The sequence below is a fragment of the Anoplopoma fimbria genome, chromosome 12, assembly GCF_027596085.1.
Source record: "Anoplopoma fimbria isolate UVic2021 breed Golden Eagle Sablefish chromosome 12, Afim_UVic_2022, whole genome shotgun sequence".
NCBI lineage: Eukaryota > Metazoa > Chordata > Actinopteri > Perciformes > Anoplopomatidae > Anoplopoma > Anoplopoma fimbria.
Genome location: NC_072460.1, coordinates 9,022,094 through 9,166,272, shown reverse-complemented (window position 1 = coordinate 9,166,272; position 144,179 = coordinate 9,022,094). Strand labels below are relative to the sequence as shown.

Genomic DNA, 144,179 nt, shown 5'->3' with positions numbered 1-144,179 from the left:
ATCCTCGCTCTCTTTCACTCTCACTCACTCATCTCTCTCTCGTGCGCATGCGTGAGCGTTTGTGGAGATTGTGGTGTCGGAGCGCGACTGTTTTCTCTAAAGGTTTGGTTTTTACACACTTTTTCACTTTTATTTTTGTATTATTGTCACAAGCACGTTTGAGCACTGTTTCGAGGTTTTTAAAAATTCGGCGGCAGCCAGCGGTAAGCTGGTTGTTGGTTGTGCAAAAAATGAACACGGGTTTGAGAAATCTCTCGCGCCGGCATGGCGTTAAGGTGCCGGTCGGCGTGGAGTTTTCGGTGGAGGAATGTGGGTTAGCGGCTGGTGAGGTGGTGGGCTGTGATAGTATTAAGGCATTGTCCAGAATGAATGGCGCTGTAGTTATGTTTCTAGACGCCATAGATAAAGCTAACACTCTTGTCGAACGTGGCATCGTTTTGAGAAACACGCAAACTGCAGTTTTTCCGCTTAATAATCCCTCAAAAAGAGTTGTTCTGTCTAATTTGCCTCCCTTTATAAGCGATGACGCTTTGGAAAGGGAATTGTCCCGTCATGGGCAGCTTGTGTCGGCTATAAAGATGATGTCTTCGGGTTGTAAATCGCCTAAACTGAAACACGCAGTGTCATTCAGGAGATTCGTGTATATGATCCTTAAGGCAGGAAGTGATGAATTGAATTTGGCTTTGAGGTTTAAAATTGATGGTTTTGATTATACGATTTATGCGACTACAGAAGCAATGAAATGCTTCGGATGTGGTCAGGCAGGTCACGCTGTGCGCAGCTGCCCGGATAAAGTGACTGCGCCGTTGCCAGGGCCGGCCGCTCCGGTGGAGCCGGCCGCTCCGGTGGAGCCGGCGGGGCAAAGGGCTCTGCCTGAAGCGGCGAGCGGTAGCGGGCATCAGGCTGAAGTGGCGGAGACCGATAACAGCAGTGCACCTATTCGGTTTGAAATCGTGAATATTTCAAACAGTGTTGATCCAAAGTCAGACGAGCAAATTCAGTCTCAAAGCATTGCGGAAAGTCTTGTGGACATGACGGGAGATTCGTTTAATGAGGATCAAATAATGGTACAGGAGGATGGTATGCTTCTTAAAGTTCCACCCACCAAGAGAAAGCAAAAAAAAGATAAAGGGAAAGCTACTCCTGGGCCTTCAAAAAAGCGGACAATTGAAGATGAAACAACATCAGATAGTGAGAGGGATTTCTCAGACTCGTCTCTTCCAGAAAGACTAGTTCCAGATGGACAGGGGAGACAGGGATATAGTCTAGATCAAGTAAGAACGTTTTTGGAAAGAACTAAAGGCAAAAGAGACGTTGTGGTTGAAGATTATTTTCCTAATCGTTTGCTGTTAATTGGGACTGTGCGGAAACTAATTAGACAGAAGGGTGGTGATGGTCTGGTAGAGACAGAGGTATATAGGCTGAGGAAACTGGTGCGAAAGCTGCAAAAAAATGATGAAGATGAATGGCCAAACAGTAAATAACAACCTGTTGAGTGGATATAGGCTTACACTATTGATACGTTGCCTCTTGTTTTCAACATTTTTCATAAACATGAGTAGTTTTAGGATTGCGTCTTTAAATGTAAATGGGGCAAGGGACGTTAAGAAAAGGAATTTGCTGTATGAAGTCCTGAAAACAAAACAAATTGCCATTGCTTTTACCCAAGAAACACACAGCAGCAAGGACATTGAGGTTGAATGGCAGAGAGAATGGGGTGGGCAGGTGGTTTTTAGCCATTTGAGTTCAGTATCTGGGGGAGTTGCAATACTTTTTTCGAGTTCATTTTTACCAATTTCTTTTGATTATGAAGAAGTTGTTAGGGGTCGGCTCCTAAAAGTCACTGCAAAATATGAAAAAAACACGATAGTGTTTTTAAATATTTACTCACCAGTTTTGCAAAGAGATAGACTAGTGTTTTTAGATAAATTATCAAGCACTTTAGAAGGCTGCAACTCAACCGATTTTTTAATAGTCGGCGGTGATTTTAACTGCACCATTAGTGATTTGGACAGGAATCACATTGAACCACATCTGCAGTCAAGGCGAATTTTAAAGCGTATAGTTGAAAGCTATGATCTGGAGGATGTGTGGCGTTCTAAACACAGTACTGAAAGAGAATATTCCTGGTCCCACTGCAGAGATAAGGTTTTATCACTAGCGAGGCTTGACCGTTTTTATTGTTATGGACATCACATCCCGTTTTTTAAATCATGTTTTATGTCACCAGTAGGTTTTTCAGATCATTTTATGGTAATTGGCACTGTTTTTATTAGTGGGGTCAAACCTAAGAGCGCATACTGGCATTTTAATACAGATTTATTAAATGATGGGCATTTTAGGCAATGTTTTATTTATCTATGGAGCACCTGGAAGTTGGAGAAGGCGAAATATAGCTCTCTTCAACAATGGTGGGATATTGGCAAGATACAGATACAACAATTTTGTAATCAGTACACTTTTAACGTCACTAGAGACACCCTCAGATCAATCAAAGATCTAGAGGTTGGTATTGTGGAACTCCAGACTATATACGGATCCACAGGAGATCGCGGTCAGATGCATGCGCTTAAAGCTAAAAAAGCCAAGTTGGCGGATCTGTTGGGGATCAAAGCACAGGGAGCTTTGATCCGGTCTAGGTTCCAGAATATTGCGGAGATGGATGCTCCCTCAAGATTCTTTTTTAATTTAGAGAAAAAGAATGGACAGAGCCGTCTCATCCACTGTCTTAGATCTTCTGATGGTTGCGAACTCACAGAATCATCTGATATTAGGAGAAGAGCTGCAGAGTTCTTCTCTAAATTATACACCTGTGAATACAGCGACAACCCAGACGGTCTAACCCTTTTTCTCAGTAACCTACCCCAGATATCTGAGCAAAAAAGAGCTGAAATGGGACAACCTATTTCAATGCAGGAGCTAACGTTTGCACTAGAGGGCATGAAAAAGGGCAGAGCACCAGGGATCGATGGCATTCCAGTGGAGTTTTTCAAGGCTTTTTGGTCCTTTCTAGGGGAAGATCTTCTGGCTGTTTTAAATGACAGTATGGAGAAAGGTTGTCTTCCTCTTAGTTGCAGGAGAGCTGTCCTTACTCTTCTACCTAAAAAAGGTGACCTCTGTGAGGTTAAAAACTGGAGGCCAGTAAGTTTACTGTGTACTGATTACAAGATTATCTCGAAAGCATTGGCAAATCGTCTGAGGGACGTGATGGATCAGGTTGTTCATGTTGACCAGTCCTATTGCGTCCCTGGCAGATCGATTCGAGATAACATTGTGTTAATTCGAGACTATTTGGATATCTCCAACTCATTGGATCTCCAGCTTGGTTTTATTTCTTTGGACCAAGAGAAGGCTTTTGACCGGGTGGAGCACCAATACCTCTGGAAAGTGTTGGAGGCTTTTGGTTTCTCCCCTGGTTTCATTGCTATGATCAGGGTACTCTATAGTGGGGTTGAAAGTGTACTGAAAGTCAACGGTGGGTTAAGTGCTCCTTTTAGCATTGGCAGGGGTATTCGACAGGGTTGTAGTGTCTCGGGTATGCTTTACTCAATTGCAATCGAACCCTTACTGTGTAGACTTAGGAAAGAGATGAGAGGGGTCATGGTAGTTGATGGTATTGCTCCATTTCTTCTCTCTGCATACGCAGATGATGTTATTGTAGCTATTAGGGAGGATAGTGATGTCCAAGCATTGACCCATATTGTGGAGCTTTATGGGAAAATATCATCCTCAAAAGTGAATTGGGCTAAGAGTACTGCATTAATTGTAGGAAAATGGCAAAGAGAAAGACCAAAACTACCTGAAGGGCTTTTATGGGGCACAAATGGCATCAAGTACTTAGGAGTTCATTTGGGGGATGAGTCAATGGCCATAAAGAACTGGGAAGGAGTGGTGGAAAGAATGCAAGGCACTTTTAAGAAATGGAGATGGCTCTTACCTCGTATGTCATTTAGGGGGCGCACCATTATTGCTAACAATCTTGTGGCACCTGTATTATGGCATCGACTTAGCGTTTTAGACCCCCCAGCTGGTCTTTTAGCAAGGATTCAGGGCATTATTCTAGATTTCTTTTGGGATAAGTTGCACTGGATACCACAAGATGTTTTATATTTATCTAAAGAAGAGGGAGGGCAGGGTTTAGTCCACCTTGAAAGTAGGAAGGGAGCTTTTAGACTAGAGTTTTTAAAAAGTCTTCTTTATGGGCCACCAGCCTTACCATGGAGGCCAGTTGCAGAATTGGTTTTAGGTCGAGTTGGGAATTTGAACTTTGGTAGGGAATTTTGTTTTCTTGACTCATCTTTTTTTAATCTTAAATGTTTGCCACTTTTCTATGTGAGTGTTTTTAAAATGTGGAATATGATTGATAAAACTGCTTTGGACTCTAATCCATCACTTCACTGGCTTCTAAGGGAGCCAATTCTAAAAGGAGCACGGTTGGAGATTCCCTGGCAACCTGGATCTCTAATTAGATGTGGTGTGGTGACAGTGAAAACCTTTGTACAACTGACTGGAGGGAATATAGCTGACACAATGGCACTGGCTGCCAAACTGGAGATCCACTCACTTCGCATCACGGAACGGCTTCTTGCAAGCCTAAGGAATACGGTATCAGAAGAGGAACATAACCTTCTGAAAGACTGGAGTAATGGACTGAAGATACCAGATCAGAATGACCCTTTTCCGCGGTTGGCTGTTAAGGCCAAACTAACAGTTTCTGAGGAGCTGAGCCCTCTTCTGGAGGTGGGGAGTAAGGAGTGGATGGCACTGGACTGTATTAAGGGGAAAACTCTGTATAAAGTGTGTGTTAAAGCTGTGAACAAAGGGAAGCTAAAGACTAGAAAGGATACGCCATGGAGAGAACATTTCAGGGTCAAAGGAGAGACAAAACCTGCCTGGGGCATGTTGTACAAGCCACCGTTGGCTAAAAACATTGGTGATCTTCATTGGCGAGTACTACATGGGATAATTGCAGTGAATGCTTTCATATCTATTTTAAACCCTGCAGTTTTAGATACATGCCCATTTTGTTCTTTTAGAGAGACAATTTTTCACTGTTTTCTATATTGTTGCAGATTGACACCGTTATTTACTCTGCTTAGAAGTTTGTTAAATTCCTTTGGAGAGAATTTTAGCGAGCAGGTTTTTATTTTTTGTTTTTCATATGGCAAGATGAAAAAGAAAAAAGGGAGATTGATTAATTTCTTGTTTGGGCAAGCAAAACTTGCGATCTACTATAGTAGAAAGCAGAAAATAGACAGTGGTCAAGCTAAAGAGTGTGTTGCAACTTTTAAGGGTTTGGTAAAAGCAAGGATTTTACTAGATTTTAAGTATTATGAACAGATGAAAGATCTGGATTCTTTTAAAAACATTTGGGATGTTGATGGTGTTTTGTTTTCTTTTGTTGATGGCGAGTTACACTTTTTACATGGTATAGGTTAGTATATCTGTTTTGGTAAAGCTAATGTAGCTTTAAAAAAAAAAAGGAAAAAAGAAACAACCATTGTAAATTAAGAAATGTAACAATAAAGTCATTTTCAAAAATCTCTTTCACTGTCTCTCTCTTTCTCACTCACTCACTCACTCACTCACTCATTCTCTCTCACTAACTCACTCACTCTCTCTTTCACTCTCTCTATTTCTCACTCATTCACTCACTCACTCTCTTTCACTCACTTTCTCTCTCTCTCTTTCTCTCACTCACTCAGTCATTTCAAACTTCCACATTTTCAGCAATGCTCTGTGATTGATTGCAGCTTTCAGCATTCCAATGCATTTTCTGCAGGAAATGCATTTTTCTGTGTGGCTGTGTAGCACATCAGAGTGGCAGCCGACTTGCCACTCTGATGCATTAAAATCATATCAGGTAACAAAATTTTGGACTTTAAAAGTGTGTGCCAAGTGTGGTTGTGTTTCAAGCATTTTTAGACCTTTAAAAACATCTTTGTTTTTCATGGCGAAGAATGCGTCACCACGGTAATGGCGTTCTGCGACTAAGGTCTTTAGATTGTACTGACCAAATTTGAAGTGGATCTGATAAGATCCCTAGGAGGAGTTCATTAAAGTCCAGCACCTGGAAGTGGCAAAAAATACACAAAATATTCATACAAAATCCAAAATGGCCAACTTCCGGTTGGGTTTGGAGCATGGCTCCAAGAGACTTTATTTTAAGTCTACATGTGATACATGTGCCTGCCAAATTTCATACATCTAGGTGAAACATACTGCGAGGGCTACTTCGTCGAACTTTTGTAGGGGGCGCTATTGAGCCGACTTGCCACTCTGATGCATTAAAACCATATAAGATAACTAGATTTTGGACTTTAAACGTGTGTGCCAAGTTTGGTTGTGTTTCAAGCATTTTTATTCCCTCAAAAACATCTTCGTTTTTCATGGCGAAGAATGCGTCGCCACGGCAATAGTGTTTCACGAATCGTTTTTTATCTTTTGATAACTTTTGACTGTAAACGTCTCAAGATCATACTGACTGAATTTAAAGTCAATCGGATTAAATCTCTAGGAGTTCGTTAAAGTAAACAACCATTTACTGTATCACCCCCTAGTGGTAGAATGGAATAAAAATTCCATGGTATGTAACAGAATGCTGTGTGGACATATGCTCCAAATTACGTGGTTATAGGTCAAACGGTAATTATGTTATGTGTATTGATGTAGGAAGCCACGTCCCTATCAAGTTCATTGGTCCATATCTTCTAAAAGCAAAGAGATATCAACAGTTTTTGATAAGTTTTTGATGAAATTCATCAGTTAAGGATCCATATGAAGTTTGGTGGCAATCGGACTGAGTGTTCAATAGGAATTTGCAAAAATGTTTTTTACGAAATTCAAAATGGCGGAACATTTGTAGCGGCCCCTATTGGGTGAATGGAATAGAAATGTCAGGGTATTTTACAGGATGCGATGCCGACATATTCTGCAAGTTTCATGATGATAGGCCAAACGGTTTTCAATTTAATTGTGTTGTTGTAAAAAGCCACGCCCCTATTATGTTCACTGCTCCATATCTTGTAAACGCAATGAGATGTCAACAAACTTTTTATTGCTATTGATGATATTGATTGTGTGATAACACAGAGAAGGTAGGTGAAACGCAGCATTGGGGATAGTGAAAAGGGGGTGCTATCGAGTCAATTGCTCTGACCTCAGCCCAACACCCCAAAAATCTTGCTATTTTCAAGAGTGTACGTTTATCCCGAGCACCTCTTTTCCCTGTTGAAAGATGCCAAATACATTTGAAGAACAATAGGTCCTACACTCTGACTACGTCAGTGCTCGGGGCCTTCGCGGCCCGACGTTGTCGGTGCTCGGGCCCTAATTAAATTAATTGAAGAAAACTGAAAATTAGAAATTATGTGTGAGAGAGTGGAAGAGATCGAGAAACAGAGATTAGAGGAAGAGAGAGAGTAAGAGAGAGGGAGAAAGGAAGAGAGAGAGTGAAAGAGAGAGAGACAGAGAGACAGACAGAGAGGAAGAGAAAAAGAGAGAGAGAGAGTGAGAGAAAGAGAGAGAGAAACAGAGAAAGAGAGAGAGAGAGAAAAACAGAGAGACAGACAGAAGTTATTACAATTCCTCTGCCTGAATATCTCCAAGTCATTTGTGTATGTGTGTGCGTGTCATTGTCTCTGTGTGTGTCACACTGCACTAATTAGCTCACATCAATCACCTGCCAGCATCAAAGGTTACCATAGCAATATGACTTCAAAGAGACTCACAGGTACATAAGCTTTAAATGGAGTGAAAGCTGAGGCGCACCTCTCAAACTACTGCTGAAATCTCCTAAAACCTTAGCTCAGTTTTCACTAAATACCAGACCTTGAGAAGCAGAATGACTTGATGAACAAGAATATGTAAAAATTGTGTCTGTAGTGTTAACAATGTGGCTATGGTGGCAATTTAGAAACGGGATACGGTTCTCTGTGCAAGATCTTTTTGGAGTCTGAATTAACATGGGTCTCTATGGAGTAGATAGCTGGACTTTCTCTCACTTTCAGGCTATTGTGACCAAATGTGTAAGTCTGTTGGATTCCATAGTGTTATGGCTGAGACTAGGACAAGTTTATCTACATTCTGACCAAAAATGATGCCCGAAGAGTGAAAATTGCTTTAAAATAGTTTTTTCACAAGATTCCGGAGCTCCTTCCACTCTGGCGATGACATCACACGCTCTAAGCTACGCAATACACACCCATTATAAACTCAGAAAAGGTCTGAAAAAAGCATAAAACACAAGTGTGATTATTCAAAAATCTGTACAAGATATTAAAAAGCTGAATCATACCTTCATAGTTCAAGGTTTTGTGAACATTTGAGAGTTTAAATGGTGAATCTAGCTGAAGGTATGGGGGAAACAGAAAGCTTTCAAAGTTGAAGAAGTTTGAGAATATTTGAGGATTTTCCCATAGGGAACCATTATATGAAAAATATGAATATTGCTTAATATTTAAAAAAGCATTAGAGGTAAAAATGAGAAAAGTCATAGCAGGAATGTCCTGAAAGAGCTGAATAATTTGATAGTTGAACGGTTTCTGTAGCTGAAAGTATGCAGAACTAGTTAGACGCCAAGAAAACGTACGGAAGAAATATAAGAAGAAGAGGAAGAAGATTAAAGCTTAGAAGAACAATTGTTGGAATGCTTAATCAGCATTCCAACAATGATACTTTATCTAGATTGTAAATTTCACAAGAAGTGTATCTTAGTGTAAAAAGTATGTAACATAACTTTGACAGTTATGCATTGTTTAATGTGAGGGGGTGTTACGCCCACTGACTCATCTCTGGCCTCTTTTTGGAAGAGAGCTGTCTGTTTGTGTTTCAGGTGGCTAACACGCACCCCCTTTCAGTGCCTGAAGCACACACACCTGAGGGTCATCAGGCTGTCAGTGGAGCTGCATATCAACCTCCGGATCCAGTACTTCTGCCCTCTCTTTCGCTCTTGGCCTGTGAACTGGTTGTTTGCTGCTGTTGTGAGCATTGATACTGTGGAACCTGTGTTTATGTCATTACCCCCGGTTTTGGCCGGTTAGTTGGTGCCTCTCCTGGCAAGGTTTCTTTGGGAGGGACTAAGACACAAATGAGGGAAATGTGGATGCATTTAAGAGGTTTGTGTGATTCAATTTGATCTGTTAAAGAGGTATTGGCAGGTTCCAGAAACGCCAAGGAATGTTTCCAAGACCTTGTTGAATCTATGCTACGAAGAATTAAGGCAGTTCTGAAGGCAAAAGGGGGTCCAACCCGGTACTAGCAAGGTGTACCTAATAAAGTGGCCGGTGAGTGTATTTGTTGGACTTGAAGGTTGCGCTGTATATTTAGATGATGCACTGATATACAATAAAACATGCAAGGATCATCTGAGTCATATTCCTGCTTTGTTTGAATGAATAGCAGATGGAAATTTTACTCTAAACTTAACCAAATGTGAGATTGCAAAAAGCTGTGACATATCTTAGTAAGGTTGTGGGTCAAGGTCTTATGCAGCCTCTTGGTGCCCAAGTTTCAGCTGTTGATGAGTATGAATGCATTTCAAAGTCAATATCCACCAACATAAATGATATTCATGTGCGTAGCGTGTGTAGAGGTCACGTGTGTCCAACTCAAAGATCTGTGCACGCATATTATTTTTGCCAGCGCTTTCAACTCCAAAGAGAATAACTCTGCTGATGCAAGCAAAATTAGAGCATGCGAGGAGAAAACCCTGCTTTAAACATGAGGAGCATCCTCTGGCGCGCAACTTATGAAGTTTTAAATAACGTAGTTCGAGAACAATGACCACGCCCTGAACACCTAATTGGCTCTGCACAAAGTATTTAAGCATGACGAATCCATCCACTTCCTCCCTGACTCTGTTTTCTCATGACGTCAGAATCGCGAGACAACACAAAGAACCCAAAACCGCTTACCCAGCACCATGGACCAGGAACTCTTCCTCAACCCTTCTGACAACGAGCTGTTCGAAGAACACGAGCTCACCCCCGAAGTCCCGAGGCTCCAACCTTCTCCCACCATCCTTCGTCGCCAGCAACCTCGGCTACGTTCCACCATCCACGTTCCTCCTGGCTCCCGACATTCATCCCCGGACAACTCCGAGGCCGTCGGCCCCTCGCCTTCCATCAGCCCCAGGGGGAGAACTCGACTTCGGCATGCGAGGGACATCGTCCCTCCCCGGCTGCTCTCCCATCCGCTCGAGATCCAGGCGCTCGAACGACGGGCAAAACCGCCCCGACCCTCCTTCACCACGCCGACTCTCCAACCAACACATTCTCACTCCGAGCGCGTCGATTTCTGACGAACGGTCAGTGACTTTTGCTTCAGTTTCTGACGCAAAAGGGTACCCTTGCGCTTCTTTTTCGACGCATGGGGTTTTCAACTAGTTACAATGTAACCCTTTGACGGGGACCCGATGGCTGCACATAGAGACGCTATGAGCATTCATATCCCATTGGCTAACGGAGGACCTTGCGCTTCTTTTTTCGACGCAGGGGGTTCAACACCGCACTGGCACAAGAAAATGTGGGAACCCGAAAGTGCCAACAGTGTTGGCGCAATTTAGCTGTTGTTCGTTGTCGTGATTGTCTACCACGGCCCTTATTCTGTGCGGAGTGCGACGTCGTCATGCACACCAGACACCCCCTTCACAACCGAGATGCCAGTACTTTAGGATTTTTCCAGCCATTGCCCCCAACGACTACTGTACAGAATATGGACCTTTGCCAGTGTGGTAAGTTCTGTACAATGTATTTTAAGTACAAAATAACGTGTGTGTGTTGCGGGCATACATACTTGTTGTTATGGAGTCTAGTCTCACGAACGACCTGTTTTTCCGGTTTTATGTTCAATTCAATTCAAAGTGTTTATTGTCATATGCATAAATGAGACGTTCTCAGTTGTGCAATGAAATTCTTCCTTTGTTTCCACAGACTGAATGCCAAGATTTTTTTTTTACAAGATAGATAGAACAAATAATACATTTAAGTTAAAATAAATAAATAAATAAATAAATGAATAAATAAATGAATAAATAAATAATATATTATAACCTACGAACGTTTCCTGAACTCTCTATTTCGGAAGAAGGGAAGGTTTACGTAAAGAAACGTAAGAGCTTCCGAACCTCCGAGCTGCTTTGAAGGCGGCTGCGCAGTGCACACCCAAGCATCACGTTAACGCGCATGGAGAAATAGGATGTCACGGAAATCATGTCCGTTAGCTCTTCAATATAAGTCTGTCAAAATAAAAGTCCCTCAAAACAATCGTTATTTTGGGGATTCATTTATCCGCGTGAGAAATTTGAATTGTGGCGTGTGATAGTGTGTGAACTGGTTGATATGAGTGTGTCTCAGGGCCAAATGGTGAGACTTGGCAGCTCTGTCAGTTGTGAAACAAAGCGGACGGACGTGGTCTCTATAGCAACGACCTCAGCTACCCAACACTGATCAAAAAAACGATTGTTTCTCTCAATCAAAGCACCAAAACAGGACAACTGATGCCCAGAGCCTTAACCCATACATGTTGTGTAATTAACAAGGACACGTTGGTGTAGTTGTGTTGAGGAATGTCACAGATGTCACTGTAAAATCGCCGTTATTGTGCAGCCATCGGCTCTTCCGTTAGCCAATGGGATGAATGCTTATAGCTTCATATATTGCCGTGGAGGGATTACATTGCAATGAGTGGAAAACCCCCTGCGTCGAAAAAAAAAGAAGCGCAAGGTCCTCCGTTAGCCAATGGGATGAATGCTCATAGCGTCTCTATGTGCAGCCATCGGCTCTTCCGTTAGCCAATGGGATGAATGCTCATAGCTTCATATATTGCCGTGGAGGGATTACATTGCAATGAGTGGAAAACCCCCTGCGTCGAAAAAAGAAGCGCAAGGTCCTCCGTTAGCCAATGGGATATGAATGCTCATAGCGTCTCTATGTGCAGCCATCGGGTCCCCCGTCAAAGGGTTACATTGTAACTAGTTGAAAACCCCATGCGTCGAAAAAAGAAGCGCAAGGGTACCCTTTTGCGTCAGAAACTGAAGCAAAAGTCACTGACCGTTTCTCAGAAATCGACGCGCTCGGAGTGAGAATGTGTTGCTCCAACAGCCCCAACACGTCCTACATCTCCAAGTGGACAGTCGCCCGTCTAAAGAACGTACTCACCCAGCGCAACATCCCGTTCAATAAGTCCGACAGGAAAGCAAAACTTTTCAAACTTTTCATGGACTCCCAACACAACAACACTCAGCAAACCTCCCGAGCACTTCCGGATTCCCGCCGCCGCGTCAGCCGCTACGCCGCTACGCCGATGACGTCACGACGCATCCGACGGCCGGGAATCCCCGTCAGCCACAGCAGCCCCCCAGAGGGCCAGGTCGTATCACAGCAAACCCTCTCTGCCCCAGAGACATCACATTCTGCACTCGTTTTCCCCCAATCTACACTATCAACCCATGCACATGCATCCTTTCATCCCAACATCCTTTCCTCTTCTCTCCCTCCTGCCTTTCCTGCATCATCTACCTTTGCCAACTTTGCTCCGCCCTACATGAATCCACCTACCTCAGCTGCTCAGACAGTTCCAACAGGCAACCGGCCAAAACCTATTCTTTCCTCCTGTTTCTGCTCTTCCCCCTCCCTACCCCTACCCCCACCCCCACCCCTACCCCTACCCTCCCCTTCCCTGTAACCCATATGCAACTAACATAACCCATCCTACCCCAAATGCACCCCCTTTTTTCCAACCCATCTCCCTCCACCCACCAGCTTCAGCTTAGCCACAGCATTACCCCCAGTACGCCCAACAGCATCTGCTCGACCATCACCCGTGTCACCCACACTCCGGCAACAGATACTAGCCGGTAACTACGTCGACCTCGCTCAACTAATCCACCCATCCACATGCAATCCCCACATCCCCAGGGAATTGCAAACCGCTTTCGGCCCCATCGAGCTCAAACAGCCACTCCCCACCCGCTCCAAGGAACTCACAACAGCCGAATTCGCCTATTCTTTCTCCCTTTTCCGCGACACCATCTGCTCGGTTTTTCCCGACCGCAGGCCCGAACTGGACGACTACTTGTCGTTAATCCTAGACCTGGCCTTGAGGTTCGGCGGCAACGGTTTTTACTCCTACCATGTTCTTTTCACATCCGAAGCCGCTGCTCGAGTGCAGCAGTTCAACCAGGGAACTTACTGGGGTACACTAGACCCCGAATTATATTGCAGAGTCTTTGCAGCTCGCTCCTCCCTTAACTGTGAGTCCTGTGGCGCACCTTCCCATCCAGCCACCACATGCACCCTCACAGCCCCCCTGCCTTCCACAGCCGCTCCTAGAAGACGGAGCCCCACCGGTTACCGCAGCCTGCCTCCATCATTTCCCCCACCATCCATCATCCCAAAACCAGCCACCAACCAGCCAACAACCACCGGCCCTCTCCCCAAAGGGGTAGACAGGAGAGGCAGACCAGTCCTCTTCCAGGGTGGGAGAATGGTCTGCAACAACTTCAACGATTTAGGATGCAGCACCTCTAGCTGCCGCTTCCTCCACACCTGCTCCTTCTGTGGAGGTGCCCACTCCAGACCAACCTGTCCCCACAACCCCACCAAGCACAGCCTCTGTAAGTACCTCAATACACCAATCAAGGTCCAAGCTCTAGCTTCCGCCTTACAGAACCACCCAGACCGCCAGTTCACCAGCTTCCTAATACAAGGGTTCACACACGGCTTCCACCCAGGTTTACAGGTTAAACCAGAGCAGTCCTATACATGCCATAATTTGAAATCCGCCATTTCCGAGCCCGACATTGTCGACAAACTCCTGGCTCAGGAAGTCAAAGACTCTTTCATGATCGGCCCTCTCCATAGCCCACCTTTCCCCATATTCAGAATCAGCCCCATCGGCATAGCTACTAGGAAATACTCAGGAAAAAAGAGACTTATAATAGACCTCTCATCCCCCCACGGCTCTTCCATCCCAAGCATCAACAGCCTAATCCCGAGCCCGGACTACTCCATGCAGTACACCACAATCACCAACGCCGCATCCCTCATTCGCCTCGCAGGTCAAGGAGCCTGGTTGGCTAAAGCGGACATCATCAGCGCCTTCAAAGTTCTTCCGATCCTCCCCGAATTCTGGCATCTTTTCGGCGTCCATTGGAAAGGCTCTTATTACTTTGCAGTGCGCTTGACCTTCGGGTGCAAGAGCAGCCCAAAAATCTTCGACTGCTTAGCCGAAGCTCTCTGCTGGATCCTGACCAACGTTCATAAACTTCCGTACGTCATCCTCTTAGATGACTTCCTCACCGTCACGCCACCTTCCTCACCCCCAGCACACGGCCTCAACACTTTAACCTCAGCGTTCAAGGAACTCGGCGTTCCTCTGTCTCCAGAGAAAACCGTAGGCCCCAGCACCTCCCTCAAATTCCTCGGCATCACCCTCGACTCAGTTTCACTCCAAGCATCCCTACCTACTGAAAAAAATCAATCGGATCTCCTTACTCATTTCAAATTACCTCCTGGCCCCCAAATGCACCAAACACCAACTCCTTTCACTGTTAGGCCACCTCAACTACGCCATTCGCATCATCCCCCAAGGTCGATCCTTCTTGTCCCACCTCCTTTCAGTCGCCGCCTCTGTCCCAAATCTCCATGGCCACGCCTCCCTGGACAAAGCATGCAAAACGGAGCTAAAACTGTGGCACCAGTTCCTCTCCTCATGGAACGGCATCTCTTTATTTTACGATGACCACATCACCAAGCCGGAAGACATCCAGCTGTTCACAGACGCAGCCCCCTCCATCGGCTTCGGCGGCTTCTACGGCAGCAAATGGTTCTCAGCCGAATGGCCGCACGAATTCTCATCCCTCACCCCTTCTTCGGCAATCTCTGAAATGTATCCGGTAGTCATAGCAGCCATTCTTTGGGGCTGGGAATGGTCCAAAAAGACAATCGCTTTATATTCAGACAACAGCGCCGTCGTAGACATCATTAACAAAGGACGGTCACATTGTCTAGACATAATGCAGTTCATGCGTAGACTCACCTTGGTTTCGGCCCAGCAACAATTCATCATCCAAGCCTATCACATCCCAGGTCACAAAAACTCCATAGCCGACTCACTTTCTCGTTTCTCTTTACAGAAATTCAGACGATTGGCGCCAGCCGCGGACCCTCTGCCAACTCCGGTCCCACCGTTTTCAGCCACCATCTTCAACTGACCCCGCTACTAGAACACCTAATCTCTGCCTCCCAAGACGCCATCCTCAACAGCGTCGCCCCCAGAACACTCTCATCATACCTCACCGGCAGTGGCGGTTCTACATGGAATTACACCCCGGGCGAGACCCCTCCGAGTCCGCGGCCCCCCCCCCCGCGTTTTTTTTTATTTATTTTTTTTACTAAATAAATGAAAGACAAACTGTGCACAATTGCAAAAAACCTTTTATAGAACTTTAAATAGGGAATCAATGTGCACAATTATGCACAACACAGTATAAGTTACAACATACAAGTGGAAAAAATATCAGATATAGAAAAAAATGAAGAAGAGCAGAGAACATTAAGAATACTATACAAAAAAGAGCAGAGATACAATAATATAAAATATTAAGGATAATATACAAATACAAAATAGAATAAATAAACACACATGTAAAAACACACTTAAGAAAATCTAATTATTACACTATTGCACTAAGAACAGAAAACACAAACTAAGAAACTAAAACTTAACCTTTCTGGCCTTCCTTGATGCAAAATCCTCAATAATGTCATCGTATGAAATTTGCTCCCCTATTGAGTGATTAATACTGATGACAGCAAGGCCAGTCAGCCGTTCCTGAGACATGGTTGACCTAAGGTAGGTCTTAATCAACTTTAGCTTTGAAAAGCTCCTCTCTGCTTGAGCCACTGTGACTGGCAGAGTAAGCGCAATCCTGAGGGCAGTCCAAAAGTTGGGGTAGATCTCCGTTAGATCCTTATCATACATCAAAGTGATAAGCTCAAGGAGGCTCATTGATTTTGATGGCAGTTCAGGGAAGTTCTTAATTTCTTGAACAAGCTCTCTACTGTCCAGATCAGAGTGCCCTTCAAAGTGCAGTGTGGTGCCTAGTGCCTCGCATTGCTCTGCCAGCTCCTCACCTGGAAGACTTGGGAAGTTCGTCAGAAATCCAAATTTGTTTCCCACATTTTCCAATGTGGAAAACCTCTCCTTAATGGCTGACATGGCTGAATCGACAACAACATTGAGGAATTCAACCTCCAACTTCCTAAGTGCATCACTGATAGGCTCATCATGCGATTCAAATGAAAAGTGGCGCTTTGTAGACCTGAGCCTTTTCTGTTTCAAAACAGCCTCCACATTCATATCTTCACAGAGGTCTTTTGCCGCCATCTGTGCAGTCACAAAGCCACTTGCCCTGTAGCTCTGGAGACCTCTTTCAGTCTTCTTCAAAAGACCCACAACTATGTCCACATCCATACCAGGAGACTGCATGAGTTTGCTGACATGCTGTATTGCAGATAGCATGTCATACCAAACAACCGTGCAGATGCTGAAGCGGTACGACCCCACCTCCTCAGACAAAGACTGGGCCTCCGCCTTTATAGCAGAGTCTTTGGTGTGGTCTCTCACCTCGATCAAAGCCTCTCTCACGGCAGCTCCCTGATACCTCATGGGCTCGACGCTCTTGATCTTGCTCTCCCACCTTGTTTCTGCCCACATCTTTAAGGTGATGCTCACATATTTCTTCAATATGGACCATCTTTGGGTGGAGGCTGAAAATAGTGTGTAGAGCTTTTGCAAGACACCAAAGTAGCTCATGGCATCAACAGATCCCTTTGCAGCATCACACACAACTAAATTCAATGTATGCGCCCCACATGGCACAAACAGAGCTCTGGGATTCTTTTCTAAGAGCCTGGCTTGAACTCCCTTATTTTTGCCCCTCATGTTGGCTCCATTGTCGTATGACTGTCCTCTGCAGTCTTCAAAAGGAATTCCCAACTCCTCAAGTCTCTTCAGGATCATGGATGACAAGTGATGGCCTGTGGACTCCTCTGCCTCCAAAAATCCCATAAAATGCTCCTTGATATGGGGCTTCTCCATCAGTGACACCACTCTAATTACCACTGATAACTGTTCTGTGTGGCTAATGTCCGGTGTGCAGTCCAGAATAATTGAAAAAAACTTGGCGTGCTTGATGTCATCAACCATAGTAGATGTTATTTTGCTGCTCAATAAACCAATGAGCTCATTTTGCACATGCTGGCCAAGGTAGCTGTTGTGACTTGCTCCTCTTGTGACACGGTTAAGGTGATCTTTCATTATGGGATCAAACCTGGCCATCAATTCAACCTCTTGGAGGAAATTCCCATTTGATGGTGTGAAGAGTGTTTCTGTGTGTCCCCTGAGAGCCAAATTACGAACTGCCAGTGACTGCACAATAGCAATGAGACGGGTCAGCACTGCTCTCCATCTCATCCTCTCAGCCTCCACAAGTGCCATCTCCTGCTTGTCGATGGTTTCCCCACTTCTTAACCTCACTGACAGTTCCTTCCATGCTTTCATGGAATTGAGGTGTTCTGGACTACCCTCATGTGCTGTGAGGTTTGCGCTTGCATGTTTCCAATTTGACATTCCTGACATTGTCAAATTAGTGAGCCTCTTTGAAAACAGTTTGCAGCAGAAGCAAAAGAGGCTGTTGTTCTTCATTGAATACACCAGCCAACTTCTTGCCATCTTTTCACCACTAACTAATGTTTTCATTCACTCTCATTCTTCCGAAAAACAAAGTTAGGTGGCAACCTACTTGGTCCTCTTCGAACCAGCTCAGTCCGAATCCTGTCAGTCAGAGGTGAGGGCCAGTCAGTAGACAGAGGCTCATCTTCAGTGGGGCTCAGTGGGGGTTCAGCTCCAGGTGTTTCTATCAGACAGCATATTGGCACATTAGTCAAAGCACAAGCCAGTGGAACATAACACATATTTATTTTTAAATTAAATGTCCCCGAGCATTGTCCAGTTGTCTTCTAGCCTGGGCGCAACCCCTCCACAAATAAACACACACACACACACACACACACACACACACACACACACACACACACACACACACACAAAGAGAGAGATATGCAAAAACCAACCTGAAGGCTCATGCTGGGGAGAAGTAGGCCTAGAGGCAAAGAGGTCTTCATCCTCAATGTCAGATATTTGAGGGGACACTGCTGACGACATAGATGGTGGCTCATCCTGAAGGGTCAAGACCATTCCAGAATGTGTAGCTGATGAGGTAGATGGCTGCTCCTCCTCATCCTGATCTTCAGCAGAGTCCTGTCTAGCGGGGGAGGTGGGTGGCTCATCCTGACCACCAGTGGCAGAGGATGCTCCAAAATATTTTAGAAGTGCCCCTGAAATTGACATCAAAAGACCGGAGGCTACAATATAACTCTATACAAAACATCCATGAATTCAAATAAACAAATTTAAATAAACATGCCCTTACTGCCTACATGCTAAATATCTGCCATAAGACGCTATATTAACCTATCTTTCAGGGAGGAACAATTAGCTGCTTGATTACTGCATATAATTCTATAGATTTGACTTATGACTGGTAAACTATACTTTGTCACGAAATGGAGCGAATGGCAAATGTTCCGTCTTTGAAACTGCCCTCAGAAGATGAACATTCCGTTGGCTTATTACACGGCCCAACGTCAACCGAAATGATGGAAATAAATAATAACTGAACGTGTAACAGTTTTGTTGCAAAGCACAATCTTATCGTGAAATTAGAACTCGTGTTTATTGAGTTAAAACCGAATTATTGTTGTATAATCATATCATAGGCAGCATATTAGCAGGCTAACAAATGTAAGAGTTATTCCACCAATTAACATTAGCCATTCATCATGACATGGATACTGTAATAATCATACAGAAAGAACATAGTGGCATACCTTTTTGTTTTGATCGTTTCTCCTCTTCTTCTTTTTTTTTTTTCGAAATTGCGCTCCTGATGGCTTTTGCCTTTTTCTATCCATCTCTGTGCTTATTTTGCACTCGACAATCAACAAATTTCCCATCCCCCCAACACTGTCACTCGTACAGAAGTTTAGACTAAACCAATTCACCTTGCCCTTGGTGACACTTAATCGTTCAGCATTACATATTTGTATAAGCCATTTCACACAATTCAGAAAAACAAAAAACGTGCAGGAATTATAGGCCTGTAATTATAATATTATGAATGTGCGTTTTTTGCAAGAAAGTCGAGGTGTGACTGACTTGCGCCCACTTATTGTATTATAGTATTGCTCTATAGCCTACAGTGGATCCCCCCGTCCCCCCACTTGTCTGTTCCAAGGTGAACTTTTCCCCCGCCCTCCCTCCCCTTCCCCGTTTTCACACATAGATGTCACCTTCTTAGCAAGCAGGGGCGCAAGCAGGAGCGCCTGCAGCCGCAGGGGGCGCCAATTCGCCAATTCCCCACAGTGATATGATAGATAATAGAAAACCGCTTCGCAGCCCAGATTATTATTTATTTATTTACTTGGTCGTTCCGCCCCCCACGTGGCTTGAAAAAGTGCCGCCCCGGGCCACCGCCCGGGTGGCCCGTGTCTAAAACCGCCACTGCTCACCGGATGGAATAGCTTTAAAGCCTTCCACGCTTCCCTCGGCCTTCCATTCCCCTCACTCGACGTCCTGACCCTCACGAGCTTCATCACGTTCGCCCATTCACTCCTCAAGATCAAGCTTTCCACTGTTGTGGTCACAGCAGTTTGCTGTGTTTTTCCACCTCCTGGGTCTGCCACTCCTCCTGTCTGTCTCACTTCACACCTGGACCTGCTCTGCAATCATGCTCACCTGGTCTTCATCTCCAATCAACTCCCCTTCATAAACCCTTGGATTCCCTGCTGTCGGTGCCAGATCGTACTCCGCATTATGCCAGACCTTCCAGCGTTATTCCCCGGACTGATTTCCCGTTGCCGACCCTGCCTGCCTGTCTGGACTTACCTGCCTTGCCTGTGCCCCGGTCAACGACTCAGCCTTCTGTCCCCGACCCGGAGTTTAACCTCCGCTTCCTCTGATTTCTGTCTGCCGGATCCCCTGCCTGTTTCCCTCTGTGAGTCTTATCCTGCCTGTCTGTATGCTAAGTTCTCTGCTTTCAATAAAGCGCCAGAACTGTATCCGTCTCCTGGTCGTCCTGCTTTTGGGTCCACACCACACACCGTGACAGAACGATCTGGCCAAGATGGACCCAGCGGACATTGACAGCATCCGCGGAGCTCTCGCCGCCAAAGGCGCTCTGGTTGCTGAGCACAACAACGCCCTCCGGGACGCTATGGAAGCCTTTAAGAGTCTCGCTACCCGAGTCACACAGATGGGTGCACAAGTGGACTTGCTGGCCCCCTCGCCACATCGCCTCCACTGCCTGCGGCGCTCCGCCTGCCCCCACTCTCTCGACACACCTGCCACGGGCTCGTGAGCCTCTCATTCCTGCCCCTGAGCGCTACGCTGGGGACATGGGTATGTGCAGAGCCTTTCTGATCCAGTGCTCCTTAGTTTTCAGTCAGCAGCCCCTCAGCTACCCCACTGACAGGGCTAGGATCGCTTTCGTTATTGGGTCACTTAAGGGCAATGCATTAGCATGGGCTTCAGCTTTATGGGAAAGTGATTCCCCAGTTAATGAAAACTTTGACCTTTTTGTAGCTGAAATGAGGAAGGTTTTTGATCACCCAGTGGAGGGAGGGGACGTTGCCAAGCGGCTTATTTCCTTGCGTCAGGGCTCCCGTAGCGTAGCCGAGTTCTCAGTCGAGTTCAGGACCTATGCAGCCAGGTCGGGCTGGAACGACAAGTCTCTACGTGGGCTTTTTATTTCCGGTCTTTGTGAGTCAATTAAAGATGAGCTGGCTACTAGGGAGGAGGCCGACACTCTCGACGAATTGATCTCCCTTTCCATTCGGCTGGATAATCGCCTACGTGAGCGGTGTAGGGAGAGGACAGGCAGTTCCGTGCCCCCGGCACTCGCTGCTTCACGTTTTCCACACTCCCCGAGAGCTGCTCTCTCTGCCCCCGTGACACGTGCTGTCACTGAAGAGGAGCCCATGCAGCTGGGGCGCACTCGCCTCACCCAAGCGGAGCGGCTTCATCGGATTAGGACCGGAGTGTGTCTATACTGTGCCCTGCCCGGGCATCTCATCTCCACCTGTCCGTCACTGCCCAAAGGACCGGGCTCAGCAGTGAGACTCGGGGTCCTGCTGAGCCACGCCCCCTCCGTCCCCGTTCCTCTCTCTTCACGCTCGCTGCTGGATGCCACTCTTCTGTTCCTCGGTCATCCCCTTCCCGTATCGGTCCTTGTGGATTCGGGAGCAGATGAGAACTTCATCGACGCCGTTTTCGCATCCCAGGTTGGCATCATTTTAGAACAGTTACCCTCCCCCTAAATGCTAACGCCTTAGATGGCCGCCACCTGGCCCGTATTACTCATCGTACTAAGCCCCTTGAATTAATTGTTTCTGGTAATCACCATGAAACACTTCAGTTTCATGTCATCCGGTCTCCCCTTTCTCCCCTGGTCCTGGGTCACCCCTGGCTCAAGCGGCACAACCCCCATTTCGATTGGTCTTCTGGCAAGGTGGTGAATTGGAGCACTTTCTGTCATTCCACCTGCCTTCAGTCTGCCCTGTCTCCAGCAGAGGGAGGTGTTTCCTCGCCCCATGTACCCCCCGACCTCTTCTTGGTTCCTCCAACCTATCATGACCTAGGAGAGGTGTTTAGCAAGTGTCGTGCGCTCACCCTGCCTCCTCATCGCCCCTATGACTGCCCCATTGATCTCCTCCCCGGCGCCCCTTTGCCCAGTAGTCGCCTGTATAACGTGTCCCGTCCTGAGAGGGAGGCCATGGAGAAGTACATCAAGGAGTCTCTCTCGGCCGGCATCATAAGACCCTCCTCTTCCCCTGTTGGTGCAGGTTTCTTTTTTGTCTCCAAGAAGGACAAGTCTCTTCGTCCATGCATCGACTTCAGGGGACTCAACAACATCACAATCAAGAACAAGTATGCCCTACCCCTCATCAGTTCCGCGTTCGAGCCACTGCAGGGCGCTACAGTCTTCTCGAAGTTGGACCTACGCAATGCCTACCACCTGGTGCGTATCCGTGAAGGGGATGAGTGGAAGACTGCTTTTAACACCCCCCTCGGCCACTTTGAATACCTTGTCATGCCCTTCGGTCTCACTAATGCCCCTGCCGTGTTCCAGAACCTTGTAAACGACGTCCTCCGGGACTTTCTCAACCGCTCAGTTTTTGTCTATATAGACGACATACTTATTTTTTCTCGCAACCAGGAGGAGCACTGCCAGCATGTCCGACAAGTTCTTCAGCGGCTGTTGGAGAACAAACTATATGTGAAGACCGAGAAGTGCGAGTTCAGTGTCACCTCTGTATCCTTCCTTGGGTTCATCATAGAGAGCGGACAAGTGAGGACCTGTCCTGAGAAGGTCAGTGCTGTGACAGACTGGCCCATTCCCAATTCTCGCAAGAAACTGCAGCAGTTTCTTGGGTTTGCAAATTTCTACCGGAGGTTCATCCGTAATTACAGCAGGGTTGCAGCCCCTCTCACTCGTCTCACCTCTCCTGCCCTCCCATTTGCCTGGACACCTGGGGCGGAGACTGCCTTCTCTGACCTCAAAAGACTTTTCTCGTCGGCCCCCATTCTCATCCAACCTGACCCCTCCAGGCAATTCATCGTGGAGGTCGATGCGTCTGACACGGGGGTGGGGGCGGTCCTGTCCCAGCGCTCTGCCTCTGACGAGAAGATTCACCCCTGCGCGTTCTTCTCTCGCCGGCTTGTACCTGCAGAGCGCAACTATGATGTGGGTAACAGAGAGCTGCTAGCTGTGAAACTGGCGTTGGAGGAATGGCGACATTGGCTTGAGGGGGCAGAACAACCGTTCGTGGTTTGGACCGACCACAAGAACTTGTCCTACATCCAGACAGCGAAGCGCCTGAATTCCCGCCAGGCCCGTTGGTCCCTGTTTTTGGGCGCTTTAATTTCACCCTCACCTACCGTCCCGGTTCCCGTAACGTCAAACCTGACGCCCTCTCTCGTCAGTTCAACACTGAGAACGCACCGGCTCTCCCTGACACTATCCTCTCTCCTTCCTGCGTCAAGATCGCTGCCGTCACCTGGGAGATCGAGTCCCTCATCCGGGAGGCCCAAGTCACTGAACCAGATCCGGGTAACGGTCCTCCTAACCGTCTCTTCGTCCCCAGTGCGGTTCGCTCCCAAGTCCTGGTGTGGGGCCACACATCGCGCTTTGCCTGTCATCCGGGTGTGGTCCGCACCCTGTCCCTCCTGAAGAGGAACTTTTGGTGGCCAGCGATGGACGCTGACACCCGGGCGTTCGTGCTTGCCTGCACGGTTTGTGCTCGGGCCAAGTCTTCCCATCAAGCTCCTGCTGATGTGAAGGCCGAGAAGTGCGAGTTCAGTGTCACCTCTGTATCCTTCCTTGGGTTCATCATAGAGAGCGGACAAGTGAGGACCTGTCCTGAGAAGGTCAGTGCTGTGACAGACTGGCCCATTCCCAATTCTCGCAAGAAACTGCAGCAGTTTCTTGGGTTTGCAAATTTCTACCGGAGGTTCATCCGTAATTACAGCAGGGTTGCAGCCCCTCTCACTCGTCTCACCTCTCCTGCCCTCCCATTTGCCTGGACACCTGGGGCGGAGACTGCCTTCTCTGACCTCAAAAGACTTTTCTCGTCGGCCCCCATTCTCATCCAACCTGACCCCTCCAGGCAATTCATCGTGGAGGTCGATGCGTCTGACACGGGGGTGGGGGCGGTCCTGTCCCAGCGCTCTGCCTCTGACGAGAAGATTCACCCCTGCGCGTTCTTCTCTCGCCGGCTTGTACCTGCAGAGCGCAACTATGATGTGGGTAACAGAGAGCTGCTGGCTGTGAAACTGGCGTTGGAGGAATGGCGACATTGGCTTGAGGGGGCAGAACAACCGTTCGTGGTTTGGACCGACCACAAGAACTTGTCCTACATCCAGACAGCGAAGCGCCTGAATTCCCGCCAGGCCCGTTGGTCCCTGTTTTTGGGCGCTTTAATTTCACCCTCACCTACCGTCCCGGTTCCCGTAACGTCAAACCTGACGCCCTCTCTCGTCAGTTCAACACTGAGAACGCACCGGCTCTCCCTGACACTATCCTCTCTCCTTCCTGCGTCAAGATCGCTGCCGTCACCTGGGAGATCGAGTCCCTCATCCGGGAGGCCCAAGTCACTGAACCAGATCCGGGTAACGGTCCTCCTAACCGTCTCTTCGTCCCCAGTGCGGTTCGCTCCCAAGTCCTGGTGTGGGGCCACACATCGCGCTTTGCCTGTCATCCGGGTGTGGTCCGCACCCTGTCCCTCCTGAAGAGGAACTTTTGGTGGCCAGCGATGGACGCTGACACCCGGGCGTTCGTGCTTGCCTGCACGGTTTGTGCTCGGGCCAAGTCTTCCCATCAAGCTCCTGCTGGTTTGTTACGTCCCCTTCCTGTTCCTGGTCGGCCCTGGTCTCACATCGGCCTTGACTTTGTGACTGGGCTTCCTCCTTCTAAGGGCCACACTGTTGTACTAACTGTTGTTGACAGATTTTCGAAGGCAGTTCACTTCATTGCCCTTCCCAAGCTCCCAACTGCCACCGAGACTGCCCAGCTGCTTGTGCAGCATGTCGTCCGCCTCCACGGGATTCCCACTGACCTCGTCTCCGACCGTGGTCCCCAATTCATCTCCCAAGTTTGGAAGGCCTTCTGCCGAGCGCTTGGAGCCTCTGTCAGCCTGTCTTCAGGATACCAACCACAGACTAATGGGCAGGCTGAGAGAGCTAACCAGGACCTAGGAACCGCACTTCGTTGTGTGGCTGCGCGCAACCCCTCTGCGTGGAGCGACCATCTCTCCTGGATCGAGTATGCCCACAATTCCATGGCCTGTGCGGCCACCGGCATGTCCCCATTCGAATGTTCCCTGGGGTACCAGCCACCCTTGTTTCCCGCCCAGGAGGATGACATCTCCGTTCCTCGGTTCAACACCATCTCCGCCGTTGCCGCAAGATATGGAAGGACGCACGCTCCGCTCTGCTGCGCTCCGCTGAGCAGAACCGGCGCATTGCCGACCGCCACCGGGCTCCCGCTCCTGCCTATTGGATGGGTCAACAGGTGTGGTTGTCCTCCAAGGATCTCCCCTTACAGACTGGCTCCAAGAAGTTAACCCCTCGTTTTGTTGGCCCTTTCCCTATTGTTTCGGTCATCAACCCCTCAGCTGTCACACTCAAGCTGCCTCCAGCCATGCGCGTTCACCCCACCTTCCATGTCTCTCGCCTTAAGCCAGTCTCCGTCTGCCCCCTCTCCCCCCGGCCGTTCCCCCCCTCCTCCCCGTCTGATTGACGACCACCGCTTACACCGTCCGGCGGTTGCTGGACATTCGTCGTCGGGGCAGGGGGCATCAATACCTCGTGGATTGGGAGGGTTATGGGCCAGAGGAAAGAAGCTGGGTTTCGCGGGGTCTCATCCTCGACCCCTCCCTCATCCGTGACTTCCATCTGGCTCACCCAGAGAGGCCTAGGCCGCCTAGAGGCGTCCGTTGAGGGGAGGGTACTGTTGTGGTCACAGCAGTTTGCTGTGTTTTTCCACCTCCTGGGTCTGCCACTCCTCCTGTCTGTCTCACTTCACACCTGGACCTGCTCTGCAATCATGCTCACCTGGTCTTCATCTCCAATCAACTCCCCTTCATAAACCCTTGGATTCCCTGCTGTCGGTGCCAGATCGTACTCCGCATTATGCCAGACCTTCCAGCGTTATTCCCCGGACTGATTTCCCGTTGCCGACCCTGCCTGCCTGTCTGGACTTACCTGCCTTGCCTGTGCCCCGGTCAACGACTCAGCCTTCTGTCCCCGACCCGGAGTTTAACCTCCGCTTCCTCTGATTTCTGTCTGCCGGATCCCCTGCCTGTTTCCCTCTGTGAGTCTTATCCTGCCTGTCTGTATGCTAAGTTCTCTGCTTTCAATAAAGCGCCAGAACTGTATCCGTCTCCTGGTCGTCCTGCTTTTGGGTCCACACCACACACCGTGACATTCCACTATACGGGTCTACATAAGCGGAATCAACTTCTTCGCCAAACTTTCCTCAGGCACTCCTTGTCCAGCTGCGTCCCACTCACACATCACCATGTTACTCAAAGGTCTCCGTAAAGCCGAACCACACCCCACGCCTAAACGTCTGCCCCTCACCTCGGACCTCCTTACTCGCTGCATCCAAACACTCCGTTCAGGCTACCTATCCCCCTTCATGGACAAAGCATTGGAGTCCATGTTCTTGCTGGCCTTCTTCGGCTTCCTGCGCTGCTCGGAATTCACCGCTCAGAACTCTGACCACCATCCATCGCAACACGCCACCATGTCCGACATCTCCATCCACCATCCGGACACCATCATCTACCACCTCAAACGCAGCAAGACCAACCAGTCTGGTCCGCCCCAGCCCATCTACATCTTTCGACTAAACTCATACCTAAGTCCATTCGAACCCATATGCGACTACATAAGCGCAAGATTAGCCAGCGGAACTTCTCCACAGGACCCGCTTTTCATCACAGAGACAGGCAAAGGGGCCACAAGAACCTGGTTTCACCACCACTTCCGCCAAATCCTCCATAAATCCAGTATACACCCGGAACATTACTCAGGCCACTCATTCCGCATCGGGGCCGCCTCCACTGCCTCAAGCCAAGGAATCCCTGACCACGTCATCAAGACCCTCGGCCGCTGGTCGTCCCCCGCGTACCTCACCTACATCCATTCCAACCTAAACGACATCAGAAACGCACACCGGCACCTGTCCTCCTGAAGCTGTCTTTTGGGGACTCTGCACCACCCGGCCTTCCGGAGAGACAGCCCCCACCCAAGAGTCTCCAATCCCCCTGTTCCTGCCAGCCACCGGGCACCATCGCTCTCCTCCCACCATCAGTCATCAACCTTCCTTACCCTCCCTGCTTCTCTACCCTACACCCCTCCTTCCCTCACCCTCCATCCCTTACCCTCATCCCTTCCTCCCACGACCCCTACCCCCTCATCCCTCGACCCCTACCCCCTCATCCCTCGACCCCTACCCCTTCATCCCTCGACCCTTATCCCTTCATCCCCTCGTCCCTCCAACCCCTTCCCTAACTCATCCCTCTGACTCACATTCGTAATAAATCAGTCATAACCTATCTCGTGATAAGCGTGGTCTTTGTTAGTGAACTATCACTGCTCTTCCTCTTGCAAAACTTTCACCTGCTCCCTTGGGTATTTTTTCTTTTTGACAGTAAGCGGGCGGACCCAGTCACCATTGTATCACTACACTTAATTGGTTACAAAGACAGACGCTAGGTGACGGTATAAAGGTGGTTTGAAATACGAAACTAAACACTACTCCACTACATCTCAAAGGTAAATATATTGCACTTTTTACCCTGTTAAATCTCAAAGGTAAAAAAAATACTTTTTACTATACTACATCTTACAGGTAAATATAGTACTTTTTACTCCACTACATCTCAGAGGTAAATATTGTTCTTTTTACTCCACTACTTCTCAGAGGTAAATATTGTTATTTTTACTCCACTACATCTCAGTGGTAAATATTGTACTTTTTACGCATATACACTTTGGCACTTGGACTCCACAGGGAGATTTGTGATCGAGGGGCAATTGCCCTGAGCAGCAACTAAATAGATCCCCCCGAGGAGTCCAGACACTGTGGTGGTAGTGGCTGAAGGTTCTGCTGGAGTTGCTGATGGAGTGATGAACCTGTGAAGATCGGTGGTGATGGGGAGGAGGAGGGTCCCATGAAACAGCAGCTTCGACAACTAGAGGCAGGGAGACAGCACGTTTAAAAGGAGGCAGTAGCAAGCTGATAGGCTAACGATGAGGGAGTGACTCTGAGCTATTGGATGGGAGCCCCCAGCTGATAGACAGCTGATAGCATGAATGACGCTTCTGACAGTGACAGACGGAATCGGGAGTGTGTAGCTAGAGTGGAAAAGCAGTATTATAGAGAGTGTACCATGAGCCCAAGCGTAGTCTTCCTGACTGAACTTGCGCTAGAGCTTAATTTCCCTGTTTGGATCAGCCTTTCAAGCTTTGTGGATGCAGGTCATATTGGAGCAGGTGCCGTACTCTTTCAAGCTGACAAACATGGTGTTAAACATTAAGTTAGCTCCTTTTCCAAGTTCAAATCCTATCAGCTGAATTACTAAGTAATAGAGAAAGGCACTGGCATTAATCTTGTACTTTTGGGACTTTCATGTCTTTGATGACTCTTGAATGCCAATTGTGGTATTAACCCACTCACCTTTTTCAACTCTCTGCAGAACCCAAATCAGATGCTCATGCGGTAGGGCAAAAATAATATTATGGCAGACGCTTTGTCCCTTGCACATTTGTAGCCGTTCCCCACTTACTAATACCACGTCTTATGCACTGTCCTCTGCCACCTCTGTCTCCCTTACTCTTAAACTGCTCCTAGGCGCGAGTTTTGAGATGCTGAGTCTAAAGGAGGGGAGGCGTTTCAATTATGGTGAAGGTGTTTAGTATGAGGGGTTGTGCTTAGACCAAGCATCCTAAACTGTAATGTTAAGTTGGCAAGTTTGGTATCATGTAAACTGGTTAATGCACAATGTCTAAGTATGGGTGAGAATGTGATGGCTTCAGGGTTGGCCCTATCTTGTCCTTGTTGTTTCCCCTTTGCTACAGGCACTTGTTGGGTGGAGTCGAGACCTCGTCAGCGATGCATCGGGCTGGGCTATGTGCAGACCTGCAACATTTTCTGCTCTCTTCCCTTGGCCTCCTTCCTGAGATTCACATTTGTTTTGTGCTTTGTGTTTCACAACCATACACACCCTCACCCTCACTTACTCACACAGACATTTGCTTACACGCTGACTTTCTGACAGACATACCCCATTGTATTCTTTACTCAAGTAACTTTATTAAACATTTCACATTTTTAACAGTTAGACTATTTGTGGTGTCCCTCTTTTGCCACAAACTTTTGAGCCAGGTTGTGACAGTCAAAAAAGGTTTCCTGCATGTTACAGGAAGCCTCCTACACCAACACATTCTCACTCCTAACTCAAAAGTTACAGCAGATTGGATAGTGGTCCAAAGCTTCATCTTGACGCCATAGCTACCACTGTAACAACAGCTTTGGATGTGGAAGGGAGAGCCTTGTATGTGTGTGTACATAGGCATAGGGGATGGTTAATTTAGTGATGTCAACAAAATGGTTGTAAAATCACCCTTAAAGCTACAGCTATATCTTTAAAACATATGCAGGTGACAAATATAGCATCAGTGACAACTGACCATTTATTTGAAAACAAGAACATTTCTTGATTCGGACATCACACTGTTTAGAAAGCCATTGTCAGATATACTTTACAAAGAGAAGGCTAATTGTTTTACTAGAGATTTATTACTCTGCTTATCTGTTTTTTTACATCTCTCAGGAACTGTCTCACCACAACCAGCAATTTGTTTAATTTGATGCAGTTGTGAGTAGTTCTGCCATGTCCATTGTGCATAGTATTGTGGGGCCATAGTGTACGAACAAAGCACCCTCAAAAGTCTATGCTGTCTGGAGTCTGAGTATACTGTACTTTATTTTGTCACCGTTTCAATGTCAACACAGAACAGACTCCAAACCTGCTTAGGATGACTGTAGTCTGGAATTGGGGACATGGCTTCTGTCACTTACTCACTCACCTAGTTAAGCCTGTGCCCACTCTCTGCTGCCCTCTAGTGTTAGTGAAGGGATAGGACAAATCAAAGACAAAATATACCAGCCTTTTTTATTCCAAGGGTGTCAAATACCTACCCTTTGTCACACGTCTGATTCCAGCGCACAAAGCATCATTCATCTTGGAAAGAAAAGTGTTAAGGCCTATAATTTAACAAAATATCTGATGAAGTCTATCAGCAAAAGTGGATTTCACTCATTTGGTCTTTTCATTGAAATTGTTAACAAGTGCTAGAATAGCACTAGATTATAAATCTCATTTTTATAATAATGTGATCTTTATCAACGCTTTTGTAACATTGGTTGGAAACTCGAAGTGCAATGAAGAAAACGTAAAATTCAGAAAGAGGTATTTGTGCTTTTACGGACACTGTGAGAACAGAGATGTGGAGATGGAGAGAGAGAGAGTGCACAGCTGCTGTTCTACTCTCATCATTATGCTGCTGATGGGAAGAAAAACATCATCGTCTCTCAATTTTCTTCCTCTCTTTCTCATTACTTACACAACCATCCCTCATTGGCACAACATCACAGGTATCAACAAGCACACACACACACACACACACACACACACACACACACACACACACACACACACACACACACACACACACACACACACACACACACACACACACACACACACACACACACACACACACAGTACATACAAGCATACATCTGTGTGAGGGAGCAGTGAATGGGTGATGGGGGTATCTCAGCTGTTGGGTTCGTCAAAAGCCTGGGAAAGTGGTGTGTACCCCCCCCCCCATTCAGCCTGCCTCATGTCTGTGTGAAACCTGAGGCCCTGATTCTGATCATTTTTGGGAGATGACTGTGTACTGGGACAGCAGAGTAGAACAGGAGGGCTTAAGCAACCATTTGGAGATGAGAGATGAGAGCTTATGTTTGCCAGTGATTCATAAGAAGTTGTGAGTTTGATTTTTGCAACATACTAAATTCAAGGTCAACATACAAAATTTTCCTCATTACATCACCGTTGAGGAAGTGCTACAGAATTCGGCTGTAATTAACTTTCAAACTTGAACTTCAACTCCCTTGTTCCCATGATCAGCACATGGATATTATAATCCATGTATAATTTGAGATATTATTGATATTACTGTTTTTTTCTTTCTTTCTTCATGTGTTTACGGATTGGTCCAGAATGGTTTCTGTCATGGCCTTGTTGACGGTGTTAATAGAGGTCAGCTGGGTAGTTATTGTGTTGCCGATATGTTGTAATGACTTGTATTCATAAATGAGTGCGTCTATTTGGTCCTGAGTGAATTGCAGGCTGTGGCACAGTGCTTGGAAGACCCAGTGTAAAACAATGAGTGAGAGTCTGGAGTCAAATTCTGGAAAGTTTTATTTTTTGATGGAGATGAGTTTATCGCTTACCTCTGGGCAGCATGATGTTTTTGATTAAGTGAATGGAGTTGTACCTGTGCAGGAATGGGAATCAGGACGGGTTTCCTGCTGTATGGAGTGGAGGTCTCTTCAGTATCTACTGTATTGTTCTCTACCAGATGGTCCAGGAGGATTGCTATCGTAGTCCGGTTTTGGATGAAAAAAAGGAAAGAAAAAAAGGTTTCACGTCCAAGGAGATATGTTTGTTTGATGAGGTGCCAGGAAGGTACTTTAAAAATAAAATTTTAAATTGGGGTAAGGCAATGGGGTCATGCAGGAAACTGCCCTGAACAGTCTTGGTTGGTTTGAGAATATCATTGACACCTCAAGCTTGTGGCCTACGTCGGGTCATATTGCTTACGGCAAATAGAGCTGTGAGCTTTAAAGGTCAAGTTTATCTAAGGGAAGTATATATATATATATATATATATATATATATATATATATATATATATATATATATATATATATATATATATATATATATATATCATTTTGGCTTCACTGCACTAGCTCCCTGTAAAATCGTGAACAGAATTCAGAATCATCCTCCTCACCTAAGAAGCCCTAGATGGTCAGGCACCATTATATCTTAAAGAGCTCATAATACCCTATTACCCAACTAGAGAGCTGCGCTCCCAGAATGCAGGGTAACTTGTGGTTCCTGGAGGGTTTAGTTATCAAGCTCCTCTTCTGTGGAACCAGCTTCCAGTTTCAGTCTGAGAGGCAGACAACCTTTTCAAATTTAAGAGTAGGCATAAGACTTTCCCCTTTAATAACTACTATAGTTAGGGTTGGCTTCCCTCTGACCAGCCCCTAGATATGCTGCTATAGGCCTTGACTGTTAAGGGACTTCATATGATACACTGAGCTCCTTTCTCCTCTTTCTATCCACTCACTTTGCTTCTTCCCTGGAGTCCTTGTGCTTTCTCGCCTCGCAGGTTTCCATAAATCATGACTGTACCTGGGGCGGCTGTGGCTCACGAGGTAGAGCGCTCGTCCTGCAACCACAAGGTTGGTGGTTCGAACCCAGGCCTCTACAGTCAACATGCCGAAGTGTTCTTGAGCGAGACACCTAACCTCAAGTTGCTCCCCGGGCGCTTCATAGCAGCCCACTGCTCCTCCGGGATGGGTTAAAATGCAGAGATATTATTATTATTATTAGTGACATTACTATTATTATTCCCTGTACCATTACGCTTATTGGCTTTGCTTCTACCCTGGAGTCTTTGTGCTTTCTCGCCTCGCAGGTTTCCATGAATCGTTGAGGTACCTGGACCGTGGTCATGCCTCCTGCCGTGACCCAGCTGAGACCCACTGCTACTACCATTATTATTATTATTAGTCACATTACAATTACTATTCCCTTTATCATTCTTATAATTCTACCACATTCATTGCTGCTGTTATTATAAGTAGTCTTCATTTTTTGCTTTGTTACTCTGCTTACTACTCTTATTATATGAATAATTTATGTCATATACATTGAATGTGTTGTATCTCTGTTATGCTGTTCATTCTGTACACATGACATCTATTGCATTCTGTCCATCCTGGGAGAAGGATCCCTCCTCTGTCGCTCTCCCATAGGTTTCTTCCTTTTTTCTCCCTGTTAAAGGGTTTTTTAGGGGAGTTTTTCCTGTGGCGATGTGAGGGTTCCGGGACAGAGGATGTCGCATGTGTACAGAGGCAAATTTGGAATTTGTGATTTTGGGCTTAATTAAATAAATTGTATTGCATTGAATGTACCATTAATACATGTTACTGACTTGGCTTCTTCCCTGTAGTCTTTGTGCTTTTTTTCTGTGACTTATAGAGTACCGCTATACCTGCTATAAATGGAAAAACTATACTCTATGCTGCTGTAAATCCTGTAAATTTCCCCGCTGCGGGATTAATAGAGGATTATTTTATCCTATTTTATCTTATCTAAATGATTCAAGATTAGTTCTTGAATCTGTTGATTTAATGATATATAAATAAATAGTATTGAATACATTCATTTACTTTCAATTTGAATGGCATTGATAGCTCTTTTTTTAAATATTATCCTGCCTTTTTTCCCTGATCATAATAACTTTGTTTTAATCTCAGTAAACTAGCGGCTGTCTGGTTATTGAATAATGAGTTATATTGTGTGCTCAGATCGAACAGTTCTGCTTGTTATTCATGGGAAATCCTGGGTAGGAACCTTACTTTCCAGATCTTTAGCCCCTTTCTGACCGCAGGAACTTTCCCTAGAAAATAGCAACCTTTTGAGGAAGTCATTGCTTTATGACGGCAGGAGCCAGGGTTTAGATTAACTGCCGGGGACATTTTACCCCCCAAAAAGAGGTCTGGTCTGGAGGAAGAACTCTCGGGATGGGGTTTGCAGGAATGACAGCGCTTATTAGTCAGACACAAACAATGTTTCTACTGGATAAAAGCATTGTTTGTGTCAATGGATGAGGGTAGTGAATTTCTCTGTTTAAGAAAAAGAGACAGAGCTTGCACGAGTGGGCTGAGAGGGCGAGCTGTAGAAGAAGAGAGACTGTTGTGAACGAGAGAAAAAAAGTTATTTTGTGATTGTTTCACGGTTGTTTGTTTTAAAGCACATAAATAACCAACAAACACTCAACAGATCATTAACTTTCCAGCATCCTATTCTTCATTTACCTAGGCATTTTGTCCTAAAAGTCTTGTCCTATCTGAATATGAATATCAGCTTTATTGGTCATATACATTGTATACATGAAATTTCTCTTCTGCATTTAACCCATCCCTGAGGAGCAGTGGGCTGCAAAGAAGCGCCTGGGGAACATCTTGGGGTTAGGTGTCTCGGCATGTTGACTGTAGAGGGGTTCGAACCACCAACCTTGTGGTTGCGGGACGAGCGCTCTACCTTGTGACAGCCGCCCCTCTCTGTAGGGTGTCAGTTAATCTTTTATTTTTCAGTGCTGTATAGATTTGTCTTGCCAGCTTTTTGTGTTCCTGGCTTGTAAACATGAACACGATGTTAAAGTATTTTCTTTGTATCTGCTTGCCTGGTCTGCGTTTGGGTCCTTCCCCTAATCCCTGCATCTGCGTCTTTTTGAGAGGAGAGTGGTTCACCTGTCAAACACTTGTAACACCAATATGACTCCATGGCTCCAGCCTGGTGCATCTGTTTGGTAAATAAAATGCATGTGATTGGGCCAGAATGTTTCACTCGAAAACGGACAATCAGTCAATTATTTCCCATTATACATTTATTAATCACTTTAGTGCTCTACTTTGCTTGGTCTTGACAGTTCTTGAAGTGCATTTTTAATGCAAACAAGAATGTTCCTGAGAAACTTTTAGTATATGAGTTAGACTACTCAGTCAAAAGCCTTGACTTTGTTCTCGAATGCTTCTCAGAATGATTACCATTTTTGTTCTCCCTCCAATTTCAGGTTGTATTCTTTCATTGTCATACTGGTCATTTATATATATATTTTATTTTTTTAGCATATTTTGATTTATGTGTGCATTAGTCATTATTGTGATATTATGTGTTGCTTTTTTATCTCAGTTTTAGTTATATTTTTCTTTTCATAATGTAACCTTTACAATGCTGCTCACAAAGGCAATTCTCTAACCTACACCTGTTTCAGTGAACATAGAGGCATTAACATGCACTGTCACTGTTGCCTTTGCTTGTTGATATGATATTGCAGAGTCTCCATATAAGTCTGTACGCTTCATATTCAAGGATTTGACTCTCTGGTCTTGGCAGGGAAGAAAAGCTATTGCTGAAATATATTGGCTGTAGAAGGATATCATTTTGCGAGTATTGTGTGTGGACAGGGTCATTTCTACAGATGGGGGTGAGAAAAATTAGCATAGACATTGTTATCTCCGATGTTTCCTCATGTACTGTAACCCCTAAATTAATCTTTTCCTTTTTTTAAATTGAGTCATCAAACGCTGGTAATCCTGTCTCTTGATATCTCTCACAGTCCACAGCTGGAATGGGACTTATTATCATAAAGGCCTGTGATCTTCAAAAATTAAATTTACCTCCCAGGTCGGGAGTTTCCTCATCCCAGCTGGAGAGTCACAATGGAGGGTGGGGTCTCACCATCCTGACACAAGGCTTTTGTAATCCTGAGCTGTGGTATACATAAAATCCCACTGTAATTACCTCCCTTTCAAAGGCAGGTCGGTTAGAGCTAAGCTATTCACAATTCTTCAGACAGCTCACAAGGACTATGATTGGGATTTAGTTCCATTGCAGACACTCACGCAAACTGAATATTTTTGGTGCAGGTGCTTTAGAAAGTTTAAAATTCTCAAAATACCAGCTGAACCGAGCTGTGTGAAAGAAAACTTAAGCACAAAAATCCAATATGAGCTGAAAAGAAGGAGAGGAAAAACAAGATGGAAGTGAATAGTGATATTTCAAACAGGAGAGACTTAAAGAGTACCAAGAAAATGCAATTCCTGCAAAAAATGTCTGTGAATGCTGAAAGATAAAAATAATTCCAGTCTTTTGACCAGTCAAAGTGCTTTAACACTACAATCAATCACCCATTCACACCCATCCATACACTGATGGCAGGGTCTACCATGCAAGATAGCACCTGCCCATCAGAACTAGCTAACATTCATACCGATTCATACACCGCAAGTTAAGTGTCTTGCCCAGCGTAGCCGGGGATTGAATTGCCAGACCTCTGATTGGAGGACAACCCGCTCAACCACTGAGCCACAGTCGCCTATGTGAAATAACTTGCCTGAAAAATCTAACTGCACTGGTAAGTCCTGTTAGATTTGTAATGTAAAACTGGCAGATGTGAGAGTGAACTGAATTATGGCAACAGCGGCACATACATATGCGGCGGCAGGTAGCACACATAGACTCATCAACATTTGAATAGAAAGTATGAGGATTGGATGAAGTGCAGCTGATATTGAGACGATCGGCACCTACAAAATCTTCCAACCACTCAGCGAGACCGGCTGAACCAAAATGCATATATCCGGTTGCTGGGAAATAGGATTGATGTAATAAGACTTAGGCTAACCCAGCGACAGGAAATCAAAGATTGCACACATCTTAACAAAAACCAAGCTTCATCAAAACATCCTGTATCAAGCTATAGCACTTGACAGACGGACTGTATATCGCGCAGACAGAACGCAAAACCCCCTCAAGTAAAGGGAAGGCGGACTGTGTGTTTACATCAATGATGATTGGTACTCAAATGTAGTCAAAGAATATTGATTTTTTTTTCCTGATTACAATTTTTTTATGCTAAGATGCCGGCCATATTACCTGCTCAGAAAACTCACCAGTGTTTTTATTATTGCTGTTTATTTTCCTCCCGTTGCAACTTCAATAGATGCACTACAGGAATTGTGAGGTCATCAGTAAACACATGACGAAACAACCGAATGGTATTTTTAGTATAGCTATTGATTTTAATCAAACACAAGGTCTGTTTGACAGTTCACTGGACAATTTTTGCATGAATATTCCTGGCAGCTACCAAGCCCTTCTCAGCCCTCACTTTGGACGGATCATATTTCATATTTCCCCTACAGCTGCTCTACATGACTGTTTTGAATGTACACTGGCACATGTTCAGGGATGCTGTCACCCAGGAGAACAACAACAATCTGGAGGGATATACATTAACAGTGACATCATATATCAAAAAAGGTGTTGATGATGTGGTGATCACAAAGGCAATACAATCATTCCCCAACCATAAAGCCTGGATGAATGGAGAGGAGAGGGCACTATCCACAGACAGAAACATTTTTGATCAGGTGACAAGGAAGCACACAGCATTGCCAGAGCAAGACTGAAAGCTGGCATCAAGGAAGCAAAGAGAAGGCATCAAGAGAGACTGGTTAGAGACCTCAACAAGACTGAAGATATGTGGCAGGAGATCCGGAATGTCCCAGGCTAAAAAAGCAATAACGGCCCCATCATAGGTGAGGCAACGTTGCCAGATGAGCTGAACACTTTTTATGCTTGCTTTTATCTCCTCAAAAAAAGTCAGCTGTCAAGTCTGCCCCGCCTCTAGACAGCTGGCCACCTTCAGGCCATGCCCACACTACTACGTTTTCATTTTAAAACGGTGTTTCAAAACAAAAATGATTTATGTCCACACAAATTAAGTTAACTTGTTAACTAAGGTTCAGGAGCAGGGCCACGCCTCAACCACTCCTCTAATCACCTGACAAGTCTACTTATACCTGGTCATCCGATCAAGCACTGTTCGTCTCCATTCTCTCGAAGACAGATAGCTTTTCGTGCGACAGCTCAGAACGATTAGATAGTTTAAACAAAAAGTAACTCACCATGGATTCCGAACTGCAGATCAACCCGTCAGATTCAGACGATGATCTATTAGGCAGCGATTCTCCATAATTTACGCCAACCTCACATCAGTCCAACCACAGCGCTCCGCAGTTCACATTCCTCAGCCCCGCGGGCTCCCGCATCCAAACCCAGCGAACGAGATCCCTCCAACTCCGACCTGATCTCGGGCTTCCTCTCCACCATCAACGAGGCCCAGGCCACAGCCGCAGCCACTGCAGACGCGGAAGCCGGCTTGACCGCTCTCCTCGCCAGTCGCCTCCCTCACGATCAACCCCTGATAGCCCTCCACGGCGCGCTTGCCCATTAGACAAGAGACCAGCATTAGAGATTGGACCGTGGCTCGTCTCCAGCGTGCTTTAAAGGAAAAACGCAACTCCTTCAGCCGCCCCGACAACAAAACTAAGTTATTCCAACTCCACTCGGCATCCACCAGAACTCCAGCGCAAACAAATCCCAAGCCGCTTCCCGCATCGTCACGTGGGCCACCCACCGTTGTCGGTGACGCGACGGCACCTCCTCCTTCAGGGCCACAGCCACCATCAGGGGCGCAGCCAGCACTATCCCCCCCCCCAAGGGGGGCCAGGTCGTATTTCCCCCTGTGCCTGCTCCCTCTGTGTCTGATCTCTCCAGGATAATCACATCCTTCTTTTCATCCTCGTGTTCGCAGGCTGCACTTAATCCCCACGCACATACATCCTTTCATCCATTCCTCTACCCTTCCTTCAGCCATAAACCATTACACGGCTCCTGCTACCAGATCAGCCAACACTGCCCTCCAGAAGCTTCAACCAGCACCTCAAGTGCCTCCACCTCAGGCAACACAATCTGGATCTTTCCAACCTTCTCCTCCATTTCCTACAGGTCTATCCTTTACCCCCTCTCCTGCGAGCTATGCGGGGCTCCTTCACACCCAGCCTTAGCATGCACTAGCTTTGCTCCTCTCAGCTCACGCCCCCCCTCCTCACCCAGCACCCCCGCATTCAGCAGCTTATCTCCTGCAGCACCGCCTCCTCCCATCATCCCTAAGCCCATCGACATACGCCCTTCGGTCAACGTACCCATCCCCAAGGGCGTCGACAAACGGGGCTTTTATTTAAACAAAAAAGCATCAATCTGAGCTTCCTGTTAAGTGAGTCTATGGGCCTTTTATTTTGAAAGGGTGGGTACTGATATTTTCAGTTATGTTTTACTGATGTTACAAAGACAACAGTGAAGTACATATATTTAAACTGTCTTATTTGTTCAATTCAATTCAATTCAGTTTATTTTGTATAGCCCAGAATCACAAATTACAAATTTGCCTCAGAGGGCTTTACAATCTGTGCACATGCGACATCCTCTGTCCTTCCCTCACATCGGCACAGGAAAAACACAGGATCCTTCTCCCAGGATGGACAGAATGCAATAGATGTCATGTGTACAGAATGAACAGCATAACACATTCAATGTATATGACATAAATGATTCATATAATAAGACTACTTATAATAACAGCAGCAATTATTACAGTAGAATTATAGCCATGAAAATAGGGATAGTAATGTGACTAATAATAATAATCGAAGCAGCAGTGGGTGTCAGTCGGCTCACAGCAGGAGGCACGACTACGGTCCAGGTACCACAACGATTCATGGAAACCTGCAGAACGAGAAAGCAAAAGGGCTTCAGGGTGGAAGTAAAGCTAAAATGCTTAATGGTACAGGTAATAGTAATAGTAATGTGACTAGTAATAATAATGGTGGTAGCAGTCGGTGTCAGCAGGGCCGTAGCAGGATGCACGTCCACGGTCCAGGTACAGCCACGATTTATAGAAGCCTGCGAAGCGAGAAAGCACAAAGACTCCAGGGTACAAGCAAGTCAATAAGCGTAATAGTACAGGCAATAATAATAGTAATGTGACTAATAATGATAGTGGTAGTAGTAGTGGGTGTCAGCAGGGCCTCAGTAGGTGGCACGATGACAGTCCAAATATAACCCCGATTCCTGGGAACCTGCGAGGCGAGAAAGCACAAGAACTCCGGGGAAGAAGCAAAATCAGTAATGTGCATAAATAGGAGATCAATACATAAAGAAGGAGGGAGAGAAGAGGAGAGAGGAGCTCAGCGTATCCTAGGTAGTCCCCCGGCTGTCTAGGCATATAGCAGCATATCTAGGGGCTGGACCAAGGCGAACCTGAACCAGCCCTAACTATAAGCGCTATCAAAAAGGAAGGTCTTAAGCCTGCTCTTGAAAGTGGTGAGTGTGTCTGCCCCCCGGACTGAAACTGGAACCTGGTTCCACAGAAGAGGAGCCTGATAACTGAAGGCTCTGGCTCCCATCCTACTTTTATATACTCTAGGAACCACAAGTAACCCTGCATTGATTGAGCGCAGCTCTCTAGTTGGGTAATATGGAACTATAAGTTCCTTAAGATAAGACGGTGCCTGACCAGTTAGAGCTTTGTAGGTAAGTAAAAGACTCACTGTTAAGTGAGTCTATGGGCCTTTTATTTTGAAAGGGTGGGTACTGATATTTTCAGTTATGTTTTACTGATGTTACAAAGACAACAGTGAAGTACATATATTTAAACTGTCTTATTTGTTGCATGTCTGTCTGTCCTGGGACCTGAGTGATATTTCCACCCTAGCTCTTCCTAATCTTCCGAAAAAAGCAAATTTAAATGTATTTATTGTAAGACAAAATTTGCTTGTGTGTGTGTGTGTGTGTGTGTGTGTGTGTGTGTGTGTGTGTGTGTGTGTGTGTGTGTGTGTGTGTGTGTGTGTGTGTGTGTGTGTGTGTATTTGTTTCACACAGTCAGTCTGAGGCTACATCTGCCCTTCTACGTTTTCGTTGTAAAACAATCTGTGTCCTAATGAGCGTTTTAATTTCAATAATCTCTGTGTCGGCCTGTCCAAATGCAACTACAGAGTTTTCAAACTAAACTTGTGTCAGCAGCATTTTTTTAATTTCAAATTCTTTGTGGTTTCTTAAATAGCTCAGTAATGTGGACACAAAGCAAAAAAACGGCAAAAGTTATGTGTTTAAAAAAAAAACATAGTCTGAATGTAGCTTGAGACAAAGTTTTTAAGGTGGCCAGGCAGAAGAGGAGTGAACTGGGACCTATTATGCACTTTTTCGGTTGCTTACTTTTATCTCAAGTTACTGTTCTAAAATGTATACAAGCGTTAATGCTCAAAGACCGCCCTATTTTTCTCATCCTGGCTGTCCGGCAGCACCTCTTCTTAGCCTCTCTCTGAAACGCTCTGTTTTAGGGTCTACTCCTTCCTCCAGAAGAGTCTAACTGCGCTGATTGGTCAGGTAGCCCACTCTGTTGCGATTGGTCAACCGCACAGTGCATGTGTCGAAAATGTCCCTCCCCTTACCATAAACAGAATTCAGCTCCAAGGCTCACTGAACGGCCGAATACACTGTCGTAGTGTCAGGTAACAGAAGTTCAGACTGGGCCAGTTGATGAAGCCCGAATTACTGCTCCAACTCTTTTACTTATTTTATATTAAATACCTATTGAAGTCTCGATGAAGTTTGAAGGAAACACTGGAAACAGACAGAGTTCGATGCAATAGAGTTTATTCTTTAAGCAAAGAATTAAACTTGAGTTGGCTCTGTGTCACAGCTTTTTTTATCTGTAAGCTCTTACCTGTTTTCTTTTGATCTGATTGAGGTGCGCTGAGGTATCTATCATTAAAATGTCTGTCTTTTTTAATTGGTTTGGAACGTCCTTGACTCACACCTGCGCTTTTCTGTGTCTATTCTTCTCTGCATGTAGTCACTTCTTATACGCTGAAGTGTGTGTGTGTTTTTTCAACAGCTCTTAGTCATTTACAAAATAAAACAGGTTATATCTTAAACTATGCAAAACACTATATTTTCACTAATTTCAGTATGCAGATGCCATATACATAAGTTGCTTTTTCCTGTGCCATTATCAAGGAAGACAGGGTTGTCAAAGGTTCACAATCTTCAGCTACTAAAAGTGGGCCTATAGTATTTGCTGAAGCCGCATGTTTTGCAGCCTCATCTGCTAAGTTGTTGCCTTTAGCAATTAGGGTGCCAGTTTTCTGATGGGCTGGACACTTAATGATGGCTACAGCTGCTGGAAGACACACAGCGTCTAACAACGCAGCAACAGCTCCCCATGTGTTACAGAGGTGCCATCTGCTCTGAGAAAGCCTATCTGCTTCCAAATGTTTCCGTGCACATGACAAACGCCTTTAGCATATGCTGAATCTGTATACACATTAAGGCGCTTTCCCCGTGCTGACACGCCGCTGTTAAGGCTTTGAGTTGTGCTGAGCATGGTTGAGGTATTTTAGTTGCTTGTACCTTTGTGAAGTTGTTATCCTTATGTTAGGTTAGATCTGCAGTGATTGGTTGATTGTACAGGTTGTCACATGCTCGCATGAAGGTGTCCGTTGCTTTGACACAATCATGTGGAGTTCCATCTACTGGCAGCACCAGCCTGGCTGCAGGATTCACTGTGCTGCATCGGCGGATTGTGAGTTCAGGTGCCATCAGTATTACTGCATACCCTGTTTTCCTGGCTTGAGTAAGAACGAATCGTGGGCTTGTAAGCAGGACATGTAATTGATGAGATGTGTACAACACCACTGGGTGGCCCATAGTTAATACTGAAGCTTTCTGGAATGCAAAAGCTGCTGCAGCCAATCCCTGATTGCACGGTGGCAAGCCCGTCTCAATGTTATCCAGTTTAGTACTATAGTAGGCCAGTGACTCTTTTCCGGTCTGGGTATCTTGCATGAGAACTGCACTTGCATAGCCTGATCTTTCAGCAACGTACAGGTGAAATGGCTTTGAGTAATCTGGGTTTCCGAGTGCTGGGGCAGATTGCAAGTCACCTTTTAGTGCCTCAAATGCTTGTTCCGCCTCCTCTGTCTATTGCAGCTGGGTTGAGCTGTGTGCTTGTCCTGCTGCCCTTACCATGGCTCGCAGAGGTGCTGTCTTGGCAGCATAGTCACAAATCCATGGGCGTGGGTAACCAGTCATTACCCAGAAAACTGAGTATTTGCCCCACCGTTGGTGGTTTTGGAACTTTACTTATAGTCTCCAATTGGGAGGGGGCAATTAGCCTCTTGTTTTTGCTTAATTCCCTCTCAAGATACTCAACCTCTGTCTGACAGAATTGAAGTTTGTCTTTGCTGACCTTATGCCCTCCTTTGGCTAGAGCTGTAAGTACAGCAATGGAGTCCTTTTCAAACTGTACTTTTGTAGGACTGCAGACCAAAATGTCATCTATGTACTGAATTACAGTACTTAGAACGTCCAAGTTTTGCAAGTCCTGAGCCAGTACTCTGTAAATTCTCTCTAAAATTGATAGACTTTCGACATAACCCTGTGGAAGGCGGTATTTGTACTACTGGCCCTCATATGTAAATGCAAAGAGATGTTGTGAGTCTGGATGCAGTGTTACACTGAAAAAGGCTGAACATAGATCAATAACTGGGTACCATCGTGCATTAGGTGGGATATTGGTGAGCAGTGTGTGGGCGTTCGGAATGATGGGTGTCTCGGCATCAACGACAGCATTGACAGCTCTCAGATCATGAACCAGACGATGAGCATCACAGTGTGGCTTTTTGAGTGGAAAGATGGGAGTGTTACAGGGACTTTTAGCTTTAATTAACACTCCTGCTTCCATCAGACCCTGATACGGGCCTGATGCCTTCTACAGCATGCTACGATAGTGGGTACTGTCTTATGTATGGCAAACCTTTATGTGTATTGGGAGTTTGTACAAAAAAAAAATAACACACTAAAGGAAAGGTAAAAAGAGGAGAAGCATAATAAGGCCTCTTTAAACTAAGGGAGAGCATAAGAAAATAAAAATAAAAAATACATTATTATTATGAAATAATTAATTATTATTTCATAATAATAATGAAAATCAGCTTAACTTGGTCATGTACACTTACCCACATAGTTACATTTATACACAAAATTTCTCTTCTGCATTTGACCCATCCCTGAGGAGCAGTTGGCTGCTAAGAAGTACACGGGGAATAACTTTTGGTTATGTCTCGCTCTAGGACATCTCGACAGGACAGGGAACCACCAACCTTGTGGTTACGGGACGAGAGCCACAACCTCCTACATATAATAATAATAATAATAATAATAATAATAATAATAATAATAATAATAATAATAATAATACTTGAAGGTGACTAATGCAAATTATATATACTGGTATTGTGTTTACAATTTCTTAATAATAATAATAATATTATGATATAAATAATTATACTATATTGTCAAAGAAACAAAAAATTATAATTAAAAATAAATATTACAACAACATGAAAAGGGGCTATTACTAATAATTATCAAATACAATGGTTGTGAATAGGAGGTTTTCAGTGTTGGGGGAAAACATGTACATATGTAAACTACATGTAAATAGAAAATCCTTGACTATGAAACGATACCTAACCCCTAAAAAACACCTATGGGAGAGCAACAGAGGAGGGATCCTTCTCCCAGGATGGACAGAAATGCAATAGATGTCATGTGTACAGAATGAACAGCATAACAGAGATACAACACATTCAATGTATATGACATAAATGATTCATATAATAAGAGTAGTAAGCAGAGTAACGAAGGAAAAAATTAAGACTACTTATAATAACAGCAGCAATTATTATAGTAGAATTATAATTATGTAATAGTAATGTGACTAATAATAATAATGATAGTAGCAGTGGGTGTCAGTGGGGCCACAGCAGGAGGCGGACTCTCCTTGACAGGTTTAATCCTGGAGACATGGAAGGTGGGGTGAATTCTCATAGATGGTGGAAGACGAAGACGGATGGCTGCAGAATTGATGACCCGAGAAACAGGAAATGGACCCACAAAACGAGGAGCCAAATTCATGGATTCCACTCTGAGGGGAAGGTCCCGTGTAGACAGCCAGACAGGTTGTCCCGGGGCATAATGGGGTGCAGGTACACGGCGTCGGTTGGCAGATTGGCCGTTTGTAGCACTAGGAAGAGCGCCGCTGCACGTCGACACCGCTGCACGTCGACACCGCTGCACATCGACACCGCTGCACGTCGACACCGCTGCACATCGACACCGCTGCACGTCGAAGTACGTCGACACCGCTGCACGAATGCCTGGACTGAGGGGACACTGGCCTCCTGTTCCTGCTCAGGGAAGAGTGGTGGCTCGTAACCCCGGGTACACTGGAAGGGTCAAGACCGGTGGCATTTCTTGATTCATTCTCTCAGCCTGACCATTAGATCGACGGTGGCTCCCAGCAGCCTACAAAACTCGGGCAGGGGGTTCGGCCTGGGAGCACTTTACCTTGTCCTCCACTTCCCAGGTTACCGCACCAATAACAAACTCCGGTGAAAGAATACCTTTAGGATGGGAAGGAGAGCTGACGAAACAAGGAATGGGTTTGATGTTCTTGGAGTCTGGTCAGTACGAGAGTGAAAAATCAAGATGGTTAATAAAAAGAGCCCAACTAACTTGACGAGAGTTCAGATGTTTTGCCGAACGGATGTATTCCAGATTTTTGTGATCTGTCCAGACCACAAACGGCTGCTCTGCTCCCTCCAACCAATGTCTCCACTCCTCTAGTGCGCGTTTCACCGGCAACAGCTCCCGGGTCCCAATGTCATAATTCCTCTCCACGGGAGATAGCTTCCGGGAGAGGAATGCACATGGATGAACCTTTTGTTCCTCAGCTAACCGCTGAGAAAGAACCGCCCCCCTACCTGTGTCCGAGGCATCCACCTCCGCAATAAACTGGCGGGCAGGATCTGGGAATATGAGAATTGGAGCAGATATGAAACGTGACTTTAACTCACCAAAGGCCCTTTCCGCCGCAGATGACCACCGGTAGGGCAAATGCTGGCGGTGAGGGCGGTGAGGGGAGCAGCCGCCAGACTGTAGTTACGAATGAACCGCCGATAGAAGTTTGAGAAGCCTCAAAAGCGTGGAAGTTCCTTGCATGTGGAAGGAGGAGGCCAGTCAACAGCTGCTTTGGTCTTAGCAGGGTACATCTGAATATTACCAGCGTTGATCACAAATCCCAGGAAGGATAGCTCCGAGGTGTGTAAGTCACACTTCTCAGCCTTTACGAAGAGGTGGTTCTCAAAAAGCTTTTGGAGGACTTGGCGTAAGTGTACCACATGCTCCTGTTTAGACTTTGAAAAATCTGAATGTCATCCAGATATACAAAAACACACACATTGAGCAGATCCCGGAGAACGTCATTGACTAACCCCTGAATGGTTCTGTAATTCTGTAATTTTTTGCTATTGGTGTCTCAAAGATGTTTGAAGAAAGCATGGGAAACGGTAAGAGTTTGATATAATAGAGTTTATTCTTCAAGCATTGAAGTGGGTGGCATCCCGAGTCCAACTGCTTATTCTGCTTGGAACGATGCTGTCTCCTTCTACATTACATTACATTATTACATTACAGTCATTTAGCAGACGCTTTTATCCAAAGCGACTTACAGGAAGTGTATTCAACATAGGTATTCAAGAGAACTACTAGTCACCAGAAGTCATAAGTGCATCTCCTTTCTTAAACAAGCATCTTAAAGCATAAACCAGAGCAAAAGTATAGTGCAGAGGCAAATTACTACGAAAACAATAATTGCAACAGACTAATACGAATACAATAAGTGCTACAAACTCCTTCTGAGGCTAAAGTTCCTCCTCTATTTTTTAACTTTTTCTCTGTTGCTTTACAATGATATATTTTTCTTTTGGTCACCCCCTGGTTTTATCCTTCTAATGGAAAGTCTGAAATGTTCCCACTCAGGCCCATTCAGACATGTCCAGGCATGTGTCCCTGATACCAATATGTTCGACTGAGGGGGCAGTTTAGTGGTTTCAGCTTGGGTGCGAGTAACCTTAGCCAGTTGCAGCTTGTATTGTTCAAGCAAATCTTGGGTGTGCTGGTTACAATGGCGTCTACTGCAGTGGTATTGCATTGGTCTGGCCTCTTTGGTGCTAGGTCAAATGTAAGGTGTGGAACTCCCTCTGTGTCAAACTGAGGGAGTCTCCAATGTCAATGGGACATGGGAATGTTGTGGGGGAGTATCGTGAGACTTTTGGAGGTGAGTATTCTTTGGTGGCCATCCTTCTGAGGTGTTGGTCGGTGTTTGATTTTGTGATTGTCATGACCTTGCTACTTAGCTTATTAGCTTGATAGTGTGTTGTTAATTTTGGATTTAATTTTGGAATTCAATTGTTTGTAGTAGAGGTACTTATCTTTCCAAACCCCATACTTCTGGATTAGTGTATTGAATGATATGCAGTGTTTTTTTAAGAAGTAAATTATGTTGTTGAATGGAGCTGATTCCCTTTAGTCGCCATGCAACCTGTTCTCACTCAAAGCTCAAACGACACTGCTTTGTCAGTAACCCCCAGCATCAGAGTTCTACGCACTGAGGCACCCTTTAGCACCTGTATGTGAAGCAGCTGGCTTTCAACTAAATCCAATGTAAGCCCTCACACGGCATAAATGGATGACAAGAGCTTGTGACAAAGTAGAAAGGGCATGAGAGTCTGCTTTGGCGGGAAGGGTCAAACAAACACAGGACTTTCAACAGGAGACCGCTGTTTTTGGCCCATGTGGAACTGAAAGTAAGTAATTAGTTAATGTCAACTGTTGGGTAACAGAAGTTCGGACTGGGCCAGTTGATGAAGCCTGAATTACTGCTCCAACTCTTTACTTATTCTATACTAAATACCTATTGGAGTCCCGATGATGTTTTAATAAAGCACTGAAAACTGACAGATTTGGTGCAATAGATTTTTTGATTTAAGCAAAGAATTCAACCCAAGTTGACTCTCCGAAGAGTGAACTGATTTGTTCTGTCCTTGACACAGTCTTATATAGTGTCACTGCCTTTTGATCTTTAAGCTCTTCCCCAGTTCCTTTGATCTGCAGGTGCACCAAGCTTTCCCTTATTACAATCGCCTGTTCATAAATAACATCTCTCTGTCTTTTAATGCCTACAGTCCTCGCATAAGATTTTTCTGCCTTTTCTGATTGGGGTATGGTGACTCTTTCATGAGTCTCTCTTCCTGGCATGATATCTCTCTATCTTTTCCAATGAAGTTTGAAAGTCTTTGACTCAGCATGCTCACACCTGCGCTTATACATGCTTTCACTTCTTTGACTACAGTCACTTAGGGGTGCTAAAGTGTGTTTGTTTTTCAAAAGCCTTAAGTAATTTACTATATAAAATATAGTTTTAAGATGGTTTAAGATATTTTAATGGTTTAAATATCTTAAACCATTTAAACCTCTCTATATACAACCTAATTTCCGTATGCAGATGTCATATATGTAAGTTTCAAACATTTAGTTATACTCGAACATTTAGATATAATCGATAGTGGTAGTCTGTTATGATTAAATCAAACTCCAACACAACCTTGATCATTACCTAAAGCTAACCAAAGGGTTGTGTTGTGTTGCCTTAACTTGACTTCCTGTAGAAATGAAAGTTTATTTTGAAAGTACACGATGCATGGTACTAGCGTATATTGACACACCATCCTGACATTATGGTTTTGGTTTGTTTTTGATATGATATATTTATTAAGTTAAAAGTCTTAAGTTGTATGCAGCATATTTGTTTTTGATGAAGCCTGTCTGGTCAAGGAGGAATTAGCCTAGGGGTTACTGACTCTATTCTGGTAGCTACTGTTTTGGTAATCAAATCAAATAGTCTGATTAATGACAGAGGATGGTAGCTGGAAGAGGGAGTTGGGTTTAATCGTGTTTAAGTAGTGGTATTAATGTGCATGGGTATGGTGTAGGTCATTTTAATGTCTGCTGTTACTCTGTAAAATAGTGGTGATAAAATATCTCAGAAGTGTTGGAATAGCAGAATTCATCCACAAGTCCATGTGGTCCAGGTGTTTTATTATTTGGCATTAATTCAGGGCTATAATGAGTTATTCAATTCAATTCAGTTTATTTTGTATAGCCCAAAATCACAAATTACAAATTTGCCTCAGAGGGCTTTACAATCTGTACACATGCGACATCCTCTGTCCTTCCCTCACATCGGCACAGGAAAAACTCCCCTAAAAAAAACCTTTAACAGGGAGAAAACAGGAAGAAACCTATGGGAGAACGACAGAGGAGGGATCCTTCTCCCAGGATGGACAGAATGCAATAGATGTCATGTGAACAGAATGAACAGCATAACAGAGTTACAACACATTCAATGTATATGACATAATTAAGACTACTTATAATAAAAGCAGCAATGACTATAGTAGAATTAAAATAATGATAAAGGGAATAGTATTAGTAATGTGACTAATAATAATAATAAAAGTAGTAGTGGGTGTCAGCCGGTTCACAGCAGGAGGCACGACCACGGCCCAGGTACCACAAACGATTCATGGAGTTATTCCAGGGTAAGGGGTGGATTTGAAACATTTGCTCACTCTCCAGGCAGTCCATGTTGTTCAGAAAGGTATCCAATTCAGATTGGTTTGGTTTGGGATCCAGAAGCATATGTTGCTGAAAGATGTTTAAACATTTTTTTTTTATATCCTGTGGATTTGGGGAGATAGTTTCTGTAGAATTAGGTATGTATAGGATAATGTCTTTCTCTTTTGTGCTTGTTGTGGATTTAACTCAACAATGATTTATAAAGAATATAGTATGAAAGAATGATGGTTACTGGACTTTCCACCATTAGTTTAACTAACAGAATCTGATTCCATTTTGGACGGCACCCAATTTTGTAAAAATAGGGAAAACTTCAAAATGTGATATTAATCATTTAAATCTTAATCTCTGGGTTTCTGTGGAGTTCTTTTCAAGGTGTACATTGACCTATTATTTCATATACACACAAATCAAATGATCAAGTTCTTTATAAATGAAATATTTATTAGAATAACTACATACCTAAACTAATAAATAGTAAATAAATGATCAAATAAACATGAATGGGATAAATGAAGATAATTATGAACAGTACACTGAATATAAATTAAACACAAATAGATGAAAATTGCATGACACCAAGTTGAATTAGTGACTCATATTATTGGCTGATTAATTAAATTTGTCAATTGACGTTTTACATTAAATTTAGTTCAAATAATTTATGCACCGTTCAGCAGCTGAGAGTTTGAGAAGCACCAGGAAAGAATGTGAAGCACCTCTATAGTAGTTTGATTTTAATTTAATTTAGTTCTTTAGGTTTAAGCTATTTCTATATAAGTTTATTTTATTACGTGTCTTAAATTTATTTGGCCGAGGAACATCAAACTCATTCTCATCTGGAAATAGTATTCTTTCACCTGACGGCTCTGATGGCCAGATGTGAGGTAAAGCTGCATGCAGTTGCAGCTGTTCCTCTGAAGGCCTCTGCATCACGATGGATGATAGTTGTTGAATCGCACTCTTCCATCTCTCACTGGATTCGGCTTTCTCGGATATATTCAGAACCTGGTCGTCTTCTTCGTTGAGGTTTGGCTTGAACCGTTCTTCCTCGTCTCCATCTCTCTCAGCAGGATGCTGAGTCATCTTATTACCCTCCCTCGTAGCAGCAGGGGTCATTATGGCATCTTTGTTAGTTTAAAATGTCTTTCGTCTTAGAGTCTCTTGCTCTCAATAATTGCTGGAATAAATCTTCAGCACGTCGAAGCATCGCAGGTCGGAGAAGAGGCGGAACCGCCAGAGCCAAGAGAGAGAGATCTGGTGTGCAGGATTCAAAGTTATTGATCATTGTAGTATTTTAGAAACCACATGAAGGAAGGCACTTATTCAGGTTGTAGCTTCTCACATGCTGGAGGTCTTCTATGCCTATGGAGATGTTTCTGCTCACAAGGTTGCCTTTGAGCCTGCAGACGGACAGAGCTGAAGGGTGATGGAGACCACCCTTCAACGTCAACTCTCAAAGTCGTGTGGAGGACTAGTCAGAGCAGTGTCTTCTTCTGCTTTATCTTCTTGAGAAAGGGGCCACAGTTTTACAAACCATTCCCATCTTAAAAACTATCTTGATTATTTTGTTTAACCTTACTTTACTGAATTAGCCCTAGTTACTTACAAAGTTGTTTTAATTCTTCAATTTGCAGAGTGATACCAAATAGTTTGATATAAATCACTGACTAAAAGACAGAATTAATTAAACAATTACACAACATAGATGGACATTTTTATCATGACACAGACAAACCTATGTAGATATACATAGTATATCTGTATGTGTATACGTATGTGTACCTATATGCATAATAAATGAATGGATAACATTAATCTCAACATTTCAGCACAGTTCAGTGTCCTGAATGAGAGGCAAGAAAAAGGACAGGGAGAAACATCCCTCCCCTCATCTGTTGGTCTAAGGATGTGGATTATATCACAGTTGCAGTTTCCGTCCAGTTTATATGACAGAAAACAAAAAGAATTGTAAACAGAGGTGGCTATCATCTAATAACCTATACATAACTTTTCTAAACTGAGATGTTTAAATATATATATATATATATATATATATATATTAGGGCTGGGAATCGATCCGAATTTCCTGGATCGATCCGATTCCGATTCATAAGGTCACGATCCGATTCGATCCACGATTCGATCCGATTCGATTCGATATCGATCTATTTACAGACATAATGCAAATAAATACTGTCCCATAGACAAAACAGCTCCATGTGTTTGTGATTGTATCTGTGTACGTGTAAGAGGGACACAGAGAGAGAAGAGTCAAGAATCAAGTATTTATTTTAGACAAAAATCCAAGTATTATTTGAAATTTAAGTAACATATCCATGGCAGAATTAAAACAATGACCAGAACTAAACAACAATGACCAAATAAAATATAAATAAATTACAATTAAATGGCCCTCTATATTAGAAAACTTATTATAAGTGTGCTAGATGGTAATCCGACACCCTCGGTTATGCTCAAGGCACGCGTAGAATTCGAGGGAAACTTAACCCCAAATGCCTTTTCCAGTGCTGTTTGGCTCGCGGCAGATTTAGCTAGGTTGCCGTGGTGCCTGGATAAATGGTTGCGGAGATTCGTGGTATTGCCACTATATTTTACCTCTGTCTGACACAGTTTGCACACTGCTTTTGTTCTGTCTAGTTCGTCTTTGTCCTCGTAACGTCTGAATCCGAAGTTTTGCCAAACATCAGCCTTCATTCCAGAAGGTGATGTCAGTGGTGCCGCTTCAGCCATCTCGCTAGCTTAAGTTTCGGTTTCGTTTTGGCGGGCACTCGCTTTTTATAGTGCGCCTTGCGCGTCAAAGAAAATAGTGCCTTTAGTCACCTGGAAAAGATCGATCCAGACATTTTTGGATCGATATCGTGCTTTTTGAGCGTGAATCGATATCGGATCGCGGATCGATTTTAACACAGCCCTAATATATATATATATATATTAGGGGTCAAAAGGTTCAAATAATTCGGTTCAATACGGTACAGTGGTGCCATGGTTCGGTATGTGCCAGAGAAATTTACTATATATTAAACTAACTACATAAAGTACTTTATGTTCTTTTTGACTTTGAACAATGATAGATTAATTTGAGTACAGGAAGCTGCAGCAACATGGCTTTTCATCTCCCATTCAGAGGGGAGGTAATGTGCCGTTACAGTCAGGTAGCTCTGTGTAGCCCTTTAAGTCTAGCCGTCTGTTGTCAGAGCAACAGTGGTGATCCAGACATTTGGTTCTCTCTTATGGCTTTTGTTTTATTGTGCATAACAGGAATTACGGTCTGGCTGAAACGGGCTTGTGAAGGAGTAATGTTATGGGACTCATTAATATTAAGCATGTTCGTAAAGCCTGCGTTTCCATTTCAGACTAGGGGCTCATATCCGTGGCTATAAATGTGCTTATCTCCGTGGTGATAGCTTTAGCCCTTTCTGAATCTGTAGGGAATATCAGCCTCAACGCTGCGGGGAGAGTTTGTATTGTGTGTGCTGCTCCTGGTTTTCCTGGTGAGCTAGCATAACGTGCCTCACCAGAGTAAAATGTTTTAATTCTGGTGGGAGTGTCCGACAGCACGTTGCCTACTACGTTGTGTGGGTTGCCATATTGAGCGCAGTGGCTCCACCAAAAACATTATATTTCACATGATTTAAGCCGTATTTATTTTACAAATGCAATAGTTTAATTCCAATTTATTGTTCAATTTGTCATGCGCACCGGACCAAAAGCCTCGTACCGAACGGTTAGATACAAATACGTGTAGGGACTTATTAAGACAAGGACTAGCATATCAAGGAAATGTTTCTTAAAGTTGTTTACCAACAATTGGGTGGTTCGTTAAGTCCTCAGGAATGTGAATGATTGTAAAACCACACAGATGGGGTCATTAACCATTGAGTGACCCCAAGAGTTACCCAAAGTCTTATCTTAAGATAGTCCAGGCACAGGGTAAAAACAGAGTCCAACCACTAAGTGCCCTAATGGATCCTCTCCGTGGGACTCATAAAGGATAATTCTAATTTATCTTATTTAAATCTATTTCCATGCATTAATATATTTTCCATAGGGTACAGTATTGTAGTAGCAGTGCTACCTCATATGTAAGCCACATGCTTAGGGGTTTCACCTTTTCTGTGCCAGTTCATGCTGGACTGTTGCCATTTGTTTGTGTAACCATATTGTGTGAGCATATTGCTGACAAAGAGACATCAATTTATTGGACACCAGTAGTGTGAGAGAGATCCATAATAAACCTGGGAGAAGCTGCTGTTCTTTCCTCCATGTGTTGAAGTTATGTTGGGTAGTTTAAAAACAACAACCCTGTTCTTATTGCCACTCTATTGTAGCCGTTTTATCGCAAACATAAACAATCCCACCCTTGATAGATGACATTAACTGTGCCTGCTTACACATGTTTGTCAGACAGTCAAGCATCCACTGATCTCACCAACAAAGCAAATTGAGTCTCAAGTCCCACCGCTTGACTATCAGAATGCAAAGGGGACTTAAGGACAAAGGCAAAGAACACAAAGAGCAGAAAGACAAGTTTTTAAAGACACATGTGTGTGTGTGCGTGCGTGCGTGCGTGCGTTCGTGCGTGAATGTGTGCGTGCATGTGTGCGTGCATGCGTGCGTGCATGTGTGCTTTGGGGTGGGGTGGGGTGGTTGAGAGAACCATCTTAGTATTCCCAGTATCCTCACAATAACAAAATCTACCCCGGTGCTAAATCACTTCTTGTACTAGCACAAAACAATCAAAAAGTCCGTACTCGAGAGACATGATGATTAGGAGTTAAGAAACACAGACATCAAATTGAATTAGAAGAGATAGAGGGATGTTGCTTTTCTTTTTCTATGCACAGCTTACAAGACACATGGGAAATAGTTGGGAGATGCGACTGTGTCTCTCAAAACTCAACAAAAGACATTTCCACCACATGTACTCAGTTTTCTGAAGTGGCCTCTTTAAGAAAGTCTATAAGAAATGATATATCTGTGTTGTCTAAAACACTGTTATAAGAGTTGGACTGTTATAAGAGTTGGAGGGAATAGAAACAAAGTCTTCCTAATGTAGTGGCTGACAAACAAAAGCTTCAGCTACAGTAAAAGCAAAGATGTATGATATTTGATATAAAGAATACATAAATAGTAAACAAGTGATTAAGAAAATAGACCAATCATAATTGATGGAGCAGGGTGGAATGTGATGGGGTGGGGAAGGCGTCGTCAAGGATCTGCAGCAACTCCTAGGATTGACGAACATGAAAACCACACACCGGGCGGCCCTATTTGCTAACTACGCAAGCTGTGTAGGCCCGTGCAAATTACGCAAAGGCCCTGCCTCCCCGTTGTGTCGAAGCGGGCGTCAATTTTTACAACTTTGACGAGTGAATGTTGTGAAAAGAGAAAGGAAACACAATGCAAGTGTATTGCAGGAAGAGCAATCAGGAAAACTGTTCTCTCCTCTTCAAGTTTAATGTCAGCAAATAACAGTTACTTTAAGTTGCTGTGCTCGCTCGCTATACATCATGCTGTCCAGCCAACTGGCTGGGCAGCACATCTCTTGGTATGTATTTTTCTTTCTTCACTGCCAGGGCTGTGATTTTGTGTCTGACAAAAGTGAAAGTGAATTACTACTAAATGAAACTCCAGGAACAGACTCTGTAGGGACCAGTCCAGAAAATATTTGGATGGCCCTACTCATAGGTGCACATCATTTTAAAACAAGAAAATGATCTACTGTCTTAGTCCAGGTATAGTTACAACCCTTGACTAATGCAAGATGGAAAGCAATGTATTGTCGTTTAAATTGTTGATTGGCTTGGCATACTGCAGGGCAATATGGGTGCATGCACATCTCTCAGTAGAAAAACAACCATCAAGTAGCCTGTTCAGCCAAGTCATAGTATAAATAGTATAATGTATAAAAGGAAATCAGGGGGAGCCTGTTTGAACAGGCCTGATGCTGCTAATAAAATTCAAAATAGTATTTTTCTTATCATTTTCAGGTACTATGCTTAAGTTTGTCAGTACAAGCCAGTACAAGCACAGACTGAGTTTATCCACATCAAGCACGGCCATATCTAAGTGTTACATTATATAATTTAATACACTTTTTATTTTCGACAATTTCTTAATAATTGTTAATGCTAATATTCACTCATCTTAAGACTCTGTAGAAAACATTTGATTCAATAAGTGTTTGACTAAATCTCATTCTGTTCTCTGTAGGTCTACGTATTCTATACTTCGAATTTGGGGGGTGCACACAACCGAACAAAGCCGCTGACACTGCCACGCTGTGTGTAGAGGTTGGTGAATCACAGGGGGAGGGTCTCTTCCTGCCTGCCTATAGGTTTAGGAGATCCTCACAAAGCCATCCCGCCAGGCGTTTCTTGGATAGGGCTTTACAGCCACACCATCCCCGAAGCACTATGTACTGCTGTTCAGTGTGATAGGGGGGATGCATTCAACTGTAGCGTTGTTGCTGGTAGCAGATTTAATAAATAATAAGTAATTAATAACAGGATATGTAACTAGTTTAAATAACTCAATTATGATTTTAGAAACCTTTAAATTAATATAAAAGAACGATAGTACTCAAACTTACCACCATTAGTTTACCTAACAGAATTTGACAAAGGACTTAAGTTGGACGCCACCCTATTTTGGAAAAACAGGGAAAACTTCAAAATGTGATATTAATCAATTATATCTTAATCTCAGGGTTGCTATGGAGTTCTTCTCAAGGTTGGCCTATTATTTCATATACACACAAATCAAATGATCAAGTTCTTTATAAATGAAATATTTATTAGACAAACTACATTATTAAACTACTAAACATAAAATAAACAGAATAAAGGGAAAGGATAAATGTGACCAGGTAGAATCACTTACTCATATCATTGACTGATTAATCAACTTTGTCGATTGACGTTTTACATTAAATTTAGTTCAAATGATTTAGGCACCATTCAGCAGCTGAGAGTTCGAGAAGCACAAGGGAATATTGTGAAGCATCTTTATATTAGTTTAAGTTAAATCTAATTCAGATCTTTTGGTCTAAGATATTTATATCTAAGATTATTTTATAACGTGACTTAAATTTACTTGGTCTAGGAACATCAAACCCGTTTACATCTGGGAATGGTATTGTTTCACCTGACGGCTCTGATGGGCAGATTGGAGGTAAAGCTGCATGGAAATGCTACACAACATAACATGCCAACGTACAAACTGGGTAACAGATGTAACTTAGCCTCCAGGTCCCCCTGATGCAGTGAGAGACAAATAGCATCGAGCCAAACTCTTTTAGCTGAGGTCAGTGCAAGCAGCAGAGCTGTCTTAAATGACAACGCCCTCAGAGAGGAGTGCTCTAGAAGCTGAAAGGGACTGTTCACCAAGGCCTCTTGCACCAATGGCAGCTCTCACTGCTGGGAGGAGGTACGCATCACCAGGCATTGCCTCCTGAGCCCCTGCAAGAACCAGCTCACAAAAGGATGGCCAGAGACTGTTTTGTCTCCAAAACCCTCCTGGCAGGAAAAAATGGCGGCTGCATATGCTTAAACATTGGCACGAGACAGCCCTCTATACACTAAACACTGCAGAGAATAGACCAAACTGCCTCACCCACTGCAACAGGAAAGGGATGAGGCGGAGTGACAGAAAGACATAGAGCAGCGTTCTATCCCATGGCACATGTGCAAAATGAGTCCACCCCAAGGATTGGATAGTCCTGCTGTGCCAGGGAGAACCATAGCTGACAGCTGGTGGCAGACAGACATAGTATGTTTCTCTAACAAGTCTTGGATCTCTGCTGAGAGGTAATCCAATTCCATCTGTGAGGATAGATTTTTGGGGTCAGATCAGTCTCAATATTAATTAAGGTCAACAGAGGGATACACAGCCATATTTAGTGATTTATTTATTAATTATTCTCTCCACAAAAACATTTTATATTTTAACATTTTAAAATGGTTATCATCATTAAAAAAACTACTATAATTGATTTACAATTTGACTTCTGATGCACATACAAACATTCTTGTTTTAAATAAATATCATAGAATTTCACAAATATAATAATTTCATATTTGACATTTTTTATAAAAAACATATTTAGATTTTTGTTTTACATTTATATACAAACTGTTGAACTTGCTTTGACAAACTGCTTGTCATGTGTTAACTTAATTGCATTTGTATTTGGCTTTTCTGAGACCCCCTGACTTGACTCGATTCACAAATGCATTTTTTGTTCAAAAGACAATTATCTGTAGCCAATTGGATGTCCCATTTTCTACCAATCACATGAGCGCGCCCCAACAAGGGTATACATCTACGTCACACTCAGGTAGGGAGCAGGATGGAAAGCGAAACGTGGAGACATTGTTAGTGGATTGAAGGTTACATCCACGATGTTGAAGGGAAAATCTACAACAGCACCCAGTGTGTTAATGTTACTATTTGATATTAGCTAAATTAAGTTAGCAACTTAAGCGGCTGTGGCGTAGTGGAGAGCAAGGTAGTTCTCCAATCAGAGGGTCGGTGGTTCGATACCCGGCTTCGGCAGTCGATGTGTCCTTGGGCAAGACACTTAACCCCAAGTTGCTCCCGAAGGCTTGCCATCGGTGTGGACTGGATGTTGTATGAATGTTAGTTAGAGTCTGATGGTGGCACCTTGCATGGTAGCCTGTCATCAGTGTGTGAATGGGTGAATGGTATGTAATATACTACTGACTGTAAGTCGCTTTGGATAAAAGCGTCTGCTAAATGCACGTGCATGTGCACAGATTGTAAAGCCCTCTGAGGCAAATTTGTAATTTGTGATTCTGGGCTATACAAAATAAACTGAATTGAATTGAATTGAATTAAATGACTGTAATGTAATGTAATGTAACTACCTAACTAGCTTATTTAAAGTTGTCATAAGGACTCAATGCATTGGCATTCAGTATTAATTTAACAATTACCTATATTGTCAGAGAAGACATGACCAACCTGTTTTATATAATAGTAATATGACAGCTGGCCAAGGCAAACTAGCATTTACTAAGGCTAACTTTAGAAAATGTTTGTTTGACAGATGATTTGTGCTTTTGCCATGAGTACTGATACCCTCAACTTTGACTGAAACCAAAACGAAAAACCAGACTCATTCAATTGACAAACCCAAATATCACATGGCAAAACATATAGCTAAGCTAACATTACTTAGCTATATGTACGATATATATACGACAGGTAAAGGGACGATATCAATGTTAACTAACTTTTGCTCAGCTCAGTATTTTATCAAAGAATACACAATCAGCCTGTATAAGTTTGATATATTAGTAATACTGTATGTCAGCTAAAGAAAGTACTTTAACTCTTTCACAGGCTTGCTGCTGTCAGTAATTACACTTGTTGTCTCTCCACCATTAGCAAACGTTGGCTAACATTAGCATATATCTTTGTTTGCCAGATGATGTCTTTCCTTTAGAATTGTCGATGAAGCCTTCAATCCGGTTGTATCACTTGGTTTTCTATTCTGGGGTGCGAAAATTAGATGTTTGGAACATTTCGCCAAAGATAGCTCCCTACTTGAGTATGACATAAGAGTTTACCCTTGTGGGGGCACGTTAATGTGATTGGTTAAAAATGGAGACATCTGATTGGCTATAGATAATTCATTGTCGAAAAAAAGCTTTGTGAACCGATAAAATGTCAGGGGAAAATCAAAAAACCCACACAAAAATGCACTGGTAGTATGTGCTCTTGGAATCGGATTTTTGATGGCTTTATCATACTGGAAAATTCACCAAATTTGGCACACTTATCAGGATCCGTGAAAAATGTGATATTTTATGGGTCCTGTGCTCGGCTCTGCCCTCTAAGGCCCCCTACAGTTACACAGGCCACACCCCTCACCCCATATGTCCAATTGACTCTGCTCTATGAACGGGCTTGTACCATTTAGATCCACCTCCCAGATTTTCTACCATTTTGAAATTTGTGAAAAAAAGATTTTTGCAAACTCCTCCTAAACACTGCGTCAGATGGATACCAAATTTGCTGTGGATCATTATTCAATAAATTTCATTAAAAAATATCAAACATGTACAAGGAATTTAAAAGCTGACGTGCTGACGTACTGCGGCAAGCGTGTTGCCTCACTTCCGGTTCTCAGCGTAGTTGATAGCGTACTTTTTGCAGCTCCAGCGAAAACTAGTGAATTGTGTGACATTCTTTATTATAGCGGCTAATTACCTGTTTTACATTACAACACTTGAACACTCATAGCTCACATCTTAATTCAGCGACTTTTCGCTTAAACCAACAGTTGTTTACACGTTGTTCAATTCTGCTAACGCTAGCTAGCCTCATTTAGCTTAGCAGCTAGCGATGGCTCTCCTCTCTCCTTCTCTCTCTCCTTCCCTCTCTCCTTCTCTCTCTCCTTCTCCCTCCTGCTCAGTGTGTCTCATGTTTAGCCATGCCTCTGCCTCCATTACTGATATGGGTACATGTAATAAGTGTAGTTTGTTTGTTAGGTTGGAGGCGAGGCTCAGTGAGTTACCATTGAAGCTCAGTCGTTAGCTACTGTAGTTAGCCAGCCCACCCCCGTAGTCAGTGCGGGCCGACCAGACGTAGCTCCTGCTAGCCGTCCCCCGGCAACTCCGGAGCAGCCGGGAGGCTGGGTGACTGTCCGAAGGAAGCATAGTTCTATGTCGAAGCACACGGGTCACCACCAACCGCTTCACGTTTCTAACCGGTTTTCCCCGCTCAGCGACACACCCGCTGAGAAACCAACTCTGGTGATCGGCAGCTCCATTCTGAGAAACGTGAAGTTAGCGAAGACAGGGGCTATAGTTAACTGCATCCCCGGGGCCAGAGCGGGCGACATAGAATCCCATTTAAAACTGCTGGCTAAGGCTAAACGTAAATACAGTACGATTGTTATTCACGTCGGCGGTAATGACACCCGATTACGTCGCTCGGAGGTCACTAAATTGAACGTGGAATCGGTGTGTTCATACGCAAAGACAATGTCGGACTCCGTAGTATTCTCTGGCCCTCTCCCTAATCTAGTCAATGATGAGATGTATAGCTGCATGTCATCATTCCGCCGCTGGCTGTCGAGGTGGTGTCCTGCAAACAATGTGGGCTTCGTAGACAATTGGCATACTTTCTGGGGAAAACCTGGTCTGATTAGGAGAGACGGCATTCATCCTACTTTGGATGGAGCGGATCTCATCTCTAGAAATCTAACCCAGTTCATTAGTGGACCTAATCCATGACCCAGAGTTCAGACCAGGAAGCAGAAGCAGAGTCGCAGTCTTTCACACTTCTCTGTGCTTCCTTTGGAGCAGTTACCCACCCAGTTACCCACCCAAAACCCTATAGAGACTGTGTCTGCCCCACGGCCACTTCAATTATTTAAAGTCAACAGAAGAGGAGTTATACAAAATAACTTAATAAAAGTAAAGGCAACCAATGCAACAGTGCATCAAAACAGGACAATTAAATGTGGACTCTTAAATATCAGATCTCTGTCATCTAAGGGTGTACTTGTAAATGATTTAATATCAGATAATCATATTGATTTATTTTGTCTTACTGAAACCTGGCTGTGTCATGAAGAGTACGTTAGCCTTAATGAATCAACTCCTCCAAGTTATATTAATACTCATATTCCTCGAGGCACAGGCCGAGGAGGTGGAGTAGCAGCTATCTTTGACTCAAGCCTATTAATAAACCCTAAACCTAAATTAAATTACAACTCATTTGAAAGCCTTGTTCTTAGTCTTTCAAACCCGAGCGGGAGAGCATTGAAGTCAGTTTTATTTGTTATAGTGTACCGTGCACCAGGTGCGTATTCTGAATTCCTATCTGAATTCTCAGAGTTTTTATCAAGTTTAGTCCTCAAAACAGATAAAGTTATTATTGTAGGGGATTTTAATATTCATGTGGATGTGTATAATGATAGCCTTAGTACTGCGTTTAGTTCATTATTAGATTCTATTGGCTTCTGTCAGTGTGTACATAAACCGACTCACTGTTTTAACCATACCCTCGACCTTGTTCTGGTATATGGTATTGAAATAGAAAATGTAATTGTCTCTCAACAGAACTCTCTTTTATCGGACCATTATCTAATAACCTTTGAATTTTTTCTACCAGAGTGTACGCCATTAGGCAAAAGTTTCTACACTAGATGTCTATCTGATAATGCTGCAGCTAAATTTAAAGAAGTGATTTCTTCAGGGTTTTATTCAGTACCATTGCTCAATATAACAGAGGACTCCTACGCTAACTTTAGTCCGTCTCAGATTGACCATCTTGTTGATAGTGCTGCATGCTCACTGTGAATGACATTAGACTCTATAGCTCCTCTAAAAAATAAGCTAATAAAAGAAAGGAGGTTTGCTCCATGGTATAATCCTCAAACCCGCGAATTAAAGAAAATATCGCGAAAACTTGAAAGGATATGGCGTTCCACCAATGTGGATGAAGCGCGGTTAGTCTGGCGAGACAGTCTTAAAATATATAAGAAGGCACTCCGTAATGCTAGAGCAGCCTATTATTCAGCATTAATAGAGAAAAATAAGAACAACCCCAGGGTTCTCTTCAGCACTGTAGCCAGGCTGACAGAGAGTCACAGCTCTGTTGAGCCGTGTATTCCTATAAACCTCAGTAGTAGTGACTTCATGAACTTCTTTAATGATAAGATTCTAACTGTTAGAGAAAAAAATTATAATCTACTGCCCTCAACCAGCACCGATCGATCCACAGCTGTAGAACCTGAAATATATTTAAATGGCTTTTCGCCCATCGACCTTCAACAATTGACTTTAACTATTTCTAAGTCTAAACCTTCCACCTGTCTCTTAGACCCGATTCCAATGCGGGCGGCAGAGTTCTGGACCAGTTGGAGTTTGCGGATGGACTTGAGGGGAGACCGAAGAGGAGGAGGGAGTTACAATAATCGATGCGGGAAGTGACCAGGGTGTGAACAAGGATGGCTGTGCTATGGGGTGTGAGGGATGGGCGGAGGCGGCTTTTCGCCCATGGAGGCTGCTTAAGGAAGTTTTACCTTTAATTGGCAATTCTTTATTAGAAATTATCAATCTGTCTTTACTAACGGGCCATGTACCACAGGCCTTCAAACTAGCTGTAATTAAACCTCTTCTTAAGAAACCTACTCTTGATCCAGAGGTGTTGGCTAACTATAGACCTATATCTAACCTTCCGTTCCTCTCCAAGATCCTTGAGAAAGCAGTAGCAAATCAGCTGTGTGACTTCATGCATAACAATAGTTTATTTGAGGATTTTCAGTCAGGATTTAGAGTGAATCATAGCACAGAGACGGCACTGGTGAAAATTACCAATGACCTTCTAATAGCTTCAGACAAAGGACTTGTATTGCTAGACCTTCGTGCTGCATTTGATACCATTGATCATCAAATCCTATTACAGAGATTGGAGCATCTAATAGGCATTAAAGGAACCGCACTTAGCTGGTTTAAGTCGTATTTATCAGACCGATCTCAGTTTGTATATGTAAACAATGAAAGCTCGATGAAAACCAGGGTCAGTCACGGAGTTCCACAGGGGTCTGTTCTTGGACCTATTTTATTTACCTTATATATGCTTCCCTTGGGGAATATTATCAGAAAACACTCTTCAAACTTTCATTGTTATGCAGATGATACCCAGTTATATCTATCAATTAAGCCAGACGAAACTAACCAGTTCTCTAAACTTCAAGCATGTCTTACGGACATAAAAACCTGGATGACCTGTAACTTCTTAATGTTAAACTCCGAAAAAACAGAAGTTATCCTACTAGGCCCAGATCACCTTCGAAATCAATTATCTAACGATATAGTTTCTCTAGATGGTATTGCTCTAGCATCCAGCACTACCGTTAAGAACCTTGGAGTTATCTTTGATCAGGATCTGTCTTTTAACTCTTATATAAAACAGATCTCAAGGACAGCCTTTTTTCATTTACGTAACATTGCGAAAATCAGGCAAATCCTGTCTCAAAGCGATGCAGAAAAACTAGTTCATGCATTTGTTACCTCTAGACTAGATTACTGTAACTCCTTATTATCAGGCTGCTCTAATAGGTCTCTTGGATCTTTATAGTTGATCCAGAATGCTGCAGCACATGTTTTAACAAAAACTAAGAAAAGAGATCATATTACTCCAGTATTAGCTTCTCTGCACTGGCTCCCTGTTGAATCAAGAATAGAATTTAAAATTATTTTACTTACCTACAAAGCTCTATCTGGCCAGGCACCGTCTTATCTTAAGGAACTTATAGTTCCATATTACCCAACTAGAAAGCTGCGCTCAATCAATGCAGGGTTACTTGTGGTTCCTAGAGTATATAAAAGTAGGACAGGAGCCAGAGCCTTCAGTTATCAGGCTCCTCTTCTGTGGAACCAGGTTCCAGTTTCAGTCCGGGGGGCAGACACACTCACCACTTTTAAGAGCAGGCTTAAGACCTTCCTTTTTGATAGCGCTTATAGTTAGGGCTGGCTCAGGTTCGCCTTGGCCCAGCCCCTAGATATGCTGCTATATGCCTAGACAGCCGGGGGACTACCTAGGATACACTGAGCTCCTCTCTCCTCTTCTCTCACTCCCTCTTTATGTATTAATCTCCTATTTATGCACATTACTGATTTTGCTTCTTCCCCGGAGTTCTTGTGCTTTCTCGCCTCGCAGGTTCCCAGGAATCAGGGTTATATTTGGACTGTCATCGTGCCACCTGCTGAGGCCCTGCTGACACCCACTGCTACTACCACTATCATTATTAGTCACATTACTATTATTATTGCCTGTACGATTACGCTTATTGACTTGCTTCTACCCTGGAGTCTTTGTGCTTTCTCGCTTCACAGGCTTCTATAAATCGTGGCTGTACCTGGACTGTGGTCGTGCATCCTGCTACGGCCCTGCTGACACCGACTGCTACCACCATTATTATTACTAGTCACATTACTATTACTATTACCTGTACCATTAAGCATTTTAGCTTTACTTCCACCCTGAAGCCCTTCTTGCTGGCGGAGGTGCATTCTCGCTCTGCAGGTTTCCATGAATCGTTGTGGTACCTGGACCGTAGTCGTGCCTCCTGCTGTGAGCCGACTGACACCCACTACTACTTCGATTATTATTATTAATCACATTACTATCCCTATTTTCATAATTATAATTCTACTATAATAATTGCTGCTGTTATTATGTAGTCTTATTATATGAATAATTTATGTCATATACATTGAATGTGTTGTATCTCTGTTATGCTGTTCATTCTGTACACGTGACATCTATTGCATTCTGTCCATCCTGGGAGAAGGATCCCTCCTCTGTCGTTCTCCCATAGGTTTCTTCCTTTTTTTCTCCCTGTTAAAGGGTTTTTTTAGGGGAGTGTTTCCTGTGCCGATGTGAGGGAAGGACAGAGGATGTCGCATGTGTACAGATTGTAAAGCCCTCTGAGGCAAATTTGTAATTTGTGATTCTGGGCTATACAAAATAAACTGAATTGAATTGAATGTGTTGGTGTCTTATTGCGTGAAGCAAAAGTCACTGACCGTTCGTCAGAAATCGACGCGCTGGAGTGAGAATGTGTTGCTTATTGCGTTTAGAAGAAATGGACCAATTAACTTATAAGGGGCATGGCCTTGTAGATCTATCCACTAACTTCAAAACTATTGGGCCCCATCATCTGGAAGTTTGCAGCGTATGTCCAGATACCACCCTGTAACATACCCTAAAATGTTCATTCCATTCAGCCACTAGAGGACGCTACAGTAATTTGCCCTTTTTAGGCCATTTTCCCTATTTTAAGGCTTTGTGTTTAATCAAACACCTCCTACAGGATTGACGTGATTGACTTCAAATTTGGTCAGCACAGTCTAAAGACCTTTATGATGAAAAGCTATCAAAATCATGAGTTTTCATGGAACGACCTTGACGTGGAGTCATGAAACAACAGGTTGTTGTTACTCCAAGGTGCATTGTCCAATCTGCCTGAAATGTCTTAGGCACGATGCTGGTCCAGGCCTGAACACATTTCCATGCCTTCCTTTTTTACAAAGTCAAAGTTGTACCTACTGGCAAAAGGAAATGACAAGTTTTATACTATGATGTAATCCTCCTAGCCAGTTGACAAGATCGACCTAAAATTTTGCAAGGAGAGGCTTCAGACATTGATGAGGCATCATCCTGAATATTGTGCGTTTTCGTTGAATGCTGTTACCGTGACGCCTCATTGTTTGCCATGAAAAAGAAAACAGATTTATTCAAAAGCTCAGCTCCAGCGGCACATTTCACCTGGATGTATGAAATTGTGTATGCACATGTATCACATGTAGACTTAAAAATAAGTCACTTGGGACTGTAGCATGTTTTATCAAACTACGTTAAAATTAAAATATTGCTTACGTTAAAACTTGTGGGGCACCACCTCTGAATAGAGGAAAATAATAAAAATACAATCAATAATTTGTCTCAATATCTCAGCCGTAAGTCCTGATTTCATTGACCTTATAGTTCCCACTTTGAAATAATATGACAGACAACGACTTGGCGATAAATGGGTAATTTATTTCCAATAGGATTAAATTAATGGATGACAAGATTAATAATTAAACAAGAATACAAATCATGAATTAATTGATTTCAAATAAAACAGGCAATATCATATCAGATAGTGAAGATAAGTTGCGGGCTCCTCTGACTCCTATCTCTACTCTGGGGGTTCAGCCCGCTGTTTCTGCCGTCCTCTGATTAATTATTAATATTTTATCAGGGCACTGGGGGCACTCATATGATGATGATTTAAGTTCAATTGGGTGAAGGAGGGTCACCTCTAATCGTACTAAAATGACAACTGACAGCAGAGAGGGGAACAGTATTTGAAATTGAATGGCAACAACAAGATTGGTTTAGTGTGATTCTGGCAAAATCTGGTAGGTTTACTTTAGAGTGAACGCTCATAATGGAGTAGAAGCTGGAGAGACAGAGAGATTTGTAAATGAATGATAAAAAGACAGTATCTCTGACTGAACTTCCGCTAAACTTAATTTCAATCAGGAGATACCTTATTTAGAGTAAACAAATACATATATTACATGGTGCACAATAAAGTTAGAATTGTGGAGAGTCTTTGGCAATCAAACCCTCATGACAGAGTTATATTTATTTAAGTAAATTATATAATGAGTCATGGGAAAAATTAATATTAAATTAAAGCTGCAAGCAGCGATGATCGGGCCCTTGCACTCTGCGCACATTGGGGTACCAGGACCAGCATCATGCATAAGAAATTTGGGCCAGATTGGACAATGTCGCTTGGAGTTTCAGCAACTTCCTATTTCATGGAGCAAAATGGGCAACACGCTACGTCAAGGTCCTTCCATGAAAACTCACCATTTTCATAATTTTTCATCATAAAGTACTCAAGATCATCCTGACCAAATTTGAAGTCGATCGCATAAATTCTGTAGGAGGAGTTCTTTAAACTAGTGGTAGAATGGAATTAAACTTTCACAGTATGTAACAGGATGCTATATGGACATACGCTGCAAATTTCGTGATGATAGGCAAAATGGTTTTAAAGCTGTGTATAGATGTACAACATTTTGGTAGGCTGAGTTTAGGGGACCAAGAGACTTTTTTGTAGAGGTCATTCAGCTGCATATGTATGCAAAATGTCAAGTCAATGGGACATACTGGGTGAGGTGCGTCGTATGTCACACTTTTAGGGGGCGTTAGAGAGCCATTTTGTAATACACATGTATGAAGACTCCAACATATCAAATTTTCACCAGGCCTGATATGCATGCCAATTTTGGTGAATTTTGGAGTATGATTAGTCCCTCAAAAAGGCGCTTCTTTGTGTAGAATAAAAATAATAATAATAATTCTTGCAATTTCATTTTATGTAATGTTATGCTTGCGTAAGGGCATGCTGACCATTTTGCAAAGAATGAAGTGACATCATGTTATTCCATGTGCAATGAGTGAGGTCATGTTAGACCATAAGCATTGAATATGTATAAACAAAGTGTAGTGACCCGGTTCATGCTTTTCCACCTCATGTTTAGTAATCAACTCCATCAAAGTTTCATGTTTATCTTTTGCTTCACCACAGATAATATTAAATTTCAAATGTGCCTTTTACCTCCTTTACAAAGCTTATACCACCCATCAAAGCAACAATTATCTCTTTGAGATTATGTGCTCTTTCACCTTTCTTTCCTTTTGCAGGTTGAGAATTTTTTCCATAAGTGCTTTTTCTGTCAATTTAACAATTCGCTTTTCCATACCACCTGAATTCACCTGAGGCTCTGCCTCAGTTAAAAGTTCAGAATCGGTATTGTGTTCTTCATCCATAGTCAGTTACGCAAATTAAGTTTTATGAATATGCGCTCAGTTCGTTTATACAGTCACCACCAATGCATTGGATTTATGCGTAAAGTCATGTGTGCACACATTTACAACAACATTCCTTTGTTGGACGTAGCACTACACATACCTTGGCGTTGGCCGGCATTCAGGAGTTCTGTCGTTCCGCTGTCCCCCGCTAGTGAACTGCAGCTCCAACAGCTCTGGTCCAACAGCTCCGGTCCAACAGCTCGAATGCAAAAAGGGAGTAGCCCACAGCAGCTGGTCCCGGAACGTAGTCAAACGATGGCAGTAATCCCTTCATTGTCCTCAATGAAGCAGTTTTTAACTTATTGTAGTAAACTCGTTGCCTATCAAAAAAGACCACTACGGTTGCTGATTGCTTTGACCCGAAGCGTGCAATATATGACGAAAAGTCCAGTTTCCAAATGAAATGCAATTTATTTGGGTACATTCGCAGGGTTTCCAAACACTAACAGCACAACCACTTTATCTGTCATAGGTGTATTTCCTATTTCCTAAACAAAATAAATCTTAACATTCATCGTTATTCACTAAAGCTTGGTCAAAAACAGTTTGCTTCTCCTAATCGGCAACACCTGTTTCACCAAAACAAAACAATAACAAAATGGCTCTTACACAAAGAATGATAGTAGATAATAAATGAATGAAAGGTAGTAGTAGCAATGACAAATGTAAAGAGAGCAAAACAAGGCACCACCAGATGCATAACTTGGCAGGAATTTAAGGTTGAATGTGAGAAGCTGTGAACGATTCTCCTTCTTCGGTGTGCCTCTTTTTTTTTATCTATGTTGACATTGTTTAACTGTTCAAGCTTTATGTAACTAATCTGTTATATATATATATTCATGTATCATGTTCATTAGATTTAAGAGCCCTTTGTTGAAAAGATTACAGGTTACAAACCACAGAACAATTGTGATACATTTTTTTCACATTAACCACGTGAAACCTTGATGCAATGTATGGGGTCATGTTAGACCATGATGCAATGTATAGGTCACATTAGACCATGATGCAATGTATGGGATCATGTTAAAACATTATGCAATGTATAGGTTGCGTTAGACCATGATACGGTGTATGAGGTCTCATTGGACATTGATGCAATATATGAAGTTATATTAGACTGTGATGAGTGTGTGACACCACTTACCTGAATACAATGAATAGGGATAATTTAGGAGCAGCTATGTATAGTAGAAATTATCAGAATACGATGAATATAAACCACTTACTGTAATAACATACAATACAATACAGTGTAAGAGCAATTGCAAAATATATATATATATATATATATATATATATAAATGGTCAGCTAATAGTTAGTTACGTTACTCATAACCATATTACTTAAGCTTTTCGCTACCTTCCCCCTGCTGTCCACAGCTGCTTTATACTATGTGAAAAGCTTCTCCTTCATTTAATGAAATTCCTGCAACATCTAAAGGGTAGCAGGACATGTATGTTGATAAATCTGCAGCCTCTGAAAAGGGCTGTCTCAGGACGACAATATGGCCAATAGTAGTGGTTTTGGTGCCTTAACCTAACTGTTTGTGGTTTTGGTGCCTGAACCTAATTGTTTGTGGTTTTGGTGACTTTACCTAACTGTTTGTGGTTTTGTTGACTATACCTAATTGTTCGTGATTTTGTTGACTATACCTAACTGTTCGTGATTTTGTTGACTATACCTAACTGTTTGTGGTTTTGTGGCCAAACCAAACAGTTTGTGACAGTTATCCTTAACCTAATTACGTGGGTTGTTGTCTAAACTCAACTGTTGGTGGTGTGGTTGCCAAAACAAACTGTACGCAGTTATTTTAAGCCCAACCACGAGGTTTTTCCTTAACCTACGACATTACGTCTTTTTAATGTAATGTCGTCCAGAAATTTTTTTTTTTCGAGTGACACAAAAAAACAGACAATTTGTAACCCTGTACACAAAACCATTAGATAGCATTTTGTGACAATTTCACAAACTGCCTCCAGACTGTGTTGAATAATCACCACATTTGCTAATCAATAATCACCTTCACCCAGCAGTTTTGTACGTTGTGCTGCTTTACACACAACAGTCAATAAGAAATATTCATCTGCGATTTATATGTATGTTTCTGCTTTGTGGAACCAGTTGTCTGTCAGCGACTCATGTTGCTTTTTAAAGCCAAGGTTTTCAGAGCGGCTGTCAGCTAAGACATGTTGACTCAGAAGTGCTGAGGTCTTTTTTTCAAAATGAGGCTGATTGAGGGCCTGGTGTCACAGCATAGAGGTTAGTAAGACACCCTGCTTCCTCACAGCTTAATTTCAAAATGCTACTGGAGTGAGGAGATTAGAATGAGTGGGGTGCTGGGAGTAAGGGGGCAGGGTGTGAGAGCGGGGCGCTGAACAACAGAGGTTGCTACACAGCTCAGTAATCGTACGCTCAGGGGACTACTGTGATAAGACATAAAAGACACCAGACTTAAGGAAAACCCTAACTAAATGAAAGAGGGGGAAGTGGTTACAAAAAAACATACTATGTCTCACTTTCCTTTGTTGTCAGGGAAAATAAAATCTGTAGGGTAAATAAAAGATAGAATGTTATGAACTACAGCAGCCGAAAACAACAGTTGGGGAGGAGAGACTGAGGGATCTAGCAATTTATTTCACATTTATTCTTCTGTCTATTTCACACAGCTTAAGCACACTACTTACAAGCTGATATGATTTGTGAATCATATCAATCTGTCTCCTGTAAGCTGATTGTAGAAGGTGCAATCCCCTCACTGTCGTGATCAGACTGCTGGGGCCCAGGTACATAATGTATCTTGGAATAATTATAGGATTTAGGGAGATGTTAGGCTTTGTAAGTGCTTTCATTGTGACAGCGTTGAGTGTTTGACATAGCAGTACTTCCAGTGAACAATACCCCTGGGCACTACTGACATGTCACTGCATTCCTTCTGCTCTCGAAAGAGGTAACATTTGCTCTAACCAATAATAATCACGTTGAACATCGTGCTGCTCCTGTGATCTTCTTGTTGAGGTCAATTACTCATTAAATCACCTGATTTCCTGAATATTTTCAATTCAGTTTAATTAATTATGCTTTATTGGCATGACAAGGACAACATTGACAAAGCGTCAAGTAATAATGAGATTATACAGAAAAAGAACGAGATACAATTCATATTATAAAATAAAAGCAGAAACAATTAACAATTAAACCTTGCTCTGTGTGTGTGTTAGTGACAGAATATGGAAGTGTGTTGATATTGTGTGTGTTTGTGTGTGTGTGTGTGTGTGTGTGTGTGTGTGTGTGTGTGTGTGTGTGTGTGTGTGTGTGTGTGTGTGTGTGTGTGTGTAGGTGTGTGTTTGTGAGTGTGAGAGTACCTGGACAGTGAAGGGTCTAGGTGGTTGTGTATTTAGCTCCTTCATTAGACCCTCCATCACACAGTGTTTAACAGTATTAGTTGTTGTAAGAGTAAGGATTAGTCATTAATAAATTACTTACAAATCAAATAGTCAAGTTTTGAGAAATCCGATAAAGTATAGGCCTACCAGCCAGGTTGACTAATATACAAATCAAACAATTGAAAGTGAATAAAGATTTATGTTGGTCAGGTTCCACTTGCTGTCATATAAGGTAATGAATTTTTCATTAAATATGGGAATTTCCCTATGTCTGTTGTGTTTTTAAAATCAGGGTGTATTTTTATATTGTTCGTTAGGAAATGAGTTGTGACTCGTGTCTGTTACACTAGGGAGCAGAGACCCACCTCCTCTTGCAGCCAGCTCTGTCTATGCCGACCCTTGTCTATAGCTAGCTCTATAGTTTTGTGCTTGCTGAGTCTCTACATAGTCAAGTCTTTTCTTAATCTAGGATTTGTAACCGTAGTCAGATTATTTGTTATCTGAAGTGCCTCTTTAGTTGTTTCCTTCCAATATGTGATATAGTTTTCTTTTTGTTTCTTGATAATTTTATTGGGTTGGTGTTGGTGTTGCTGAGACTGTTCATAGTCATGGTTTAACTGTGGTCCCCAGATGTCATTGACACATAGAAGTATTGGTTCTAATAAAAGCAAAATTTGTATATGGACATGGTTCCAGATGGTTTTAAGCATACTGAGCCTTAAATTATGTATTCATTGTTTTTTATGTCCACTTAGGGAGAGAAGACAAGTGGTAAAAAATACACATTATCACCTATATGGTAAATGGACTGTACTTGCATAGCGCTCTTCTGACCACTCAAAGAGCTTTAACACTGCATGACATTAATCAACCATTCAATTCCATTCATACACTGATGGCAGGGGCTACCATGCAAGGTGCTACCTGGCCATCAGGACTCGAAGTAATTATTCATAACCATTCATACACTGCTGGCACCGCCTGCATTTGGGGTTAAGTGGTTAAGGGGACAAGTGGGGCCAGGTATCGAACTGCGGATCGTCTGATTGAAGTACAACCCTGCTCTACCACTGAGCCACAGTCACCCACAAATATGCTGATCTCTTCATGAAACAGCAAATTATTAACACATCCAGCAGCTTTTTCACTGACAACAGCTGCCTGCTGCTGCTGTAAACCAGGTTAATGAGAGCACTGAGACTAAACCCAAGCAACTGAACTCCATCAATCAAAAATAGAGTTCTATGTAGAATAATCCAATCCAACTAGTTCTTCATAATATAATATGGATTTACCAAATAAGATAACAAAAAGTTGCATCCTCCATTGATTTTGTCATCATTAAAATGTATTTTTATTTCAGCTGTCTTTTAAATGGTTTCCCTCTGCTCCTGTTAGAGAGAGTCCAGTCAGCGGGCCTGGGTGGCATATTGCGCCGCCCTGAAAATAACCTGATGTGGTCAGGTCTGGGTAACAAGCCCTCAGCACACACTGCTCACTCTGGGGTCATACAATTCTCTTAATAACCCGACTCCATTCATTCTGCTTAGCTTTTACAAAGGATGTTTATTATCTTCAAGCTGTAACCAAAGGCCTCAGGGCATAGAGTTGTACATAATCACAGGGAGGGGGATGATGATTAGGCTTTATGTCATCAATACAAAAGAAAAATAAGTTTGCCAGTCGATTATCTTCATAACACTATCTGCTTCATGCCTTCAAATGAAAAAGTATCAGAATTAATTATGATCATAAATATAAAGTTTAAAGAGCATACATAGCATTGCTGACATCCTTACCTGCCTCTAACCAAACACTTTCATTACTCTCAGTTCTTCTTCCTGTTCTATGGCCCTCAGACAGTGATGGGCATCACCGCTGAAGTGAACACTTCTGTCTTAGCAGTTTGTTGAAACACAGCTGAGAACTCCCTGTAATAATCTCTTTATATTCTGCACAGACACAGCCTCAGCTGAGGCTCCACACTGGCATGATAGTAAGTAAGGAAAACAACACACAAACAAGAGAAGACATACAGTAGATCGGGAAGCTGTGGCTAAGGGAAAAAAACAGTTATCCACTTATGACAGGGTTGAAAGTTTGATCCCTGGCTGCTGCAAGTCGCCTGTCCACATGTCAGAGTTTCCCTGGCCAGCTCACTGAACCCATAATATGGCAGCTTGGTCAATGAACCTGCGCGTCAAACTAAGACGCTAAACATGTTAATTTTGGAGGTGCAGGGTTGCTTCTAGTGGCGATAGTAATCATGAATAGGAGAAGCGTAACCTACGCACACAACTTACATACTTACAAACATATCGTACACTCTGCATCTTGAAATTAGTTTACATAAATAATAACAATCCAATGTACATTATTATGCACTTGAACAACTAGTTCTAGTTTTTTTATTACTGGTAAATTCTCTAGCCTCATCTTTTTTTGCTATTAGAGGAAGAGCATAATGATGGTGATGCCTGTTCATCTGTCAGCTGTCCGTCCCACAACTCTGGTCTTGAACAAGGTACACTTTTAAGGGGGAAACATTTCAAACATGCTGAACTGAATCACTTTTCCACTTCCATTTTACGTCCTACAAACAACAACAACAACAAGTTCAGTGCCTATTAATGAAGAGCAGGCATCGAGCACAACACTGTCTTGGTCCAGTTGTAGAGCTTTAATGAACAGACAGTTACGCCAGTGTTACAGTTAACACACCAAGAGGCTGAGGGGAGTAAATGCCAATACAAATTTGTCACTAGTCTAATATTTCATACAGGTAGAATAAATTATGCTATGGTAACATACACACATGCCAAACAAAAAGCAGAACAAAACAAGCAGAGAATGGACCAAGAGGAATTGGGGTGAATGAGCATAGCTGTACATTTGATCCTTAATGTTCCTTGGTTTGCCGTTAGTGAAAAAATATATATACAAGGTAGAAAGTTAACATAGCCAAATACAGAAAAAGAAAGGAAGAAAGAGAAATAAATAAATAGTGTAGATGCACCTTTTGTTTGTTCAAGTTTTTTTTGTATGGAATGATGCGATGGGGGAATGATTCCCTGTATGGTCTCTGTTTTTCCTTCAGACCAAAAACCTTGAAGAGGTTTGCACTGAGAACCACAATACCAAGCTCGATATGGTGAATCTTTGCACCATTGTTGTTCCTCTCCTGTAAAGTGCCATAGGTCCTGTGGAGGGCACGGAGGGGTGGATTGGCAAGGAGCGTTCCCATTGATCAATAAGGGTGATTCTAGTGAGGAAGATAACATTTTCTCACAAACCCCTTTTTCTTCGACTGCACTTCATCCTCAAAGGAATCCTTTATGCTGGTGTAGTTTGTATCGGGTTATAATTTTTTGGAGGTTGACATTTCAGAAATCAGTTTTTTCCTTATGACATGTTAAAATGCAAATGTGATGTATATCATTAAATATATTCTGAGTGGTTAAATGATTGGATCCACAGTATGTCACATTAAATCAGTTTTGGTTATTTGACACATAAATTCTATATACCAGAATTTGAAGCTGGTATTCAAATAATTAAAACATAAAAATAAACTGTAAATAAAACACATCCTGCAGTTATTATTATTATAAATATCACATTAAAAGGGGAGGATTTTGCTATTTGCCTGAACAAAACGAAGGCTACGACTTTGTAACCCTAGTTCTCCAAGCACAGGCAGAGCCCTTGAGTCTATGGGTCAGCGCATGCCCCAATCGGGAGAATGAGTTCGCTCACTGACTTTGCAGTGGCGTAGCCGGCCAATCAGGATGTGCCTACCCAAATACGTGCAAATCCCACAGTAGATAAGGCAGCACACATCGCTGCTTTACATCCTACACCCTCTTTAGCGTGCTGCGTAGGAGCCGCCGGGCCCCCTTGGCATAGGGCTCCGCCTGTGCTTTTAGAACTAGGTTAACAACATTATAACTCTTGTTTTAACTCACACTTGATCCGCCCTCTAATGGAATCTATGGGTACAGTGGGTGGAACCCAATGTATTGCTGTGAGGTTAGTCAGCGCAGCCAACCTCCCGAAGGAAGCTTCAATATTCAGGCTGGAGGAGCCGAACAACCTTCTCTAGCTCTGATCCACAGCCGCCCTCAGATGTCGAGTAGTAATGTGTGCTCTTGGTTGGGGGAGAGTATTACCCATAGAGTCCAGTAGAGGCGGAGTTGTGTGTGTTAGAACTCTACACTCATACTTATCAGCGGTCACATTAACAATGAAAGACAGAATTTATGAAGACTAGTGGAGGAAATATTGAGTTTGCATCAACTGCAAATTAAGACAAGAGCAGTTCAAAAAACAGAGGGGCTTCTTTTACAAAAATGTAGTTGAGGTAAAGTCCATTATATGAGATCTTACTATATCTTCAATTACTGACATACTTTATGGCATCTTCATTTACTGATACACTCTACTGATTTTATTAAATACCACCTAGCTCAATTAGGAAATCTCTGGATTTCAGAGATAGGCACTTTCTAGGCGCAATCTATAACCATAGTAAACCATAGTTAAGTTGTCATGGGCAGATGACATGAAAACATTGATGGTCAACAATTTTCAGGTATGCTCAATTTGAACATTCAGTATGATATGTTGAAGAGAAACATTTCTTTGCATAAGTCCCTGTTGTACAATGACCGCCAAAAACCTTGTTTGTATGTATAATCACATTCAGGAAGAACGAAAGATACTTATGAAATTAAAAAAATATGTGTAACTAGTCCAATTATAATTATTATAATCCTTCCAGGAGATCATGTATTCGGTTGAGTATTCTTGTGTTTGTGCATGTGTGTGTGTGTGCATCTCAGCCTGTGTCTGTCAGTCCAGGGCTAGTCTCACATTCTGCTTGACTGATGATATGCACGCTTAGCTAAAACAAATGTATGTATGTATGTATGTATGTATGTATGTATGTATGTATGTATGTATGTATGTATGTATGTATGTATGTATGTATGTTTGCATGTATAACTATCGCTTAGCTAATGACTGACAAAACGTTGCATGTTTTAATGGGGGAGCAAGTTAGCTGTAAGCTGTTAGCAGTCGCTGGGCAGAATTGCTAGTTTTTACAATTTATTTAGCTAATTTAATGGTATGCCTCCGAAGAACAAGAGCTGCTCAGCGAAGATTGGAGAGACAGTGTATAAACAGCATGTAGCACTAGCATAACTTCACATCTAACTCTGTGAATAATGCATTTATTTTTGCAGAGTTGGTGATTGTTGGAACAATGGAGAGACTTACAAAACAAACGGTTTTGGTGAGCTTAATTTTGTTTCGGTCAAGTTTGAAAGAATTGTGTTTTCAGGTGAGTTAAGATAGTCTTAGTTTGGTGAAGGGGAGAACATCACATACTCACACATTTGCGTGAACATAATAGCTGGGGCTCTGGGCTGGGCAATGAGAAAAAGCTAACAGCTAACAGGGTTAATACAGCTTACAGAGCTAACAGCTAACGGAACTAAACACATAGTTCCTTTTCAGAAGAAGCTAAAAACAGTCAACAGTAAGCGTAACACAGTGACCTGCAGTTTAGCTCCTCGGACTTGGTGCAGACAGCTGCATAGATTAAAATGACAGTGTATCTGCTGTGTTATATTTGCAAGTGAGACTGCGCTTCTGATACGCTTGCAGTCTAGAGAGGGGCGTTTATTTTGTGTTTAATCCATTATTACAGCAGAGGTAATGGCAGACACATCTGGCAGAGATTTGCACACCACTGAGTGCACTTTTTTATTTGGAGATGGGACTCATCAAATTTTATTTCCTGCCTAAAGAGTAATTAAGGTCAGTTGATGTTGGCAAGTCATAGTACAACCCACTCGTTGTGTTATAAGGTAAATGCAAGGATTATACATCCAATTAACTAGAATCAAACAAAATGAAATGAAGCACAAAACTGTAAAGACTTGTACCAAGCTGCCAGGAGAAATGTTTGCCTTCAATCAAGTGCAAATAGATCGCCACACTGACTTTCAGCTACTCAGTCAGGAGCTTGTTTGACCTTCCAACTATTGCCAGAGCTCTTCAGGAGGTCTTGTTGTTAACAAGAGGGACTAAATCTCTTCAGGAATGGCTGAATTAGTCCATGTCAGTGCTACAGAGGTGTTATCTCCCTCACATACTTCCACACATGCACACATGGGTTCCTGAAGGCTGACATTGTTTTTCTTTTAAGCTGCCAATATTTTGTGCTGATATTCAATATTATATAATAATTATCTATATAAAAAAAATGAAGTATCTAGGGTTGCCCTGGCATTTCATTCTTCTCAAGGTGAAAAGTATGTTTAAAACTTGGAACACTAAAACTCAGCTAGAACCAACTTGTAGGTTAGGTTATCGGTACCCAACAGCTTTAAGGTTTAGACTGAAATAACCCAGTACCAATATTGTCGAAACAGTCAAACAATAATCAATCCCTTTTGTGCCCAGAGCTCGGAGAAAAAATACTTTTTTGTATGGTTTTGCACACAGTCAATCACCGTGAGTTCTCCTCGATATAAAGTGGCATGAGATTGGCCCACTACCTCGCTAAATTAGAATTACAATTGTTGGGTCCGTCATGTGATGCCAGTGTGCCCAAAAATACTTTTTCCCATGGACTTAAGAGACGTCTATAACTCACTGGATAATTTGTTTGGGGGTAAATCAACGACCCAATCCAAACACTTGATTAGCCCTTATTTAAATCATTAGGTCCTAAAAGTTGTATAGTTTAAAAATATCTGAATCCAGAGTTATTTTCCTTCCTCAGTTCATGTGAATGAGACTGAGAACAAGGCTGGACCGAGGGCTGGGAGGCCCGGTTAAAGGAGACGCTAGTGCGCATGATCTATGGGTCACATAATGCGGAATATTTTTGAATCTGAATTCTATACCCAGAACTTTTTGCTTTATGCCCCACTGAGCAACTTTCATGGGAATGAATGGGACGCCGCCTTTCAAAGCTGTATCCAGTTCTCTTTATACATCCAAGCTCATAAACTGGGAGATGTTTCAGCCAGTGGCTAGCAGATAACAGTGCTAACAGGGTGAACAGAACTAACAACTGCAACAGTGTTGACAGAGCTGACAATTTTAACTTGCAGGGCGGGACCAGAGGGTGGTTATTACGCCTGAGTAACAATGCAGTCCCCCCAGAGTAGGTCGATGGATGGTGTTATCAGCGGTAGCCAAGCAGTCGAATATAACCACCCCTTCCATTAACATGATGGGTATCAAAGGAAGTAAAGTACTGATATCGGTAGTACTTTAAGGGTATTGATACTGTCATCTTAATTTTGTAAACCATACACGGCCGTACCAGTCAGCCTATTTGGGTCGCAGATTCTTCAAGACAGCAGCTCACAATCTTGTTTTTTGCCGACCGTGAGTTGTTTCAATTCTCACTACTTATCTGTGATGCAGTGTGTGGTCAGCAGTACAACACACTTCAATTTGAGGACGAATTCATGAGCTGTAATCAAATAATTAGTCCAGTTGTCTGATACAACCAGAAATATATGTCAATGAAGGAAACTCAATATTAGTGATCATGGAGGTGACTTAGCAGATAAACAAGACTGTGTTCCGTCAAGGTCTGTTCAGACTGAATTTCGAAAGGAGTTATAGATGTGAATTGTATTTAATGTCCTTAAAATGAATGACAGAATAGATGCAAACAAATTTACTCGGGATGACATGAATTGAGACAAAAAAACACCGTTATAGGATGACATAATGCATCATTTTGTTGTTTGCTCACTCACAGAAAAGATGTTTTAGTCAAATATATTTTAAATAGCAGGACATAAATTACACCCAGTCCAAAATTCTTTGCTCAGGGTTCACAAAGTAATTGTTTATATCACTAGTTTTTAGTAATCCAGTTAAATTAGAATCCACCAATGCTGTTTACAAAGTGTAGTGCAATAAAAACAACAAATAAAAAACAATATTTGTAACAGCTGAAATCCTTGTCGTGGATTTGGTTGGTCCCACTGGGAATGTTTAAAGCTTGGACAGCTGCATTATTCAATCCTTAACCATTGGAGAAACACTTACATGAAATAGAGTATAAAAAAGCTAATTATCAGCCCAATCTACTGTATAGTCAATCTATGACAGACAGACGCACACACACACACACACACACACACACACACACACACACACACACACACACACACACACACACACACACACACACACACACACAGTCTCTTGGAGATTTGTATGGGTGGTAGCAGGAGGTGCGGGTTGTGCTGGTGACCAGGTGCCATGTTGCATGCATGTCATGTGAGTACTAGTAGGCCTGGCCAGTCTCGACCTGCAGCAGTCCCAGTACAGCTGAGTGGTCGGCCAGCTTCATCCTGCGCTGACTGGACAGGCTGACGTTCTTTGCCAGGTAATCCACAGCAGCTGGAGAAGATTGGAGATAGGAGACAGAGTTAATGTCTATACATATATATATATAAATATAGAGTTTGGGGTCCCCTGCCACAAAGCTTGATTCATTACAGTCAGATGGCTAAAGGACAACTTTACATTTTTGAATCGTCTTTAATGCGTTTAAATTGTAGATTTGCACAAAAAAGCCATGTTTTGTACATGGAGAACAAAACACTGTACAATTTTAAACCAGACTGAGAGTTGAATAAGAATAGAAGAAATCTCCAGACATTGGTAAAAGAAACTGGAACCTGTTCAGTGTCTAGTGCACAATAATGCAGCCAACAAGCAGGAATATTAGCAGGAGTGTTAAGCAACACTATTCTTCAAACTTCATAGTAGTAGAAGGTCTGTGTAGGGTTTGCACTATTGTAATTGGATCAAAGAATATCAGCTAAACATACTATGGACTGACAAATCACAGTTTAAACCCTTTTTTAACTTCAAAACAAATTAGGAAATAGCAGGGTATTTGGGGGGAAAACTGTGACAATAGAATTCTCCCCTGGCATGCAACATTGTGGGGATATCGACTAAATGCAAATTTTAATAATTTCATTATTTTTCCTTTGGGGCCCAAACTATTTCAAATGTAAATAATACATTCAGTCTCTGAATTAAACTCTTTTTGTCCCTCTCAAAATAGTCATTATTGAAGGAAAAAAGAAAAACTTACAGGTGACCCCAAACTTCTAAGTTAGCGGTTTGTGTGTGTGGGTGTGTGTCTCTGTGTTTGTATATTCCATATGTTCCAGGTCTTCATGAAGCTATATGTTGTTTAAGCTGAGTGAAATATTTATATTTATGCTCAACTGACACAAAAAATATCCCTGCCGGAAAATGGGACATGGAATCTAACTCTCATGGACCTTCTATTTTCAAATTTGGTCATGTATGACAGAATACACAGGTACACAATGATAACATATGAAACTTAAATTATTGAATCATCCCAATACCAACAGACAAATGATAAAGAAAATCCTGGTGTGTTAGCCCTCCCCTTAATAGTTTCTGACTTCCCTACCCTGTCTGTGGCATTGGTTCTGACTGAAGACATAAATCTTTGAAATCAAGTCCCAAATATATACTTCATGTACTTAGCTTTTCCTGGATGTTAATTTTTTTGCCAGTGAACATAATGCAGGCAATGTTTATGTTTCTCCAAAACTTAACTGGCAAAACTAATGAGTCATAAACAAACGTCATTTTTACGAGGCTCTAGTGAGTATACGTGGCAGCAGTACGTTGTATGGGGGATTGAGTCCAAATAAACTGCTGTGTCTGCGTTCACAAAAACAAGATTTGTTGACAAGAAGTAAAACGTTACTTGAACATGCAAATTATTGCAACAGCATTGTTTGTTTTATTTCCAAACATATTGACTGACAAGAGAACACTATGTTTGACACACACACAAAAGGAGCCAACAGTTTGGCTCCACTGACAGAAAGACTGGCAGTCACCAGAATAACTGAGGTTCATGCAAAGCTGACATTAATGCTCAGCATATTTTTCTGTCTGAGTGGTTGATGTTGCCCCTCCCTGGTTTAGCTGGTGATAACTTCTCTTTTATAGGGCAGGAGAGAGGAGGGCTGACAGCAGATGGGATGTGACATGCTGTGTCTGGGTGTGCATATGTGTGTGTTGTGGCTATCAGGGGAAGATAAGCAAGGCATTTCAGTTAGGATGCTAGCGTGCACACAAAGGAAGCTGCCACTCTGTGCTGAGGGATGAGAGAAAGAAAAGCACCTATGGGTGGGCAGGTCTGTCTGCCAAGATGCCAGTCAACTAGACAGCAAGTGTAGGAGCAGCATGTGTGTGTGTGTATGTGTATGTGTGTTTCACTAGGGTTTAGTGAGGCCCTCTAAAGGAAGCTGTTTTTCCTGTCAACCAGCCTTATACCTTAAAACCCTGTTGAGCAGTCACGCTGAGAGTCCTTTACCTCCAAGATTGAGCCTATCTGATAACACACACTAACACACATAAACGCATGCACATACACAGCTGCAAACACACACACTCACAGGCCTCAGCTATTTTGACAGTATGTACTTTAATCTGTCAGGAGCTTCCTGCATTAGAACAAGAGAAGAGTCAAATGTCTGAAGTAAACTGTTAAATCTGTCTGCAGGAGGGAGAGGTGGGGGTTGAGGGCCACAGCCAAACCACGAACGTAGCAGAGGATCAGTTGTAGCATCAGAGATATTTTCTTAAAGAAATGCTTTTTGAAATATAACCTGAGTCGTATTTCGTAGTGTTAGCATACTTACTAGTTATCAGACTCAGCAATTCCTTTGGTGAGAAGGATGTGGGGCAGCTATGAAGGGTTGGACAATTCCACACCTTAAGATTTACATTCAATGCCAAGTAGAGGTTTAGTTAATAGGGACGTCAACCTACGACATCTTACTCCAGGTTTTGTGAAGACGAGTGTGCAGAATAAAACGTTATGCACATACAACAGCAGTAAGCCTAGTTTACTGCATAATTTAGACAGCTTTGTCAGGCCAAGGAGGAGGCCTACAGTAGTGGGGACAGACTCATGTTCAAGTAGGCCAGGAACATAATGAAAATGAAGATCAGAGTAGCAGCTATCCTGAAAATTTGAAAAAATAGTTTTCAGCCATCGACCTGGTGTGAAGAGGCCTGCAGAACATCAGCACCTACAGGAGACCATCCTCCCTCTCTGTGCCATCAACTGGCTAAGGAGGAGAATACGGTTTACTGCAGGTTTGATAAGCTCAAATTCACACCCTTTACTCGCTCAGACTACAAAATCCAACAACTGCCTGCACCCACTGAACCCCACCTACACTCAGGATCTGTGAATAGTAAATTAACTGTACTTGTATAGCGCTTTTCTAGTCATACGACCACTCAAAGCGCTTCATTCACCCATTCATACACTGATGGCAGGGGCTACCATGGAAGGTGCCAGCTGCACATCGGGACTCTAACTCTTACTAACATTCATACAACATTCTCACACCGATGGCACAGCCTTCGGGAGCAAGTGTCTTGCCCAAGGACACATCGACATGGACTGCCGGAGCCGAACCACCAATCCTCTAATTGGAGGATGACCCTGCTCTACCACTGAGCCACAGTCGCCCGAAGAAAAGTGAAGAGGATATGTGTCAGCTCCTACAGAGACGGAAGGTCAGGAAAGAACCTTGCCTAGACGGCATGTCCCCCTCCTGTCTGAAAGTCTGTGCTGACCAACTGTCCCCCATCTTCCCCCAGTTTCCATGCCCAAGAAACCCGCCATCACCGGATTAATTGATTTAAGGCCCGCACTCTGAAGTCTGTGGTCATGAAATCCTTTGAAAGCCCGGTGTTGACCCACCTGAAGGACCTCACAGGTCTCCAGCTGGACGCCCTGCAGTTTGTCTACTGGGCAAACATGTTAGTGGATGATGCATTCAAAATGGGAATGCACGGCAGCACCCTGACTCTGCAGGAAGATTTGCAGGAACCCTGCTTGTGGACTTCAGCTTGGCGTTCAATACCAAAATCCCAGACATCTCAATTTACCAGGATATCTGTCCCAGCCCACACATTTCCTGACAGACAAGAGGCTGCAGGTGATGCTGGGGAATCCATAGACTGTATAAGAAGTGGACGTAGTTGCCGTGACGTCGAACCAATTGGTTTGTGGACTGCCATTTTGAAGCCCAAGTTAAGCATTTTGGAAAACGCCATCTTGGATTACGGCCATGGAAATCTAGACTTTTTTTGCAAACAGCATAAAGAAGTAACCATATTTGGACTGAGTAGGAGTGATGTAGAGAAGCCGTATACGGCACTGGTAGTGACCTGTCAATCACAAGGTAGCCCCGCCCTAAAGCATACCCTGCTTTATGGTCTATTTGACTCTAAATGGACCATAATTTGCTAAATGAACATCATGCAGTATTGAAATTAAATAAGAAGAATAATTTGTCTAGGTAAGACATGCTGTCACTCTGCTGTGTAAATCAGGAAAATGTTGTATTTCTAAACTCATATTCCTTGCTTATGCAATCTTTCAAGGCATACATATATAAATACAGCTAAAAACTACAGGTTCTAATCTGACTACGGTCAGCTGTCAGCCCGCTGCCTGCTTAGGGCCAACATGGTAGGGGGTAACTACAGGATACAGCGATCCCTTCTCAATAATGTGTAGTAGTAAGTTCTATGTTGCAAACAGATGTGGCATTTTTATTTATATTCCATCCACTATGATGTGAATTGATCAAGTTGTAACAAAACAGAATGTTTTTACAATTTTACATATCCATCCATCCATCTTCCGTAACCGCTTATCCAGTTAAGGGTCGTGGGGGTGCTGGAGCCGATCCCAGCTGTCAATGGGCGAAGGCAGGGTACACCCTGGACAGGTCGCCAGCCTATCACAGATGTTTTATTTTTTTTATTTTTTTTTACAAATTTTACATATTTGGAAATGAAAACTAAGGGTAGCATCACAGTTTATAACAAACAATTTGGATTCACTGGCCCTTGTTCTTACTTCCAAATAAGATGGCTGCAGTTCCCAAAGCTTAAGTCACAATAGACAGCTTCATCCAGTCATTTCCTGCTTCTTTGCATTTCACCTTGTATGGTGCTTTAGACTGCAGCACACTTGAATTGTTTATAAAAAGAAATCATCACAAAATGAATCATGTCTATCTCGTGGAAACAGGTTTCAACAGTTGGGCCTATATGCATAATCTCTGGAATTATGCTGGTGTGTAGAGGACCAGCAGGTATATTGGCCAAAACTATGACAATAAGACTTACGGTTTTAAAAAACTGAAGATTTTTTCTTACAATTTCCAGTAACACAGTTTCAAGCTTCACACACTAAGGCAATATTTACTAGGAAAATGATAATGACAGCACCCTGACCAAGGGTTTCCGCCAGAAGAAGAGGCCTGGTGGAGAGTATCTTTTGAGAGGGCAGGTGGACAATTGTCATTTTGACTGATTATATCAATGTTTCCAACCGATCCGCACAACTGTCACTGTGGTGTAGAAAACATCGTCAAAATAATTCCCCGATTCTGAGACGGAAACCCTGCCTGATCTTTAGAGGGAGAACATTTCTAAAAGTGGTTGTTGTAAATAACGGCATCACAGCAAATCCAGTTAAATACATTATCAACTTCTGTTAAAAGGTCTCATACCTTATTTACTGATAGTCACTGAAATGCATATCCACTGAGGAGAAAGACGCTCTGTCAAAAATGACGTACAAACCGTGTGTCCATTCTGGTGCGTCTGGTTGATAAAGTAAGCAAATGGGCATGGGACAGAATGTTACGTTACATTCACACCCTAAAAACGGCAACAAAACCAGCAGTACCTCTGGCTCAGAGCACAGGCAGCCCACTGAGTCAGGTGTGCCGTTCCCAGTGCACCAAGGACCTGCACTTGGTATTTGGTATTTTTTTGCCACAGCGCATGTGGAATGCACTTGCTGATATAAGGAAGGTTAAGGAACAACCAACTGTGTTTATAAACTCTGTGAAGAAATTAATTTAACCATCACAGCCTTTAAACCACTAGTCTCTTACTAAATGGGGATAATTGTGCTCTATCATTTATCAATAGAGAGTCGTGAAAAACATGTTCTATTTCAAAATGTTGCTGTGTTTAGTCTGAACTTGCAGTACTTACTCTGGCCATACTGACTGTACTGGTAGCCGGCGGCCACAGCTGGGTCCATGCTGTAGCTGGTGGTGCTGTATGTGGGGGGGCAGTAGGACTGGGATGATGAAAGGCTGTCCACAGTCTTAATGGAGGCCTCAGCTGAACGATGGCTGCAGCTTGCTGAGATGGTGTTGGATGGAGAGGAGTCCAAGGCACTGTGGAGTGGTGAGATGGAGAAGTCGTGTTGTGGCTGTGAGGAAACACCGCTGGTGTTGGTCAGGATGCTCATCACCTGCAATCACAGAGGAGAAGACTGCTGTCAGGCAAGCTTCTTCTGTCTGACACTGGTACATGGCCTTGGACTGGTAAATTGACACTCAAAGCACTTTTACACTGCATGTCATTCACCAATTCACACCCATTCATACACTGATGACAGAGGCTACCATGCAAGGTGCTACCTGCCCATCAGGACTATCCAACATTCACACCCATTCACACCCCGACACACACACCGATAGCACATCCTTTGGTTTGTGAATCTAGTAGGATTGTACCGCCGATCTTCTGATTGAGGGACAACCTGCTCTACATTCTGAGCCACAGTTGCCCAAGAGAAAGGTATTCCAACAAACACTCCTCAGATCACCATAAAATCAGCTCTGAATATTCACGACAATCATTTTTCATCATCTTGGTGACTAGCTTCCCTTTCTTGCCAAAATGTCAACATTGCTCAGAAATGATCTGAGAACCTTCTCCCAAAAGGATTAACTCTTTTGATCTGATGATCACATGGCTTTTTCTCATTTGCTACCCTCAGGGCAAACTTCCCACACATCCAATCAAGATTTAAGAAAAGTAAAATGATTAATGGCACAGTTAATGCTGTGGGCTGTAGGGATAATATTGGCTATTTTTGGACACAAACCATCTGGTTAAACAAATTTATTTGGAAGAGAAAATAAAGGTAAAGAGTAAAATAATAACACAAATTTTGAACTGTCGATAAAACTGTCTGTTGTTAACATCCATCACAACCTAATATCCTGCTTCAACTTTGACCTACCGTGCCTAATGCAGTTGTGTGCTCACAGGTGTACTGTAATGGATTAGTCTTTCTAGTCTTCCGACCACACTTCATGTCATTCAACAACTCACACCAATCAATACACTGATAGCAGGGATACCATGCAAGGTGCCACCTGCCCTTGTGGTTCAGTGGTAGAGCAGTGTCAGCCTCTAATTAGAGGATCAGCAGTTCGCTCCCTGGCTCCAGTAATCCATGTTGATGTGTCCTTGGGCAAGACACTGAACCTCAAATTGCTCCCGCTATGCCAGCGGTGTTTGAATGGGTATGAATGATTTGTTTGAGTTTAACATTATCAGGGATCGGCAAACAGAAAGCATAAATGATGTCCTGATCATATATTTTTACTAAATTTAGGCGGATAACTATCATCAGTTAGACTTTATTTCAAACTGTGATGGTTAAACTGTGGAATTAATCACTCGTCACGGATCGTCAACCGTTACACAAGTATTTAGCAATAATACAATAAGAGCACCGTACCGAATATCATTTTTCTGACATTCAAAGCTTCTATTGAGGTTTTTAAATGAAGCTTTGAATGTCGTCATATTTTAATAGCATTCTCACTTTTAAAACGTTTAAATGCTATTTATTATTATTAGATTGCTGTTAAACTGTTTGTTTTGTTCAATATTGTTTTTGTATGGTTAAATACTAACACATATGCATTGTTGTTCGCTGTGTGTGTGTGTTTGAGAGAGAGAGTTACAGAGAGACGGGAAGAGAAGGTGGAGGGTGAACTGTTGCACACAATGGGCCTCTTCAAGAACATTTTCGTATTCTTCTTTATCTTACTTTTTTTGTACGGTGGGCTCATATGAGTGTGCCACGTTAGATTCAGCAAACATTCCTAACCTCACATCAATGACCAGAGTAAACATAATGAATGCTACCTGTGTGTACACTAGCACGTGTTCATGATAATTCTAACTTAGCATAATTGATGTCCCAATGATACCATATAGTAAATGGACTGTACTTGTTTTCTAGTCTTTTGACACTCAAAGCGATTTAACACTGCATGCCATCATTCACCCATTCACGCCCATTCATACACTGATGACAGGGGCTACCTGTCCATCAGGACTTACTGACCATTCACACTAATTTATACACCGCATGGTTAAGTGTCTTGCCCAATGACACATCGACATGGACTAGCGGAGCCGGGGATCAACACGCCGATCCTCTGTTTGAAGGACGACCCTGTGCCTCAGTGCACATGAAAGGCTACGAGTCCTGCCCCATATGTACGGATGTGTTCATTCATGAAAATAGTCAAAAAGAATAAAAATGAAGAACTTGACAATGCTTTCGGAGCCTTTAAGGAAAATCTATACTCTACTGCGGAATTAAGGGCCTGCTAAAGCCAAGGAATCGTAAAATGAAAGAGTGCTGTTAATGCCGTGTCACCTGAGGGTCGTACTGTCACTGAAATAAAGAATAAATGGTTTCGATATGATTTTTTTTTAAAACAGCTTGCCATATCAATGTGATCGGGGACTGCAACAGGAGAGGGTCCCAGTGAAGTCTCGTATTGATATTGTAGTATTATACAATATCATCAATTGCCAATTATGAATGATGTTATAATTTGAACTGCAGAGTCTGTATATACAATACATTAGAGAAAAACGTAGTCTTGGATAACAGCAGACTAGTTGCACAAGACTCCCACCACAGGTCTGGACCACTTATACATTGTGTTCATACCTAAGAGAAAATTCAAAATACGAGAACATTTTTTGATAAAGAATACACCTTAAGTTCATTCATAGCCACAACAGCAAAAGCTTGGCAACTTTTGAAAAAAGAATATAAGACACGTGGGGGCTGGTGTCCACTTGAGCAGTCCGCAAAAAAGACCTTACTGGAGGAATTCTGAGAGCTCAGGTATCAGCAGACAGGGCAAACACATACAGTACATCTTTCATCTGGAATTGCGAATAAGGTGATTCTTTCCGTATACTGCTAAGAAGCAGCTAGTAGCAGTTAATAAAGGATTGAAGTGTAAATGATAAATGTGCAACATTTCAGACAAAGTGGTTGCCTTTTATATCATTTGAATGTCCTCAGCTGTTCTAATGAAGCCTTGTTTTGTTTGTGCTCATGTCAGAGGAAACCCTCTTCATTGTTGGTTTCTAAGCTCAGTCCCCTTCTGCAGCTGCAGCCTACTGATAGCAGTACAACTTACAGATACTGTAGCCAGGAGCTAATGCTAGGGCTTCTTAAACATGCCCAGCAAGCATTTCAGTGAGACAATAACCACAAGGTTTCCAGTGGCATCAAAATATTTGCACAGCAGCAAACATTTTCTCAGTTTTTTACAACCTGAGAAATATTTATCTGGTTTTGACAATTTTTTGGGATATTATACCAGTCTAACTGCAGTATTCTTTATTTATAGTGAATAAAGGAGAATGATAGTGAGGTTAAAAAGATGATACAAGCCGACCAGTGCCACCCCAACAATCTGAATAACCATGCCAGATACCACACCAAAATATTAACTGTGCTAACTGGAACTGATAATCCAATAGCTGGTTTTGTTTATTACCTGACAGCATTATCTCACTGCTATTGCCCTCCCATACAGACCCCTTATTTTTGTGGCCATGTAGGCTGGAGCATCCATTCATACCTTCACTGAGCCCCTCCCCACAGAGAGGTGGAAGCTAATGACATGGCCAGCAAGTCTGGTGGTGCCTATGCTTAATGACCGGCTGCTTTGTCTTTAAAGGGAGAGATGTTTTGTTTTTTCTGGAACATAAATCAAATGAAACTCCATAAAAATACAAACACATGCAAGCACCAGGACCCCAGTCGGACACAACTTTTCAGTTAAAAATAAGTGCAATTTGTGTTTTAATAATCAGTTCCAGGAAATACATTTAATATGTTGGGGTGGTATCTGGAGTGGCCAATCAGAATGTAGGGGTGGCACTTGTCAACCCTTGCCCTCCCTAAACCATGCATGACGATTTGAAAATGAAGAACATCTGAAACAATTGCATGAGAATCTATGGAGCAGAGCTGTATAGTTGTCAGGTCCTGGTCAGAGTTGGCTGATGCTACGCTATGATAGGCCAGTCTGTGTTTGAGGGCCGGGAGCTATGGGGGAATGATCTGTTTCAAGTTCAAGCAAAGCTAACATTTTGTGTAATGTGGAAGTTATGGTACAATTTAATAGTTAATAATAAGTTAGTAGAGTCAAGGCCTCGTGCTTCAAACACTACACATACAATGGGCCCTCCAATCATATCTTAATGGCAAAAAATGTTCATACCTACTACCACCAGCACAGGTAATGTGAAAGCCTGCTGTCATAGAGGCACACACGTTATTCAACAAGCTTTGTTTGAGCATGTTGAGGCCTTAAGATATAACTGAAACTTTACAAGTCCATGTGATTTCAAGTGCAAGTCATTCTTATTAACTGTGGTAATACACAATACATAACAGATTAATGGTACAGTTTAAAATGTGATGGACAGTAATAAGTGAGTAATGTGATTGTTTGGTTTTCCAGCACCCTGCCAGATCTAAGCACTTAAACCGGTGAGTAAAATACTGTTTGGTGACAGCCAAAGCTTAGAAAACAGATCCAGTCAGATGTTGTATATCTACATGTATGCTACTTACACCAGATCACCCTGACCAGACGTGGACCAAACATACAGCAACAGTTAATTAGCAAAAATCTGATCTTTTGGTAATGTGTAATGAACTTGAGATATTTGAGACAGAATAAGGATTTGCTGTATGTAAGTCAAGGTCACTCAAAGGATGAAAGGTAGTAGAATAGAACACAAACACAGACACAGACGGTGGATAAGGTGACAAAGCCTTCATCTCAAACTGTTTTGGTAGTATTTAACAGATGAATAGATGAGAGAACAGAGGTGTACAGATGTGATAGTTATCTTTGTGCCACACATTATCATCTCTTACATTCAGATCTGATCCTCAGCCTAGTGCTACACTCCTGTGAAACACTATCCCCCACATCAGTTCATTTATCTATTCATTCAGCATTCAGCTTGGTTCTGAGGTGAGTTTCAAAATACTGAGCCAAAAGATAATTTAGGGATTTCAGGATGCTATGACAAAATCAGTATGTGGAAGATATGTTGGCTTCAAACAACGTGCCTTTTGGACTGTCAAACACTGTCTGAAACCTCCTCTCTATACGCCTGTCCAATTTCAGAATTGTTGGGAAATGTGTCCCATAATTTTTGTACCTTTCCAAAACAGACAATCTGACTATAGCCTGTTGCATGTAATTGCAGAAATATAAGTTAAAGGTAATTTAGAAACGTGACACTGTTCGTCTACCAGAGAGCAGTGACTAAGTGTTAACGTCCTCCTCTTTCGTGAATGCCTAAGCTGCTTCCGGTTACAGCATGAAACTTGGCAAATACAAGCTGACAGGACAGAACAATTTTTTAATTGTACATGGGTTGTATGGCCAAACTTTCCTGGTGAATAACAGCCACATCTAGCCTATGTAACTTCGGACAATACTACACTGTAGCAGAGTTAATTTGCTCTAAACCAGTTGATGAAATGCACCTAATTTGAATTATTGCGACCTTTCAAAAGATTTCAATGTCATTCAATGTAAACAAAGCTAGTGAGAGCAGATTGTACCATGGTGAATCTCATGGTCAAGAGAGAAATAAAACACAATTGAAGTTTAGCTCATTCTTGATATTAACTAGGGGCTGCAAGGTGGTGTGGTGGCTAGCACTGTCACCTCACAGCAAGAGGGGCATGTTCTCCCCGTGTCAGCGTGGGTTCTCTCCGGGTTCTCCCACAGTCCAAAGACATGCAGCTTAGGTTAATTGAAGACTCTGAATTGCCCGTAGGTGTGGATGTGAGAGTGAACGTTTGTCTGTCTCTATATGTCAGCCCTGTAATAGTCTGGAGACCTGTCCAGGTGAACCCTGCCTCTCACCCAATGACAGCTGGGATCAGCTCCAGCCCCCCACGACCCTTAACAGGATAAGCGGTTACGGATAATGAATGATGTTAACTACACTACATAACTAAATAACATTTGAATTTCAAACATAATTAGCTTCATTATGATTTACCTCACAGTGTCAGGTTGAGCTTCTGTTGTGGGCGGATACAGCGACTGGAATTATGGTTGATGGTGCCATCACAAAGAATGTAACACTATCTATTCCATGGAATTGTAAGACAGACAGTAATTGGAAAGCACACTGAGCATGTCAATGTAGTATGCAGAATATCTGATGCAATCAATGGTTCTTATGGGATCAGCTTTTGCTATTTAACTGTAAGCAGATGAGTTTTTTGTCAGAGGCCGTAATCCTGAAAATCCCAACTGCATCAGTGATAAAAAGAGAAATCAAGTTCAATGGCACAAAGAAGAAATATATAAATATACAGGCGTGCATTAAAAAACAAGTGTATTCAGAACCTGATTGAACTGAAAGACAAATATCATATCTCATACCATTTCTGAAGGAGTAAATAACCCCAGGGACAAATGACAGTGACTTTGGTGTGCGACTGTGATGTTATCACAAGTGGTAAATAGTACGATAAAATATGGAATGTGGCACTGTCTTTGAACATGTTGAAGTACTCACTAATGCTGACATTTCAGTCTACATCAACTAAAACCATGACACAGACACCCAGGTTCGCTACTTGATTGGGTCTTAGCAGTCACAACGTGTCCTACCCGGAATCGCCAGGCCACAGTAAGTAAACAAACAACAACAGCCTTGATTACTAATCAACTACCAGGTTAATTCAACATGGACAATGGATTACAGGCATTGCTGACTTTGTTATCTATGCTAGCAGCTGCTCTGCAGTTCAATTCTGCATTTTATAAGTCTACTACTACCTACATGCGCAAGAAGCAAGCTAATTTTGGAGCGCTTTGTGTGTCGTGTCCTATCAGCCCTACACTGGACCACACAGGCTTTTCCTTCTCTTAGTAATTCCTATTTTGTTCCACACAACTAACAATAGAATTCAAAAAGAAACCGTAAACGAACAAAAGCATAAATGCTCTCAAGTACGTCAGGGACTTCCAGTCACCTGGAAGAGCTACGAGTGAGAGAACAGACTAGTGAGAGTGTTGACCTAATTGTTGACCCATAATGTTGTAAAGCTTTGATTTGTAACTTCATTTTAAAGCAGATTTGATGTGTGTGTGAGAGATCAAATAGAGCAAGACCTATACTAAGTTTGAAAAGTAAAACTTCACTAAATTTGTGTATTTTAGTACATGTATGGGAATATAGAGGAAGATTTTAAGTATCAAACAAGACTTTTTACCGAAGGAAGAACCGTAATACTCCATTGTAACTAAGCAATCAATCTGCTTCCTGTTTACACCACCACAATTACATTTGCACTCAAGTGATGCAATTTGATAAATTTCAGCCCAAAGAGCATTAGAAGAGTTCTAAACTGCCAGGCAGCTGTCATAATAACACAGCTCGCCAATCAGAGTTCCTGCTTCTTCTCTTGGGATTGACTTAAATCAATGTTTAGGCAGTACCAAGTTAACACATTTTTACATTAAAGAAAGCTGTCTTTACATTAACTCACAAAATTGAGACAGTAAATGTTAAAGCAGGAAACTAATGGACTGTGAAATGGCACGTTTAACCAAAAACCCTTAACCCCTAAAAACTCAGTTTATTTTGCAATTCAATTTTTTTATTCTTTGAGTTGTAAAATTGGTCATGTAAATACAAATAAAATTGTTCTAATAATTGTTGTGAAGTTATAATAGCTTTTCCTTATTTATTGTTTGATTGTGATTAAATATGATAAGATTTTATAATTATTCCAGTGGCATCTTCCAGAATTCATATTGTTGTACTGATGGAATTAGTGCTGCGGAAATCTATCAATACATTACCATTACCATTACCTCTGTGATTTTACCTGGGGTTTTATTAGGACTATATTTGTATATAACAGCATCATTAACCAAATTAAAACCGCAGCCTCTTTTTGTCTTTGTGTTGTTTTGTTTTGTTTGTTTTTGTATTTTTGACTGTTATATAGTGAATAGTGATATTCAGCATTTAAATCAGACTCAACCACTGCTGAAAAATCTTTCCCTGCATGCCTTCATTTCAGTAACTGCTAAGTTAACCATACTTGCACGATTACATCCAATATGGGCTTATTCTTCATGTGGAAACAGTGTGTAGCTAAATGCTCCAACTCTTGCGAGGCCTAGCACTGACCCTATTTATACTGCCTCCCTCTCACCAACATCACCCACTGCATTTCTCCCCTGCACCACATTCCAAACTAAAAAGTGACTTTTATTGATTTCCGGCAAACACGCTGGGGTTGAGTCAGAGGATGGAAGCAGATGGAAGCTGTTTCCATCTGCAGAGGCAGATTGCTTCTGAGCAGACAGCTGGGTCCTGAACGCATCGTAGGGAGACTGACAGTAACATACCTACAGACAGACAGTGCAGTAGGAATATGGCTCTGTTGTGTAGGGAATACTTGCTTTGAAATATCTTTACCTTGCAGTAGCACGGTATATAATAATGTAACTGTAAAATAGGTGCTGCATCAGCACAGGAAACAGGGCCTCATGGTACCGACTTTGTTTCGTTTAGCACAGCTTATTTTGCTTATTAAACCTTGACCTTACTTCTGTCTGAATCTGTCTGGCGGATTGCAGCTCCTATTTCGTTTTTTTCATGTGAATGTTCAAATACTGCACACACCCGAGGGCCAATCAGAACCAAGTATTCACTGTGGCCATGGTACAAGTGTTTGTAAAAACTGATCACGTAATTAACACAGCATTTGTGAGCTTCAGGTTGTAGTGCGATGCAGCCAGTCAACGCCTACATTTCATCCAAACCACAGGAACTGAAGGGGCTTAACACTTTTCTACCCACTCATTCAGTCAGACAGCACCCTGGGCTCTGTTTAGTTTCCACTGAGGGAGGAGGAGAGGAGAGAGAACACTCTGAGTGATAAGTAAAGAAAAAATATATCCTACAAACATTCCATCAGTGGGTATCATTTAAATTCCTCAGCTTTTCTGGCAGCTTTCTTGAGTAGGTCTTGTCTTTTATTTATTTATTTATTTGCTTTAAATCTCGTTGCTTTGCTTCTTGCCAAACTGAAGCAGCATCTGTTTTTCAGGCGATTTCTAATTAACATCTAGCCCCTGCCCCCACTCTATTCCTCATTATGGGAATGATGTAAATATATGTGCTCATCCTTTTTGATTTGTTGACATCGGAGCGTGCCAGTTGACAGCGTGCCCAGTCAAAGGGCTTAGTACTCCAATTTTTAATAGCAGCTGAGACTAATATTAGGCACCCCACTCATTGAGATTCAGGTGCAAAAAGCCGTGTCAACACACTGAAATGGGGGGCTGCAGGAGGAAGGGCACAGGAATTGGGGTTCTTGTATTTGTATCCCCTCTCTGCTCAGGCTTCTTGAGTATATTTCACACCTTTCTTCATTTTAAAATTGGCTGTTGATGTTAATGGCAGTGTATGTGATAGTGGTGCAGTGTGCGGGGAGGCGCACGGAGGGTGTGTGTGCCAGTGTGTGTGTGTGGGGGGGGGGGGGGGGGGGATGGGTGAAGAGGCCTCCCACCTTCCCCCATTCCACCTCCTTATCTCAGGCCGACAGTTGTCAGGAATCACGGGCAGAGGCCTGAGTTAGCGAGGCAGGCAGGCAGGCCTGGGGATATGGATCAAAGAGACAGAGCTGGAGAACCAAAGCAGCTCTGATCCCCCAACACTGAAACCCACTCTGTTCTATCCTTACTCAACCGCTCTCTCCCTCTCTCTCTCTCTCTCTCTCTCTCTCTCTCTTAACCTGACATCAAATAGCAAGCCAGAGAACTCCACCATTCCAAAGCAGGCTAAATCTTACTTTCAAAACAAACCGTAGAAGAAATTAGAACGCAAGAGGAAAATGTGTTCTTCTTTACTTGTGTGATGTGTTGATGTGCTGGGGTCACTGTGGGAAGCAATAATTTCATCCTCGGGCACAAGTTGCTAAGTTGTCTGACCTGACAAAAACGGATAAGTGGTCCAGCATCACTGACTGTCTCACTGAAAAAAAAAAAAAAAAAAAAAACTCCTCACCACTTAGAGGGCTCTGAAGCAAAATAGATTTATGGGAATTTGTCAAAAAGTACGGTTGAAAATAAAAGCTTTATTTTTGCAGGCTTTCTTAGGGGAGAGGGGGGTTGTAACAACTCTGACGGTGAAGCTGTGAAAAGGGTTTCTATTTACATGGACATCACAGGGATGGAATTTCATACTGTCATTTTGTCTTTCTGTCAATAAGACTTGGAATTGGCTGCATACTCCATCTCCACATGAAAGCCAGCCTCTAATTCTTTCCCATTCAATTTGAGAGGAGGAGGCGCAGAAATGGCTTGTGTGAATTACATTCAAAATGCAATATAGCTGTTTCAAATTGAATTATTGCCTGTCTGACGTACGGCATATAGTCTTCCAGTAATTTTGAGTGCGATCTTTGAAAATTCATCCTACATTGTTATCTCATGTAAATGCCTGGGAGCGTGATGAAAGGGTCAACGTCAGTGAACCCATAACGGAAAAGCTTCAAGTCTCAAAGCCATTTAGAAAAGACTGAGAGGGCACTAAACACAGAAGGGAGTAGCAATCATTAAAGATTCATTTCATGTCAGGAATGAATAATATATCAATCAAATGAAATTACTTGAGCTGTTTTGATTTGAATTTGATGGGAATCCTCCCACAGTCAACTCATATGTTGGTGCTCTGTCTTAACATATAACAGTGGTAGGTAAAAGCAGTCTCGCCTTAAGCTCATGAATATACCTGACACCTGTGCAGGAGGATGTAGCCATTTTAAATTCAGATTTTACTCTTTAAAATAAATCAACAGCAGGAAATTAGAAACCGCAACATATGATGAATGGTGTTAAATGTTAAAATGTTACCTACTCATAGAAGGTCGTACACAGCAGTAGTTTCAATTGGAGGAGCCACATTTTAATGTCTTCAAACCTGATTTTTTTCAAAGTTATAAACACTTTGTTTTTCACACTTTGTGACAGTCTCCAATATAAATAAACTTGTATGTGCTTATTTCACTGCATCATTAAGCCCCTGTATATGCTTGAACTGACGACATGTCATTAATGGCTGCACCATTTCCTTTCACTTAACCTTCTCTGCCTGACATTGTTGCAGGTTATCCACACTTGTTAAACACGAACCAGTATACGTTTATTTAAAAAAAATAAACTCCACATCTAATCTGCCTGTTAGGAAGATCTTGTTGCGTGGGGTGTTCTGCACTGCCCTGTGTTTGTGACTAATTGCATCTTATTCTGCCAGTGATGTGTATTGATATGAGTCAGCCGTTTATTCTGCCACAGAAAACAATCCCTCCTGAGCACAAACAGTCTCATTTGGAATGGTTATTGTTCAAGAGACCAAGACAGGAAAACACAAGCAATCCTTCCCTCCTCTACTCCTCTACTGTGAGTGTGGACACACAAACACATTGACTGCTGCCAAATCTTTGTGAATGAGACAAGCTGTGTTAACATCGAGCAATGGGTGGTTTAAATTGAAGATTCATGACACTGGAGTCACACACCATCACTTCATGAAAACTGGCAGACAAGATCATTTATATTGAATGATTTTTTTAAAGGGCTGTATTACGCATAATGACAATTTCTTTTATGTCCAAAATGTTCACCGTCTAATATTTTTACATGACAAAAGAATGTGGCATAAAACATGAGGTGTAAAATTGTCTAATATGCAAAAATGGGAATCTTCATGGTTACTTATGCTGAACACCTAACCTGCTCCAGAGGAGGTTATGTTTGAGATAAGAGATCAACTTGTGTAAAAGTATCGCCTACTGACCAATCAAAGCTCGGTACTTGGATCGTTTATTAATATAACACAAATAAGAAGAAGTTAAAGTCATACTTCAGACTAAAAGCAACTCAGTTCAAACTGACACATAAAAGATAGACAGCTGGTATTAAATATATTGACAGCTGTCGTTCCTTCGTTTGTCAGTTTAACTTACTTTCAGCCTGAGTTTTGTGTTTTTCTTTTTCGTATTTCTGTAATATTCTAGTTCCCCCAATTAGTAAAATGTGCCACTGTGCTGACAGCAGACTTATCCATGTTTATGAATGGCCAGATGCTGCAAACACTGACAGCCAGATTGAGAAACCCTAGTTGATTTAATGACCTGATAACCACCTTTGTGGGATCGTTTAGCGTTAGTATGGTTGTTAGGGTTAGTTAAGCCGGAAAACCTAAAAATATTCTCAGTATGTTGAACAAACATCATAGTACAGGGCCCTGGTCTGAAAGGTTCATATAGAATAATGGGTCAGAGAGATACTGTGGAGCAAGGCCATGTCTGACTTTAAAAGGCAGATTTGGGATGTTGGTGAAATGGCTGACAGACAGTCAGATTTCTGTCCTGTATGGTACTATTCAGAGAAAGAGGCTAAATGGGACCATATTTCCTGCTGCAAAGGCTTAGCACAAATGACAAGGATTTCTGTTTTGTCACTGTTAAGTTGCAGAAAGTTGTGAGACATGCAGGTGTTTATGCAAAGTTTAAAAATAGCTTTTCTTAATGTCAAATCATTGGCATTTTAATCATTGACCTGATAAGGGATTTGAAGTAACACACCAATGACCCAATGTTTTGTAAAACTTTTCTTAAAGTTAGCAGATTAGTGTTTTTCTAATTCTGACCCAGAAGCCAGGTTTGCAATGGTGGAGAGGGACAGTTTGACTTTAGTCAATTCAAAGCAAAATCATCCAGCAACTTACTGTTGAGGCCAATCAAATACTGCATTGAAATGCACAATTACATTACATTACATTACAGTCATTTAGCAGACGCTTTTATCCAAAGCGACTTACAGGAAGTGTATTCAACATAGGTATTCAAGAGAACTGCTAGTCACCAGAAGTCATAAGTGCATCTCCTTTCTTAAACAAGCATCTTAAAGCATAAACCAGAGCAAAAGTATAGTGCAGAAGCAAATTACTACGAAAACAATAATTGCAACAAACTAATCCGAATACAATAGGTGCTACAAACTAATACGAATAGGATAAGTGCAGTAAACGAATACGAATACAGTAAGTGCAACAACTAATATGAATGCAATAAGTGCTACGAGGAAGGCTCAGGGTAGTACTTCTTGAAGAGGTGAGTTTTCAGCCTGCGCCGAAAGATGGGTAGCGACTCTGCTGTCCTGACGTCAGTGGGGAGTTCATTCCACCACTGAGGGGCCAGGACAGAAAAATCCAGTTAGGCCTGGGTTTTATGGACGTCTTAATCAAACTGGACTTCCTGGATCATATTTCTTACTCTTACCTGGACCAAAAGCACAGCCACTCACGTTTTTTGTGATGTTGATGGACTAAGCTGCTGGTAAATGGTAAATAGACCTTTCTAGTCTTACCACCTCTTAAAGCGCTTTAGACGACATTTCACCCATTCACACACATTCATACACTGATGGCAGTGGCTGCCATGCAAGGGTCCAATCTGCCCATCAGGATCTAAACTAATGGTCATTCATGCACACTCACTTACTGATTTGGGAGAAACTTGGGATTCTGTTTCTTGCCCATGGACACTCTGATACTATGGCAGAGCTGGGGATCGGGCCACAGCAACCCCGGTAAGTCTTCTAGAAAGCAAACAGGCCGGCTATGACACCCAGATATCTGGTGAATAAATATATGACTCATAAAGTGGCAGTCCTTAGTATTTTAGTCCTGGTTGATTTGGAAACACCCTATTTAATTTGGTAACAGCAAATGTGATTTAACACTGCAGGTCCCAGAATAGTGGGTGCTGCAAAACAACCCATACGGAAATGTAATATTTGCCATAGGTATGTGATAATAATATATCCCCTTATGTTACATATAAGGGGATATATTATTATCACATACATACGTGATCTGGATATATGTGGATATAAGTTTAGAACATATAACGAACCCATAATAAAATGTGTATATGTTACATGTATTAAAAATAACTATATCATTAATTTCTATATGTTATTATATGTTGCAACCATATATGCTAACAATATATGTATTTTTAATATATGCACGTTTATTAAAACAACATATATACAAACGTTTTGTATGCTAATACATGTTTTTCTAATAAATAGTAAACATATATGTCTATCTTACATATATAATATCAACAAATATTGGTGGGCTTTCGGATGATATACAGTATATGAACATAACATATGTTGACAATATAAGCATATATCAGATATGAACATATGTACATAAAACTTACACAGGAGATTCTTAAAGGTCTATGATAAATGGATACATATAAAAAGTACATATTGGGGATTTAATTTATGGTTCCATAGATACATATGTTTAAAATAAATGTGTTTCTTTTATATGTACATGTCTAAGGAATACATACATTGATGGAGTCATATAAATGAAGCTCTAGTGTAAGTTCAGTCAGGAAGACAATACTCTCGTATGCTTAGTCTTGTCGTTTATTTCTCATACATCTGCCATTCTCTCCTCACGCATGCTCACTCATGGTTTCCTCGCTGTCATTGCTCGGGGTGTCAATCATGATATCAGCTGTTTTCCTCTATCCAATAGCACAGCGACACAATAACGTCGTTGGCCTATCATCTTGCTGCTGTCTCTTTTTAAATATGACTGTCTCTCTACGTTCAGTACGTTCATGCTGCTGCTACGTGGCTCTCCGTCCTCCCAGTTTACGTGTGTTTTCATTATGAACCTACGCAATTTGCAAAGGTACACATTACCTTTTTTCAAGTCTCGTTTTTAGGAGCAAGCCGACGTCCAGTTCCTCAGCAGAGGAGAAACCTTCTTTCTCTCGTTTCCCTTCCTTGGAATCTCTCATACCAGGTCACACTGTGCAGGTAACAACCTGATCGGCACCGTGCAGTCTCCGGCCAAACCAAGCAAACCATCCATGCAGGCCACAGAGCAGAAAATCCAAAGCGGCCTCATGCGCTCCGCATTCATTCCACTCCAAACACGCATCAATTGAGGTAAAGACACTAAACAGCGTGTCGCACCCGAACCGTCTTCTCAATTGGATAAATATGGTCAGGCTGCTTCGTCAGTAATTGAATGTGCTGCCTAAACCATAACATTGTTTATATTCACTTGGCGTCCCCCGTTCAACTGGGTAACTATTACCGTAAGTCCTTTAATAGCTGCGGGCCTCAATTAATCTTCCTGTACTACAATGGTTGTCTGTAAGGCTCGTTTGAAGCAGGGATTTAGAGACACACGCAGTCAAGAAATATCTAACCCCTCTGTTTCTCAGGGTATTAGTATATACAGCATTTGCCGTGCTGAATTCTCATACTAAAACTTCATGCCCTCACAACCCACATCACACGTCCTGCACCATTAAGAACCCTCTACAGGCTCATTTATGTGGAACTTGCAGAAATTGTCATTGTAAAAAATGGATAGCTTGTAAGGTTCTCATCCGTACCTTAATGTAGCTGTCTCCATCCTATGGCATTTCTGTACGTCACCAAAAGTATAGTTTGTTTTGGGACTTTAAACTCAAATACACTGAAGTTGTATTGAGTTGTATGGTTTAATTTGCAATCAAGCAAAGGGAAACCTTAATGCAAAGGGCACACTCATTTTTACACATCAGCGCAGCTCATAAAGTCTATAAACAGGATCACGCTGGCTTCATTCAAGCAAGTGCGCTGGCCATTGCTGACCTCATCTCAACCACAAGCATGCCCAGTTGGCAAAACGGCTACTCTATTTCATGGTGTGCCGGTGTATTTCTTTGACTCGGAAGTTGTGACGATATGTCCATACGTGGGCTTTTGAAGGATTTCACAGGCAGTGGTTCTCAGACTCTGGCATCCCTCTCTTCCAGATTTGATGTAATCAGCATTGTGTGAGATACCTGACTGCATAAGCGCTCATGTCTGGGACCGGCACACAACAAATGTCTCACTTTCATGGTTGAATCAGTCGTCATCATTCCTCAATGTGAGCATTCCTCTTCATGATTCTTGCGATAGCTTCAGGCAGTTATCTGACACACAAGTCATTATCGAAACCTCTTGTTGCAGTGAAAGTGCTCGCTCTGTAAATGTGCCTTGCTCAGATATACATATGCATATAACTGGTGGTGGAGATTTTGCTACTATGCTGTTCACTGTCCACTCAGAAACCTCCTCGACATTACATTCACATCTTTTTGGCCACAATCATTCAGATCATTGAAAGCTTTTTTTCAAACATTATATTATGTTATATTTTAAGGCTAAGTAGTCATTACAAATCCCTTAGTGTGTGGCTGGTATTGTTTTCACCTTGTGGGTCATCACTTGAAGGGTCCATAGCCCAGCCCACTTTTCACCACGGCCTGATTTGGCATCTTAGCGCCACAATTCCATCAGAAGATGGCCTCCTGTTGATGTTTTGTTTTTTTTGTTTTTTTGGGGGGGATTTATCTTGCTGCTGCTCAGGGCAGACACCCCTCGATAACAAATCTCCCTGTAGAGTCCAAGTGCCAAAGACTCTGTCAAGACTTTATCATCACATATCATCTGTTAATAATAAACAATTATCTTTTCCTCATTTGAATGGTCTCTCCTAATTTAAATATATTTACCAATCTCCACTTCAAATATCAGGCAACATATAACATTCTCCTATAGAGGTAAAAGTATCTTTTTATTAACTCTGCAATAGCCTAACTGTGGATGTAGGACAACACCCAAACTATAGTCTAACTTGGTAATGGGCAAACCTAAAATAAAGCTACACTTTCCACTCACATTAGAGCACAACCCAATGTTTCTAAAAGCCAAGGTACGTCCAGTAGGCCTACTGTTTTACATATCAAATTGCTTGATTTCCTGAAGCTCATATTTGTGACACCACAAACATAAAAAGTACATCTCTGCGTTCGTCAGAATCTTATCTCTCTGATGATATCAATATGTTGTCAATTGGAATCATGGTTTTACGATTGGAGGCAGGAGTTTGACAAGTAGTTTTGTTCAAAATCACTGTCTACTGTAACCTCTCTTAATTAGTCTGCCTCTCCACCCAGGTGCTCGTTCACCATGGCAACCAATGACACACACGCACAGACTCATGAGTGCATGCCCACAGTGCATGTGTGCGTTTGTTCTATGAATCTCTCACATTTTAGCGATTTGACTCATGTTTTTTTTAAATGTACCTCAAATTAATCTCAAATTAACCCTAAATGAACCTCAATGATAAAGCTGACTTAAAACTGTCAATATATGCAACGTCTTCGGGCAGTAGCAGCCACACAGTCAACATTTCTTGCGAAATTCACTAAGGATCATACTTTGGGTAAATTGTGATGGATATTCTTATGTGACTTTCTGTGATAAAGTTAGTGAATGCCATTGTTATGATCCTTTGTGTATGGCTGTTTTTAAATATAGACCATATTTTTTTATGTTTTAGGATAAAAAAATATGGTCTATATGCCTATACAAGAGAATACTCTTGTTTTGTTTGTGGTTGAACTCAAATTAATTAAGAACATTAATTACATTTTCAGTCAGCCTAATGGAATGCCATTTTAGTCAGTGTTAAATAAATAAATATGGTTTAGAAATAAATACTCACATAAATAAATTAGGCATTACATTTATGAATAAATATTTATAAATGAGTCAATATAGTTCAATAACTACATAAATTAATAGTTTTTTATTCATCTCAGAATTATTCAGAGAGGGTTACTTTTTTTTTGACTACTGTGAACACCATTTCGATAAATAGTGCCTTTTAATAGTCAAACTCATATTGTAAAAAAATAAGGTAAACAAAATGTATTTTATTTATGTATCCTTTTTATATCCCATATCTATTCATGTTTATGTTTCCCACAGAGAGGCAGTCAACCCTTGGAAGGATAATGAAGGACAAACAGCAAAGACCAGAAATTCCCGCTAAACGTGTTTGCAGGCCTACCCTGAAGTTTGTGGATGACAGCGATGTGGATGAAGGACCATCTACCCCAAAAAAGGTTGTATCATCTTTTCTATTGAAACCTAAAACTAGCATCTCCAATACAAATGGGCTGCCCACTACATAATTTCAAATACCTTCAAATTTCTGAAATTTTGATGGAGATGACGCTCCATGCCACCATGGTATACTATTGACTTAAAGACCAGGCTGAACAATGCCCGCATTAATTATGATGAAAGCACACTGTTCCTCTTGACGGGATCAGCTGCACTAAACAACCAAACAGCCTGTCACTCACCACAGCCAGTGAGAACGACCAAGGCTGGAGTTGTCTGTTGTGCTCTGCCTACCTCTTACTTAGGGGACACAATAAAATGTTTTAAAATGCTTACATCGACCTAACCCCAGTGCATGGTTGTGGTTGCAACATTTTAGAGATTAGAACAAAAGCAAAATGGCATTTTGCTTTTGTTCTAATCTCTAAAATGTTGCTGTTTCTTAGGTGGCAAATCCAAAAAGGCCGGCCCTTTAGAAGCTAAGGAGACCATGGACACCGCCGGAGCTGATGCCTTAATGAGTAAGTATGTTAAATTACTTAGGGCCATGTCCACATTATCCCGTTTTCGTTTGAAAACGCGTATCTTTTGCTTCGTTTGCACCGAGCGTCCACATTTTATCGGAGTTTTAGGGCACCGAAAACAGAGGAGTTTAAAAACGCTCCCGAGGAAGGATAAGTTTGAAAACGCTGCGTTTTCCTGATAGTGTGGATGGTGGAAAACGAAGCAGTTCAAAAACGATGACGTAGGCACGCGCGTTCGCTATTTAATTGGGTCTTAGGAGTTACGACATGTCTTTCCTCATTCGTCACCCCCTTACCACGTGACCGTTTTCCGGAAGACAACAACACCAGCCTTGATTACCGATCGACTACCAGGTTAATGCAACATGGATAACTGATTCCAGGCATTGTTGACCTAGCTGTTAGTTTGCTTTGCTAGCAGCTGTTGCGCAGTTCAATTCTGCATTTTATAATTCTACTACTGCCGACATGCAGAGGAAGCAGCTGTAGTTGGAAAGATTAGCGAGCAGCGTGTCCAGCGGCGTTATGAGCCCTACGGAACGGACTTCTGAAGTCCCAGTTTGAGGCTTTGAGGAGAGCGATAGACACAAAACGGAGAACTTTCCTTTTCTAATTAATGCTTATTTTCTTTTCCACAGAAAATCACCTGACTTCAATCCAATAGAAAATCTATGGAAAGAACTAAAGATCAGAATTCATAGAAGAGGCCCACGGAACCTTCAAGATTTGAAGGCTGTTTGTGTGGAAGAATGGGCCAAAATCACACCTGAGCAATGCATGCGACTAGTTTCTCCATACAGAAGGCATCTTGAAGCTGTCATTACCAACAAAGGCTTTTGTACGAAGTATTGAATAAATTTCAGTAAGCGTGTTCAATACTTTTTCCCTGTGTCATTCCATTTTATTACACAAAACTTAATTTCTGAACTTCTTTGTTTTGTTTTCTTTGTATGTATGGATTACTTGGGTTGTTACCGACATCTGGTGAAAATGTCATGTCAATAGCACCTTTAGAAATGTATTGACTGAGAAAAATGGTGACGTGTTCAATACTTATTTTACCTGCTGTATATTAGTGGCATTTATATCATATATGTACATAATATACTATTCATATATGTTTAATTTGTATATTACACATCTATACAAAAACATATATGTTATATGTATAGATAATTATATATGTGGCATATATGTAAAAACATGTATTATACATACATATTTCTATGGGCTATACATATATGTCAAGATATGAAATTGTTCCAATTATAGTTTTTTACATACATGTACATATATGTTTTTACCTCATATGTACATATATTTCATATATTTTACATTGGCGTATGGGAAACTAGATCATGGCTTTTCATTACTTCCTGCAATATTTGAAACTGATCTGCTGGCAAATGACCTTGTTTTGTAGAATTTCCTGTGACTTCTTCATTTTAAAAGTTTATTAGTGTTTTCCCAGTTAAATGCTTTTAGTGTGAAGCGAAAACAGTAGGAATGTTTGGAGGGACCGGAGGATTGGCCATACACTTCCGCGGCTGCATTGTGGCGTTTTTCCTCACAATTTGTTTTTATTCACACAGTTTACTCTATCCAAACTGATTTTAAGGCATTTTGCTAAAGGGAATCAAAAAATATAAGTTTTATAGGAGGGTGATTGCTTTTGACATTATTGAAAATATTGTAAACCAATCATTCACTTTCCAGAATGCAAAACATATTGCCTCATATTCTGTTGCTGTAACATTTGTTAACATGAAGTTTTGTGAAACACAGATAAGTCATACCTTTTTGTGGGGATGGAGTGGGGCTCACTTTCATCCTAAGAGTTTACCAATGCCCATGGGTGAAGGCAAGGGAGGAGAGCTAAAGACAATTCAGTGTCTGAAAGACAATAGCTTAATGTCCTGAATAAGTCTTCTGTCTGTAACCTCAAAGTGTCCTGTTCAGTATGAATGTCCAGCTAAACTAAATGTTTATTTCTTCAAAATTCATGAAAACATTTCCCCTTGTAAATCCAAGCTATTATGACTAACACTTGAATATAAGAATAGAATACTGTATTATTTTTACTCCACTTCATCAAACTGGTATCGTATTCCCAATTATGACTGCTACCCAACACCGCTGTAACAGCAAACATTTCTCAGTAGGAGCACGGTTCACAATGGTAAGGTAACCAATGGTTACGGTCCAAAGTGGTACCAGCCTTAACGGGACTTCTCCCAATCCTCCTATTTACCATTCCACAACTGCAAGAATTGAATGGCTAAAATCAGTAAACTGATTATTGAATACAAATTGAAATGGAATGCCGTGTATTACAGAAAGTCGGTTTTTTTTTTCAGCTCTATGTAGTCACCCAGGTATATTTGGTCCAGTGAAAATATAAACAAATTTGACTCAGGGGATCTAGTTCAACACTGGTCTAAAAAGCTATTACTCTGTTCACAGAGAATATACACTCATTTACATAAACAGAAAGAATACAGGGTAAAGGTACTTGGACATCAGCTATAATTTCTAAATTTTCTCTATAGAAAAGCCTACATTGACAGCAACATCTGTTAATATTATAAGATTATTTCTGTTCTATTTTCCCTCCTGAAGTGTGGAAAGGATTTTCCGTCCAAATGAACATCTTCTGTGGTTTTAAGTTCAAGAAAGAATCCTTAAGAAGCCATGGAGTCGAACGATGTAGTTAATAGCACAGACTCAGGAATGCTTGAAAAAACTAATTGTACAATATTATTGTACTTATAAACCCATAGGGGGTGAGCAGTTAAAGGTACAGTGTACGATTTACTGGCATCTAGTGGTGAGGTTGCAATTGCAACCAACTGAGTACTTCCTCTATGTGACGCCTCGCCGGGCCCATAGCTGCCAGTTGCTCCTCAGAGGACACTGAGGAGCAAGCTTGCTCTAGCTTACCGGACACAAATGCATTACTTGTAGCCTGATAAGAAGGATTTCGGGGTTGTATGTGTCCCCACATTCTTGCATGATCTTGTAACTAAATATAGTTATATATCTGCATAATAGATCCCAGTATGTCCAAGTACAGAACCATCAATCACCTTCCCTCCATTTGTCCACAGGTGTCCCACAAGGTTCCATCCTGGGCCCACTGCTATTTTCTTTATATATTAATGATCTTCCATCAGCATGTCCTAACACCAATATCAAAATGTATGCAGAAGACACTGTCATTTACTTACATGGAAGCAAAATGACACAAGTTGCAAATGAGCTCACTAACGCCATGTAACAGCATGGTTAAAGCGATGCTGTCTACAATTAAATGTGTCCAAAACTGTATGTATGTTTTTTACCAAAACAAACACTGATAGTGTAGAGCAGGATGTTTTTGTATCTGGGGAGAGGCTACAGGTAGTATCGGAATACTAGTATCTTGGAGTACTTTTTGATTCCAAATTATCATTCAAAACACAGGTGAAAAAGGTCTGTAACAGGGTCAAATTGAATCTGTCAAATTTCAGGTTCACATGAGATTACATGTCAACAGAGGCAGCTAAGATATACATGCTTTCTATGGTCGTTTCTCATATGACTTACTGTTTAACAACCTGGTCACAGGCTAGCACCACTAATCTAAAACCACTACAGTTATTGTATAAAAGAACACTAAAAATCCTTGACAAAAAAACTGTTATTTATAATCACTGCCCAATATTGCAAGAATATAACTTGTTCAGATGGGAAAACTTGATTAAATATGTGAATGTCTGTCTCATGTACAAGATCATATATGGCTTGACCGCTCCTCCACTCAAACAGTTTGTAACCACCAGATCAACTGCATATCGGCTCACAAGAGGTGCAGTAAGAGGTGATTGCATTATCCCACTCAGGAAAAGTGCTTTTAGTCAGTCTACATTCTCTGTAAAAGCTGCACTATAATGGAACTCCATCCCAGTGACCATTAGACAACGGGACACATACAGTTAATATAAAGCTTATTTAAAGAAATGGTAAATTATCACCCAGCTCTGTCATCACTAGAACATAACTGGGCCTTACTTCCTCAATATGTCTGTGCTAAATTTCCCCCAGTCTGTCTGCTGTCACCTGTCTGTCTGTCTTGATATTGCCTGTCGCCTCTCATCTACCTGCAAGTCTCTTATTGTTGTTAAGCCCTGTCAGACTGAAATGACACTAATTTACATACTCTGCATGCTTTTGTATGTATTCTGCTTCTAATATATATGTTTTTAGTGCAAGATAACAATGCAAGATAATCTTATTTTCTTTAACATCATTTTGTAATTTTAATCTTATCTGTTTTTAGGGTGACTTTGTAACATCTGTCTAGGGACTATAGATGAAAAATAGCCTCTTGGCTAACTCTGGCGCATTTACAGAAATGTTTTATTAATGTGCACTGTCCCTACCAAATAAAAAAAATAAATAAAAAAAAAAAGGTAACAACCAGCCTACCCTTTGGAGCATTCACTTTGGAGCAATTCACAGTTTTGGAGCTGCCAATTTTTTTAAATATTTTTTCTTTATGTATTTTTTTCTTTCTCTATGCCACGTCTCCCCTACCTCAGCCCATGTGCAAAGCTAACACGTCCCAGAGAATTCACGGAAAACACAAAGATTAAACTGGTATGGATTGTCCATCCAACTCCCTGCAAGCTAGCAAACAAGCTGACCCACCAAGATGTCAGCGTAACAGAGCATTAGTGGGAATACAATTAAGCATTAGACGTCAACTGGTAAGGTTGACGTTTAGTTCTATCTACTTCTTGATTCACTGAGTTAATGTTACACATCTTCTTGCTTAAGTGTTACAGTAGTTCAGCAGGTCTTACCTGTGGCGAGAGTCCGTTGCTGACAGGGTTGACGTGGTTGCTAGGTGCTGAAGAGCTCATAAACGAGTCAGAGTAGCTGGAGAAGCTGTGGCGGTTCGAGGCCAGACCGTAGGCAGAGCTGCTGTCAGTGCCCGACAGACCGTTCTGGTGCATGGTGGATGGAGGCAACGGCTGGGGACGGTGAACTGTACCACCGCCGTCTGAAAGGAAAAAAACAACAGCACATAGCTGATCACGTAAAGATACACTGGTCATCTCAAATCTTCATTCCCCAGTCTGCTGCCGGGTGCAATAGCACAGATCCATTTCTTCTGTGTGCTAAACACAACCTGGATATATCTATGAACAGCAGCAGATGACAGCATTGTTTTCAGGTGAGCAGGGGACCCATAGCTTCAGTAGGCTACGAATAATGAAAAGCATATTGTGGATATATGTTGCAAGGAGAGAAGTATACCATGTAAGTGTCCAGCAGACTTGATTTGACTCCCTGAACTAGATCACATGCTTTGCTTCATTAATGGGTGCTTTCACACCTAATCTGTTAAATTCAACAAACAAGCTCAGGTGTGTTTTCCCAGTGAGTGCAGTTCATTTGGGCTGGTGATTTCAAAAGTTAAACTACTAAAGCAATCTGCTGATTGTGAAACGTTCAGGAAGTGATCTTCTTATAAGAAGCAGATCATTTGTAAGGCAGTATGCTTTTGTGTGTACTTTAGCAGTCCATGGAGTCCGTTAAAAAGTGTGTTACATAGTCATAATTGTGATGATTCATAACATGCTTTTAATTTGCAGTCTAATAATACTTTTTTTCCTCGTGAACTCTTTGCGACACCAGAGGACATAAATAGTGTGAAGCTCTGCTCTCCTTTACAGCAGCCTACAGTGCAGCATTTCGGTACTTAGATGGGAGTGAAAAATTGTAATGTAAATTTCAGCTAGTAGCAGTCTCCAACTGTCACTTTTGCAGCATAATGTGACAAACTTGGTGGTATCAAATCAAATCAGTTGGGACTCATGCCACAGGATACTTCTGTGAGTAACTTGATAACAGGCCAAGATCATATGTTAGCGTAGAATCTCTATAACACCTCTGTACAATCATGAGTATTTAATAGAGTGCTACATCTGTCTAGTGCATTGAGTCACTTCAATTTCAGGGGCCTGAACGACCAAGATAAACTTTCATTCATTTCAGAACAATCACTCAAGCTGATCAATTTTAGTGTTCAAGTTTTATACCAGACCCTTTGGTATTTGGATTAAGTAGCTTGTAAAAATAAATCATGTTAATAATAGCTGTTATTATTGCTGTAACAGATTGGACTTGGGGCTAGTACACCCCTAATTGTTTTCCTTGGTCCAGAGCAAATTAACAGAAATAAAGGTGGGAAGGAGCCCTTATTTAAAGCTTCATGGATCACTTTTTGGACCTAAAGACAAGCTGGTCTCCACAAACCAGGAAAATATCTGTCTCTTTAGCAACTAGCTGTTTGATTTGCACCTTGATTTCCAAGTTGCTTACTTGTCTTCCAATTAGAGATGGAAATGACATTCGCAACCGAAACAGGTGCTACATGACAATTCAAGTTTTTCAATAGAGTATGGAGTTTCTAACTTCACAGAAAGTAAGGGCATGTAAAACACTGCAGAGTTCAAATTTACAAAGTATACATAAGTGAAAAACAAAAGGCAATACACAAATAAATGAGAGTAGAAACATACTGAATGCAGATGGGTCCAGACCAGTGAACAGAGCTCACTGAGTGGTTTGATGAGTAAGACAATTATATCATATGCTATGACCTTCAACAGCCATCCCACCATTCGGTATGTTTAAATTAAGTTGTGTGCATTTCTGTTTGTTTTGAGTTTGAGTCACTTTGCACTTTGTCTGAGTTATCTCAAACAAAGTGTAAATAATGTTGACAAGTTGACATAACAGATCTATGATATTTTTTATATCAAAAGATAAAAAGCACCTATGCAAGATTGTGGAGCCATATGTTAAACAGTGCCCTCCACCACCATCTACACCTAAACACCAAAACAAAAGATTTTTTTGTTTTGGAAGAATGCTGTTAATTCCTCCAGCAGCACTGATTCTGTTGTGGCTTGTAGTGGACCAGCACCTCACTAACACACTGCATCACCATCATTTGTCACCCATCTAAAAGTGTTGTCTTCTCTACCTTGAGTGTTGGATGGGTAGCTGGACTCTGGCAGCTGGTACGTAGGAAGTGTTGGCATCCCTGTAGGAGGAAATCCACCCGGCAACAAGTGGTTGAAAGCCGCTAGCTGATTGGCTCCTGCTTGTTTTCGCCACCTGGCCCTTCGATTGCTGAACCAAACCTGGAAAGAAACAGAGCGAAAACCAAATAAATCACTTTCATTAGTCATTCAACTTTATCTCAGACTCAGAGTGGGCTTTCCTGTTTCATTTTAATTAATTACAATTGAAATGGCAGCTGAAGTTGTATCACATGCTATGGCTACATCCACACTAATACTTTTGCGTTTAAAACCAGGGTTTTAAAAACGAAAACGATGTCAGTCCACACGGTTGTTTCAGAATCGTTTTCTAAAGGATTTATGTCCATACCAGCAGGCCTGAAAAAGGTTATCACATGAGTATTCACGTATACTGGGCAAGTTTTATTTTGCTATAACTGCACAACAGCTGCTAGCATAGACAATAAGGTCAGAAACGTAAGGAATCAGTTATCCATGTTAAACTAACCACTGTTAGTAGATCAATAATCAAGGCTGTTGTTGTTTGTTTTCTTCCGGATGTGTAACGAATCAGAAAAGTTGTGACTGCACTACATTTTCCGCCGTCCACACTTTGAGGTAACCCTGGAGTTTTCAAACTTACCCGACTTAGGTAGCGTTTCTAAACTACCTTGTTTCAGTGATCTACAACGTAAGAGTAGTGTGGACGCTCAGTGTAAATGTAGCAAAAGATATGCGTTTTAAATAAAAAGCCTTAAGACCTTGATAATGACTCGTTGTAAAGATTGTAAGAATTCATTGAAGGACGGCGACTTGGCGGCTTGACGAATTTTGATCCTTCGCCATGAACAAATAAACTGATGTAACTCGACTCCACATGGTCAGATCTTTTCCTAATTTCACATGTTCGATGAGATTCCAGGCCTGAAGACATCTAAAGGCCATTTTTTACACAAAGTCATAGCGCCACCTACTGGTAACAGGAAGTTACAGTCTCTATACTTTGGCTTGCTACTCTTAGTAGGTAAATCAGATCCACATCAAATTTTATTCACACAAATGTAAGATGTTCATAATGCAAGGTAGTGCCGCCTACTGGCAAAAGGAAGTCAGCGTTTTGTGACAAACAGAATCTGATTTACATGACATTTACATGATGTGGTCTACACTTGATACGAAAACTATAATGCATATTTGTGTGTGTTATCTAGCACCATGAATTGGGTGCAGAAAGTGAAAAGTAATTTCCAGCATCACGCACTTAGAATTGCCACTTAAAACCACTGGATTTCAGAAGAAATCTGTGTTTAAGTTGCTTTAATCATCACAAATTGTTTCAGTTTTACTACATCAGAAGAATCAAATAAGGACTCCTGAATTGCTACCAAATATTAAAAATGAAAAAGGTGAGTGATCTTTAGCAATGAGGAAATAAAAATGCTATGTCAATGGAATGTGTGTGCACCTTATGATGTGTGAATCGAGTGAGCTTGTGTGGTTAATCATGCATTGTTTTCTCATAGAGTAGAATGAATAAAGAGGAGGCATCGACATCTACAGCTACAGTAGACACTTCACACATGACTGATCAAAGCAACTAACACACTTACAACCTTATAGTTTTACATTTGGTAGACAGGCATAGGAACCCTCATCTTTTTGGAAACTCAAATCTAGTTCAATTCAATCTTTTAGATTTAATTTTACAACGCAGACAAGAAATTTAGCAGGTTTCGGTAAGACCCCTTCAAAGCTACCTCTTGACAAGATTTAAGCCAGCAACTTCTCTGCTGAAATGTTGCAGTCAAAGTAAGAATTTCATAAATATTGCTTAAATTTCCTGTAAACAATGCATGTCCAATACTAGCATTTAGTATCAATGCTGAAGGTAGTATTCTGTAGTGAGGTCATAGGTAGGGGTTTAGATGTGGGCACATGTTCATACATGTGCCCACATCTAAACCCCCTACCTATGACATCTAAACCCCTACCTATGACCTACCTATGACCCCTACCTATGTAGTGTGTCTGACTTTCAGGCAGGGACCAGCAATTGACTCCCATTACAGATGTACAATTTATGTATGGCATAATAAGAAAAACGACTTACTTTAACAATTTCTTTGTGGCTAACCTTAACCATAGCTTAAGCATACTGTAGTAGCCTTGGATATCAGGTGTTTTGTCTTAGGAACACAATCTTTCACTGCCTGTACTTGAAGTGTATTATAATACCCCAGTTACACTTTGTCACAAATCAGGAGATAAATAAACAATTTTAAACACACAGAAAGTTGCAAATATTTATTTCAGTACTGAGTAGTGTCCACAGGTCTGTCAGGTTGGCAAAGCCCTAGCCCAAGTCTAAAGCCAGGCCATAAAAGTGCATAAAGCACTGCTGCTGTTTAAGTTTTTATTGTGAGGTCAAGGTAACAACTGAAGGCAACCTAGGAGTGCACATACATGTTATAAAAACTCAAGTTCAACCAGCAGTAGTGAAATCAGTGCTGTATGGTTTTACAGAGATGAGCTGATTACCTGGCCACATGGTCACAGCTGTGAAAAAAACAATCCCCTAACATTTGCTAAACACTACAACCCCATATGTAATATTATCAGGTTAAATGTACTGTACAGGTTTAAAAAGAAAAGGTAGAATGTCAAACATGAGGACATGTCAAACACACATACACACACATTTATTCCCCAGTCCAATAAAGGGAGCCACATCATGCAGATTGGGAAATGACAAAGGGGTGTGTATTGCCAAAAGCTAAACTGTCTTCTTTTTTAACTCAGCAGGGCACTCATTTTCAAGTTCTTAATTTAAGCCAACAGAAAGACAGAAGTTCAGGGCAGGTATCAGCATGTCGCTCTGCAGAAAACACACTCACAGAGCGTAGATCTGTCTCCTTCTCACACACATTCTCCTACATTAAGAAACACAGGCATCTGGATTTTTATCATTTGAATCAAACCATAGAATACCACTCACGTGCGCACACACACACACGCACACACACACACACACACCACACTCTCTCACACAGACACACACTCACTCAAGCACACATATGCACATCCAGAGCAGTAGCAGGAATCTATGTATTGCCTCCAGCTTTCCACCTGCCCATTTTCTCAAGGAATCCTCCTTTTTCATTTTGAGCAAATGGAAACATGCCTTTCAAGTGGAGAAGATAATCTGGACTCCTATTTCTGTAGAGGAGACTAAAATAATTAGAACAGGTTTTGTCCCCCTGAGGTACTACTGTAAGAGAAGCAGAAGAAGTGGAGTCTGATTGAGCATCTCAGCAGTCAAAAGACATGACTGTGGAGATAGATAGAATGTCACCTCTCTCCCCCTCCTTTATATCTTTTATACTATACAAACACACACATCTTTTTGATTGACAAACCTATCTCTGTTGACCTCGTGCACAATTCTTTCCTCAGTAGAAGCCTCCCTCATCCTTCTTTTTACAACTTTTAACAATCGCTTTGTCTACATTTTTTTTGCTTTCTGCTTTTGCTACCATACCTGCTATTACTTTCCCCCAAAATTCCCCCAAATATCTACATTCCATAGAGGAGACGGTTGGCTCACCTGGCACTGGCATAATGTTACGCCAAAGATTGCTGACACATGGCCCTTAAACTAGAATATTATACGAATCATTTAAAAATCATCCGTAGTTTACGTGAATGGTAATTTACACTCTTTTTTTAATCGTAGGTATTCTGTAATACCGGGCTCCCACAGTCCAAAGACATGCAGCTTAGGTGCATTGAAGCACTAAATTGCCCTCACAGTGAATGAGTGGAATGGTTGGGTTCTAATTCCTGGGCCAGACAAGCACTTGTCTGTAACACAAGTTTGTGGTTCTTCCCGTGTCATGCCGTGGGTTCTCTCCGAGGTTCTCCGGCTTCCTCCCGGGCAGTCCAAAGACATGCAGCTTAGGGATGGGTTAAATGAGAGAAATAATTTGCCCATTGTAGGTGTAAATGATTGATTATTATTGTTTGTATTATTATTATGCCAGCCCTGCAACAGACTGGCGACCTGTCCAGGGTGTACCCTGCCTTCGCCCATTGACAGCTGAGATCAGCTCCAGCACCCCTGCGACCCTTAACTGGATAAACAGGTTACGGAAAATGAATGAATGTATTCTGTAATACAGATGGCTGAAAAATTAGGAGAATAAATACATTTGTGTCGAAACCTACTGAATGCAGATGCGTCCATGTGGGTCTCAATAGCTCACTTGGTGGTTTAATGAGAATGACAGTGACTTAGTTTACATGCACACTCATATTCCACTATTATTCCCAATATGGCAATGTTACGAATTTGATATGGCTAATGTAAACATATTCTGTTTGAATATTAAAAGTTATGCCTTATTCAAAATAAATAGAAATAGTGGGACACGCCGATATAACTCAGGCTTTAGGGGCATGTATACAGCGCAGTCAGTATATGCGTCGAGGTTGTTACGTCTCTTTCCTGTTTAAAACCAGCTCTGTTATCGACTAGCCAACAGTTTGCAAAGCTGGAGTAGAGATTCATGTCCAAAAGAAAAAAAGGAGAAACTAATTCTACTTTTAAACATCATGAAGGACTTGAATCCAAACCTGTTTAAGAAGGTGTTTGAAGTAATGAAAGAGGGAAGCTGTGTTCACACGGTCCAACAAGTCCTCCACCGCTAGAACACTTTTAAACAACATTATGACGTGTTTTGGACATTTCATGACCACAATTGGACTTCTGCTACAATCCAAATTTACTAAATAATCAATCAGAATATGAAATGAAATGTTGCATAACACATTGGTGAGCTAGTGTAATGCTACTGACTACTAATGCACTATGCGAAATTAACCTTCTATGTTGCCTTTTTTACCCTGACCACAAGAGGTACACACTTTGTTCCTTTCTCAAGGATTTCTGATGCATAGAAGCTGCAGAACTGTGACCAAAGCTTGTTAATTGTTTGTTACATTTTCTAAACATGAGACCAGTGCAGATGAATGACGCAAGTTGATGACATGTCTCTGCTTGCATCATTTTTTTAAATATTTACATCAAAGAGCAACATTCATTGCACCATCTGCTATACTTCAAAACTGAAATGGTACAGTTTGACAGACTTTATTTAACCTGTCTCGCACAGTGTGAGAGTTTTGTCGAAGCGTCCGGAGAATCTATGTCAAGAAGCATTGAAGCCTCTGCATTTTTCATCCATCCTTAAAGTGGCTCTATTATGCTTTTCCACTTTTTCCCTCTTCTTTAGTGTGTTATATATATTTTTTTTTACATGTAAAAGGTCCATAGAGTGTAAAACCTGAAGTCCATGCCTAAAAGGAGTTACCCTCCCCCTCAGAATCACTGCCCCTGAGCTGCCTGAAACGGCTCCATTGAATTCTCTCCTCACTTACGTAACTTTATGATGTCACAATGTTACGGAAGTGACGTAAAACTCCTTTCGGCTAGTTTGGCCCGCCCTCAAACAACAAAAGAGAGAGACGGAGCTAAAGCTCCGGAGGAAGAGTTTTTTGAAAACAAGGAGGATTATGAGCATTAAAGCATGTAAACATGTTGTAACTGTAACTTGAGATAAAAATATGCACCCCGAAAATAGCATTATAGGGCCTGTTTAAATTAATTCTATGAAGCACCCGTGCTTCAAAAATGTGCAAAATGTTGTCTTTTAATACATGCACTTGACTGTTCATTAGTTGACTTTGGAGACAGCAGTTGAAAACACTGAGTTTGCTCAGTTGCCATTGAACTACAGATGGTTAAACTTAATGCGTCAAAGCAATGAAAGACAGTCAACGTGGATGAGGACCATGTGATACACTCAAAAGCTCAACAACAAGTGTGAAAGTGGACCTTGAGCTGGGATTGTCCATTAACTGTACATGAACTTATACTGAAAGCTGTGTCAGTGAAAGTAAGACCAGTGTTTGTCAAGTAGAGGTTTGTGGGTACTGGTTTCCATGTCACAGTGCTGTCTCACTCTCAGTTTCCCTGGGTCTTGATTGATCCACTTTACTGGTGTAGATTAAAGTTCCTGTGAGACAGACCCTTCAGTGATCTGCTGTACATTTTACATAAGGGGTGGGCTTGAAAGTGGTGGGAATAACAGATTCCAGCCAAGATGTCAGGGAATGAGACATGGATGAGGAATGCAGCCCCCACCCCATTGCTGAACACCTAACAGCTGTTGTTAGAGCTCCACAGTATTTTCTCCAGCACCACTGGGACACTGGGGAGCTGACAAAACCGAGACCAAAGACAGGTTCCGTAGCTGAGATGTGAACAGCTGGCAGAGTCTCTAGCATTACACTGTATGTATGTGTGAAAGATAGTTGAACTCAGTGGGTAAATATGGAATTTGGTCTATTAAGTATAACAATAATGTGACATCTTGTCAATCAGTCAAATCAATCCAATCATACAGGTTAACAAAACAGTTCGAGAAAAACTTTGTTGTGTGCATGTTTATGAGAGCAGGAACGAAAAATCTGAATAAAGTAAAAATTAAAACCAGTCTGGGTTGAAAGTAGATTGGTACCACTAAAATAATCAGTGTGATCTCGGAATAATCTGAAAAAGTAGTTCCCGATTTGGAAAATACACCTGAACGCCCCCTCAAGCCAGAACAACAACTCAAAAACAATAAAATGCAACACACTGTCTTTGTAGCATCTATGTTGTTTCCACATTACAACTTAAAGCGCATGCACACACAAAACCACTTTACAAATTGGTGAATGGGGCCTTATGAGGAGCATTGTCTGCACCATTGTCTGCGCACTCCAAGTTCTATTCTATTTTTTTTTTAATTGCTTCTAATTGATGGATGCATGGATGGATGTTAGTGTATTACCTGAACCCTGGCCTCAGTGAGTTTGGTCCTCTGGGCCAGCTCCTCCCTGGTGTAGATGTCGGGGTAGTGAGTTCTTTCGAAAGCCTTCTCCAGCTCCTCCAGCTGCTCCGCTGTGAACGTGGTCCGACTCCTGCGCTGCTTCCTCTTCAGAGGGAGGTCAGGCTCAGACTCCACGTCTGACACTTCATCCATCCGACTGCCTAGACAAAAAACACATTGAGGGGACACATTAGACGTCACTGATCTTAGCATGTTTCATAATGTACTGAGATATACCTGTCCCACATTAGCTCCAATGGTTGGTAGGAGATGGAATGCTAACTATGGTCTCCTGTTTCAAAGTCAACATTTTCCACAGTTGCAACAGTATGACAACATCACACTACTCCCAATAATGATACTCAGAATTAACTGATTAAATTAAAAGGCTCATCAATTTAAGTAGTCAAAAGATGCTGATTGGTGTTTGATGAACAACTGATTTTGACCACATTGTTATTGGCTGAAAACTGTCACTTTCAAATTAGACATTTCATAAAACATGTGCATTCGCATTTCATTCACATATACAATATAATAATATGCCATTTATTTTGTTTTTCAACTTCGCACGTAAAATTCAGTTTTGGGGTCATAATGTCTGATACAGACATTAGTTAACATTAATTAACAGACTTTGCATCGATCTGTTCTGGCCTCCACGTCATCCATTAATCCCTGATAATGGACATATTGTCAAGCAATATGCCTTACTTACACAGTAAAAGGCATGTTCACAACTTCCCTGCAAATACAGAGAGAGGTAGGCAGAGCAACGAGGGACAAATGATGCTTCAAACAGCACGACCTCCGCTGTTTTCTCTATATACCATTTTCACCAGACAATACCATTTTATTGTGCTTGTTCAATCCAATTTTATATCAAAACATGCATTTTTCCAGCATCCCCCAGGCCAGGGCATGGTGCTGAGAGTGTCAGTGGAATGAGGAATGATAATCTCTCTAGACCACCTTGGTGATGTGTGTAGCACCATTCTTCCATTGTGGGCCTCAGGGCAGCCCAGACAAACACACTGGCAGGCTGAAAATAGTCTCAAAATATTTATTTTGCTACTGATTTCACTCACACACAATTTGTCCATGCTACTGTTCAGAAGGAGCCATGGAAGATTATCTGACACATGCAGATATCCATTTTAAATAAGGCTGCCTACTTCTTATTGGGACTAGAGAAGAGTTATAATGACATACAAAGCTCCACCGTATGTGGACTGTAGAGGACTATGGTATGACATCACAGCTCAGGTGACAACTGATCGGTGGGGCGACTCTTTCTCAGAAGGTAGAGCGGGTCGTCACTCAATCAGAAGATCGGTGGTTCTATCCCCAGCTCCTACAGTCCATGTGGATGGGTCCTTGGGCAAGTCGCTTAACCCCAAATTCCTGATGGCTGTGCTGTGGTGTATGAATGGGTATGAATGGATGAATAACAAGTAGTGTAGCAGCACTTTGAGTGGTCGAGAGACTAGAAAAGCGCTATACAAGAATAGTCCATTTACCATTTACCATCAGATGTCATACGGAAGGGTAGCAAAAATATGGCTTTTTAAACTTCAACAACAAGAAAGGGAGCTAAAATCTGAACACAATGAACAGGACTATTGATCACTCTTCACAGTGGTGCCGTAACAATACACATATAAATACAAATACTTTAGAACAAGCAATATATTTCTTTCTAATTTAATTTAGCATTAATAGAGAGGCCGTTACAGAATGCAAATACATTGTATGACCATGTTTGGGGAAAAGGCTGGCAAATCATCCAAATGAAAATCTCTAAGTTTATAAAGGCCCCCCACTGTGAGTTTAGGCTGTGATATGAAAATCACAAGAGAAAAATACTAACATTTTGTTTGCAACTCCAAAACAGTGGTCTTGGATCTCACTGTGAGGCACAAAAAGCGATGATCTTAGGAGACCAAAAACTAATTTAAGACTAAAACCCCACATTGCCACCCATGTCTACAAACTATTTAATCAAAATAAGACATGCGATCACACAAATACATGAATGCAATACTGTTATCATTATATTTGCATTAAAAGAACACATAAACCAAAAAGATGGTGGTAAAATGAAATGGCATGAAGCATGTGAATGCCGGCTCTATGGCTTTTTGATTTGATGTAATTTAAAATGTGAGGGCTGTGCAGATGGATGATGTGAGGTAATGACATGTCTCTGTCTGCATACTGCTTCTTCCAATCAAGATAGTGCGTGTATAATTCACCAGGCATCATTTCACAAGCTGACAGACTGAGACCATGATTTTGGGCAAATCTCACACACTGTGTGTGACACAAAATGAGTTGTCGAACCTAGGTTTCAGCTTTTGATGAATCAGGTGTGTAAGATCAGTTTAAAACATAAGGAGCTCTGTGGAGCAGAGGTTTACAAATGTGCAGGTCTATATCTGATGTAAATGTGTCTGCAAATACATGTATTGTGGTGTAGTGAATTATGGGTATTGACTGTAGAGAGTGGAGGGCAAGCATGGATAGTTTCTCACAGTTTGTTTGTTTGTATGAGTGCCTTTGTTGTGTGCTGAAGTTGGTCATGTGCTGGTGCAATAGGAGAGAAAAGGCCCATCATACTGGCTTAGACAACTACTGGTTGGCTCTGTAGTTTAATTAAACAAGGAATTATGGGATTAGTGCAAGAGTCCCATTACAGGCCACTGGAAGAGTCTCAGGGAGAATATCTTTTTGTATTCCTCCCTAGCTGCCCCCCTTGAAAGCTCCCGCTAGAGAATTCTCAATGGATTACATGTAGCCGCGGGACATGCTGCTGCATTAATTAAATCAATTCTTTCACCATTTACTGCTTGCAAAGATTTGTTTTCTTAAAAACCAAGGTAAAAACATACACATGCACATATATCCATATACAGAATGTCTTGTTTGTAGCTGGTAGGTTGGTGTAGGGATGTGGGTGTGGGTGTGTGTGTGTGTTTGTGTGTGCCTGTGTGGAAGGGGGTTTGCTGCAGAGCAATTTGGCACTAACTCAGCGTGACAACACTTGAGGCCGCTGCAGTGGGCTGGGATCACTTTCCAAAAGGCACCTCCGAGTCCTCGGGGTGCTGCTGTGACAGGATGGACTCTATTTGTTTTCTCTCCACATGCTGCTGGATTTAGGGGAGGAGAGGGGCAGAGGTGGGAGAGAGGGAGGGATGTGAGAGAAAATGAGGCTTCCTCGCCTTACGGTATTTTCTGTCTGTGACTCTTCCTCTCTGTCTCTGTCAGCCCACACTGTTTGGCACCCGAGCTAGGAAAACGGCCATAAGGCTTATTATGTCTTGTTTACCTTTTTGTTCTTCTACTGAATCCCCTTACTACCAAAAACGTCACTCTATTTTTCCTTCCAGAGTTTAAGGGCTGATGTTGAGGCAGATTGTGTGCTGCCAACACAAGCCTGAAACAGGTGCCTAATTTTATAAGCTCTCAACATCATATTGACCCATATTCCCAGCCAGCCTATCTCAAACTAATGTGGAAAAGTGGACTACACAGTACACTCAGGAAATTACAGTTATATTTGATTAGTTTGATTAATCTGAATATCTACTGTTTAGTTTTTTTGCATTTATGGCTCTGACTCGTGCTTTTGTACTAGCTTAGTATTGTTTGTTGATGTATAAATTGCATATAATGTGGGTCAATATATTTTATAAATCTTTTATTTTTTTTTTTTTAAAAAAAAGAAGAATATATATATATATATATATATATATATATATATATATATATATATATATATATATATATATATATACCCCAAAACCATAGAGCATGTTGATAATTCAACAGAAAATAATAAGAATTATAACAGTAAAGTGTTTTGCCTTTAAGTTTGTCTTGCTAGAGTAGAGACTTTGTAAAAACTGGGTCATCTGAGCACAGATTTGAAAAGCAGAGCTGAGAACGAAGCTCACAGTAATTGGACATGTAAATGACACAGTGTCGCCGGCAGTGTCCGGGTAGCCGCGCTGACATCCTGAACAGCATTGGTGGTTCGGTAATGCATGCTTGCAGCAGCTCCACGCTCAGTTTGGATGGCAACACAATAAGAATCCCCAGGATGGAGGAGAATAAAGTTTGACAGGCCGGTGGATCAGGAGGGTCAGCGCCTCTCTCCAGCTGATAATGGAAAGCAGAGATTATGGTAATGAGACAGCCGCCTAGAGCCGATAGAGGGGCTAAACCTGGACTTCATCTTTGTCTCCACCAGATCCCTCGATTGGCATGCTATGTCTTATCGGGAGAATGGGAGCAGGGTGCACACACACACACTCACTCACAGGGTTTGCAATTGTGCTGCGGTATAAATAACAGCCTTTTTTTGTATCAGAGAGAATACGATTAGTATAGAAACACATCCATGCTTTTATTTTCGATCAGATCACTGCCATCATGTGCAGCAACTACAATGCACACACACACAGTTTTATCCGTGAGGACACTCATTGACATAATGCATACCCTAACCATCACAACTAAAGGCCTAACCCTTTAGTTGTGATGGTTAGGGTATGCAATATGTCAATGAGTGTCCTCATTGACAGGTTCATGTTAGAATGAGGTTTTGGTTAAACCATTTGGTTTAACCAAAACCTCATTCTAACATGAACCTTAAAAGCAAGTCTGAACCTGAGGCCTTTGAAGAGGTGAGGACCTGCCAAAATGTCCTCAGTTTCCACAAATGTCCTCACCTGAAGGTCTAAAATTCTAATTGGTCCTCACAAACATAGATGCACACACACACACACACACACACACACACACACACACACACACACACACACACACACACACACACACACACACACACACACACACACACACACACACACACACACACACACACACACACACACACACACACACACACACACAAATCTTCCCACGAAATGAATCTAACTAAACAATTCTGGTCCAATACCTTCCAAAGCCAGTTATTCAGTGTTGGGGAAAATGATACATTTTGATACTTAATAATGAAATCCATATGTTCTAAGGAGATCAATTTAACACCAAATTATTCCCAATTATTTTTTCAGAATGTGTTGTCGGTCCCTTTGAGCCAGTGGCTTTCAATTATTGCTTTTTTATACTTTTTCAGTCCTGAAGTATCAATTTTAAATTGAACTAACTTTGTTGTGATCAATTGTGGTCTGTTTGTACTGAATACAATGCCTCCCAATGGGACCATTCTGACAGCAGGAAGCAAATGCAGGAAATACAGAAATGAAGGCTCTAATTTATATAATTTATATGATTAATTATTTATTTTTGTACATATATTTCTGTGTATTTAATTTCCCACGATGAAGGCTGTTTTTAAAGCCATCTCTGCCTGGCATACAGGTCTGGGGGAAACACTGAATATCTATTTTAAAACCTTAAAGTAGTCAAAGTTATATACAGTGGACTTAAAATACTGGAATCAGCCCATACAATACCAACCATGTGTTAGTGTTTTAGAAGGACCGTGACCTCTGTCTACAGTTCTTTGAGGGTATTATTTACTGTTTTAATGATATCTATATATTTTTTACTCTCGTCAGGCTGATGAAAACCTTGTTAGGTCAAAACCAGTTTGTTGATTGCAATACCTTTTTTTCTTTTTTCCTCTTTTATGTGAGACACATCCTCATGAAGCACTTTGGGTTTTTTGAATTTATATGTGAAAGTGACTGAGGTCTTTCATGTGTTTGAAAGAACATACAAGATTGTTTGGATGGTGGTTTTTTTGGAGGGGAAAGGACAAGGGCCCTTTGTTCATCAAGCTGCTCAATAGACAAAATTAATTATGGGGCATTTTGAAAATCATATTAGTTCCAGTATAATTACAATCAGGATCTGCTTTCAGTTTAGCTCCATAGGCTCTGACCAGTGGAACAAACTACATTGGCTCAACAACTGATGAATATATTAGTGCAAAACCATTTCTTGCGTAATGACGTGTCGATGCTTCGGTTCTGTCCACAGCTGTTGTATTTGTGTCTATTAGAGATGAAAGAAGGAGAAAGTCTCAGTCAAAGTCTTTTCTAGTGTGCTGCCTCTGATAACGATCTCTTTCTTCGCTATCTGCTCAGCCTTAGGGCAGGATTTAACCCACCTGCCTGCTCTCCTCACTGCCAACACTCTTTGTTTTCACAGTGTCAGCTGCAACACACCTTCCTTCTACGTGACTTCTATTCATATTGCCCAGAATCACAGACTAGAAGCTGAAATGTCATACACCAGATTTTTTAATTTAAAGCTTTGATGGTGTAAGAAATAAAGTTACTAAAATCTGTATCAAACTAAAAACCATTAAACTGCATCTGGTTGTACAGAATTCTCCAACAGTAACTTTTTTCCCTGACAAACCATAGTAAGATGAGTAGAAGATGGCTCAGTTTTGTCTCTTTATGTCCATTACACAGATGTACCAGGACACATTCAGCCTCACTTAGCACAACGTACAGGAGTGGAAATCCTCCCTCCGCCAAAATCATTTTGGAGGAAATGTAATTGCTGCAGACAAGTGGTAGGGAGGAGATCTGGGTGGAAGGGCGTACCAAAAGCAGGACCACAGCTGGTTTGTATGTGGTTAGCTTGAATTTAGAGAGTTGACTTGTCTTGGTGGGTGAATGGACACTTTAATCAACATGCTGTCAAATTCATTCCAACATATTTACCATCCATTCCAAAGACCACGTTCAAAAAACAAATAACCAGAGATGGTACAAACTCCAAGCAGTAGGACTACAATCACAATGTCCACTGGCTCTTGCCTGTCCTCAGCAGCTAAGGAGCTTCTGCTGGAGGCGTGTGAATAGATGTGGACAGAGGGAAGTGGAGAGGTGCCGGCTGTGGCCCTTTTCGCCGTCTTGACTTGGCTGTGAAGGTTCTTTGACGGCTCTTTCTGGTCAGCTGCCTCAGTGACAAAGTGAGCTCACCTTAAAAGGCCCGGGAGCCTCCCAGCGCCTTTCAGGACCAATAGATGCAGCACCTCAGGGGGCTGCTGGCCATGAAAGACCATGAGCAGCCTCGCTGCACTGTGCAGGACTTTAGTAAACACTTCCAGACTGAGTCACTAAAGCTGAGCAGCGGAGCAAAGTGCCGCCTGCATATTTAAGAGTTAAAGAGGTCAAATGGTGGTGAGGCATGACATGGAGCGCATAGATGGGGGAGGTTGTTGGAACATGAAGCTTTTTTAAAAAAAGGTATCGCTGCATTTTAACATAGTAAAGTTTCACATTCCTGACCAACATCAGCAGTGTTAAAATAAAGAGCCTAATGAAGCATCTGCTGTGGTCGTACATTTCTGCAAACCTTTATGTTTTTATTAGTATAAATTCACTGTGTGCCTGCTAATATAATTCACCAATTTAAGATCATTTATGCCACCTATTTAAAACGGAATTCAACTGAAATATTTCACAAAACTATACAAAAAGTTTACTATGCATAAAATGCTCTCAGTTGCTCCTAAAAGTTTTTATTCAATAAATATGTATTTTGTAACACAGCTTACTGTAATAACTTAAGTAATTTTAGCTGCAATGGCATATTTTCGTTTGACTTGGAGATTTTTATGCCTGTACCAACAATGCAGGGGCTTGTATTGAAGGTCTGAACATTCAACTAATTGAGGCCAAAGCCAATGTTTTAAAAATGTATTCAAAGAAAACAAAAGAAAGTAAATTAAAATCTGCCAGTTGGCACCAGGAGCTGCTCAGTCAACAAAGGCCTCGAATTCAAGCCGCAGTGAGCAAAACTGAGCTGAAGCCGAGACCAGCGCTGCAATGTTGCTGCTGCCTCTGCACACACAGTTCAGCATTGTTCCTGCCTTTGTTCCAATACATCTCGAAAACAATGGTATTTAGCCACAACAAATGCAGCAAAAGTGTATAGTAAGCAGCAGGAGTGGAGTGTGTGCAATGTAGGCAGTTTTACAATGATGAGTAAAAAAATTGCCAAAAGATTTAGAAAGTCTGTGCTGAATTCTTTTTGGGGAAAAATCCCAACTTTTGTTGTTTTACTATCAAAAAATACTTGACTGCAGCTACAAACGTATGGTCTCCCAGAAAGCTATAGGATCTGTTAGAGGCAAGCTGTGTGCTCTTTGTAAATGCTACATAGAACTGGCACTGAACTCAATCCAGCCCACACAAAGATGCTGGCTTTATCAGGGCATTATGTCTTAGCAAACTGCTATTAATGCAAAGTCTTTATCTTCTTTCCTTCCCAGGCACTGGCATGCATGTGTCTTTATTTAGTAGATAAAAAATAGCCATAAACTAAAATTGCCGACTGTCAATATAAACACTGATAAAGATTAGAGCTGGGAGCAAATATAATAATAAGAGGCACTCTTAAGATATATTCGACACAGCAAAGCCTTCAGCGGACAGCTGCAGGCTTAAAGAAAGCAATTGCAGAAAGTTTTAAAGAGCAATAAATAATCTTACTTTGGAAGAAAGTGGATTAACAATCAGAGCATTGCAAAGAAAATGAAGTGATTTGTGCTTGTTGACCCTCTCCACAGATTCTGGTTAACAAGCTTTGAAATGGACTCCGATAGGTTTGTAAGAAATGGAGGGATCGCTGAGCTTTTCACCTGATGCTCAACACTCCAGGGAAAAAAAAGCTATCCTTCAACTGATGTCACTTTTCATGCCAATCTGGGCCAGCCAAGCCTCGTCGGCCAGTTTCTATACAGAATGTGTAATACACTGAGCATTAAGTGATCATACACCAGTCTAAATCATCTATGAAAAAAAATGGAAAAGAGGGATCTGTGAATTCCTGGTGTTGTTTTCAAATTATTCTAATTGACAGTGATAGTTTACCCCTACATTTACACATTATAGTAGTTGAAACATCTCTTGAAGAATTAGAAGTATTTTGTTTCATATAGGGTTTTGATAGATTAACAAGAAAGAATTTGACCAACATTTGTCCGAGCTATGATATTCACTAATTCTGGCGAGGCGCTTGTGGTCGAATGGGATTTTTTGTGTCTTTCATGGGTGTATGTTTTATATTGTTTGTGAGCACAAAAGCAAAGAAAATGTTCTATCATTATGTGTTACACACTAAAGTTGTTTTAATCTTGAGGACAAGAAAATGTATGTATCGTAAAAATATGATTTTGATGATTTTAACTTCCCTCATGATTTTCTTTTTTGCATTAAGGATGATTAAAGCATATTTTTTTTAAATTATGAAGTTAATGTGGTATTAGATCTGTTCATCGCCAAACCTTACAGTGCACCAATACAGTAAAGTTTGAATATAGTTGTCAATAAAGGAGAAAGTTTTAAAGGTGTTATTCTATATTTTTCTCATTGTTGTTATTCTATTCTATTCTATATTGGTGTTATTCTATATTTTTCTCGTTGTAAACAAACCCCATGGGCAGACCCAAACCAACAATGGGACTTCAGTCTGTGGCTCTCAGCTCTAAGCCAATCAGTTTCTACTAAATATGTACATCTTTAAAACATCTCACAAATACATAGTTTCATTTCTAAAAATAATCAATTCATCAAAGTAATTTCCTAAACCAGCTAATCACTGTAGTTTTTAGAAAACGTTACTCAAACAGGAGTTTACATTTGTTAGGAACTATTTAAAGCAAACAAATGTGGATTCATACATTTGTTTTCTTAGTTAGTGTATGTGGCAGCAGGAGGGTGTTTGTGGGACTGAGTCAAAATAATCTACAGTGTGTGTGTTCATGGTGATGAAGGAACATGTCAGTGCAGCTCTTTAATTTGTTTTTATAGTTTTTGGACAAAAATGGAGCCCTATTCTACTGAGGAAGAACATATATCAGGCTTTGATACACACACAATACTTGTTAGTATGTATATTGATTGCAGGTTTTTTTTCTTTACATGGGATTTGTTGACTATAGGAAAAACTATCCTTTAAATTGTGATTTGCTGCTCATCTCAGCCACTTATGTCTGAAGATTCAGTAACAGCAGTGGCATTTTCGAATGTGTAGTACTATGAATTTACTCACAAGGCATTTAAGTAAAGTTACCACTTAAACGTGATTTCAAATTTTACTCTTTTTAATCTATGGGCCAGTTATGATGGCATGTAGTTGAAAAAACACTGTCCAATCATAAAACCTATATTAAAAAAAGCCAGATTCGTTTTTGATTGTGTTCCTCGTGGTGCTGATGCAAAATGCATGTTGTCATTTGTGGTCGTGCTGTGTGAATTTTAGCAACATCATAAGTATTTAATCATGTTTTTGGAAGTGTGTCTTTTTGACTGAATGGTGGATTCAAGTGTGGAGTACAAGGGGGAGGGGGGGATATATGGGCTGATGTTGTTTAGGTTTTCCGGCTGTAAAGGTAACAGGTATTTATGCTTGAAATGCAGGCATCACTAATGTTATTCACGCCCACATTATGAGATAAAATCTATGTAGCTAATGGAGGCAGTTCATTTTTCAACTAATGTGTCAGCTTGCACGAGTTGTAACTAAAATACAACCTACACATTTAAGGTTTATATGCAGTATAAAAACAAACAACTACTAGCTATGACAAGATATAGGGGAGTAACGTCTTCTTGTGTGTGTTGTAATAAGAGCTGCTTTGTGCTGTGTTTACATCGCCGGGCTGGCCGTGTACCCTTTAGAGCGAGTTAGAGCATGAGAGCTCGCTCTAATGGCTAGCTAATGGTAGCCGCTCCACACTGTGCTCCCACTGTGGTTGCTGCTGATAAGCACGCTTTAAGCCACTGCGTCGTTGTGGAAGCTTAGCACCCCCCTCCCAGGTAAACACTGTTAGCTCTGTCAGCACTGTTGCTGTTGCCTGGACTAATAGCACTGTTAGCACAGTTAGCTGCCAGCCGGCCGCTTGCTCAGCCGTCGGCATGTGCTCTGAATGCCGTATAGGAAACCATTGACAACATTTACATTAACAACCATAGCTGGGGCAAAAGTAAAATGAGATTCACAAGGATTGTAGGATATAGAAATGGGCTCACATTCTAGATCAGGCTGAAAATCTGCTGATTTAGCCCAACTTAGTTAAACAGGGGGGAAATGGCTTTAATGGGAAGAAACAGAATATCAGCTTGCTGTAACCTGAGGTCAACAACCACCCGACACATTGAATCTTTGGACCTGTTGATCCAACTGCAGAAAATTTTATAGATTTTCCCTGAAATTCTTACTGTCAACAACTCAGTTATCTCTGACTACCAAGGGATGTGGAGATCGCTGAGTTGCTCTGTCCACTGTTCTGATGACCCCTGAACCAGTGTGTGAAATACCGGGGCTTTAGGGGGGTCCAAGACGGGAAGGGGCCTCCGATTGCCACTGGGTACCAGGAGCCTCCCTCTGTAAGTATCCAAAAGGCCTACAGCTGGTCAAAATGTCTCTCTGACAAGATGCAAGAGTTAGATCAATTTTACCTAATTTTAATCTTAAAATGTCCACTCCAGATCCAGAGATATGAGCCAACTGTAGACCTATATCTATACTTCATTTTCTCTCTAAGATCCTTGAGAGTCACCAATCAGTTGTGTCACTTTCTACATAACAATAGTTGATCTAAGGGATTTTCAGTCAGGATTTAGAAGGCATCATAGCAAAGAGACAATTCAATTTATTTGCATTAGACAGCATTGGTAAAATTAAAAAATGACCCTCTATTGCATTAGACAAAGGACTTGCAGTCAACACCATTTAACATAATTTGCAGAGACTGGAACACTTAATTGGCATTAAAGGAACAACACTAAACTCCTATTTATCAGATACATCTTAGTTTGTACATGTTAACAATAATTCCTCCATGCACACCAAAGTTAGAATGGAGTTTCTCTAGATGGCATTGCCCTGGCCACCTCAAATAATTTCAGAGTTATCTTTGATCAGGATGTGTCCTTTAACTCTCACATAAAATAAAATTCAAAGATTTCCTTTTTTCACCTACGTAACATTGCAAAAATCAAGCACATGCTGTCTCAAAAGGATGCAGAATAACTAGTCAATGCATGTGTTACTTCTATGCTGGATTATTGCAATTCCTTATTATCAGGCTGCTCCAATGAGTCTCATAAGGCTCTCCAGTTGATCCAGAATGCTGAAGCACGTGTTCTGAAAATAAAAAACTAGAAAAAGTCATAATTTTATCTGCACTTGCTTCCTGTAAAATCTAGACTAGAATTTATTCTCTTTCTCCTCACCTACAAAACCCTTATTTGATAGGCACCATCCTGTCATAAAGAGCTCATAGTACTATCACCCCACTAGAACACTACGCTCCCAGAATGCAGGATTACTCGTGGTTCTTAATGTTTTTCAAAATAAGAATGGGAGTCATGCAGCGCCTTTAACTAATTACCTCCTCTCCTGTGGAACCAGCTCCCACTTTGGGCTCGGGAGGCTGACACCCAAATTGACTCTACTTGGCTGAGCACATTCTGGTTCCCAGCAGCTCAGCTGCTCCGTACATGCGCAGCGCCGCTGTGTGTAGGGCAGAAAGTGGTGGTAGGGAAGCAAAACAACCTGGCCACTGTAATTTCGTAGAGTGCCTAAAGTCAGGGTTAAAAAAAAGGGAGCATAATACTACATGCAATGCACTGAAGAGGTGCACCACTGTATAACTCGGGGCTGGCTTCTGGGCATACAGAGGAGTACAATGATGAAGAGAGGTACAGTGATACAGGGGGAAAGCAATAATAGCAATCAGACTCCTGAGGCATGTGGGAAGGACTCAGGACAATATCGGAGTGCTGTTCTCCTCCCCATCACCCATAGATACTATGCACCCCCATAGATTGTAAAAGGCCAAAGTCCCTCCACTAGCTCCAGCGATGCCAGTTTAGGGTGGCAGATCGGGGAAGGCTTGGGTGATATCTTAACCTTTGATGCCAACCAGGTTCCGTCCTTTACTTCTGTCAATCTAATAAATATCCTGCCTTCATTAAGGGAACAGTGTGTAACATTTAGGGGGATTAATTGTCAGCAATGGAATATAATATTCCTACGTATGTTTTAATCAGTAATATCACTGAAACTTTAGAAAAATACATTTATATCTACATATGGAGTGGGTCATCTCCCACGGAGTCCGCCATCTTGCACTGTCATGTTTCTACCACGGAACAGAATGGACACTGGCTCTGGTAAGAGCCAGTTGCATTTTTATTTTTTTTATGAAAGTATTTTTTCTGAAAGTATTGGCTTTTACTCACAATATAAAATATAAGAGTAAAAGCCAATACTTTATCAATAGTGTATATCAATTTTTGCAAAAAGAACGGACGGTCACTGCAGCTATGTTTGCCAAAGCACAGCATGAATTGACCAAATGTTTCTTTTTATTGTAAACTTCTCTGCATGCTAACACAAAGCAGCCAGGAAGAAAGCTTATATCAGTGCATCATCTTCTGAAACGACTTAATTATCTTGAGTATCTTTCTATATACAGACCTTTCCAAAGCTCCAAAACACTCAACATGTTATAGGACACAGAAAAAGGTTAAAATATCTTTTTAACTGAACATTTTCAGCTGCAAGAACATGTCAATTTATCATTTCAGAGAGCTCATCTGTTAATTAATAATTGATCTCCTCAACATTCTTTTTCATCAAATTAATTCAAACCATTTCAATGTTAGGGAACATTATGCTAAACTCAGTTCGTAAAAGATCAACAACTACAGACCTTCAGTTAAAGTATGTAGTTTTTAGCTAATTTCTCTAACAGCAGGAATACAGCTGCTGCTTGCAGTGGCCATATGAGGCACAAGGTTTGTGCAGTGAGTGGACCACAGCAAACCCTCCCATTTCAGATGTACATTCATTCAAAGCAGGAGCATTAGAAATGCCGATCAGCTTGGCAGCGCAGAGGAGAAGCTTTCCTTTCAGCGTTTTGCTGTTGTCTAGCTCAATCGTGTCACTTTGAGGGAGTCTATTCAGAGGTATTCATGCATCTGCCTTCAGGCCACAATGGCCGCCGCTTTATAAACTGTCAGACTGCTTGCCACAAGCCTTTGGTTCATATTGTTTCCTTTTCTTTAATAAACTTGGAGGAGTTCATCAACTCCTTCAATGCCAAATGCAGGCACAAAATACCGCCGGGCCTCCTACTCCATTTTAGATTTTTTCTTCTCCTTTTTTTCTTGTAGCAACTGTTTGCGTATCAGTAGACCACGCATGAATGCAGACATACTGGTTGTTTTGTGTACACATGCTCAATGTCTCTGGCAGCCTTAACAGGGTTAAAAATGCTAAACAATGCCAACTTTAAGGCCAGCATTTGTGGAAGGGTAAAATCTTCATAGGGTCAATTCTTCATACAAAGTCAAAGTATTTTCAGTTTTCAGATGTGAACTTAAGGATCCCTAATGAAATCAGGCTGTACATCACCATTCCTATGGAAAGTAATGCCTTTCTTCCTGAAACAAATAATTTTGATATTATACTTGGTAAAATAACCAAGATACAGTCTAAACATTTTGGAGTTAACCACATTAATCAGTTTTGATAAATTAAATGAATTTAGGGGTGTTTTGATAACTATGAATTCATTGAAAATCCCTTAACATTATTTTCCACAGATCATGTTGTTTTGAGGCAGTACTTTAGAAAAGATAATTTAATTTCTAATGAATTGCACTATTATGTTTCAAACATACCGTTTTGTACATCATTTTGAAGTATATTGTCACCCACAGCTCAATTTCAGTGATAACATCTTGCAATTTGTTTTACTAAGCATTATTCCTTGTACCTAGATTCATATAAGATAATCCTTTATTAGTCCTGCAGTGGGGAAATTTGCTTATATCAGAGAGACACAGATGCTATATGAAATGTTTTGGTTTGGTTTATATTTACTTAATTTAATAGCACCAAGGATATTAGAATGACACACATGCTGTAACAAGGATCTCTGAAAGAAGGTTCATTGTCTGGGAAGAAATGAAATCAAGACTATCTCTGACTTGTAAACGTTAAAGTTTTTTAGGGGAGTTTTTCCTGTACCAATGTGAGGGTCCTGGGACAGAGGATGTCGTATGTGTACAGATTGTAAAGCCCTCTGAGGCAAATTTGTAATTTGTGATTTTGGGCTATACAAAATAAATTGAATTGAATTGAACATTGTACAGTTAGTAACTTGGTGAGTGTGATGTTATTGGACACTGTTGTACTACTATGCAGTGCACAACAGAAATGGACGAGCTTCTCCAAGCTTGATATACTGTGGACTGTGAAGTCTCCGATTACATCTCAGAATAAATTAGGAGAGTGCATTTGGACTATTGTGATTACTGTGGTATAGTTCTCTTGAAAATAACACACACTTTTTGAATACAATGACTAGACAGGTCTGTCTGTTGTGCACAAATATTACTGTACTTTATCACATTGATGCCAAAAAAACTACATTTTCCATAATTTCCATCAAGCAGTCTTTCACATTGATTTGCAATATTGCTTGAAATGACCAAAAACACAACTGAGAGTTGACCAATTATATTATGAATTGTTTTACAGGGCAAATCGTCAGTTCTACCAAGCATAAAATAAATACATTATTTATTGTCCTTTCAGAGCATTCCTATCTAGGGCTGGGCAATAGCCAAATATGATAATTTATCATCTTTCAATGGAATAATATCATCATAATATCATGTTTTGAGATATGACGAACAATAAAATTTGATATTGGCTGATGTGAAATATTTTGAGGGAATATCATTTGAAGATTTTTTTCTACATCACACTTGCCTTACCATTCAGTCCAATTAGAAATTAGAATCTGCATTATTTCAATTTATTTGAAAAAAAACCAGATTTTTTTCTGACAAACATTCTAGGAGGTATGGGGCTGTCTCACATATGTCTTCATTGTTGGTCTCATATCATTTGTTCCATATAATTTTTGTTCCACATACAATAAGGCGATTGGACTAGCAATGTTTTTTTCTTAACCTGAAGTTTATGAATCCAATAGTCCCACATTCCATTGATTTCATAAGGAGACATTTTGATGGGCAGAAATGCTCAGGTCTAAACTGGTTAGCAGACTTTCTGACTCGATATTTGAGAGACATTTGCTACATTGCATCAACTACAATAAAAATGGAATAAAAATAAAAAATGCAATTTGAGTTTTCCTGCTTTTAAACTCTCCATTACACTTCAGTGTGCTTATTATTATAATAATAATAATAATAATAATAATAATAACAATCATTATTATTATAGTTATTATAACAGTTATAATTATAATTATAATAATTATGATTATTATTATTGTTGTTACTGTTTTTATTATTATTATAATTATTTTAGTTGCAACTGCTCCCTCAAATGAAAAGAATAACCCAATGAGAGCCCCAATCCACAGGGCTCACTGAGTGGTTTGATGAGTATGAGCTATATGCTATGGCCTTCACAGTCAACAAAAGTCAGTTTCAACTCAACTGAACAGCTATTTTAAACTTTGCAGTGACATGTTAAACCGTGCTCTCCTCATCATCATCAAAACACCCAATTAGGGAATATGTTTTGCTCCACATGCTTTAGAATCTATGAAAAGCAGCGCTGAAGCTCTTCTGGAGACTTGTGGTGAAGCAACTCCTCACACACTGCATGTTTCAATCAAAGTGTTTGTTCAAAAAATTCATATTGAATTCAGTACTGTCGAGGTCTTATTAAACACACGTTCTCATGATTCCAAACATTTACATAAGCTACAATACAATTCAATAGATAATTTCTTTTTTCATCAAATGTGACATTACGTTCTGTAAGAATTAAGAATTACATTTTTATTTTTATTCTTATTTCTTATTTTTGTTCTATCTTTATTTTGTTGTATAGTATGTGTATTTATTGTCTGTGTCTGTGTAGTTGAGCTGCTGCAACACTCGAATTTCCCCCATGGGGATCAATAAAGGAATATAATAATAATAGCTCACACAGATCTAACTTCTGTACACAGCAGTACACTGTACACTCACCTATTTCCACAACGATACTGTGTGAAGAATGCTCAGTTCCCATAATGAGTGTGTGTTAAGTATGTGGCTCAAATAATTGTAATGCAGTGACAGAGAAATGGCCATTAATCCACTTTCATACCTTTCAATAGCGTGAACATTTACTCTAACCCCCAAAATTGCCGGGCCTTTATGCCACAGTAATCTTTGTATATTTAAGGTCATTTTCTAACCAATTACACTGGATGGTTGCAAGTGGGGAATGTGATTTCCTCTATGGATTGATGGAGAAATCCATGAATAAGCCATCTAATAGATCCAAGCACAGAGCCCTCTGCATGGATATTTCAAACAGGATTTTACAAAAAATGGCTATCATTGGTCTTTACTTGGTGGCTGAGCATTTAGTCACTTGCTAAAATAATTCGTTCGACCATTTCCCCATTATAAGATCTATACATTCACTGATAATATGAATACTAGTTGAACACATTTTCACTTGTTTTCTACAAACATATTTGGCCAATTCTTCTTAGAAAATGAATGGAAAAAAGGCAGCAGTCAGAATAAAAGAAAATACAAAATCCAGTTTGTTGTTTGTCCAGTTATATGTTATATGTTTATCAAGTCCATGGCTAGAACACTGAGGTCAAGTCTTTTGGATTTTTTTCCTGGATATATGGGGGTATATTTATTTTAATTTTTTTAATTTATCAATTTCATCCTTTTTTATTATTGAAGAATGAAGGGCCACATTGTGTTGACCTATTGAAAAGACATCATGTGAGTTTAAATCAACATTACATCTACTGTCGATGTTAACAATATGCAGATGATCTTATCCCGTATTTAAGTAAAGCAGCAGATACTTTTGTGTCTTGTGCTAAGTGAAGGATAAACCTGAAAGCAATGCAGTATTTCATCATTGATCTGTGTCTTTAAAGCCAGTGGTTTGATCCAGCAGCTGAGAGGAAGAACCCTCTCTGAATGCTGTTTCTGTAGCTCTCTCTCTGGCCATGTTTTGCTGGACAGCCAAATGAGTTGGATTAAAGCAGATGTCTCCCTGCCAAATCCTGACATACTGGCAGATAACAAACCAATCAAGCACAACATCATGTGAACCTTCTTAACCCCTTAAATCCCCCAAAAATATAAGAAATTAGCAAAATTTAAAAACCCCGGAATGTTACATTTTATAAACATTCCCTCATATTGGAAACCTTGCGTTCTCCAGTAGCCCACTACATGGCTTTGTTTAGAACGTATCTATATATAATGTCTATGTAATTTGAATGTAGAATAACAGCAGTGTGATACACAAACTGGAGCTGCACTACATGAGCTCTCTGGGGTTCTACACAACACTCATCCAGGGCTCAGTTAAAGACCAACCAAAGTGTTGACATTATATTAATTTGTTGTAGCATTATTGTTGTGCTCTGTTTGGTGTTTTCTCTGTTTGTCATTGTCTTTTGCGTATCCTTTGCAAATGGGCTGTTAATGGGATGCCCAAGGCCTCTGACTGCCCTCAGCCCCGTTTTGCCTGTTTGCTCTTTGTGCACCGCTCCTCTTTTGTTGGCTGATCAGCTTCCCATTGGGTCGCCAGACAAGATTCTTGGCATTTGTCGGCAAAATGAAAGGAGGATTAAGGGATGGCTACTGAACACTCCATGGCAAAGAAGGGGGCTGCTATTCTCCTATTCAAAGCCCCCTCCCAGCAGCTACCCTTTATATATATTGGTTTTCTCAAAGACATCACTGAGAAGTCCAAAGTGCTACTAAAAATAAAGGAAAATCAACAAGTAGGTCAGCCCCGACAAAAATGCTAATGGAAGCTGAAAAAGACAGACTACAATTAGCTGCATTCCAGGCTCTGATTACATGTGAAACTATAAAACAACGCTTAATTTCATTAGATCCATTTATCAAAAACTACTACAACTAATTGACCTCTCAAATCAAAAATAGTGGCGATGACCCATTAATGTAATGTTGTCAAATGAATTAGTTTGTCGGTTTCATTAGCAGGTGTAAATGGAGAAAAATAGACAATTATCATATCTGAGCAAAATGCTTATAATAAATGATAGTGGATTATAAAAAACAGCCTTTTTCAATTTTGATGTATGTTATATGTATGTAATATTTTCCTGTATATTTCATAATTTCATTATTATAATTAATAATAATAATAACCAAAAGGTTATTTCAGATGTGAAATCAGCTTTTAGCAGAATTGTATTATGATATGATATAAACATGTTATTGTGTTCAATGTGTTTCTGTTTATTGATTCATTTAATGATCCAAAGCAAGCAGAAGTAAATTAGTTTTCGTTTTATTGCATATGTAGTTATGTACCATGTTGTCCAGATAACATTAGCTTGACTATTTGATGTGTGATTTTGCATTCTAATGGCAAATCATGATACATCTCGACATATATATATATAAATATATATAAAACACATATAAAATATCCTTGTTAAAAATCATGATACATAAATATGAAATATAAGACACAAATCTTGTTTGCTTTCGCTTTTACATGTGAAGTTTTACATTTCATGTGAAATATCTAAAAATGTCTAATTTTCATTTGTGAAATGTTATAAATGGTGATTGCGTTGCTCTGGGGAAATTTTGGAATGGATTATTTGACACATTAAAAAAGCTTAAACCTACTTTAACTTTGTATACTTTTTATATAATTTATAACCATGTACTTTTCTACATTCATTGACTCATTAATTGACAACCTCATTTATTTTGTCATTATTCATGTGTTGATGTTTTTCTGCTAAAATCCTGTACACATATTACCAAATTATTATTATTAACATTCTAAATCACATGTTTGCTTCTCCTTCAAGCTTGTTTCTCATATTTCTCATTCTGTGCGTACGTCTTCTATTAATTTGCTTTATCGTGTTCCTCTGTGCTGAAACAGTGACCCAGATCCCCATGGGGATCCGAGTGTGATCTTCTAATGCCGTCCCTGCAAGCCTACAGATCCAACCATAATTTTACATAAGGAGAGGGAGATCTAGATAGGGGGAAGTTTGATCTAAAATGAATAATTAGCAGTTTTAACAGGGAGCATTCATGCTGCATTCTATTAAAAGGTCCAGAGGGGTAGTAGTAGTTAGTTATGGATAAAGCTACATCACCATCATATGCATTTTAAGCATGCCAACATTTGAACTCTTTGTTTAAAGTGCCTTCCGAGTGAACAAAATTATTTCACTCCAAAATTCTAAGAAGAGAATCTGTCCCTCTGAACAGAAACGCAGCAGTAGAATTTGTGGGCTGGGCACAGAGGCCGAGACAGGTTCTGTCACAAGCAGTAAATGGGCTTTAATTAATAGACAGGCAAGCCTGAAAGCAGCGCTGGTACCAGCTAATATGATGAACTCTCATTGTGGCAGTGTCACTGCAAATGTTTCTGATAAGCAAAAGCAGCAGAGGATCAAAGCCTCTAAGCCGCTCACTTTGCTCTGCTCTAAGAGTCTAAAAGTCTCAGGTCTGCCTCAGGTCAGCTTCCCACCACGCTGCTGCATGAACACTAGAACCCCAGGGTTCATCACACTCAATACTACCATACTCCAATGACAACATATTTCTGAAGCCATGCTGTATGGCAATGCTGTTATATTTACACACTATCCCTTGGGGAGTCCAATTTTACAGTCATTCCAAAAAACTGCACATTTTGTCCCACAGTCCAAGAGAGGAAAGCAGCAGATGTTCACATTGGAAAGGAATCAGAAAACACTTGGTATTTTTACTTGATAAATGATTTCAAAAATCGATGGAGTATCATAGGAGATGATTGCATTTCTTTCAACACAATGGTTATCATGATGATGATGAGGCTCATCGTCTTTGCTGTTGATACCATTCCTCTATGTTGCACATTGGCTTCTAGCCCCCTTGTCTTTTTCTTTTTTAAATATGTCTCTTAAAAATGTTTTTTGGTGCGAGGCAGCGGGGGAGAAAGGGGAGGTTAATCCCAGTTTAATACACTGATGCACAGGCCAGGACCACGGCTGTGATGATTGTGTTATCTCCAGCCAACATTTGGGTCTCCCTCAATTTCAACCCGGTAAAATAGCTTGGAGAAAGTGCAGATGGAGTGGAGTAAGTGTGGCTGCCCGGGGAAAAGGGTTATTAATAGCTGCAATAGAACTTCCCACTGCCTTTGCTCTCTGTAAGCTGCCTCTCGTCACTTCCACTGGATTTGTTTGAAGTGCTCTCTCAATCCTCACTGTCAACCTTTTTTTTTCAACCAGGCTTATTCTGGACTCCAAAATTGGCACTGTTATTTTTTTCCTACAGGTTATGCATATCTTTGGCAAACAACACATTGACTAAATGCGGCCTTCAAACTGCAGATAAAAAGAGTGTGCATCAGTCATTGATAACGCGAGGCTCATCACAGATTTTTTAGGTTTGTACTGTATCCACAGAGGTTACCTTTCCATTACACCTGCCCTTTTAAATGAAATGTATTTCCTTCTATATTAACAAACAGCTTGGAACATTTTTATAGTGTATTCCGGAAATGATCATACATATTTACACTGAAGCAATCTACTGAATATGATCATTATTTTTGCAGCTTTTCATATAGTTCCCAAACATTAACATCCATCACAACTGGATATAGTAGAAATTATAACATATTTTGTCATACAGCATCTTGTTGCAGAGATATAATGATACATGGTATTATGTGTAAAATATGAATGTATGTCGAGTCATGTCCTATTATGCAAATGTTATTTATGTGAGGAAATGCAAATTGAAGAGTAGAAAAGCTTGCTATTCACAAATTATATATTGTTTTAGTATAAATATTGAATTGAATGAATCTCATAATGCATTGTTTTTATATGTGTCTTTGCCCATTTTGAACACTTCTACAGTTGAATGTAGACTTCCTGCTTGATATCAGGTGGAAGAACAGAAGCTTATCTGATGAAAACTAAAAATGTATATACAAGGCCTCCACATCCATATGTTTAGTCACACCATCTTCATTCAGCCTAATACCTGCTGCTAAAATACACCCTGGCTCTCCCTGAGATTCTGCCCACATGCCGCCAAAAACAATCCCATAAAAGCAAATGAAATGAATATTTAAAAATGCAATCCAAACAACACGAAAGGACACCTTAAAATCTCATGAATTTGCGCCGCGGGCACCACACCACGAAGTGAGCTGCTGAAAGATGAAAGTGAAAAGAAATAAAAGGCTCAATTTAATCTGCTTTAAAGCCCTTCAACAGAATGCATGTGCCTGGAAATGTGAGAGTGAGGGCTGATAGGGGATAAATATATTTCTTACCATGCCTTCGAGCTATTACACCCCTCTCCAACATAGACGCCTATTCACCAGACACCGGTTTCATTACCGGCTGTAATAGGCTAAGTCTTCAAATTATTAAATGCCAGGCCCAGATGACAGAAAGAAACAAGCTGATCTTTTGAAGAACATGAAAAGAGGGAACCGTTGATGGTGTTTGAAAAAATAAGTCACCAGTCAAACGAGTGGTCAGGAAACACTGGGTGCTACAGGCCTAAAGTTGAATTAACAGACAGCTGATCCTGGTAAAATGCACCCATCAAACAGCCTAAGAAGACAACAGTACAGAGGTTATTCTGCTGCTGCTGCTGTATACTCTAAATGAGACCACAACCACTCATGAACACTGACAAAACAAACACAAATATAAAAAGTTCTGTGTAAAACATCTATGAAACAATAAATCAAATTGGCTTAGTATCACATAATATATTAAGCTGCTGTATGCTAAATATGTGCCTCAATTTTACAATTGAAATCTGAGTGAAATGAACTTATATAAATTCCATCTAAATCATTAATGCTTCAAAAATATTTCAATCTTTTGGCCTATTTTCGATTAAATGTGATCGTTTTGCTCAAATAATTTGTTCTCTGCTCTTTTCATGAAAATCTTGCTCGCGAAACGTTTAAAAATGAGTGAGTTTAAAGTGAAACCGTTAAATTGTGGATCTGTTTTCTCCAGGTGGCGTATGTTATGAATTGAATATATGTTTATATCGTCGGGTTATGGCATTGGTTTTTTTTTTTCTGCTTTCATTTCATTAAACGTTTGGTTCGCTGCCACAAATCAAACATTGTTTTCGGGTGAACTTGACGCGCGCGCACGCTAACTGTGACGCTGTGAGGTCGCGAGGCCCCGGCTCCCGGTAGTGAGGGGTTCCCCTGTAATTGATACTGACTGGCACATCGGTCATCTGTCAGCATTGCTTTCAAGGGAGCGTTTAAGCAGCGCCACGGGAGCCCGGTCCTCTGCGCCGCTCCTCATACATAATGAAGCTGCTCCTGGGTCTGCTGGGAGAGAAGCTTAACGGAGCCGAGCCCGACGCGACAAAAGCGCTCGTTTAGGACCAATTTGTAGACAACTCGTCGCGCATGCGGCAGTCCAACGTCTGCAGCTGTTAACGCGCTCCTTATTGGCCGCGTGCTCTCCTCTGGCCTACCTTTGTCGCCGAGGATGCCGTCGATGCTGTGTTTGGTTTTCTTTTCTCCGTCTTCATCCTTTTTATCACACTCCTCCTCATCGTCCTTTTTTCCAAATCGAGCTCGAAGTACACGGCTGATGGAACTCACTGCAAACACAGATGCAACTTCAGTCGGTGAAAATAATAATAATAATAATAATAATAATAATAATAATAATAATAATAATAATAATAATAATAATAATAATTAATAATAATAATACTTTTATTTAGTTTTTATTGAATCAGAAAATAGCAGGAGAATGAAAATGTTGAATTAAATGCGGCTTACCAGAGGAGGCCTCACCTGAAGGGACTGTGCTTCTGTCACACACCCCGTCCTTCAGCAGCTTATCCCGGATCTCCCAGCTGAACATCCCGGGGTTGTCCCGCTTGTACTCCTCTATCCGCTTCTCTACGTCCGGTGTGGCTACCTGCTGCAGGTGGACAAACGACACTCAATGTAAATGAGTAGCAGTAGAAATGTTTCAGGCCGTAAACATGTGAGAAAATAAAAGGCTACTCAAATAGCATAATGGCTAAATATAAAATATATAAATGTAGGCTAGACTAATCACAATTTAATTAATCCTGTATAATACAACCATAATGATAATATCGTTTTTATTATTGTGGTAATGATATTATTATTATTATTATTATTCAGTTATTGTTGATTTTCTACTGTTTTTTATTGCTTATTTATAATACTTGTTTTTTATTTCATTTTATTTTTATCTTGTCTTTCTTTACTATGTCTCTTGTGTGCACTTTACTCTATGCTGCTGTAAGCCTGCAAATTTCCCCGCTGCGGGACTAATAAAGGATTATCTTATCTTATCTTATCTTATTATATTTATTATTATTATTATTATTATTATTATTATTATTATTATTATTATTGAGGTTCTTCTCACCCTGGGCTTGCTGCCTCCTATCGCTCCGGGCCGGATGGAGCCGGTCTCCTGGTAGCGGCAGAGGATCTTAGAGACGCAGCCGTGAGAGACCCGCAGCTGCCGGGAGATGACGCAGGGCCGGATCCCATGGTGGGCCATCTCCACGATCTTGTGTCGGATGTGGTTGGGCAGCGGCCGGCCGTTAATGAAGACCCCTCCGAGCTGGTTGACCCGTCCCTGTCCCAGAGGAGTGGACACTGTGGGCGACACATGGCTCACACTCAGCACGGCGCTTTAACATGTAACCATGAGGCATTTAAAGGAAAAACGTTGCCTGAATCGAATGAAATGTAGACCGGCACATATTCACGTAGGCTTGATTTTATTCTATATTTAACTAACTCCGAATGGGAGAAACACAATGAAGAGTTCCGTTAACAGATTGCATTAATCGATGGCACTTCACAGCTCCATCTCACGCTGAAGAGGAGGCAAAGAGCCCCTTCTACCCGTCTCCATTATTCCCCATCACGTTTTCACAAATATTGATGTAATCCACAGCTTCTCCTTGTCGTTTTCTATTTGATTGATTTGATTTCCAGAATGCTCAGGGCACTTGAAGGAATCCCTCGTTTGAGATTGATGTAGTTTATTTGAAGATTTAGACAATTGTATAAATGAGTTGACGAAATGCTCACTGGATTGCTAAAAAAAACAAAACAAGGGTATTCTAAGATCTTTTATATTCAGCCAGAAAGCTAATATCATAAGATAATAAAGACATATTCAATGTGTGGGAAAAGTTTTTAATGCGAGTCCTTCATGGCAAAAAAAAAAAAAAGAAAAAGGTAAAAGGTAAGCTACTCTAGTCTACTGTCAATTTAAAGTACATTTCAAGCCTGTATTCTAGATTTGCAATGGAGCTTTTAAAGTTGTAAATCTCCTCTACGAGTCTGGAACGTGTCCCAGCTGCTCCTCCGCGGAGGCCTACCTACCTTCCAGAGGGAACCCAGTGCGGGGGTAGTTCTGTCCGGGAGCCGGGTGCATCATCCGCGGTACCGTTCCTGGCAAAGATGACATTGTACCATTAAAAAAAAGAAAAAACAAGATTCAAAAGAAAAATAAAAGCAAAAAAAAAAAATGATGGACACGTTTTAGATGTCCAGTTCAAGTGTAGACTTGTTGGTCACACGTGTTTTTTTTTTGAAGGTGGAAATGTGTGACGGATCCGTTGTGTGGCGGAGGAGGAGAAAAATAAAAGAGATTAAATAGGCCTAGCAGTCAGTGGTGGAGAGTCGGCGGCAAAGTGCAGCGCTGTGTGCGGAGCGGCAGGGAGCCCTAACACTGGTAATGTGCTCACAATGTACAGCTGCTCTGTCTCTGACATGAGCTTATTTAACCGGCGTGAAGGCTGGGCTACTTTGACGGTCTCCCTCCAAAAAAAAAAAGTGTGGACCAGGCGGGCTCGGGGGAGGGGGGGGGGGGTCGCGAGCACCGATAGGTTCTTGGAGCTTTCTCTTTTTCCAGAGAGAAAAAGCTCCAACAAGTTTCAGGAGCCAATGGGAACGAAGGGGGTAAAGATGCACACACACACACACACACACACACACACACACACACACACACACACACACACACACACACACACACACACACACACACACACACACACACACACACACCAAACACACACACACACACACACACACACACACACACACACACACACACACACACACACACACACACACATACATACCGCAAGCACACCAAACACACACACACACACACACACACACACACACACACACAACACACACACACACACACACACACACACACACACACACACATACATACCGCAAGCACACCAAAACACACACACACACACACACACACACACACACACACACACACACACACACACACATACATACTGCAAGCACACCAACACACACACACACACACACACACACACACACACACACACACATACCGCAAGCACACCACACACACACACACACACACACACACACACACACA

The 144,179-nt window shown here is 41.5% G+C and overlaps 2 protein-coding genes across 3 annotated transcripts; one reads left to right on the top strand and one right to left on the bottom strand.

Moving 5' to 3' along the window:
• Nucleotides 1-12,216: 12,216 nt before the first annotated feature.
• Nucleotides 12,217-15,289, top strand: LOC129099412 (uncharacterized). The gene is given in 3 exon segments (XM_054608647.1): nucleotides 12,217-12,369; nucleotides 12,847-14,472; nucleotides 14,474-15,289. Coding segments are annotated over 3 exon segments (2,520 nt in total). The 3' UTR covers nucleotides 15,215-15,289.
• A 63,872-nt stretch (nucleotides 15,290-79,161) lies between these two features.
• LOC129100424 (paired box protein Pax-7-like) lies at nucleotides 79,162-143,216 on the bottom strand. Of its 2 annotated transcripts, none has more exons than XM_054610049.1 (9): nucleotides 143,132-143,216; nucleotides 142,158-142,393; nucleotides 141,533-141,677; nucleotides 141,220-141,348; nucleotides 117,650-117,849; nucleotides 110,717-110,876; nucleotides 108,525-108,724; nucleotides 84,975-85,239; nucleotides 79,162-79,277 (listed from the first exon to the last, which is right to left on the bottom strand). In XM_054610049.1, exons 1-9 carry the CDS (start codon nucleotides 143,214-143,216, stop codon nucleotides 79,162-79,164), a joined length of 1,536 nt encoding a protein of 511 aa, XP_054466024.1. The 2 variants fall into 2 exon arrangements, with proteins under 2 accessions (XP_054466024.1, XP_054466025.1); XM_054610050.1 differs by having other exon boundaries at nucleotides 141,548-141,677.
• Between the last annotated feature and the right edge of the window lie 963 nt (nucleotides 143,217-144,179).

Bases quoted from the DNA above. Each gene is read 5' to 3' on its own strand.
- LOC129100424 (XM_054610049.1), bottom strand. From the start codon at position 143,216: ATGTCATCTTTGCCAGGAACGGTACCGCGGATGATGCACCCGGCTCCC. The intron at 117,850-141,219 runs GTAGGCCAGAGG...TTTTTTGTCTAG, and splicing joins CGGCATCCTCGGCGACAAAG to GCAGTCGGATGGATGAAGTG. The intron at 79,278-84,974 runs GTAAGTACTGCA...AATCTTCTCCAG, and splicing joins GTACAGTCAGTATGGCCAGA to CTGCTGTGGATTACCTGGCA.